Below are 144,179 nucleotides of genomic sequence, written 5' to 3' on the forward strand. Positions count from 1 at the left end.
GTGTCATTAATCCAGTGTGCACGTACGCGAAGAACCGTGTGGGGGCACCAGTACGGCTCACGGATCGACAGTGGTCACTTACACCACGAATATATATATATAGTGGCACATGTTTTCTTTCTTGCATACATTGCATTTTAGATCTATGTCTAAAGCACAGTGGTGGAAGAGACATTAAAGCATTTCACTGAACATTACAGAAACTTGAGTATGAGACAAATTACAAGTGAAACATATATAATAAAATACAATAATACCAGAGAAGAAAAGGCTCACCTGAAACACAGAACAGAGGTTCCTTTCATGTGACCTCTGACCTCATTACCTCCTGCTGTAGCTGAGACATCCATCAGTATTTGGAAGCTGTCAGTACAAACATGAGTCTGAAAAAGAGAAATCAATGCAATGTTCTGAGTGGGTCTGCTGACCCATTGTGTGCTTGTGAGTGTACGGACGTATGAGGGGCTTGTGGTCTGCTTTTCAATGCCCTGGCCTGGATGAGAACCCGTGCTGTCTGGTATGCTGCCGGCCTCATTAACAACAGGTGGGAGTTTGAGCACGCACACACACACACACACACACACATGTCCATGAGCTGCGTGTGTGTGCCAACATGCCTGGAAATTAACGATGTGAAATGCTCCCAGGTCCAGGGGACATGTCAGGAATGAGTTCATAAGCAGGATGCAGAGAGCGCGGACGAATGCCAAAATCACACTTCCTGCTACGACTACCTCGCATGGTGTCATCCACGCAGACCTCTTAACCTCTTACATATTATCCTACAATATTTAGTAAAGTGTTCGTTGGTCTGGTGGACCCGCTGCATTTTTTGCGTATAGGGTACTGAAGCAACTACATGTTGGTTAGTGTTGGAGCTATTTAATTTGACATTTGTATTTAGGTTTTATTGTAAAGTAATATTGATTGTTTATTGCTTATTTAGGTTATATTTTGATATGTTAGTTGTTTCTTATGATAGTTGTAGTTTAGTTTAATATATTTAGTTTTAGGTTCACTGATTGGGTAACACTGGGCACCTGTGGTTATATGTAGAGGTGGATAGGCACAGGACCAGCATGCACCAGGGTGGCCAATGGTTTTTTACCACAGCACAGAGAAGTGTCAACATTTAGTTTGTTCTTTTTTTGTTGGTTTAAGAAATAAATTATCAAAATACTAACAGGCGGAAATGGACAATACTTTCTTTTGCATGCGTCAACACCAAAACCCACGGTGCATCAGTGGTGGTTTGATTGATCTTTTTGTTTGATTACGGACGACAAATGGCCACTACAGTTAGTATCTGACCAGAGCCGTGCAAAGAGAGTATATATACAAAAAAAGAGCAATGCAGATATAAATACAGATATTTAGTTCATCCCAATTACAATCAATATAAACGGCATATATGGTTAATGTTTGCCCTTTACCTTTGTTAGATCAAATTTATGAATTAATATGCTGCCCGTTTTGGTTTTTCTTTTAACAATAAAATGTAATAAAAAAAGAAAATCTATTATAATGAAGATACAAGTGATGCTCCTGGCCACATATTCTCACATCCCTGTGTTGTGTACGCAGGAGTACCACCTTCTTGCTTTTCTTTCGCACATCAGATACACAAACTTGGACAAGTTGACCAGCCTGTTCCTTGGAGCCAGCAGTTGGGGTGGGAGCTCAGACCGGTTTTTCTGCATCTTTCCCACCATGACCAGCTTCCTCATTCAGAGCTCTGGTCCCAGCTTGTGCGAGGTAATTCACGTGTTGAATGTGATGTTGTGTCTCAAAGTCTTGTCCAGGACAACTCACAATCCTTGATGTTTCTGAGTGGCTCCTCCATCAGGCTTCCCTGTGTAGACGTATTAGTCACAGGCAGCCCAGATCTTTATACAAGAAGACCATTCAATTTCACCATTTTTTGACATCCACATTTCTTCATTTGTTGGCTGCTGGCGGGCTTGTTCTGGTCCTGGGGTTCATCTTCATTTTGTAACTATCTGATGCTCAATCTCAACCTCTGCTTTAAAGTCCCTGTCTGAATTTTCATGAAGGTGATCCTCACACTCTGAAACCTCTTTCTCTACATCATCACCAAAAGCTTCTATTTCTTCTAAAATCAATTGCAAGGCAAGACAGAGGGTAACATGAGTTGGTTATGGATACGGTGGCCATTCTTCAACCACAAGGTAGCTGGTTCGTTCCCTGGCATTGTAAGTGTCCTTGAGCAAAACACTGAACCCCAAGTTACACTCTAAAAATGCTTTGGATCAAATTTCCTGTATGTATGTAAATAATAAATAATTATAATTAAGTAAGAAATATTTTATATTGCTGTTTTGAGGGAAAGCAACGCTGATGCAGCGCTTCTCGCAACACAAAACAATACATATTAAATCATTTAAAAAACAGATAGGAGAAGTTTGCCTACTTTTCTTTTTGCGCATGCGTATTTAAGCACGCCGCTTTCGGTCATGTGACAATAACAACAGTCTCCGTATTTTCGGTCAGACGCTGGCAAACTTCTGCTGATACTTTTTCGTAACTATTTGCAAGATAAATATATGAATATTAATACAGCTAACGCCGCAAGAAGAAAGGTAAATAGGTGGAAACCAAGCGCTCCTTCTAAAGCTAACCGTGTCGCCCCGCTGCTGTCGGCTGAACGTTCCGGCCGAACCTCGGGTCGTCGGTCCCTGCAGGTCAACCGACATCATGGCTCCGCTCAAGTTCTGCGCGAATATCTCCTGGCTGTTCACGGAGCTGCCGGACTTCAGCCAGAGGATATACGCGGCCGCCTCGGCGGGCTTCCGGGCTGTGGAGGCAGCCTGGCTCTACGAGTCCGACCTGGAGGAGCTTCAGAGAGCCAGGGAGGCTACAGGGGTGGAGGTGGTCCTCATCAACACCCCGCCCGGTACCTGCAGCCTTCCAGCACCACCATCGAACACACACGCACACACTGTAGCCTACTGATTGTTCCATGCGTAGTAACACTTTGATGATGATGATGATGTGAATAAAGGATGCATGTGTTGCAGGAGATATAAAAAGAGGCGATCTGGGGCTTGGCGCCGTTCCTGGAAGAGAGGCAGAGTTCAGACGGGGTCTGGATCTGGCTCTGAAGTATGCAAGAGCTTTGGACTGCAAGAGGTGAGGCGTCAAGTCCCTTTAGTGCGGTTCTCTCCCTCCTGAGAGTCGGTGTGATGTGGAACAGAATATCTTGTGCATACCAAAGGAAAGAGACTTCGTGCAGCACATTTCAACCATAGAGGCAATACAATGGGCTTTCTCATTACATTTCTTATATATATTTATAATTATATCTTTCTACTCGGCCCCGACCAGTCCCTCAGACATTTGATGCTGAAAACCAGCCCCAGGGCCTGGTTTCCTCCAGACATGAGGATAAATAGTCCAGTCTTGGTTTCATCAGACCAGAGTCTAGATGCTCTCAGTCTGAGAGTCCTTAAGTTTAGGTCGCTTGTCTAAGTTGTCTTACTGAGACCGATTGCTCATTCCAAACGACTCCCAGCTCTCGAAAGTCCCATTTGTTCCAGAGTTCTCGGCTCTTGGGAACCGTCAATGCAGCACAAATGTTTCTGTCGCCTTCCCTGAGATCTGAACCTCCACACGGTCTCTGGGCTCAGGGTTGATACTTTCCCCTCATGACTTGCTTTTGGTTCTGCTGTCAAGGTGTAGAAAAGTCTCTCAGATGAACTGAATTTGACGGTCCAGGGGTATACACACACACACACTCCCCTTCAAAAGTTATGGGTCACCCAGACAAATTCATGTTTTCCATGAAAACTCACCTTTATTTATCAAATGAATAGAAAACATAGTCAAGATATTGACAAGGTTAGAAATAATGATTTTTATTTGAAATATCAATTTTGTTTTCTTCTAACTCAAAGGAAGGCTAGTTTTACAGCTTCTCTCACCAGCATAACTGTTTTCAGCTGTGCTAACATAATTGCACAAGGGTTTTCTAATCATCCATTTGTCTTCTTAGGCCGGTATACAGCAAACACAATGCACCATTTAGAATACTGGAAATGGACCTCTGTACACCTATGTAGATATTTCATTAAGAAACAGACGTTTCCACCTAGAATAGTCATTTACCACATTAACAAAGTGTAGTGTATTTCTGATTAAATTAATGTTATCTTCATTGAAAAAAACTGTGCCTTTATTTGAAAAACAAGGATGGTTTTTTTCTTTTTTCTAAGTGACCCCAAACTTTTGAACGGTAGTATATGTGGATGAACTAGAAAGTTAATTTATAATAATGCTCATTGAAATAATTAGAATTGTTTTAGTTACTGAGATGGTTCTTTTTTTCAGGGTGTTTGTGTTCTGTGATGAGGAAACAGCCTTAATGCGAGGGTCCAAAAGCGGAATCAAATTTATGAACCACATATTTCTGATGAATTCCTCAGGATCCACCTGATGGCAGGGAGAGTTCCTGAGGGCTCACACAGAACAGAGGTTGCCAAGGAGATGGAGGCCATCTTTGTGCAGAACCTAAACTATGCTGCTGATATCTTCTCAAAGGTCGGTGACCTTTTCTGTCCAACATGACAACTCCCAGCAGTATGAACCAAATGCAGAAAGATAGTAGGATACCACAAAGAGAGAATAGAATATATGTGTACGATTATAACACATTTAAATATGAAGTATATCCACACATCTGTCCAAAATCAAAACTAAATTGTTACAAAATGAGAAAGACCTTTTGAAACTCCAGAGGTATGGCTCTCTAAATGACATTCTATAGAGACCTATTGATTTATTATTTAATACACAACCCTGCAACACATTATCAAATATATCAGAATTCAAATTATGTATTATCTATAATGCATTAATCTGTAAAGTATTTAGTTTCAGCTAAAATCGCTATGTGTGTTAAGAGCTGGAGTCAGGAATTATTTCACCCATCACTTCCTCCAGAAGCTGCACACAGTCGCTGCACACAGGGGTTCATCGAGATCCAGTTGTAGCCCGTAACCCCCTACAACTGCAAATTGTCTATTTTTGTAAGCCTGTGGATTCATGATAATGTTATTTGATCTCATGTCCCACGACTATAAATAACTTTAGACTCCACTGAATATATAGAAAAGCTTTGTCCTCAGGCTTTTATTAGTCTGGAAGTAGTCAAAACAGTAAAATACCCAAACCTCTTTTGAACCAAATCACATTATTGTGGGTTCTTTGAATAACTAGTGTAATAACTAACATGATGTTTTTACTTCCATTCATTGAAAGTAGACTGTAGAGAGGAAATGACTCATTCTCATGTGTTTGGTTGTATTGGACAAGGATATTGTGGTAGTCATAAAGCGGCAGCACTGTAGGTATGTGACTGTCACAGCACCCTCAGTGGATGGTTCTTAATGGAGTTGGTGACGATGTGAATGCTGTGAAATGTCCCTGCTCCTCACAGGAAGGAATCACTGGTTTGATTGAGCCAATCAACACGAGGATGACAGATCCCAGGTACTTCCTGGACTCTCCTCATCAGGGTGAGACGCTGTCCCGTTGAGACAGTCAGGCAAATGCAACTTAACCGTTGGGAAACAATTAAGGCAGCGTTCGTTCCTTGAGTCCTTTAATCTTTGCACTCGCCCGTCGTGCCACGACGTTGACCTACTCTTGATCTCCAGTGTGGGAATCAGGAAAATGTCCTTTTCATGTCATATTTCTGATATTATTGAATGCATGTTAAAAGCCAGCCAGTAAGAAGTAATTCTGCCTCCATCGACATGTTGTGATGCGAGTGAAGGGCACATTCTGTAATTCAAGCACAAAGTAGACTTGATGCTGCAGTACATATAGAATATAAAATGGTCCTGCATGAGAGTCAGTCTTAGCTCATCCTCCTTTTTGTGTCTGTAGCTGCTGCCATACTGGAGAAGGTCGGGAAGCCCAACATCAAGCTGCAAATGGTGGGTGCTCTTGAAAATAGAAGGAATGACAAGATATGATGAAACTGTCGACTTAACACGCGTGTGAACGGTTTCAGGACATCTTTCACTGGCAAATAATGGATGGAAACCTGACATGGAACATACACAAGTATTTACCTATAATTGGTGAGTAGGATGTGAGATGAAATATGATGTACTCGAATCCTTCAGCTTTTATGACCAGTGACCTCATTTTGCATTGGCTTCTTATCCCTTTGATCTTAATTCCTCTTTTAATCCCCCAACACATCATCTCGTATACCAGTGACCTTTAGATATCTTGGAATTGACATTATTTACCCTTCGTTACAGTCAGTGGTCTCAAATGATGTTATTGATATTGTAATCCTATTGAACTATGCTGGAACTGATGGAGTCTGTTTGGTCGTCGGGCAGCGAGTCTCAGGAGTTTTTGCACATTTCTGCAGCTTGTCTACAACCATCGACACATGACCCTTTTTTGTTTTACTTTAATTCCTTAAGATGTAGAGGAGTTTGGATCAGAGACATGGTGGACTCTCTGTAAATCGGTGGAGCTTTTAATTTCCTACAATAAAGATGTGGCAGAAAAGACTAGACTGTGCTCGGGATAAACACGTGAAGATGTGAAGCCGAGTGTTGTTGGCCAGAGAGTACAGCCTCTGGAGCTGATCGAGATGAACTCTTCCTCAGGTCATGTTCAGATTGCTCAGGTTCCAGGCAGGAATGAGCCGGACAGTGATGGAGAGCTCAACTACAGATACCTGTTCAACACACTGGAGAACCTCCACTACCAGGGATATGTCGGCTGTGAATACAAGCCACTGGGTGAGTGCTCTTCTTGTTATTATATTATGGAACCCGATTAGAACCAACAAATATACATGTGTATAATGATCTCTGTCCTTTAGGCTCCACAGAGGAGGGTCTGGGTTGGATGAAAGAGTGCTTCAAGGAGTAGCTGGACAGTTTATAGGGGCCAAACACATACAATCTACATACCTGCAAACTTGTCACCTTTCGGTGAAATTCACCGTTTTGAAATCAAAATAGGTCATCCAAGTGAATCGTGTAGATCCGAAGAGTTTTTGTTTTGGGGTAGGGGGGGGGGGGGTCAACTGGTCGGCCGGCGTTTATGAGATTGGAGTGAGACACGGAGAAAATGTGATGTGGTGATCTTCGCAATAAAACATCTTTGATGGGACGTGTCGCGTCTCGGCCAATCAGCGTTCAGATGTCGACAGCGTTTAGGGGGTTTAGGTTAGCTTGAATGTCACCCCGCTACATCTACTGCTGTCACGCTGCACGGTGTAGCGATACTAACAAAGTACCCGTACGTTAAACACGATATGATTTAGCATATTTTTTGTTTCAATACTTCATTAAAAGAGCGATCAGAGCGCACGCGCTGCTCCGTGTCACGCTGTCTGCACGCAATGCGCTGCGCAGCGCTCACAGCGAGTGGCGTCAAGTGGCGGAGCTTTTGAGACTTAGTCTTCAGCTTTAAAAAAAAGAAGAAAAAGATGATTCCAGAAGTGAAATGTTTCAGTTCTTTGTCTCCAAGGCAGACAGTCTGTAAAGTTCTGTAACTCTACAGCTGCTCATCCTGATGAACTCTGTATCATCTGGTCAGATACTGACTAGGCTACAGGCCTCATAGTGTATAATCAATGCTATGATGGGACCATGTAGTTTCATTAATATCTGGCTGTAATACTAATAATACTGCCATTTGTTAAGTGTTGAAAAAGTGAACCATACAGATGTTTTATTTCTTACTATTATAGATAAATATACCAGGATCAAATGTATGGCATCATATTGTTTTTATGGTATTGTATCGAATTCTGGTATCATGATATTTATGGCAGGTATCGTATAGAAGTTATAATGTTAGTGACAGCCAGGTAGAGGCAGAACAGACTCAGGGAACAGTCAAGGAACAGAGTCATGGCTCAGCAGAGCTCACGAGTCCTTGTTGTTCAGGCCAAAAAAAGGGAAGTTGGTTTATGAATGACTTTAACCATATGATATATAATGACAATGCATATTTTTTATTACTATCATTATATCATTAATAATATTTCTACTTTATACATTTTGTTGTAAAACTACCAAAGTTCAGCTAAAAATATTATTAGATTAATCAATTAGTTGCTTAACCCTTGTGTTGCCTTCGGGTCAATTTGACCCGATTCAATGTTTCACCCTCCTGTTACCTTTATATTTACTAACATATTTTACCCTTGAGGTCAATATGACCCCAGCTATTAAAATCTCCAGAAAATTATTAGAATTAATATTGTTTTCCAAGTTTAAGTGTGAGGTACTTTATGTTTGTTTGTTGACTCCCGAAAGAACACCGACATTAAACATTGAATCGGGTCAAATTGACCCGAAGGCAACACAAGGGTTAAGAGAAGAAAAAAGGAAGAAAAAAGTTGTTGATAATAATTTCACTTTAAATATTTAAAAAAACATTTTATGGTTCCAGCTTCTTAAATTTGAAGATGTGCTACTTTTCCATTTTTTCTAATTTGAATGATTTTTAAATATTGTTATACTTGTGTTCGCCAGTAGGGGGCAGTAACGGGTTTTGCCATGACTGGTGCTGTAATTCTCGTCTTAAACAAACAAGTTAGATCAGCGTAACACAGACAGTGACGCAGCTGTTGATGCGAGTCTCTTGGTGTTTACAGAGAAACGTACATAAGCATCATATATATATTAATGTTATGTTCGCTCGCTTTTATATTTTGACAGTTATTAACTGTGTAGAAGTTAAAGTGAAGACAGTTAATTAAGGCTAGCGGATGTTAATCGCGCGCTCGCGTTTTACCACCATTGTACAATGTCTGCTGGCCTGAGAATTACATTGTTCCATGAAAGATTAGATAGTTACATGTTGTGTCCCGTGACAGATATAAACAGTAGTATGCACACACATAAGTACATATATACATACACAACATGTACATGCATATAAAGTTTAAACAGGTTTCCTGGTGGAAGTCACTTGTCAGTGCCTTCGATCTCCGTGACCTTGTCCGTCACCATGGAAACATTGTCACATGACATGTAAGGACTCTGGTTCTGTGCTGTGACGTCGCTACTCGCTAGTGACGTCACGGAGCACCGAACCAGAGTCTGTATATAGAAGTGATTTCCAGCAGGAATTCAGTCTGTGAATCTCACAGAAACCCCTCCACCCCTTCTCCATTCAGCCACTTCCCGGGGTGTGGGCCTCTGATGAGATATCACAGACAGGGTGGGTGGGCAGGTTTATTATATATGATATATTATTGGTTATTGGATAAAAGAGGAACAAAAGGAATTAATTTCTAAAATAATTTAGAAATTAAAAAAGTGTTCAAGTGCACACAATTCAGGAAGTTACTTGATTTGTAAAATAGTGTAACGTGGGACTTGTTAACCTGTGTGATTGTCGCTCAAGTGGACCGTAGAGATTTCTCTGAATGGGCTTCGCTCCTATTCACACCTGGGCCCATGCAAAATAAATATTACTGAATATTTCAAGGTGTGGCGGCCATATATATATATATATATATATATACACATCTATTATATTCTTATTAGAAGGGTCTGAGCAGAGGACCTCCACCCCGTTGTCACCTTTTTCACCCCTCATGAGTTTGCAGGTATGAATCTAAGTATGTACTATACTTTGATATAGTGTCATGTATATTTGACTGTTTACATGACAATTTCTCATCTAAAATGTGTCATTAAATCACCAGTGGTTCTATCGCTCGATCAACACTTATTTTCTCAAATAACAATAAAACTGTTTGACCATGTATAGATGACTGTTTCACTGTGAAAAATAAATTGTGATCATTCTAATTCCTAAACTCATGGCTGTGTCCTATCCTTTAGCTCCTAGCTCATCTCAGGAAACCTTACTATAACCGTTTAATTGATTATTCAATCAGCACTCGTCGTATCACATCATTTAAAGCCTTTCACTCATTATATTTCAGTGTTCATATTGTGTACATGTTCCCGTCTGCATTGCCATACAGACATTTGTCAGTTATTTATGACTTTCCGACGAGGTCTATGACATCAGAACCTAGGATGATAGTTCTGTAATAGCTAAATTCCCATATTTGGTTAAGATGGGACTTTTTAATACCACCTAAGTGTCACCGTAAACTGACATAAGATATGATTCAGACAGTTTGTTGTTTAAAAAAAAATCTAAATGACTGCAGTGGTGTTGGTTGACTGTTTTACAAGCTGTTGATGGTGGAGGTGAGAAGACGATCCACCTCAGATTCCTCCACATGTGGCCCGTTCCTTAAGGGGGGGGGTTGTAGCCTTAAGATACCCAGCATCAAAAGTGAGCCTGTTTACACCCGCTGTGGATAACAAGTCCAGAGCCATTTTACGTTCGTCGGTCCGAATGGTGCACAAAGCACTCCGTGGGGTTCTCAGCGAAACACGCACCAAACACGAAAGACCAGATGAGCGGTTTTCGAGATGTGAGAACACAGACGGACACATTCCTCTTTTTAAAGTCAGATGTTTGTGATCACGTAAAAGTACATTTCAAAAGTTCTCAGTCATCCTGCTTTATTTAGCATTTCACATACTGTATAAAGTGTCCTCTATGTACATAATCTACATGACAGTACGAGACAGTGCAGTGTTTATGTTACAAAATGCTGAGGGCTAAGTCGTTACAGTTCTGCATATCCAGTGTTTAACATTCAGACCGAAGTCTCGCCTCCATTTCATGTCCAGAAATGAGCTCAAACATTTGCCTTCCTTCCAGTGAAAAAATCCACCCCGGTCTGCTGAGCAAGTCGTTAGGAGGGGACTGGGGGACCCACGCCTCCATCAGGCTGGCTTCTTGCCCTCTTGTAAATTGAGGCATTTAACAGCCAGCAGCCTCAAACTCATCACCCTGAACATGTTCTGTAAACACTCGGCTCTGATGACATGTTTGATGTTATGCAAATCAGCAGAGTAATTAATACGACACGCTTTCATCATCTTTCCGCAAACCGACTCGGGCACTTTCACAGACACCTTCTATGCTGAGCTCATGTTACGACAACGCTTCATAGGTTTGGGGATAAAAACAAAAAGGGAGCGAAAGAAAGGCACTTAAGGGCACCGGGTATGGCAGTGGCGTTCAAGTGGGGTAGGAGGTTTGACACTTTTGCAAACGGAACATTAAAGCCGTCCCAGCTCTCTCACTCACATACAACACTGCTGTGGCATGAAGACCGACAGATACGATCAGGATCCAAGGTCAGGAACGACGCTGTGGAGGATGACACTTGTGCAGAAGAGTTCATTGGAGGGTGATAACGAATCTGAAATGCTGACATACATGGAGGGTAGTTCTGTCAAAGATGAGTACAAAGACCGCAGCATCTTCTCTACCGGCAAAACACGTCAAGGGTTCCCTCACAGTCACGTCATCAGAACATGAGTCAGCGCTCAGGACTCCAGGACATGGGAGAACTCTGCTCATCAGAGACGTGGACACGGCACATCCAATTTTAGAACGGTCAAAGCCAATCAGTCAACGGTTCTGTGTTTTGAAGTCTTGAGACGGACCTCGACCCTGAGGACCCGACTCAACAGGGTGTCCGGGTCCAGACATCGTAGACCCTCTCAGTCACAAATCAAACTCTTACAAGTGGAACATCTTGATTTAAACACAAACTGCACCTTTAGTCGGCCACGTGGCAAATGACGAAAAAGACTCAGGGTGCCGTTTCAGCCTCGGGGGCTGCGTTGAATTAACATTATTGGGACCGGCAATGGAAAAAAACATGTGGATTGTGTGCCAACGTCCAGTGTGAGCTCCACGCCGCGGGTGTTGACCTGTACCGTGAATGTTAAAGCTGCCGCGTCTCGTGATGATAACGTGAAGTGTTGACACAAAGTGTTCACCAAACTTTGTGTAGTAGCTCTTCTAGTTTTACTTCAGACTTTATATTGTGTCTATATTATATGTGAATTCATTTCTTTTGAAGGTAGTCCGGCTCAATACACTTCACTATAGTCGAGAGAAACTTAAAACTCCCAAATACCTTAGATATATTTGCTTTTGAACCAAGCGTGCACTTCCCAGCTGCATTGTGGGTAGCAGCTGCATACTGTGAACCTGGAGGATTTAAAGGTGATGCAGATCAGAGCGGTAGCATCATCGGCCGACACTGGAATATCTTCACATACTCCATCTAATCATTAATATAACTTAAAGGGCCAGTGTGGAGCATTTTACAGGATTATTGGTAGCAATGGAATATAATATTCATCACTATGTTTTCATGGGTGTATGATCACGTGAAGCTAAGAACACTTGTGTTTCAGCTAGCTTAGAGTGAGTCCTTCATATCGACATGGGGAGCTGGTCCTCTCCAGAGTCCTCCATGTTTCTACAGGAGCCCAGAAGGACAAACCAAACACTGGCTCGAGAGAGACTTTCACACTTTTACGTCACCTGAAGGCCACCGTAGTTCTCTGGCAGGCTTGTGAAACCTGGTAACGTGATCTTCATAGAGTAAAACCATGGAACCACCAGCCTCCATCAGACGTCTTTTAAAATATAGTTATTATGGTCTGGACAGCCATAAGAATTAAGGCTAATACTGAGCCAGCTCATGGAGGTTTATGGGACCCAGTTCGGAGCCATTTAGTTTTAATCAGATTTTTCCCCCCTGGTTTGGGTCATGTTTAGGTTTCTGACCTTGGCACTGACATAAACACAGTAGCTACCTCAGCCTGTCTGGTGCTTTTCTTAATGCTTGTGATGGCGGTAAAGTAGAACTGAGCTCCACGTAGCTGCTGGTAGAACATACTCCCCCACATGAACTCAACCCAAAAACTCGAGAGACTGCTGCTTCCCGTTTCCACACTTCAGTCGGCTATGCGCTGAAGTCAGTCCAGCTCTGATCTGCTCTACAACAGTCCCGTCCAGAGGTTGTAGCAGGCGGTGTTGATGACGGACTCCAGGTGGTGGTACATGGACACCAGCTGGGGAGGAGGGCTGCTGCCGGCCGGTTGCTGCGAAGGCAGCGGCTCCCGAAACACGACCTTTAGGCTCTGCAGAAGGAGGGAAACGGACAAGAACCAGAGCTGAGACGTTTGCACTACTGCACGATAATAACAATAACAATAATATTAGTCATGTCATTGTGATATCTCACTGTTTTTCCAGCCTGGGCATCCAGAAAGACCAAAACAAAGCAGTCGGTGAACTTCTGGTTCAGAACAGCCTGAAACGAAGAGGACAGACGTGGATGTAGATTAGATGGACTTTTAGCCTTCTACTGACAATGATTCATCTTTTTTATCTTCTTCATCATCATCATCATCATCATCATCAATGAAAACGTTCAATGATAAAATGCTGACAAATGTGGACCCAACAGGAGCATGAACATGAACATTTTCTTTTACTCAATACTTCAATGTTCCTCAACATAGAACATCTTTTGGACTTTTGGCCTCCCTTTCCCCTGAGCCCTGCCTCCTGCCATGGCCCTGCTGATGCCCCTCCTCTCTACCTCCTTCTGTTTACATGGATTGTGAAGGTCTGGTCCATGCCTACGACTCATTATTCATACATTTCTGTCATATTCATTGAATGTGTTGTAACTCTGTAACTCTGTTCATTCTGTACACATGACATCTATTGCTTCTGTCCATCCGGGGAGAGGGATCCTCCTCTGATGCTCTCTGAAGGTTTCTTCCCCTTTCTTCCCCCTTTAAGTTTTTTTGCCGTTTTTTGGGGGGAGTTTTTCCTGATCCGGTGTGAGGTCCTGGGACAGGGATGACGTATGGGTACAGATTGTAAAGCTCTTTGAGGCACATTTTTCAGTTGTGATTCTGGGCTGTACAAAATAAAACTGAATTGAAAATAATATTTATCGACTAAGGGTAGGAAAATGCAAAAAACACATCTGCAAATACTAAATGTTTAGGGTTTTTTATTGTGGAAGGCGGATATCTGGACTGTGCTGAAAGGAGTTATTAACATTGCCGTCTTGGATTTATATGGTTTTATAATCCTAATGAATGTCAGGACGATTACTTAAAAGAAAAGAGAGGTCAGGCTGTGCTGATCTGCAGCTCTCTCATTTTCATAAACTCCCATAATTATCCCCCCCAAGATGAACAATAATCCCTCGAGAGTCCTATTTTACCTCTAAACACGGAGCTCTCTCAGTCGGAAAGTGACCCCACACACACAGAGCGGTTGTGTGACATTGTGCAGGCTGAAGCTACACGTCTCCCTTTGATGAAACGCAACCGCAGAGCAGGAGCATCTTCTCACCAGATACTGGATGCCGTTGTCATCAAAGTGTCTGCAGCTCTGAGGGAAGCGGTTCAGGAGAACCTTGACCAGGCTCTGGTACCAGGCCGGACTCATGGTCAGGAAGCAGTCCTACAGCGACACACATCACACACATTACTGTTCCACCCGCCATCATTATGCAATATTATCCCAAACAAAATGAAACCCAGAGATATGATCACAGACTGTAGGTGTAACCGTCAAAAAGGTAATTATCCAACCTCCACAATGAAGAGGAGGGATTGTAATTATCGTTATATTATCACGATCAAGCGCCGTCCCCATGTTCCCAAATCTGAACAATACACCAGGTGCTTATTGTTCAGACACTGTTTTCATTCCCAAGAGGAATGATGGCCAGACTGTAAATGAGATCCAGGTTACAATAAAACAAAATGAATTTCCTGGACATGAATCAGTGCCGAGTGCTGGTCAAAGGGAGGGTGATGAATGTGAATTGGGAGTCTCACCAGCTGTGGGTCGATCTCCCCCACCGAGCGGCTCTGCACAGCCTCCAGCAGCTCCTCCAGCTCGCTGAACGACAGCTTGGTCAGCTTCAGCTTGTCCAGGTGCTCCCCGTGGAACAGCCTCCTCCACAGGTTGTCCCTGCGGCAGTGACCCATGGCCTGCTCCACGCTGGCCTGGATCTGTCTGCGGGCCGTCACCACCTCGGTGCTGAGCAGGGGGAACAGAGGGGAGGGGTAGAGCAGCCCCTGGGTCTCTCGGCCGCCCCCCGCCAGAGGGTAAAACTCATTGCCGTCACTCGGGGCCAAGGAGGCTGCGGCTTCGGGCGACGTTTCCTCCCAGAGGTCCTGCTCGGCACCGCGTGACCCGCAGGCCTCTGTCCGATCCGGGGGGAGCCGGCCACTCAGCTCCCCAGGATCACGGTGGATCTGAGGGAGCTTCTTGAAGCGCCGCATGTCCGCCGTGAGGCGAGGGAAGAGCTCCCTCTGACTGGTCATGATCACATAGAACCGCAGCCTGCGCATGACGGAATGGGAGAAATCAGAATCAGAACCTTTTAATGCCAAGTATATTTTCACATACAAGGAATGTGTCAAGGCGGGTGAAGCAACATGGGACAATAACATGAAACAATGAAAACACAGTGCAATAACTGAAACGTATTAAATGTACAGAAGAATAAGGGATGTGCAGGGGAGTGACCGGTAGGAAATTGTCCTGCGGTTGACAGAGTCAGTCAGTAGAGGACCCGGACCCTGTTCATGGAGGTCAGTAGGGGACCAGGTCCTGTTCATGGAGGTCAGTAGGGGACCAGGTCCTGTTCATGTAGGTCAGTAGGGGACCAGGTCCTGTTCATGGAGGTCAGTAGGGGACCAGGACCCTGTTCATGGAGGTCAGTAGGGGACCAGGTCCTGTTCATGGAGGTCAGTAGGGGACCAGGACCCTGTTCATGGAGGTCAGTAGGGGACCAGGTCCTGTTCATGGAGGTCAGTAGGGGACCAGGACCCTGTTCATGGAGGTCAGTAGGGGACCAGGTCCTGTTCATGGAGGTCAGTAGGGGACCAGGACCCTGTTCATAGAGGTCAGTAGGGGACCAGGTCCTGTTCATGTAGGTCAGTAGGGGACCAGGTCCTGTTCATGTAGGTCAGTAGGGGACCCGGACCCTGTTCATGTAGGTCAGTAGGGGACCAGGTCCTGTTCATGTAGGTCAGTAGGGGACCAGGTCCTGTTCATGTAGGTCAGTAGGGGACCAGGACCTGTTCATGTAGGTCAGTAGGGGACCAGGTCCTGTTCATGGAGGTCAGTAGGGGACCAGGACCCTGTTCATGGAGGTCAGTAGGGGACCAGGACCTGTTCATGTAGGTCAGTAGGGGACCAGGTCCTGTTCATGTAGGTCAGTAGGGGACCAGGTCCTGTTCATGGAGGTCAGTAGGGGACCAGGACCCTGTTCATGGAGGTCAGTAGGGGACCAGGTCCTGTTCATGGAGGTCAGTAGGGGACCAGGACCCTGTTCATGGAGGTCAGTAGGGGACCAGGTCCTGTTCATGTAGGTCAGTAGGGGACCCGGACCCTGTTCATGTAGGTCAGTAGGGGACCAGGTCCTGTTCATGTAGGTCAGTAGGGGACCAGGTCCTGTTCATGGAGGTCAGTAGGGGACCAGGACCCTGTTCATGGAGGTCAGTAGGGGACCAGGACCCTGTTCATGGAGGTCAGTAGGGGACCAGGTCCTGTTCATGGAGGTCAGTAGGGGACCAGGACCCTGTTCATGGAGGTCAGTAGGGGACCAGGTCCTGTTCATGGAGGTCAGTAGGGGACCAGGTCCTGTTCATGGAGGTCAGTAGGGGACCAGGACCTGTTCATGTAGGTCAGTAGTGGACTCAGGAGACTGTTCGTGTGGCGTGAGGTCTTGGTCCTGATAGACCGCATCCTCCTGCCAGAGGGAAGAGACTCAAACAGCTTGTGTTCAGGGTGAGAGCGGTCGGCTACAATCTTTCTTGCTCGCTTCAGGGTCCTTGAAGCGAACAGGTCCTGAAGGGACGGCAGATTGCATCCAATCCCCCTCTCAGCAGAGCGAATGATGCGCTGCAGCCTTGTGTTTGTTAGTGGCTGCAACGAATCAGACGGTGATGGAAGAGCAGAGGATGGAGTCAAGGGCAGTTTGAATTTCTTCAACCTCCTCAGGATCTTCGTGATGGAGCTGATGTTCATCTCCCATGGTGTTAAAGGCAGAGCTGAAGTCTACAAACAGGATCCTAGCGTAGGTTCCGTGGGAGTCCAGATAGTGGAGGATGTGCCATGGGCCATGGTGATGGCGTCGTCAACAGACCTGTTGGCTCTTTAGGCAAATGGCAGGGGGTCCAGATGAGGGTCGGTGAGGGTTTTGAGGTGGGACAGGACTAAGCGTTGAAAAGACTTCATGACCAGAGGTCAGGGCAACGGGCCTGTAGTCCCGTGATCCTAGGTTTTTTGGGGACGGGGATGAAGGTTGACACCTTGAAGCGGACTAGTACGTAGCATGCATGTCTCCAGGGAGGTGTTGAAAATGTCTGTAAACACCGGAGACAGCTGGTCAGCACAATGCCTCAGGGTGGAGGGGGAGACAGAGTCCGGGCCGACTGCTTTGCCGGGCGTTCTGTTTTTTAAACAGCCTGTTGACGTCTCTCTCCAGAAGAGAGAGGGTCGTCACTGGAGAAGGGGGTGGGGGAGGTGTTGGGATGGGAGGTACAGAGGCATGAGCCCCTGTGCCTCCTGCACGTTGCCCTGCGGCGGCATGTAAACACCGACCAGGACCAATGAAGCGAACTCACAGGGGGAGTAAAAGGTTTTGCAGTTGACAATAAAGGATTCCAGATCAGGAGAACAGTTCTGTAGAGTCACGGTCACATCGTTTCTATTGCTAGAAACAAATTCCTCTCAAAAGACATGTATTTCAATTTAATATGCTCCTTTTGATTAGATCTGGACTGATATGACATTAAATTACATTTACCACATCGCTTTCTGCTCCGCTTGGCGCTCTGTGGCCATGTGACCGTAACACCTGAGGCTTAACGGCAGGCGGAGAATGTTAAGATTTTTTAAACTTAAATATAGACAACCTTATAATCCAGTATCATTCAGGCTCCACTTTAGATTATCAATATGGACAATATATAAACAACTAAACTAGGGCTGCTATGAGCAACTCCTTCCATAGTCAAGTCACCATTTATATTAATTATTCAATTGATATATATTCGGTAAACTAACTAACTTACTAGTGTGACATCATTTTGCTTTTTCGGGCTCTCATCTCCTCTTTCATGTCTCTTTACCTCAACAAATGCCTCTCCCCATCTGACTGTTCCTCAAATGGAGCAGCATTATGGCACACCACCAGGGACACGTCAAAGTCATCATGGAGGCGTAAGCCCTCCAGATCCTTGTAGGAACCCGAACTACAAGGAGGAAGAGGAGACAGAGAAGGTTGAAGTGAAGCTCTGTATGTCATGGATGTACAAGGGGGTTGGGACGTATTCCTACCTGTTCCACAAAGCCACCAGTGCATACTCGTGTAGGTCAGACGCCCCTTTCTTGTTGTCAGTGGCGACGGCAGCCTTGGACATGCGGAGCGGCTTCATGCCGTAGGTGCTGGCGTGGTCAGTGATGTAGTTGTAGAGCTGATGAGCCGTTATCATCCCCGTGGAGATGGAGAAGCTCCCTGACGTACACATAGACCAGAGACGATCACGATTCACAATCTCCATTATCTCTCAAATGACTCGGAAAGAGAGCTCCCTAAGACATCATGAAGAGGAAAACAGTAGAAGCAGCTTGGATTGAACTCTGGCAGTAAAAAGATTTGAACGATTCTATTTTGGCGAGCAGTGAGCTTTGGGGCGAGCTTGAGGAGATGCCATACATATGCAGCACAGATTCACACCTGAATGCAAATACAAAAGTATTACATAGCTGCAAATGGCCATTCTGGATTCAAGATCTTTTGGGCCCAACGGACAGAAGCAGCTCAATTGCCAAAATCAAAGCCAGCGAGTTTCAGACTTCACAAAGTCACCTGAGCTTGTTTGAGTCGGTCTAAAGAAGGACTGAATCTGTCACTCATCGTAACCCTCAGGCATATATCTTGGCATTTAGTGACATGTTTCAACAGCTTAATAAAAATATCCAGCAAGTTTGGTGATGTTTGGACAAACTGCGACTTATGGTCAAAGCTGCGCCGGGCCCATGTACAAGTTTATGACTGGTGACATCCACTATTGAGTAGTTTCAAAATAGTGGGTCACATGTGGTTCAACATCATCATGAAACATATCCTGCAATTTCTGAATTATAGTCGGATTGTGGGACATATCCTGCCGGTTTTGTGATGAATGGCCTAACGGTTGTTGAATTTGGTCGAGTTATGTGCTGAGCCATGTCCTTATGAAATTATTGTTCAATCTCCTGAAAACAAAAAGAGACCAACAATCTTTCGAGAACATTCCATCAGATTGGTCCAATAATTATCCACAGAAAAGTGTACTTATATCATTTGGCACAAAATACGTAAAGTTTGGTCTGGCAAAACTCAGATAGTCCAATATGTAGTTTGTAGAGCACATTAAGGTGACATGGCTGTCCAATATCAAGACAATCAAACTTTTGGGTTGACAGGCGTGGGTGTGTAATTTTAGGCCATTACTGAAAGCGCCACCGTGTGGCCAACAGGAGTCATATTTCTTATTAAGTAGCACCTGAACATAATTTCCGGTTATTGAGTGAAGTTTCATGTTTCAGCTTGTCACGATATAAGCACTAAGGGGATAAAGCATGTATACATCCCCCAGCTTATAAATAATTCTCTGGCTCAAGTGGCATTATCAAACGGTCATAACTAAATGTTCCTTGGGAGCAACAGCAAGATACAGTCGTCACAAATATCATAATTATAACAAGACTGGGATACTGGCATATGGAGTACCAGCATGAGGCTTACAGTAGATTTGAATGCATTGTGAATGCAATTTGCATATTTGTTGCACCACTTAAGCCTAATCCAAAGCAGTTTGCTCACGCTACTCTTGATCCACTGTGAGGTCATCACAAGGCATTCCCATGGAGTTATACAGCTTCCTGTGGTCAGCGCACATTTTAACTGGATCTACCTCCGTGTGGTGATTCTAGACGACCCATGGGGATTTGCAGGGTGAATTTAATTATGATATTTAAACCCGAGTCACCTTGGAAGACGTGGTTGCGGCCAAACTTGGGAATGTCTGGGTGATGGGAGATGAAGTCGTCCAGGAAGTCGGTGAGCTGGTAGCCCTGGCGCAGCGTCATGTGGCAGCCGACCAGGTACTGGTGAACCACTCGCAGGTGGAAGTCGTAGCTGAAGGAGTGAACGTGCATCAGGTCCCGCACCTTGTCGCACTCCTCGGTGAAGAGCATGGAGAGCTGTAGACAGAGGGGTGGACACCGTCACGACCGGCACGCAGCCGCCAGCAGACAGTCACGGGGCTAAAGAAGTCACGGAAAAACAAGTGTCTCCTTGGTAAGTCTGGCTGTTTTCATTACACAGATTGCCGGGAGTAAATAGCAAGTCTGAATAGTTATCTGTGTCAACATCCACGAGTGAACCTGCTTTGCATTTGAAGGGGTACAACCTGCCATTCAAGCTGCTGCCGGCCTCGAATGCTTTGTCCTGTGCACCTTAAGGCCCCACTGCTCCTTGGTGAGAGCCTTTTGTAAGCAACTTGGATACCAATCGCATTCACATCTTATGTAATTAAATGACATCAAAAGGGGGCTGACAAAAGCATTCATTGCAAATGTGAATGGCTGCAGAGAGAGACTAGTGTGCAGTTAATTACAGCGCAATGAGAGTTTATGGGTAGGGCTGAATGCTCCTGCTGCGTTTACTTTCATCTGGACCATTTGCCTGGCACCTTTACAAACAGGCTGATCAAATCACAGGCCGAGGGCCAACTGCACGGCTCTCTTTAGCGAGAGAACGCCTTCAACTCCGGGACCTTTCGGCACCATCTTCCTGTCTCAACAGAAACTAGCGTGAGGGCAGGAGACATTCAGCATTATCGCCGCCCCTCACCGCAGAGATATGGAGGAAGGATATTCTTTTGGCACAGTGGAATGAAAAAGATAAACATTAACATTTCTCTCCCCGGCAGGGCTCCCTGCAGTCTGGCAGACAAATTAAGTGTGAACTCTTAGCCTGTTATCATCAATGGAGCCAGGAGGCCACGGGGACGACACAAAACTCCTCAGCCCAGAGGTAGTACGATTCCTGCATCTGTCCTCTCGACTGTCAAGCTAACATTTATTATTTCCGAACCTTTTATCCCAAACGGTTCATGTTCGAGCTAATCAAACACCCTGTGTAACAAATTGTCAGGTTGAGTCGTCGGGCTGCAGCTCGTCTCCCGCCAGCCTCTCTCAGCGGAAGTGGAATTAATGACAGTGGCTACATTGATGGGAGAAGCTGTAATCATTCAGAGTCATACAAGAAGAAGCAACTACACAAAGCATGATGATGACAAAAAGGAGAAAAGAGCAGTCATAATAGGAAAGCCTCACAAATTGTGACATCTATTGACATTTCACTTTCAGAATTGTTCTGCACTTTCTGTCCTGGAAAAACAGATAATGAAACATATATTACACAAACACAATGACATTTGTTGTGATAGCTAGAACAGTGATGTGACAAAGTTTCTAAGATATAAATTCGACAATTTTCTTTGACTGTCTTCATGTGGCGAGGATCATAGCAAGGTTGAGTCCAAGTTTCTTGTGACTATTACAGATATTAACACATCAGATTGAATATGCATGTAAAATGTCCTAATGCCTACCAGCGACCTGCTCTGCTTTTAAATAAAACAAATGATTTATATTTGTAGTTTTTTAAGTAACTTATTTCAAATATGAGGTCAGAAATGAGATGTGTGTTAACATCTTGATAAACAAATGGTGGACTGTGAAAGAATAAGGGACATACATCATCCAAAATGTTATTGTCTATAAACATGTGAGAATGTTAGAATCACTAATCATAATGAGAATAATAATGCAAATATGTTTGGCTTGTATGTGAAGTCATCAAACGTGAAATATTTTACATGGGTATCGAAATCATAAAAATACTAGAATCAGCCAATAAACTTAACCCCATATATACTGTATGTTTTTAACTAAAGAATGCAGCTCCCCTAACATTGCCTTATTTACGCTCGTAGGAACATGTGTCATTTGAACAGAGGTGGCCCTAGAATTGAGCCCTGGGGAACCCACATCATTTGCAGTCATGGACATAAGTATTTGGACTGTGACACATTTTATTTCAAAGGCTACAACACAACTATGGCATTAACTGTTTACAGCAATCTTTACACAGTCCTACACATTTTCAGAGGTTCAGAAGTAATTGAACTAACTAACATAATAGTAAATATAATGATAATTTGTAACACTTTGAGGGAAATCCTTTGCAGTCAATGGTAGCCTGAAGTTTACACCCATAGTCATCACCAAATGCTGGGTTTCCTCCCTTGAGATGCTTTGCAGGACTTTACTGCAGCCTCCTTGAGGTGCTTCCTGTTTGTGGGTCTTTCTGCCTTCTCTTGTATCTGAAGTAATGAAAAGCGTGAAGGACTTGGACTGAGATCAGGTGACTGACTTCTGGGTCATTATCCGTCCAATCAGTTTTGCAGCATTTGGCTGAATCTGAGCGGATAGTAAAGCCCTAAACACCTCAAAACTCATCCTGCTACTTCTATCTGCTGTGACATCATCAATGAACACCAGTGACCCAGTTCCATTGGCAGCCATACAGCCCATACCATAGCACTGCCTCCACCATGTTAACAAGAGGTTCTGGTTTGCTTCAGATCAGGAGCCGTTCCTTTCTTTCTAAGACTTTTCTCCTCCCATCATTCTGATACAAGTTACTCTTGGTTTCATCTTCCAAAGAACCTTCATCTAAAACTGATAAGGTTTATTTAGATATTTTCTGGCAACGTCAAATCTGACTTTCCTGTTCTTCGGTGGTACCAGTGTTTTGCACCCTGTTGTAAACCTTCTGTATTCAGATTCATGAAGGCATCTCTTGATTGTAGACTTTGACAAAGACACGCCCACCTCCTCCAGAGTTGATCTCAGTGTTTTCTTCACCAAGGAAAGAATTCTGCTACGTCTACTTTACGTGTCCTCCGTTGGTCCTAATGTTTCTGTCCGATAGGTTTGTGTAGTTTGTCAGCATTTTAATGGCCCCCTTCAGTCTCAGTGACACCTCTTTGGTCCTCATGCTGAGAGTTCCCTGGACCTGCTACCAAATGCAAACTCAACATTGTTAATCATCTGCAGACCTTTTTATCTGCTTTTTTTGTAATGAAATAATGAGGGAAGTGGCCAAACCTGACCATCAAACCATTTGGAAGACAATTGTCCAATTACTTTTGAGGCTCTGAAAACTGTGTACACATAGTTGTAATTCCTAAACAGTTAATGCCATAGTGTTGGTATATCCATTACATTAAAGCTGAAAGCCTACACTTCAACCACATATTGACTGCATCATTTCAAATCTGTGGACCACATTAGAAAGAGGAAAATAAAAAAAACGTGTCAGTGGAAATACTTATGGCCCCGACTGTATATTGGCTCAAAAATGTAGTCATTGACACACATTAATCCCTCACTTAACGAAGATTCAAACCACATCCAGGAAATCCAACCAAATGTCAGTCTGTCGAAAGGATCATCTCTGGCGAGCAGAGCAGCAGCAGTTTACAGACCCATGTAATTCAATAATTGACCCTTTAAACACAAAGAGATGCTAGAATTGATAGTGGAAGTAGGCCTGGAAGGAAGTCCAAGCTTCAGTCAACCCACTGGCAACCAAAGATGCAAGAGGAAATATAGTAAGATTATCAGAGTAAGGGAAGAGGGGACAACAGCGAATGAACAGACAGTTAGAATAATACAAGCTGAGAAACCCATGACACCCAAACCAGCAAGCAGACAGCCTGTTGAAAGTCAAGACGAAAAAGGAAATCAAACGAGAGCTTGATATTCAAGGCCTGAACCTCAAAAAGAAGAAGATATTTCAATACCAGACCTTTGCCGAAGTAAACCCAATCTTCATCCAGCTAAACCTGCTACTAGCTTTATAGACCAGCGGTGAGTTGTAGACACTGTGGCTCCCACAAGTAGGAACAAAATGAACACTGAAACGCATTCATTCCCAAAGAGACAAAAACACAGACATGAAGATTTGGAAAGGAAGAGACCAGGACTGATGGCAGCAAGCAGAGCGGCGGGGAGGGGTGAAGCCTGATTGTAGTGAGACACCCCTCCCTTGAGAATGGCTGGGACATACCGCACAGTCAGATACTGGGGGGGCATCTGGAAACGGCTTGCAACGAGGTTTGGTGAGGAGGCTGCCCTGATGGAGAGATGACATGAGGTGGGACTAGGCAGACACACAGACAGATGGATGGAAAGGAAGACTGAGGAGATACTCCAATAGGAACATGGTTTCTCAAACCTTACCTGTGGACCTCCACTTGATACGACTGGTGACCAGAGTTCAATATAAGAAAATCATGTCTATTGTAGAGTGGACCATTTTACCAAGCTATCACTAACACTAAAACCATGTATAAATGTATGTAAATACTTAACATACTGGCATTGGTGCCAATGTCAGTATTAAGTATTTGCATACATTCTGCTACATTCAATAAGTCATCCCATATTCACAATATTGACTTATGTATCATTATTTACCGGTGCATTGTCACAGCAAGAACCCAATCGTTTTCTTCCAAACTAAAAATACATCGACTGTTGACACAAACACAATAACTCCTGTGTGTGTTTCACTAAACACGCATCTAATGTGAAGGCAGTTGTCCTTCTTTTAGTGTGACACTCGCTACCCCATTGTAGCTGTATGCCTCCAAGTAAGTTGCTGTTTACATTAAATGCAGTCATAAATACCCCCTCATACTGTATATATTCATACATACATAAACATACATACATATGCACACACATAAGTATGTATACATACATACATATATACACACACATAAGTATATATATATGTATATGTACATTCATATACATGTATATATATTTATATGTACATTCATATATATACATATATATTTATATATATGTATATATACATTCACCTGTTGAAGTGAGCAGTGTGATGTAACTAAAGCCATTAGCTCTAAATTGTTTGGAGTTAGCAATGTGATGTCCCTAAAGACATCTGTGATGTCACTAAGCTCTTCACACTTTGGAGTGAGCATTGTTATGTCACGAAAGCCATCAGCTCTGAAGTCTTACTGTGTTGTTATCTAACCCTTTTCAGGATTGTTTTGTTTTTTACTGTTGTTTCTGACATAGCTGTGTAGTCTTTGGCAGTGTTAGCATCGTTAGCGGTGAGCCGCTGATAAGCCGTCGCCATGTTGACACTTGCTGAGCGACAATAGAAAGGCTTCCAAAATTATACATGGCACCTTTAACAAATTTAAGTCAAGAGACATATGACTATGTCAAAGCGTCTGAGATTTCTATAAAACGCGATATAAATCAAACATATTATATCTGTCGCTTCAAGTATCAACTTAATCATCTTAAACATCTGGGGAAATCTGGATCGTGGTCCATGCCAACTATTCATTATTTATCATTTCTGTAATATTTATGTGTTGTAACTCTGTAACTCTGTTCATCTGTACACATGACATCTATTACTTCTGTCCATCCGGGGAGAGAGATCCTCTTCTGTTGCTCTCCTGAAGGTCTCTTCCCTTTTTTCTGTTTTCTTTGGGGGTTTTTCCTGATCTGATGTGAGGTCCTGGGACAGGGATGTCATATTTGTACAGATTGTAAGGCCCACATTTGTAATTTGTGATTCTGGGCTATACAAAATAAACTGAATTTAATTGATTTTGTTATTAAAAATATTGATGTGACCCAATTTAAAATTGAATTAGCCTACAGCGTGTCCCTCAGAGAAGATGTCCAGGTGACCGCAGTATTCCTCTGCTTTAAGGCCCAGCATCCAAAAACAGGAAGTAGATCATATTATTTAAGGAAGGAAAAAACATGAAAGCCAATTCATGTAATTGACCTCATTTAACACCTATTCAGTCACATTTTATGCCGGTACCTTAAACATACTTCAGCTCCTCAGGCAACTGTGCATGTTTGTCTGTTGGACAAAAAACTAATTCTTTCTTGTAGCCATACATCTCTGGGATGCACAGCCTGACAATGTACAGATTGGATAACGCAATGAAGTCTAAAAAATGACATAGTGTGAGTAACACACTGTAAGTGAAAGTACTCAAGCAAAGTTATTTTCTTTCCGGATGAAGAATCGCTCTCAGAGAGCTTCAGGATTTCATCTTCACAGGCGTTACCTTTCAAAAGGATCTGAACCGAAAACAAAAAAAGATATCCAGTAGATAGAAACTGAGGTCCATAAAGAATCTATTGAGATGCTCTCCAAAATGAACAAATATTCTCAGACCTGGATATATTATCATTGTCTACTTAAAAAAAACTAATTTATGATAGTCCATATAATGGTAATAATTAGTAACAACTGTACGTCTAAAGTAAATGAGTCATAATAGTTGTGCTGTAAATCAATGTTTCTTGGTGCTGTGGGTCGAAAGAGCGAGTGTCAAACTGAATATGGTGTTACACCCAATTAAATGCAATGCAAAGGATTCTGACAACTCAGCTGCCATTTTCAGAGCCCATTCCCTTTAAAAACGCTGCATCACTCTTTCGTCATTTTAAATGACCATAAACAACATATGTTTATGTTCTTTTTTCGCGGATGCTAACTGTCACTGTCACACGTTAAAATAACAAACGTCATTGGCGGTAGGTCAGCTGTGGCTAATTAACATGACTTCTCTGAGTAACTCGGGGCAGGCCAAAATGATGCACGGTTGATGTCTGGTTTGTTTGCACTCTGCTAAATGGGATTTCATTTCCAAGATGTGATCATATCTTGGGTGATTGAAATAGGGCCCCGAATGTGCTGAAAATAGTCCCCGACAAATACATTATTCATGATGGAGAGCCACAGACAGGGAAGTGAGAACGTATGTAGAGACAGACTAACCCATTGTTGGTCTCAGTCGTTTCATGGCATTGGTTGACATGAACAAAAACAAATTCAGCTTAATCCTGTTATAACTGTTGGTTCGAAGAATGACCAGAGACACCAGAGAGCACCAGCTGCACACACTTCATCAACACATAACCCCAGAAATGGGACATCACACAGACTATTAACCAAACTCAGCCAAGACCATCTGGCCCCAAATATGTAGACCGAAAAAAAAAACCAGCAACGTTATCACAGCAACAAAATATATCAGAACTACAGCAAAGACCAAATAGTATCCAACGCCTTCTCAAACATCCCTGCACCATGGACCACCAAGTCAAAACAGACTGAGACAACAAAGCCAATGGGATTCTTCTATTGGATCATTCCAGAAAATAAGTGTAAGGCAAACAAACTTTCATGAAACTTAGTGAGCAAGATAATCTTCACGAATGAACAGCACATTTATGATTTTTGAAGTGTGAGCAAGCAAAAAGCTAACCTTATGCTTTGAACTTCACCGCGGAGTGAGCCCAACAAGGCTGTAAAGTCTGATTTAGACACAACCACCGAGCTGACACGCAAAAGCTCCATTAGTCCATGACGTCTTTTGTATCGTAGAACAAAATGTTTAACAGCAGACCTTTTTTCTCTCACCAAAAACACATTCATTTAACCAACTGACTTTGAGAGGAGGGAATTGGAATTGAAAAGTTGCTGACTCATTTTCTCCGTTTTAGGACCGCACCACTCTATAAGACAGACAGTAGCCACAATCTTTACAGACAGGACCTTTCTGAGGCTAATCAAACCTTTTCAGCCCCAAATCCTTAAAAAGAGATCTGTAACATTTAAACTTTCTGACTCCTGGGACCTTTTCTAGAAACCCTGGAACCCAATTCAGGGCCCAGAAACTGGACCTTGATGTAAAACCAATGCTATACAGGAGATCCGTAGACCCGCACTCTCTCTTTCATGCTTTCAGTCCCACATAACTCCACGGTAAGAAAAGTCACTGCTCAGTGTGCAGATTTCTGTCAATCATTTTTACCTGGGAGTTGACCGTCTGGCCCATGGGAATGCGGGAACACTCCAGTGCATACTGCTTCACACAGAAGTAACACCCCTGGAGGAAGGAGAAGGCATATAGAGAACACGTGAATATTTCATGAAAAAAATCATCAACAACTTTACTTTACTGTTCATCGGGATAGCTGCAGGTTTTAAAGAGACAGGATGATAGTTAGAGACCTTTCAAATGGCTTCCAATGGAAACTCAGACTAATTAAGCCGCATAGTCCATCCACACAAGCACAACATTAAATCCCAGTGCGTGTATCTCCTACTTAACCTACAGCAGCTATTTAAAGCTGTAATGAAGAACAAAACAAAAACCCAGACACCAGGAAACTAATTCTGACGTTTGGCTGGAAAAACAGACGGTGGACTCTGTACTGCACTGCACTGTAGTGCACTGCACTGTACTGTTAATACATTGAAAAGTAATCAAACATTAGTCCTAGTCCCTTTAGTATCTTCGGGTAAAAGCCAACCCTTTGCCTTGTTTCACTTGTCTTCTCTCAACTTGAGAGAATAAGTTGTTTTATGTCTTCTATGGCTCTGCAGGAGCTTTGTCAAGTCTGGGAAAATTGAATTATTGATTATCTCAGCTTGGGCTGCGAAACAGAAAGTCTGGGCAATAAACTGAGGGTTAAGGAGCTTGAAGGGTGCGTGTGTTTACATGATTATTTCTAAATGGCAGCATCAGTCAGGCAGTTGCTCCACCACTTTAGAGTGAAATATCAACTATCGGATGGAACACCATGAAACGTTATAGACATGTCATGGTCCCCAGGAGATGAATCCTAATAAACTTTTTCATCGAGTGCCATCATCATATCAATATTGATAGCATGCTAACACGCTAAACTCAGGTAGAGAACATCGTGGGCATGATACCTACCAATCATCAACATGGTTTTATTAACATTAGGAGACTTTTTAGCGTGCTAACATGAGCATTTAGCTGATGAACCAACCAAAAGAGACTGAAAAACCACCAGTGACAACATTATCTTTTAATAGTGTGTCAGTTACTGTAATATGTTGCAATATTTGTTATTAAACTGACTATTTTAGGAAGAAGTATAAAGTCTCTAAAAATACGAAAGTTGTCGGCATTATAAAAAAATAAAAATACACATAATAAAGCGTCCTAAATGTGCTAAAAAGGCACAGACGGATATACATTAGGGTCTTGTCCAACATGTCCGGTAGCTCGGTGCTTCTGAGTGGCCTTCGCGATCCTAATCTCACCTGAAAAGCCAGTTCCATTAACACGATGCCGCCTGGCAGCGCCCTCTGGAGGTGATACGCGGTGGTGCCTGATGCTGCAATCTGCAAAGTTCATTTACAAAACAGTCATACAATCACAGTTCATCTCATGAAGGCAGACACAGCTGGTTCCTAAGTCAGGTGCTGATATTGTGTGCTGATATTGAAGAGTAAAAGAGTAATAAAACTCTCAAACTATTTTTGTAATCAGGACTGGTACAGTAAAAAAGAATATATTTACATTTATTAACATATATTTCAGAACAGAGGCTTAATATCGCTTCGAGCTGCAAAGCTTACAACAAAGATGCCAGAAGATTATAGAAGTCATTAGGGGAGATTTAAGATTATGTTTTACTTGTGCCCATGCACCGGTGACTACATCCTTGGGAGGATGTCCGACCCTCTCTTAACTCCAACCCTGGGAAGAACTGAGACAGGAAACACTATGTGAACGGGGAACAGACTTCAACACAGCACCGGCCGTGTGGATTGGAGACGAAGCAAAGCAGTGAAAATAACTACTTATGCAAATTGCTCTCAGCTCAGCTGTCCTGCACTGCATGTGTATTTATTTATATATATATATAGCTAAATATATATATATATATACATACACACATCTAAAAATGAATATATATATATATTCATATATTAAATAGGCTATTCCCTATTTGTGAGTTGGTGAGGTAGTGTGCCACAAAGTACAAGGAAACTCTAATTGGAGCCACCTCTCACTGACGTTAGCAGCAATGAAAAGGTTACCACTACCTGACAGAAAAATGCACCATGCTTCCTAAACGCCTCGCAGCTAGTTGAGTGCCGCACTGCACAGCATTTTTTTATTACTGCGTCACAAAAATGGAAGAACTGTGTTTGTACGCATGGACTCACTTTTAATGAGACACTTTAAATGTAGAGAAGCCACTGTTACAATGGCAGCCTGGCTCCATTCCAAGTGTGTGTTTGTGGAAAAAGATGTGTGCATCTCTGAGGTCAGCGCTAACCTTAGGGCTGTCCTCGCTCTTCTGCTTTACATAAGAAAAAGACATCCTCCCTTCAGATGACATGGAGCTCAGCATGGCAGCACGAGCCCGGGCGATGCTGAAAGAGATTGGGAGGGGGAGAGGGAGGGAGGGGGAGTTAGGGTCTGGTTAAACCAGAGAGGTCTGGACTCCAGGGACAACGGACCGCTAGCAGCGCATAGCCGGGCCGTGAGACATAATTCAGAGAGAGTCCCCACGGTCTGAGCCTCGAAAGTGACAGGCATGTGCCCCGCATCTGCTCAGGTTACATCAGCCACGGGGGGCAGCGCTGCGAGGTCAGAGGTCAGACGAGGATCAAAAGACATGTGATGACTAACGGATGAGTGCTGGAGGAAGGGAGGAGACTAAAAGAGGCAGAAATGAAGTTTTGCACGAAAAAGTGAGCAGACATGAGGAAAAAACGCTTAGTGATGGCGCGCAACACTTAGCATTACCATTCTCATGAGACATTCAGCCAGTTCATATGAGCAAAAAGCTCCTAACATTGTTTTAAAATGGTCTACAACTAGAAAAGGTGTTAAATTAAATCTACTTAATTCATGTGCACAGTGCTTTTGTTGGAGTTTCACATCCATTTGAGCCTACTTTACATGAGGGGGAAGGGGAAGCCTTAAATATGAGGCCAAACACAGAAAAAACAAGACAGACCTGCGAGCTGGAGACTGAGGCCGGACCTGCACCAGAATGAAGCCCATGCTCTGCAGGTACTGGACGTACTGCTGGAGGAAGGTGCTAGAAATCTCTTGCAGCCAGGTTTCTTCTTTCAGACGGCCGGGCAGCATGTCGGCCGAGTCGGTGCTGTAGCTCCGGTCCCGACTAGATGCCGTGGAGTCGCTGGAGCGATGGCGCTTCTGGCAAACAGAACAGCGGACCTCTCGTAAACATACAAGACTCATTGTTGCCATTGTGTCGATTAAAGTTATTCACAGGAACTTTTAACTGGTTATAATACAGTCTCAATGTAATATGGATTCCTCTGTATGACCTTTTGAAGTAAACAAGACCATCGAGGAGAACATTGGCTATTTACATATGGTTATTCTTAATGCTTGTCATTGGGACTACCGGGGACCAATTCTCTCAGGTTCACCAGAAACTCCTTCAGCTCAGACTCCAGCTGGCCAGTCTCAGATCCGGCTTCACTGCAGCGACCGCCCAGCAGTCTGAGCTGCAGCGGGAGTAGGAGCTCCTACTCCTCCTCCAGCCAGGAGCAGAATCAGAACCTCTCTGGGCTTTAAGAGAAGGGACGCATGGGGAGAACCAGAACCAGAAGTTTGCTGAGCAGACTGTCAGACCCTTATGCAGTAAAATGAGAGGTTTTAAAAAGGGACTCTGGTGCTCTTACATACTCACGTTTCATCCACAAGGCCCGCCAAAATCAAACCAATATGAAAGTTCCTGCTGGTGGCTTTAAGCCAGGGGTGTCCAAAGTCCGGCCCGCGAGCCAATAGTGGCCCGCGGTCAGATTTCATATGGCCCGCGACATCGGTCATATAATGTGTTATTTGTGGCCCGCCAGATCTGTCAGAATAAATAAATCATAAAAACTTGAAAGACGTAATTCCTCCTTTCTAATGTATCTGGCTCTGCATCCGTGGCGTGAACCCTTCTCGAAACCTATTTGCCATGGCGACGGCAAAAAAAAGGAGAAAAGTTGACAGTGATTATTGGCGACTTGCCAGGTGTTACCTCTCAGCGTTCCAGCTGTTGCCCTTCAAAACAAGAGCTCAACATTGAGCATTATTGAGAGTGGCCGTATCAAGCCTGCAACCCCGTTTTAAAAAGAGGTGAAGTGGAAAGCCCATTTTATCACACAGAGTAAAACGTGATGACTCAAACATATCTGCACTTGTTTTGTTTTTCAAAGGTTGCGCGTTTTTGTTATTTTGAAAATATATGCAGTGTAACTAACACTCAGTAAAACTCTTTATGCCCAAATTATTGATCTTATTTGGTTTAATTTGTCACAGGTTGCACTTTATTGATATTATCTTGAAAAGGTATTCAGTGCAAAACAGGTTAATTGCAGCCACAATAAGCTAAATGTGAAGTGTGTTGAACGGTAACATATGTCATTAACAGTGAAAAACCTGTAGATGTGACAAACTATTGTGTTTCTGAAAAGATCTAGTAAAAGATAAGGGCAAAATTAATTAGTTTGTAAGTGTAATGATAACAGACCACTTTGCATTACTTATAATTCCTGTTTAAAATGTTCATTAAGCAACGTTATGTAACTCATAGAAATGTAAGGTATTCTATATACAGCGTTTTCATTGTTATCTGACTGAATGAAAGGCAGACTTGGTTCTATTATATGTGGTTACATTGTCATTTAAAAAATAAAAGTAATTGTGACAGTTAAAATACATTGTTTTATAACAGTCTATATTCATGTAACTTTTGTGGTTTAAAAAAATGTTTAAATGAACTATTGGCCCTCGGGCATCTTGACTTTATCACAATTGGCCCTCATTGCAAAAAGTTTGGACACCCCTGCTTTAAGCAAACAAACATATCTTAAAACTATGGCTAACAGCCTCCATTAAAATAACTTGTTTGACTGAAAATATATTACTGTCCTCCCTAGTATTCATGAATCCATTATATGTCCTCTCTCAAAATAAGTTGGCCAAGGATGAGCTCAGACCAAGAGTCTTCTCCACAGAGTGAGACGGTTGCCTGTTGTCTCGGAGCACCCAGGCTTTATGGAGTTTGTAGGTAACATCCTGGACCATAAACATGGACCATGTGTACCAACTCAAGTCCATCCAAAATGTCACAACTTCATAATTTTCCACATCCACGGGCAATGGAAACAGAACAGAGCAAGCCCTGAACCTGACCAACAGGTCCTTCATGGAGGAGGCAGAGCAGGAGAAAAAGTAGGAGGACCAACCAATCTCTCTAGCACAGGTCCATGTCACATATGTTGGGCTCAAAGTGTTGGCGTGGAGGTGTGCGCGTCCCAAACCACAGTAAGAGCCTGTCGTGTGCAGCTCTGTGAGCTCCCTGTATCTTTCTGTTTGCACCGTTTCATGTATCTCAAACATCCCAAAGATGTGCTGCAACACAGGACAAGCCGAATGCCTCGTATACTTTGTGTTTGTAGTAGGGCTGTCAATCGATAAAAAAAAATTAACTAATTAATCGCACATTTTGAAATTCATTAATCGCGATTAAAAGTTTTTTTTTCTTCTAAAGACTAAATCTTCTTAATGAACGAGTAATCACTTCAGACAACCACAAAGAGACTCAAAATACCACAGAGCTGTGTTTTCAAAGAGGCTTCTACCTATAAAGTGTCAGCGAGGTATTTAATATCGTGGATGATAAATAGTTTCTTCAGTGAAACATCCGGATTAGTAAACAAAGGTGTATTTGAGACCCCATTGGTCCTGTCATCTTTAACATTGAACAACAGCAGAACCAGTGGCCTTGGTAAACTGACAAATATGTCACGTTAACCCTCCGGAGGCTGGGGGCATTTTTGCGATTTTTAAATTCACCTTTTAAAGTCTTTTGCATGTGACACATCCCAGTGTTTCCCCCACCATTCTATCAGGGTGAGGCCCCGCCCCCCTGTAATTTTCTCTATAGCGCCAGATTACAGCAGAAGTAATGTACGGTTCTTTTCTTCAAGACGTCTTTGTTCTTTTATTAAACTAAACGTCTGTTGTTGGTCGTCTCTACAGCAGCATGTCATTCTGTCTCGACGTGTCGTTAACATTTCACCGCTCTCCGTCCCGCGCGCCGCAGAGCTCCATGCCGACGTGTCTGCGCGCGCATCGGACAGAGCAAAAAAAAAAGTCACCTGCATCTTCCGCCCCACGTCACCGACACGTCGCCCTCTGTTTCTCTGTGAATACCGAGGAGCAGACGGGAGGAAGGAGGCGGACTGCCGCGGGTTGACACTCACAGGAGTGCAAAAACTTCAACGCACACCGGAAGTAAACAAAGTTGCGTTAATTGCGTTAAAATATTTTTGTGCGTTAATCGCGGCCAAATTAATCGCATAGATTAACGCGTTAACGCTGACAGCCCTAGTTTGTAGTGATGTAAAAAGCATGTAAACGTCTGAACCTGGGTGAGGAGTGTATCCCGACCTCCTCTGGCCGGCAGACATACCTTCACTGGAGGCTGAGCCATCTGCTCCTCTTGGATCTTCTTGCGGAAGACGGGGTCGAAGAGGAGAGGGGTGGCACAGTAGTGGACCAGCCTGGCCGACTGCTTCAGGGTCTCCAAATCTGTCCCCTGTTAAGACAAAGATGTGAGGATAAGACGGTGACACAAGGATGATGGAGACCAAGCGCTGTACATGGAGCTTGATCTAGACATGGCTACGATGCAGTCACATCACATCTAATCATTAATTAACTTCACCCATTGGCATGAATCTCCACCTAAGTACCAATTGCCAGTGGGAATGGCTGTGGGCCCTGTCAGACCCGGGTCAGGCTGCAGATCTCTTGGACGTGCTTGAGTTGGAGTGCTCTGTGTTTCTGTTGGAATATCTAATTTGTGAATCTAATACCAGCACGTAACCTCTCATGAGTAGGGATGGGTATCGTTTGGGTTTTTTCCGATACCGGTGCTAAACCGGTACTTTTAAAACGATACCGGTGCCTAAACGGTGCCTGAACCGATACTTCTTTCTTTTTAAACGCACAATGAGGACGTTAAAAACCTCTTTGGCCATATTCCCTGTAGAAGCCGTTATCATGGAGCACTGACAAACAACGGATATCAGACTGTTAACATACACAATATATGTTCTCCATGATATGATGTGATATGTATTGTCATGTGCAGACTTTATAGGGTTAACCTGTCACTGTTTTGATGGGCAAAGAGAACAACCAATCAGAGGTACTGAAGATGAGAGCGAGAGGTCCACTGAAACAAAGTGACGCCCCACGGTCTTTATTCCTCCGTCATTATATTCCCGGTAACACCGGGTATACAGCCGGGACCGCTGGACATCAACACATCTGCTAGCAGACTGTCACGCTCGTAGCTAACGCTAGCTACGAGCTATCTTAAGCATGGTTATAATGGCTAATTTATTATTTCTTGGCCTACTTTTATGAATGCAAGACTTGCAATCAACGTTACGGTACTAATCTGAGTTCAGGCTGCTCGTCATCATCGGTCTCCACGTGTTCAGGGGACCGGTGACGGTCTCCCCATCGCGCCCAGCCTGACGCTGGTGTGCTGGACACGGGTTCACGTAGTCACACACGGCGCAGCCTCCGCTGTCAAACTTAAATATGAGAGGCTCGTAACCTGCTGACAGGGCGGAGTCACCAGAGAAGTTCACAACAATAGTTTTTTTCAATTTCAATCTGCTCAGGCACCGGAAAGAAGCACCGAAATGTGCGTTGCGTTTCGGTCCGGGTAATACCGGTTGTATTGGAACCGGTACCACATTGGCACCGGGTTTCGGTACCCAACCCTACTCATGAGGTGTCACCGTAGAAGACGGAAACCTTTCTAATTAACCCCGATACTGCCCACTTGGAAACGAGGCGATACTAAATGATTTCCCTCGAGGAATGAACCGGAACTGTGAATCCGTAAAAAGCCATCAAGTGGTGAGAGGCGCCACTCCCCCAGGTCTTGACGAGTCCAATTAGCTTTATTTCATATTAAGATACTTTTACCAAACAGGAATTTAATACTCTATCTGGATTCACTGGTCAGATCCAATTTGTTGTAGGACTGTTCACATTATGCTTTTTTTTAAAATTGCATCCACAATTGGGTCCAATATCTAAGAGTAAAGAGGCTCATATCAGAGTTAAAGCATTAAATACATTTGACCTTTTTTTAAAGTGCTCTGAATGCAGGCTGGGACAGAGTGGCTGGGGGGGGGGGGGGGGGGGTTAACAACACCCACAATGCCTTGGGATTATGTGGTAACTATTACACATAATCTGGTGTCTTGATAGTGAGATAAGTGTCATGACTGTTGTCAAGTCAAACGTGGTTAGATTTTCTATCCGGAATTTATAAATAGAAATTAAAACATGTTAATAGGAATAGAGATAATTGTAAAATAAAACAGGCAATTGGGAAATGGGGCGGGGGCTTATAGACCGGAAATAACCACGGGGCGCATTTAAGGGGGTGGTAAACAAACGCCGCGAGGAAATAGGAGAGTACGTAGCGGACGATCTGCGGAATGAGAACGGGCATCTACAAGTCCGGAGAGGCAGCCGGTAAGGGAGGCGAACTCTGAACGCTGAGCGACTGTTTGACTTTCACTTTCACTGCCAGTGCGGGAGCGTCAGCGACGTCATCGGGCTCCGTAACGCGCTCACATGTGCAGGGGTGAATTGTTTGTGGACAAATGTCGTTGGGGTTGAAGGGTTGAGTTTTCTAAGGTTGATTGTCTGGTGTTTGTTATATTGTTTACGTTTTATATGTTAGTGGAAGCACAGCTGGGGATCTGTAGGGGGTGAATGCAGGTTGTGTGCTCATGCAGAATGCACGGGTGCAAATGGAAAAGCGTGTTTTCTGCTGGCATATTTGAAATGTGGGGTTTTCTGTTTTTTCTGTAAAGGTTTTTCACCTCTTTCGTTGTTATATGGAACGAACGGAAATGACTGAAATCTCTGAACTCCAAAATAAAAGGAGAAAGAAAAAAGGAAAAGTTGTGGTCATTCAGAGTGAAACCCAGTTTAAATCCGGGTAGATGAACCAATCCCTATCAAGTGGTGAAGTGCGCTAAATTGGAGCCGTAACTTGACAACTATTGTAAACAAAAGAACCAGTGTGAGCTGAGCTGTGTTGCTATTGCAGCCGTTCTTCAGTCTCTTTTATCAGCTGCTTCTTTGTGTGTATTCAAACTTGGAAACGCTGAGCTCCTAAACCTGCTTTGGTTCTCACAATGCGGAAACATTACAACAAGTAATACTCCCAGAAGTGCTGTGTTCGCCTTTCCTCGGGAAAGGGATACATTGAAGTGAAACAACCTCAAATGAGACTTTGTTCAAAACCAGAAAGATGTCAGATATGAATGTGACTTGATCTGATCTGCGGATTAAAAAGAAGCATCCACTGTACACGAGGGGAATGAATAGCAGATGGCCACTTTCCCCTGCAGAGTAAACATACCCTTCAACTAATACAATGCTGTATTCAGAGCATCTTTATACAGTATTCAGAGCATTCATATAGTAGCAAACTATGATATTATTATTCAAGACTTTGGGAAGTAATGTTTTCATGAGTGTGTTTTAATCCGAGCATCTCCTTGCTTTGTTCACACAGGTTCTGCACTGCGTTCATAACAACAGTGACAAGTGATACAGTGTCATCTTGGAGGGTCACACCCCCCCTCCGGTCCCCCCCACCGGTAAACAGGATCCGTGGAAATGACTCAAACCATGAGCGCCGTTACCACCGTCAGCTGCCATGCTGGGAGCCGTGCGGAAGCTACTGATTTGTAATTTAGCATTCAGTTACACATATTTCATCTCGTCTCAGAACTATGACTTGGGCTACTTACTGAGATGGGCATGTTGGACTGTGCTGACCTCTGCTGCCACGTTACAAACAGGTTCTCTATCTTCATCTGTTTCTCCAGTTCTGTCAGCACAAAGACAAAAGCATTGCCCTCTCTGTCCAGTGTGCGGTTTCATTAGCTCATTGGACAAGAATACTATTATTATTAGTGGTAGTAGTTGTTGGCGTCGTAGCATAACTAACCTCTCCGCTCAGCAACTTTGATCTCCAAGAGCTGGCCGCCGTGTCGGGCCACCACGTCGCCCTCCGTCAAGGGCCGGATGGTGCAGACGTCCCTCAGAGCCTCGTCAAAGGGCAGCAGCTCGGAGGGGAAGTGGAGAGGAGCGAGACTTCGGCCAGAGCTGCCCAGCCTGCCCGGCTCCTTACTGGGCGGAGGAGGCACCGCGCTACGCAGCAACGCATCAGGCTCCATGGAGGGGCTCAGGAACGGGTTGGGGTCCTGGAAGAGAGAAAGAAAGACGAGGTCAACAGTTGGATGGTTGGACAATGAAAGACAGAAAAGAAGCATCGGAAACTGAGAGGATTGCTTCTTTTAAATGATAATGCTTCATGTGAGAGTGAAAGCATCATCCAACCAGTTTTAGGAATATTCAAGTTAAATTCTTTTAATGAACGACTTCTTTCAACTAAAGATGTTCAGGATAAACCGAGGTCATGGCTTGAAAAGCAGAAATCCTGATTTCATTAGAGAGACCAAAGACTCAAGAGACATGGCACAGAGGAAAGAGCTCCACTGGTTGTCCTCGCGGCTACATTAGTTGTATTAACCCATCAATTAAAGCCCAGGTAGGGAACTCAGGAGGCCTGGTTTTGTGGAGATCGGAACTGACCCATTCGATAGAAATGATCGTGGAAATAGAATCCAATATTTTGCTAATAAATTCTACCTCCTTCTCTAGGAGGTAGAAAGGAAACATTTGAAAACTTTAGGAAACTTGTTAGTCTGTGGGGACCTGAACACTACGACTGACAGTGCAGACACACAGGAACTCTTTGGCCTACCGGGAGGGACCTGTGTTCCTCTCTCTAAGTGAATGCTGAGATGTCGTGTACACCACGGCGCTTTGATTGGTTGGAAAACTAGTAAGCTCATTCCATTCATCTGCCATCCAACGTTGAGTCACTGGCAGCATCGAGAATACATTCCCTGCACTGGCTGTAATCATCAGTGGCTACATACATGTCCAGAGCATTGTTCGTGTGCCCTGGTTGCTGTTGAAAAAGGAACTTTTGGGGCGAGTTTGCTCAGCGGAGCGGCTCATGGCCCAGATGCCCGTGTGGCAGAGCTGGCACCGCCGTGCCTCATGGGCTGGACGGCTCTAAGTGTGCGCTGGTGCTCCCTCTGCTTCTCATCAAGACCATGACAGATGAAGCTCTGTTCAGGCAAATGTTCTGCCGCTCTGACTCTGCCTTCTGTCCGCACTCATTAGTGACGCAACGATGAAGAGCGGGGCCATCGGAGGGAAATGGGAGAAAAAGTTAGATTATTTCCATTCTTTGAGCTTGTTTTGTAATTGGCCATGGGGGAGAGGCTAAAAGGGCATTTGGTGTCTTCTTCGTTGCTGCAGCCCGCTCCACACAACAACACGGAACGTGACTTTTTTCTGTAATCTCTAACCTTTCTTAATTCAAACTCAATTTATTGCATGCTTTGTGATGTGGTCGCTACGGCCAGATTGACGGGGGGGGCCCCGGGGCCAAAATATGCTGCTGGCCGTATTAACCGTCCAGCCCGCTCCTATCCTCCTACTCTGTCCATCCTAACACTTCCCCACATGCAGTATGAGGCTGGAAGCAGAATTATTGCAGCTCTCTTGCAACACCTTGGGGCTCAAACCTTGCTTTCCTAATGAGGTTATTATTATTAATCTAATTATTACATTAAAGGGTACCTGTAGTGCAAAACAACAACGTGCTACATCCATTCGGCGCATCAAATAAATCATATTTACCCCGCCGCTATTGTCAACAAGTCACGCATAGCCCGAGGATTTACATTTCTTTGTCAACATTCCGAGTCCGTGAACGCTTCAGTGCGCAGACATATTGCCAGTTATTTACTCATGTCAAAGGTCACTATGACGTTGAGTCGTTGAAAGGAATTCAGCCAATCCGGAGCCACTTCTACACGCGTTGCTTCTTGGGATAGATCGGTAGCCTCAAGAATTACACAATCTATATCAGGGGTGCTCAATACGTCGATCGCGGCGACCTGCCAGTCGATCGCGGCGTAGTATTGGTAGATCGCATGACATTAAAAAAAATTGGCCCGCCCCCCTGTCACTTTCTCTATAGCGCCACATTACAGCAGCAGCATGTCATTTCTGTCTCTACGTGTTGCGTTAACAGTCCTCTGCCCGCCGTCTCGCGCGCCGCGGAGCTCCCGACACCGGTTTGCGCGCATCGGGACGGACGGAGCAAAGAAAAAGTCACTAGCACCCCGGAACATGTCGGCCGAACATTGCATCAATGAAAGACATCTCCAGCGCTGGCTTATGCGCGATGTAGCTATCAAGCTCACGCTTTTGTGTGAAGCAGATGAGGTCTAATGACACTATATCATCGGACATAAGTTCGTGCTCTTTACAACAAATGCACTCTGTCTGTTTTTTGTGGCACACATTTCCCACAACTGCACCAAACGTCCGCCGACTTGCGTGCACGGTCCGCACGGTGAAGCATCTGGACCGGCGGTCCTTCGCATCAACTTCATCTGAATCATCGCTATCATCGCTGTCACAATTCACTAAATGGGGATAGTCTGCTTTTAAAGGTTCAAACAAGTATCCAGTTGCTGAATCAGACAATCTTTCATCGTCCATATTATCAATCTCTCAGCATTTGTTTGCGAGCGCTCGACGTTGTTTATATTGGTATCTGAACACATCCGCTGTGGCTGGCTGTCGATCTCTCAACGATTTGACGTCACACCACCCGCGACATATTCAAGCTCCAGTGCAATGTCGCATGTCGGAGTTGAGGACTTTGAACAGCCTAAACTACGTATTGTTATTGAATACTGGACCGTCAGTGCATGAATAACCTTTAGAAACACATTATCTTTTGATCTGGCTACATATTCGTTTTCACTACAGGTACCCTTTAATAAGACAAAGTGAAGTTTTCCCATCACTGCTGAAAAAGTCACACTGGTCAGGTTACAGGCTACAACACGTCTGTCCAAAATGTCATCAGTGTACCCTATCGGACATTGGAGTGACCTTGTCAGGATAAGCATATGAACTTGAATTATGGGCTTTATGAAGTCACAGTGACGTTTGACCAGCAAATCTGAAGAACTTCCCTCCAGATGGCCGGACGGACAAACTGAAAACAGAAAGCCTCCACTGCTGTCGCCGGAGCGGAGGCATAGAAAATATGTGCAGAAATGGATCTCCATATACAATGCAGGCAGAACAGAACAACTTCCGATACACGTGCGATAAAAGTGACATAAAAGATATTCTAGATGATTTTAAATGACCTGGGTCTAGGGAGCAGCCTATTACTTCCTGCAGGAACACCTGCAGCCCGGTGGCGTTGCACTGGGCATGGAAGTTAATAGTGAAACAATTTTTTTTTTGTTGTAAAGCAGTTGTTGAGGAAGGGAAGACTGTTGCTCATATGCTTTCTCTACCCACATTTCCCCAGCCTGCTCCTTTTAGTCACTGCATTCTCAGTCCATCTCAGGCCCGCCGTCAGATTCTAAATGTCTCTCCGGAGTTGAGGGAAACTGCCTTTATTGCAAAATCTCCAGTGCTCCTGTGGTCTTTTACACTGCGTCAGGATCTCTGCACCACCGTCCTCTTACTCACCAGTGAGAACAGTGAGGCTGAATATGACAGAGCTGACTCCTGATGCAAAAAGCGGAGAGGAGAGCAGGTGGAGGAAGTTAAACATGCTTAGCAAACAAGTTTTTCCACTGGATGTACCAGGAAAAAAAACAGACTGTGAAAACTCCCGTGCTCAGACCTCTCTGCGCCAGAGCCGATCGTAAATAATGCAACAAGATCAATGAAAACTGACGGGGGCTAAATTGCATTGAGGTAGTTAAGCGTTTCATTTAGGAAAAACAAGGCCGTCGATGTGACAGGGGTTGTATTTTCTGGACGCGATCAACAGGAAATACGGAGAGGGTATAGAGTCCAGGAGAATAAAATGCTTAGTGGCAAAGGCTGGGAGATATTGTCCATCAGTGGCACATTGATCTGAGGCTCCATATGTATTACAGGAGGATCCAGCGGTTATGCTTAGATGCTCAGAACAGAAAACATGCAGCAAGGGTTCAGGGCGTGGGAGGGAGTCTAGTATAGATACTGAATGTCACCTGGAACACTGGCTTCATCTGGAATTGATTCTATTTTCACTTAAAAATGTGCTTCTCCCAAAAATATTATATTAAAGTAAGTTTAAAGAAAAATACAATCATGTTTTTTTAATTATTATTTACTTTCGGTTTTTAACTGCATAACACACTACTAGTGACGGCGAGACACGTGTCACACTGTCACTAGTAGGTTCCCCCTTCAAGCACCATGGAATGAGTAGTCGGATGGTTATTCGTAATATATTTTATTGTTCCAGACAGCAGACCGTGTCTCTGCTCAGCACTCTCCCATCTTCCTCCTGTCCAGCTCCTTTATGGAGACAAAGCCTCGCAGATACACAAACACAGATTGCCATCAGCTGGTCTGATTGTCATCAGACCAGCTGATGGAAATCAGACACAGTTCCCTGAACCACACCCCCGCTCCACCCACTCTGCAGCCGAGCTTAAACACACCCCGCTGCCACACCAATAATATATAATAAACCTGCCCACCCACCCTGTCTGTGATATCCCATCAGAGGCCCACACCCCGGGAAGTGGCTGAATGGAGAAGGGGTGGAGGGGTTTCTGTGAGATTCACAGACTGAATTCCTGCTGGAAATCACTTCTATATACACTCTGGTTCGGTGCTCCGTGACGTCACTAGCGAGTAGCGACGTCACAGCACAGAACCAGAGTCCTTACATGTCATGTGACAATGTTTCCATGGTGACGGACAAGGTCACGGAGATCGAAGGCACTGACAAGAAGTGACTTCCACCAGGAAACCTGTTTAAACTGTATATGCATGTTCATGTTGTGTATGTATATATGTACTTATGTGTGCATACTACTGTTTATATCTGTCACGGGACACAACATGTAACTATCTAATCTTTCATGGAACAATGTAATTATCAGGCCAGCAGACATTGTACAATGGTGGTAAAACGCTAGCTAAACGGCGCTAGCCTTAATTAACTGTCTTCACTTTAACTTCTACACAGTTAATAACTGTCAAAATATAAAAGCGAGCGAACATAACATTAATATATATATATGGTGCTTATGTACGTTTCTCACCTGTAAACACCAAGAGACTCGCATCAACAGCTGCGTCACTGTCTGTGTTACGCTGGTCTAACTTGTTTGTTTAAGACAATAATTACAGCACCAGTCATGGCAAAACCCGCTACTGCCCCCTACTGGCGAACACAAGTATAACAATATTTAAAAATCATTCAAATTAGGAAAAATGGAAAAGTAGCACATCTTCAAATTTAAGAAGCTGGAACCATAAAATGTTTTTTTAAATATTTAAAGTGAAATTATTATCAACAATTTTTTTTCTTCTTCTCTTAAGCAACTAATTGATTAATCTAATAATATTTTTAGCTGAACTTTGGTAGTTTTACAACAAAATGTATAAAGTAGAAATATTATTAATGATATAATGATAGTAATAAAAAATATGCATTGTCATGATATATCATATGGTTAAAGTCATTCATAAACCAACTTCCCTTTCTTTGGCCTGAACAACAAGGACTCGTGAGCTCTGCTGATCCATGACTCTGTTCCTTGAGTCTGTTCTGCCTCTACCTGGTTGTCATTAACATTATAACTTCTATACGATACCTGCCATAAATATCATGATAACAGAATTCGATACAATACCATAAAAACAATATGATGCCATACATTTGATACTGGTATATTTATCTATAATAGTAAGAAATAAAACATCTGTATGGTTCACTTTTTACCAACTTTTTCAACACTTAACAAATGGCAGTATTATTAGTATTACAGCCAGATATTAATGAAACTACATGGTTCCATCATAGCATTGATTATACACTATGAGGCCTGTAGTCAGTATCTGACCAGATGATACAGAGTTCATCAGGATGAGCAGCTGTAGAGTTACAGAACTTTACAGACTGTCTGCCTTGGAGACAAAGAACTGAAACATTTCACTTCTGGAATCATCTTTTTCTTCTTCTTTTTTTAAAGCTGAAGACTTTAAGTCTCAAAAGCTCCGCCACTTGACGCCACTCGCTGTGAGCGCTGCGCAGCACATTGCGTGCAGACAGCGTGACACGGAGCAGCGCGTGTGCTCTGATCGCTCTTTCAATGAAGTATTGATACAAAAAATATGCTAAATCATATCGTGTTTAACGTACGGGTACTTTGTTAGTATCGCTACACCGTGCAGCGTGACAGCAGTAGATGTAGCGGGGTGACATTCAAGCTAACCTAAACCCCCAAACGCTGTTGACATCTGAACGCTGATTGGCCGAGACTCGACACGTCCCATCAAAGATGTTTTATTGCGAAGATCACCACATCACATTTTCTCTGTGTCTCACTCCAATCTCATAAACGCCGGCCGACCAGTTGACCCCCCCCCCCCCACCCCAAAACAAAAACTCTTCGGATCTACACGATTCACTTGGATGACCTATTTTGATTTCAAAACGGTGAATTTCACCGAAAGGTGACAAGTTTGCAGGTATGATAATAGTCCCTTTTCCCAGCAGCATGTAACTTGTTATTTTGCATTATAATATGGGTAGATGTTACAAACATGCCTTACTTTTTATAATGTTGCAGGCATATATATATATAAAAGCAATACGTTTCAGTTTGATCAATGACACCTGTATTACCCTGCAATCAAATATCAAAATGGCTGCTATGAAAAGTATAAGTGCTGCAGTGCTGGTACAACTTCATGGGAGCTGTAGTTTTTGAGATGGTTGGTGGTTGGCTTTCTATTGGGAAGTGCTGTAGACGTAGTTATTAATCTTAAACTCCAATGATTTACTGAAGTTGTGGTGCTATAAGCAAGGCATTATGGTCACTGTAGTTCACCGACATGCTGGCTTGTCATCAGAAATGTCGGAGAAATGTCAAGTATCAGAGCAAGTGAAAGGTACCAAAATAAAATTGTCTTCGGACATATTTACACTTAACAGTTAATGAGTCCTGACATGATGGGATGACAAAAGACTCGTTGAAAAAAAAAGAAGAAGTCTGAACGCTCCCAGAGCTTTCGCCCATTGAGATACAATCAGCTAGACCACATGCCGGGGGGGCCTGTCATGCATCGAGTTCTGATCCGAGTGAGGTTTTGACAGCATGTGGACACAATCCAGACAATTCATATAACTTTTATTCTGAAATTGTATCGAAGAAATTGTTTACTTCCCCATGGGCAGAGCTTTGTCAGCGGCTATTCTTCCATAATAATTATGTGTGCAGAAATATGCTGAATGCCCTGAGAGGCACAAGTCAAACCAAACAGACTGCAAGTGAACAGGTAGTGACATCACCACTTGTCACGGGGATTCCTCCCCGGGATATAACAGCTGTGTGAAATGTGCCCCAGGACCCGCTACCTTCTGCAACAGTGTGAATCCAGATGCCGTCCTGGCGGGCTGATTCCACCCTAACTAGCAGCAGACCCTCCTCAGCAGCTCGCAGCCCCCACCGTATTCAGGCGTGCTGACTTGCAGTTTGAAACAGGAGGCGTTGCAGCTGCTTTTTTAGTGACACATCTGAAGAGTGTCAGCAGTTTGTAGAAGTCTGCGAGGTAGCCAATTTTGATTAGATAGAGGACATTTCATCCTTAAAGTCCTGCTAAGGTCTATCTCATTATATTGTTCTGTTGATGGTAAAAGAGGTGAATGGCTGCCAATAACTGGAACTTAAAACCTCTAATCCTGGTTTATTCAAATTATTCTACTATATACATATATATATATATATATATATATATATATGTGTCTTTTACCTGCTTGGAGTCCATTTCGTGGATGGGCGCGTCAGAGAAGCAGTGGTGATGGAAGAGCCCCATCTTCTGGTTGAGCAGGCAGTGGACGACGTGAGCCCTCGCATTCTGCCACTTGACGAGGCGGACCAGCTCACGGTTCAGAGAGGCGCCCAGGTCCACGGACCAGTTGTAGCTGTACAGCGTCACCTAAAGCGATGATGGTTACGAAAGGATTCCAGCAAAGATGCTTACATGAGTTCTGTCACATAAACAGCAGAGCAGTGTAGGCATCACACACATGTATCTCCCTGACATTGCAACTGCATCTAGCTTGTGAATGTGTAACCATAGACTGTACATGAGTGGACTTAGTCATGGTGGCGTCTCCCATTGGTTTGTGGACTGCTGATTCGAAGCCTTAAGTTTGGCGATTTGGCCGTCGCCGATTTGATTTTTTTGCAGTGACGAGGAACAGAAGTAACTATTATTGGACTGAGGAGGAGTGACGTATACGCAGGGGTGCACATAACTGGTACGCATGCGCGAAAATAATCAACAATGCGTAATGCCACTTGTGTTACTTCGCGCCTTTGCGTACTTGACCGATCTGATATTGATCGTCTCCACACAGCAGCATGTCACTCTGTCTCTACGTGTCGCGCTAACACTTCTTGGCTCTCCGTCTCGCGCACACAAGTGAGCACACTCTCACTCTCACTCGCACCCCCCCCCCCTCCCACGTAGGTGGACATCACAAAAGCTGACGCTACATATGGAGTGAGTACCAAACACCATCTTCCGGTACTCACCTGAGTAACTCACTGAAAAAGTTATGTGCACCCCTGCGTATACGGCTCTGTCAATGAGACCTGTCAATCCCCTTGTAGCCCTACCCTAAAGCATACCCTATAACAACTCTGTCTTGTTCTCTTGGCCTGAGACATTCACATGTGCGAGTCACCTTTTTGTCCAGGATGCTGATAAAGAGGAACCTCTGGCGGGGCGCAAGTCCCTCCACGGCCTGGCTCGGACTGAACAAGTCGCTCTGCTCCAGAGCCTCGAAGCGCTGGAAGCCCTTATGAGCTGGGGAGAGGGAGAGGGAGGGAGACAGTTAAAGCAGTGGGAATCAGAGCACAACATATGGGCAAGTCCTTGAACACAGACTCCCTGGCGATTTTCATCTATTCTTAAATGGCACTGTACCGTAACTTCTTTTGGACATGTAATTTGTTTTCATTTGCACTTTTACTGCTCAGCACAAATGCACTTTAATACCCAGAATCTCTTAGGTATGGCTGACAATTGAGTCAGAAAGTTTTACGTATTGGAACAAACAGCCATTTGAAGGAGAAAACATTGAGCTGAACATGGTCAATGTTGATTCTTAACCCTTGTGTTGCCTTAGGGTCATTTTGACCCGAATCAATATTACACCCTCCCCCCGCCTTTGGGTCATTTTGACCCGATTCAATGTTTCACCCTCCTGTTACCTTTATATTTACTAACATATTTTACCCTTTGGGTTCAATTTGACGCCAGCAATTAAAACCTCCAGAAAATTATTAGAATTAATATTGTTTTCCAAGTTTAAGTGTGAGGCACTTTATGTTTGTTTGTTGACTACCGAAAGAACACCGACATTAAACATTGAATGGGGTCAAATTAATCCTAAAGCGGGGGGAGGGTGTAATATTGATTCGGGTCAAAATGACCCTAAGGCAACACAAGGGTTAAGGTTCCAGTGTCTGTAAATATGTAGGGCACAATATATCTCTGTAGGAAGGAAACGATGAGGTAATGTCACCCAGAGAAGGGTCAGATTCAACTCTCAACTCTTCAAAGCCTGCATTCCTGTCTGCTGTTTGTTTCCTGCCACAGTCGGACTCTCCTGTCGTCTCAGATCCAGATGCAGCCGCCCCCCCCGCAGTATCCACACCAGCCCCTTTGCACTCATTCACTGCCAGACGTTTACTTCTGCCTGCCTGACCCAGCTTGTCTCTGACTCGTGCATTTTACATTTTTTTAAATATAGTTGAAATCTCAAGACTCAAACTGTTAGATAAAACATTACGGTACAGAACAAATAGTACACATTTATACACATCACCATAAGATGTGTAGTGATTAAATGTATTGAACACACAGCTTACAGACTGTCACATTTGTTGTTTTTTTGTCCAAATTTGGATGTCCACTAAGAGCCAAAAGAAATTTTTCAAATTTTAAAATTAATTGGCATAAGTCTATTATTATTTCTGAAACCATTGCTACTTTTACTCTCATAATTATTTTACATTTCTTTCTGCTGTTATTATTAGTAGCTGGAATTATTCTGTTTACGTCTTCAGTATATGAATCATTTCTGTCAAACTCATTGAATGTGTTATAACTCTGTAACGCTGTTCATTCTCTACAGATGACATCTACTGCTTCTGTCCATCCGGGGAGAGGGATCCTCCTCTGTTGCTCTCCTGAAGGTTTCTTCCCTTTATCCCTGTTGAATGTTTTTTTTGTTTTTTTTTCCTGAACCAATGTGAGGTCCTGAGACAGGGATGTTGTATGTGTGTATGTAAGTATTGAGAGATAGGTAGATGGATAGATGGATAGATGGATAGATAATATATACAATACAATAAAATAAAATAGCAGAGCAGGACATATTAAGTTGAAGAAAATTAAGTGTGCAGATTGTAAAGCCCTTTGAGGCAAATATGTGATTTGGGGCTATACAAAATAAAATGTCATGTAATTTAAATATATATCTGGAAAGCGCTCCGGCCTTTAATTGGGTTAAGTCAACCCACATAAACCTCTCCACAATCTCCCTCCGTTTATTCACTTGACTGTGCCTTGATTCACAGTCTATCTTTTATTTAAAGATGCAAAGCAATTAAAGTGCCTTTGAGTTACTTTCGCTACTTGCCCTTTTGTACCCTTTCAAGCTCTGTTGTTTGTTAACGAATACATATATTCAACAAAGACAATCCACAAACTAGATATTAAACGCCACATTTCAATCTAAAGCACGGCAATGTCAAACATCCCATCAGCGCCAATGTGTCAAGCAGAGCGGCAAACTTACGTGTGAACCTATTTAGCCCTGGGGTACTTTCCTCCTCTGAACTGTCTTCTGTGGGCAAACAGAGATGGCACAAACAGCAAGGCGGCATGGACAGTGAAACACACAGATCAACACAAAGCATTGGACGCAGACACTTGTAGAAATAACACAGTGGTGTCAGACAGCTTCTGGACGTGGAGACAACGAGGAGCAGCAGCGAGGAGAGCATGTGGAAAGCTTGGACACAGAACACTCCTCTACGCTACAGGTGAGGTTAGAACAGGTGTCAGCAACATGCTGCTGCTAGAGGTCACACACTGGTATAGGCCTTTATCAACATTCATCAGAACCAGCTCCTCATTCTGTCTTCTTTATCAATTCCAACTGCTGTCGCCTCAACGACTGCACGGTATTGGAGATAGATTGTTTCTGTTCTCTTATTAGAGTAATTACTTTTAATTTGAAGTCTGAAGCCACGATATCCATCTTTGCAACAGTTATTTTATCTCACAGAACAGATGAGTTGCCTCGATTGGTCAATCTCTTTGTGTTAACGTCTGACTTTGGGGAATCCCGACTGACCGTTTAAAACAAGAGTCGCACAATAACACAAACAAACGAACTAACCGAGTGGATTAGAAACTCGTCTCTTCTGTGAGGTAAGATGACCAGTTGTGTTATTGGAGTCTAACAGCTTCGATCCAAACCCAGAATAAGATTTTGGTTTGGAGCAGGGAGCAGTCACAAACATGCCTCCAGAAACTCCAGGGAATCCGTGCTATTCGTGTGTCCCTCGTCTGGTCTCGCGACTTTTGTGTGTGTGTGTGTGTGTGAGAGCTTCATGTCACCCAAGTATAAGACTTGTGCCAACCAAGTAAAGAGAGAAAAAGAGAAAGTCTGGACTGCCTCCACTAACAAATAGTTAGAAGAAAAAGAGTTTGTGATGAGCTTACAGGTCAGCCACAATCTTTCAGAGGCATCTCTATATTTAAATGTTTGAATCCACAGCCGGAATTAAATCTTCTGCCACTATCGCATCGCCCAACTCTTTTTGTGTTAAGAGAACGACTGCTGTGGTTACAGCTCAAATTAGCATTTCTTTCTCCAGGACCTGCGTGTTTTATTTGCTTGGTTTCGTTTTGTCTGTGAAGTTTCATGAATTCCCTTACCTTGCTCTGTGCTGCAGTGCCACTGATGGAAGTTGCGGCCAATGAGAATGAAGCTCCTCGTGGCGTCTGGAGGCTGGCTGAGGTTGTGGGCGAGAGGTAATGGGACAAATATGTCTCCAGATGCAGGGCAGCTAAAAGAAACATGGACAGACGGATGATTAAAATCTCTGTGACAAATGTGTGTGAGAATGTGTATGAATGAAGAGGCGTCAGGTGACGACACTCAGTATCCCCTTTGTCTCCTGATGTGAAATGTTCTTTTCTCTTCTGCAATGCACTGTGGAGGACTGTACACAGACCACCAGTAGGAGTCACTAGTGCAACAATAGGAACCCGATCCCTCTCTGGCCTCCCACCGGGCGAGCGCTCGTGGATGTTGGCACCAACAACAAGGTGGAGGAACTACCGACAACAAGCGGGCGTCTCAGCCCCGCCGTCAACAAATCGTGATGCGATCCACCTTTCTTTAGCGTTTGTCTTTCTGGCAGGGGAATGAAGTCACGCTGACCTCCTGTTGTCTTGTTCAATGAGTTTGTGCCAAAAGAAAAATGTCACAGTAAAAATCTCAAGTTATTATCCAGTCTGTGGGAACAGAAATAAAAACTACCAGCTTGTGTTTATTTGAGATGAGTCACCCGTGAAGGTAAAGTACGACCATAAGTCTCCCCTTTTCTTGTCGTATAAAATACTAAATACAGAAAGGAACTTAAATCTTCTACAGACGTGACTTCCCATGACAATTCGCTCAGCTTATTTAAGGGAAGACAAACACAAATATTTCCTGAAGGCAGTCTATGCAACTAGGCACCACAATAATAAAATCATAATAAATAATTCAGAAAAAGTTGGAGGCAAAGCAGACGTCATGCCATTTGACAAGAAAGCCCCGATAGCTGATGGAAGTGTACCGTGAAGCACAGCTCTAGGACAGCGTATGATCTCATTTTGCTTTATGTTTTACTCGTTTTATTTCTAGTCAAGGGTTTAAATATGGAAGCATTTGTTTGATTGTATGTTTATGAATTCATTATGGACTGCGATAGTCATTAGTATTTCCATTCATGTTGTCTTTCCCATCAATCCAAAGATACACTTAATGGCTTCGACTATAGATGAGCATTGACTAAATATATTGTAATCAAGCTTTGATATAGTGTTTGATTTCCATTAAAACCACATACATTTTTAGATTAGAGGATATGATTTCCATTTAGTTTCATATTTATTCTGATTATAATCTCCCCAAGATCTTACTCATTGTCGGTCTTTTGGTTAATTTTGTCAATCTTGTCATTTGTAAGTGCCTTCATCATTTCAAGTGTTAATTGCAAAAATCAAAGTTATTCGCTTTGCTTTCTTCCACATAGCAGCGCTAACGACTCACGTTGTCTTTTTGAAGGCCTTCACTGTCGTGTCGCTGGCCAGAGAACTGACCAAATTGACGATCTCCGCCAGGATGGACGGCAGCAGGAAGTGCGAAGCCATTTCCGCCGTGCACTGCTGAATGGAGGGGCAGCCTGTTATCAGAGAAACGGAGAGAGAGAAAAAGAGAGAGAGACACTTTAGCTCGCTGAATACACAACCTCTCATCGTCAGATGATGTGGTTCCCAGTGTGGCAGAAAATACGAGACTCAAATAGCACTTACCAAGTTTAGCCATGAAAGTGATCCACGGCTGGCAGGTGAGCTGGTAGACGGGGTGCAGAGTGCCCGCGCCTCCCTCCTCCAGCTGAGACACCTGCCTCCTACACAGCCACAACCACAGATACTGCATCAGGGCGGTTTTTACAGGTGTGGAACTCCACATGGCTTAGAAAGCTGATTGGTCGCTCGCAATGACAGGCGCTGGTATTTTGGGCTTTCACAAATCAATTTTAGGATGCTGCTCACTGCTGACCCATGTGTTCTGCTACAGCTTTCAGATCTGCTGTATGAAGGACATCTCCTGCTCTTCCTTTTGAGAAGAATGTTCCCCCCCCACCCCTCTTGCTCTGTTTTTGGTCTCCACCACACCTGTCTCTTTAGCTGCTAAATGCTCCACTATGTTCACCAGCTAATCTCTACATGTGTCTGTCTGCAGTCTGAGAGATGTAGTGTGTCAATTAAACATGTACCGGTACACTGCCCCGCCCACTCTTGGAGACTTGGAGGTCAAAGTAGGAAAGATCTCTTTTATCTTTCAATAATACAAAACAACAATAATTTGTCCATGGCTTTTGACTTTTTCTAGTCAAATCTTTGCACTTTTAACTTTCAATGCAGTGACATTAACCCCACCTCTGGGCCTGCTCCAGCTCCACAGCCATGGCTTTCTCCTGGCTCCATTGCTGCTTCACGGTCTCCGTCTTGTGTCTCCGTCTTGCTACTCGGCCCTCCTCTCCCTTTTCCTGCACTATGTCGTCGGTTGTCTTCGGGCTCCCAAGCTCCGAGGAATCTGGCTTACTCTGCGAGGAACCAAAAGGAAAACCTTTAAGGCGCGGAGACCCATCACAATAAACAAGGCTCCGTCTGAGGACCTACAGCGCTGCACTGGCTCATATGCAGTCATAGGGTATAGGCAGATGATTCCAGTGGCCTATTTAAAGACCTTCACTGACTTATAACAATACTCTAAACTTTAGTATAAAACTCTAAAAGGTGTTTTGAGAGCAGGGCTCCAGACTAACTTTTTTTAGAGGAGCAACAGTAACTAAAAAAAAATAAAATTTTACAGAAAAATTTAAAATTTAGGCTATAAATCGACTTGCAAAGTTTTAGTTTACTGTATTACTGATAAATACTTTGACAATATAATCTTACAATTGTGCCCTGCCTGCCTTCTGCAACTGCAAAATTCAAGACAGAGAAACTCTTCAGAAGTTACTTTATTGAGTTTACATATTTTAAAAAAACATATTGAGCATGTGCATGTTGTCATGATGTTGCCAATCAAAAAATTATTGGTTTCTAGAGCTGCACCCGACAGGGTTTTGGTGCGATCGATCACATCACACTCAATCAGTATGATCCGGATCATACCTCGATCCGATCATCATGGTGATTGATGTCATTTGATTGATTGTGTAGCATTATTGCATTGGAGGACTATGGAGGAAATATATATATAAACTTATACAAACATTAAATAAATTATAATTTTTTTAATTTCTTTAGGACTTTAGGCTAAATCTCAAAAACGATCTATAAAGATAAAAAATCAGTTCATTGTTTACTTTTTTATTTATGTTGAAAAATCGATGTATTATTTTGAAAAACGGTTGAATGGTTCTTTCCGTTCTTTCTAACTTACTTCTTAAAAATGTTATGTTGTCCCCCTTTCCTTAACTTTATCGAAACAAACCTCGCGCGCTCCTGATCCCGATAACATCAGTCTATAGGGGTCGGGCAGACATGTGATGTGAGAGTGACCTGGTCTGACGACGTGATTCGGGAACGGGGACGAGGAACGCTGCCTCTGGTCTCCGATCCTCTCACTCTCTCCGCCCTTGCGCGCGCGGTGCGCCTTTTCAGCCCCCCCCCCCCCCCCCACTCACACAGGCAGCAGGCCAGCTCGTTTTTTCTTCTTCTCTTCTTAATGTCGGTTAATGTCATTTAGCAAACCAGTCATTCAGGCTATTGGCTAGAGGTACACTATAGTGGCTGAAAAAAATATTTAATAAAAACAAAAAAAAAAAAAAATAAAAAAAAAAAAATGCGCTGTCGGAGTTGTTCGCGCAAACGCAAAAAAATTTAAAATTTACTTACACTTTGCGCACAAATGGAGCCCTGTTTGAGAGTATGGCAGAATGGGAAATTAGCCTTGGACAGGCAAAGAGCTGCACACTCACTCACAGATGCACGCAGAAAACTGATGACATGATCCTCGTGGCGGTGATAATACTATGATGAAGCAGGTTGTTTAAGTTAATTACGACAGTAAGCAAAGGCAAATAACTCATAGTTTAACTATATAATATTAACCCAGTTATACATTGTGGTAATGGTAATGTAGCCAGGCTAAACACAGATGAAAGCCTTCAACCTTTGGAGGAACTGACCAGTATGTCCCAGAAGCTGCGGCGGGTGCTCTTGCTGGTGGGTGTAGTGGACTCGGGCGTGGTGGTCCCTGTAATGGGGGGGCTCCCTACAGCCTGGGTTAAGGTGATGGGAGCGGGGCTGGTCTTAAAAACCCGCGAGCCACTGCGCTGCCTGGGGCTGTCCTTCCCTTCTTTCCCCTCGGCCAGAGGAGTCGCCCGTCCTGAAGACACAATTTAAAATGCAGAACACGTAATCAAGCAGCTAAAGACAATGGTTAGTTATAGCGAGTTTGTAAAGCTAGGGGCTTTATCAACACTGATGTGTTGATAAGTTTACAAACGTTGAAGAAAAGGTTTCTCTTTGTCGTTTGAGTCAGTTTGAACTACTAAACCTGGTCCCCACAAAGTTGAAGGGTTTCAGGTCAGGCTCGGGTCGCATTGATGAGTAAAGTTGTGGGTTTGTTTCATTTCAGAAACTATTTTTAAAGACTTTTCTTCCTTTCTTTACTAGACTGTACAGAAAAGTAGCAGAATACTGGAGCTCTGTGTCTCGCCCTGGTATAAATAAATATTGTAATCCATTCATTCCCGAGGCTGCCCAGAAAAGTGTTTTACAAGACCCTCACATACTTTATAGTTTAACTTCACATATCTTTGTCCAGCAGCGCTTCGGGGACAGACTGATGTAAATGTGTGGTAGCGTACCGAGTCACGTTACATTGGAGAGTTCTGGTGTCCATGCTCTGCAGTTTGGCTGCACTTGACGAGCAGGTAGAGCAAGATGACCTCACCTTTGGCCTCTTCTCTCTGAGCTTTGCTTGCCGGGCAGAGCGCCCCCACGCAGAGAGGGTTTGGCAAGAATCTCAGCTCCATGACGACGTCGCAGAGAGCGTGGCGCAGCGCCCCCCGCAGTTTGTCGCTCAGCTGCAAGGGGCTGACGTTGCCCTGCTCCCAGATGTCAAACCGCACATACAGCTGTGGCTCTGTTGGAAGACAAGCAGACACAATCCTGTTGACTCAGCTCATAATAAAGGGGGACCGGCAGCGATATGAAAGCAGCAAAGTTCATAGGAAATGAGGTCTCAATAGTGGTTCAGCAGCCCTGAGGCTCTCCACCTTGGCATTCAGTCTGTGGTGAAATGTGTCTATTTGTCTATTTCTACATGCTATAATTGGGGGGGGGGGTTGTGTGTCACTCTCACAAACACGACTCGTCCCCTTCAATTGTACGGACTGAGAAACAAGATATTATGAGTGAACATCCTTCATGAGATCTGGCACCAACCATTGTGCTCCTGCTTTCAGTCTTCTGCTACTTCCTTTCTTCTTTCAGCAACACCTTTCATCAAAGCATTTAATAGCACAGATGGGGGAATGTACTAGGAGTGTGATGTTTTAATTCATCAAACCAACCTTTTAAGTGTGGCTTTATTGTTTATGCTCAAAACAGCTGGAGTCTAATTTGACACTTCTCTCCTGTTGCAACACCAACAACAGAGCACGGCTTAAGAAACACAATCATATTAAAAAGCTCAAAAAACCATCCTTTAAATCTGATTTATGGCCCTGTGTCAGTGACAAATTTGGCCTCCAGGAACAGAAATATCTTCATATCACAGAGCCGTTTCATTTACCAGGAAGATTTACTCGTTCAATTTAAGGAGGCAATTAATATTCAGACTTTAAATTTAATAGCCGGACTGTTATCATAACGTAGCTTGACGTTTATGACTGCAATTAATCCATTTTTAAATTAGTGCAGTTTATACAATAAATTGACTCCCGTGACTCGCCGTAAATGTGTAAGATAATCAAACTGTAATTTTTAAGGGGGGAGTGCACTGATTACAGCCATCACATTCAGTTCACTAGTCCTGGCTAGCCCCACTCAACGTTGGAAAACTGTTATGTTGATTTGTTTTGCCAAGTCGGAGACTCTAAGCCTGAGGATGTGAATGTGCAGCTTAAACCTGGACATTTTACGACGCCACCTGGTCTCAAAAAGGTACTTTGAATGTTTTGTAGTCGGGTTGCATGAGGTTCTTATTCATATTCATATTCATGGTTGACCTTTTTTTTTTTTTATGGTCATAACTAGCATGTAAGGTCACATTGACCTTTGACCACAAATTTCTCATCAGTTCACTGTTAAGTTTAAGTGGACATTTGCGCCAAATTTGAAGAAAAAGCTCTGAACCAGGTTTTTCCAACGGAGTCTGGTGACTTTGGTGATAACCACGGTGCTTATTAAACCCTGCTGGAAATACAAAGGCCTGTGATCACATGTTACGACACCACACCGTCCTGTTGCAGTTTACATCCACGTCTGTCCAAAATGTCATCACATCAAAATGTCATGTTATCCTTTAGATACTTGTGAATAATTGACATTTTAATTCTTGTCCCTGTTGTCACCAACAGTTCTGCGTGGGAGCACTGTGCTGGTTGAACTGCGACAGAATTACTACAGAATGAACTGCTGACTCTCAACAGATCAAACAGATTCAGAAGATCCGCTGCCCTGTGCTTCACTAAGAAACCCGACTTGGTGAGCCCACCTCAGATACCACCCGACACCGTGTTGCTGAGCTACCTGGGAAAACGAGGGGAGGAATGTGGTTTTAGATAACGGTTAATGTGCCAAATTCCCAGAGTTAAAGAAAACATGCAGTCCTGAGTAAGAGACAGCATTCTGAAAAGAGTCTCGCTCAAGTCGTTCTGAAGTCCACGCATGATGACACGTTACCGGATAAACGGGGTAGCGAACAGGACCTGTAGCTCCCCAATAGTCACATTTCAGAACAGGACTTTTTCCCAGATTGAGCAAAAGATTAATAACAAGGTTTAACTTCTCTGGAGTATACCTATACCTGAGATGATGTCAACGGAGTCGGCTTTACCCACGGTGGTCAGCTCATCGAAATGGTCTGGATAAAGGGGGATAGTGCAGTTCTCTGACCTCTGCAGTGCAGCACCGTCCTGAGGCGCAACCTGAAGGGGACGACCGCGGGCGTCCACGAACGAGAGGGCGATGCAGGCGATACCTGAAAGAGCAGAGGACTTTGTTCAAACGGCCAAACTAGTACAGAACCTTACAAACTGAAACGAAGTCGTCCCAACGAGCTGCAGTGACAAATCCGTTATCCAAACCGCCTCAAAAGGGAAGCAATTTTCAATCGCCTCCGGGTCATCCGTATAACTGGAAAATATAATACTTGGTTTTAATTGGTGTCTGTCGCCTTATCCTTTGTTTTGTCCCAGCAGCATATATTAAATATGAGAACGGTAACAGTGAAATTGAAAGTCTTCCATTTCCTTCTGATGCTTCAGTTCCTCATCACTTCAGCATCTCTGCTTGTGTGAGTGAGTACTGATGGATGTGTTGACATGGTTCTGGGTATTTTTGCATACAAGGAGTCAGCTGCACCATGCATGCAGCCGGTGGGTGTCTTGGAGAGACAGGAGACACATCTGCATTAACATGCCACAAAGGAGAAGTGTTGACACTAGTTTAACAATAATCATGTTCTTTTACTATTAACAGCACAATGGCCACATCATTTTATCCATTCACAATAAGAGGGAAGATGTCCTGTTACACCGATAAACACCCGAGCAGCGAGCCGGCTCCTCTTGTCTCCAACATCACTGATGCTCAGGACGTCCCATACCAGTTTGTAATCTTTGCAGTCAGGATGCTTTCTATTCTTTTCTGTCATTACATTTTATATGAAACATTTGAAATACAGCCAGTTATAATCTTTCTTATGTGAGGACCATGTCAGGTTGTTTGTGGTACTTCCTGCTACAGTAGGGATCTCCAGGGCCACATTTGACCACGATGACACACACACAAGGTGAAAACAACCCGGCGAGGCCGTCGCAGCTGGTGATTAGCTGACAGGAAGAGGTTATAGTTACTTCACACGCTGGGCAGGGATCAGGTAGCATCATACGACTTGAGCACTTTGTTCCACAGCTGCTTAAACAAATGAGACGGATTCAGAGCTCCTCCGCACAGCAATTAAAAAGTAGTTAGACAGCTAAGTTGGATGAGTGCCGGAGCCCTCAGTGTTTCGGAGTTGAAAGGTACAAGTCATTTTAAAAAAGGACTTAAGGTGAGGATCGCAGTACTCTGAAGTCAGAAACCAAACAGTTTTTAACACAAATCGAAAAACACTGGAACCTGTATCTACAACATTGTTCCAAGTGTCCACAAGTGTTAGCATCGACTCAGATGAGTCAATCATGGCGGCCTTGTGTTGCTGAGAAACTCAGTATGTAAAGTTTTTTACAGGATATGGTTACTTCAAAAGGTTTATTTTGGCCAACATGTAGAATAAGATGTCTTTGATGAAAGATCCCAATTTTAAGCTTCAGGTTCAAGGACCGTCAACAAAGTGGAAATCTGGCGATAAACGATGTACTATTGGCAATTGTTTGAAGAAAACATGCTTTTCAATCCCGCCGACGGGTTTCGGGGTTCAGTGGGTTTAGTTGTCAGCTGATCTGTGTTTGTTAATCCAATTCAAAGCAGTAACAACACTTACATCCGGTTTCAAACTTAAATATGACCCTAACTGGGATTTACAGAGGAAATAATCAATTACCATGACAGTACTACTCACAATAGACAGTCAGACTCCTCTGCCTAATACGTATTGACTGCGAACCAAACTTCTATATTCAGCATAAGCAACAGTGTGATTTTATACAGCACCTTTGCTGTTTGTGCCTAATGTACAAAGCTACTTCAGCCGGCCCACCCAGGATAGCGTGTTCCACAAATGAAAAATGTAGCGCCATGATTAGGAGCCAAATGTTAAGTTGAAATGGCAATGAGCGATAGCAGATTAGTAATTGTAAATGAAGGGTTTTAATTCGGTAAACTCGTCATTTACATCATTAATTATTGGCCCTTTTGGTGGTAGCTGTTGAAGGATGGCGGAGTCGTGTATTCTCTGTGCACAGCGACGTGTTCACACTGTTCAGGGAAACAGAGCGAGTTCTAGCAGCAGCTCTCACTGACTGAGGTACATGGAGCAGGAGACAAAACAGAGGGCTCAGCTCAACTCTTATTCTTGATTTGCATAAAAGCAAACCATGAGAGTGGTGCTGTTAACAGGAAGTCATCCACACAAGGATGAATACAAACTGCACTGGCCAATAACGCCTATAGAGAGATGTGTTATGTGTCCGGTGAAAGCCTGTAAAATGAGGGTTTGGTGTGCAGAGGAGAAACAAAGAGGAATCCACCTTTAAAAAATACAAAATAATTATTGCGCTGATATTCATCAAAAATCAATTACTAACAAACAGAAGTAATTTCAGTTGTGACATTTGCACCATATTAAATAAATAATCATTAATCATCCTGTTTTTTTGCCACCAGTGAATTGACCATATTTGGAAAACGGAGAGAAGTAAAGTTATTTTCTCATACTTCTAGACAACCAAACTTCTATTCCCTCTCCTGAACCAAGTGGTCAGGAGAGGGAATGCAGGGTTAAGACACCATAACATTGGCTTCACTTTTCAGAACCCCCCCCCCCCCCCCCCCACACACACACACACAGAGCTGGGGGAATGTGATTACCTTTTCCTCCCGTCCCCTGGCCTCCAGGTTTATTGTAGAGGTAGATATCACCATCAGCCAAGTCACTGTTCGAATGAAAGTAGTGCTGCAGACAGAAGAGGAGAGCAAATCAGGCCCTGGAAGCTCAAACCACACAAGTCCGCATGTATTTCATACATCACATTGAGACTTGTCAAAGATTATTTTAGTCTTTGCTACAGTTTTGCAGAGCTGGGAGCCTCCCATATTTAGGATTTATTCATTCTAAATGCAGATCACGTTGAACAGAGCTGTTCTTAGTGCCCTTGCATATGTCAAACAGCTATCTATCAGGGCAGGGAGGCATTTTTATTCGCAAACAGCAATTACTTATTTTTACAAGTCAAAGAAGTTTGGGGACTTAAAAAAAGCCGGACTGTTGGCTTAGTTTTTTTTATGATATATATCTTTCCACTGCTGCTCAGACATTTAGAGTGCAGCTCGAGGGGTTCTAGGGTTAGTGAGCTAGAGATATCATTAGATGGCTGCTGAAATATGTTCTTCCTTTTCCTTCGCTCCTAACTCTTGGAACTTACATATAGGTGCATGCCTGATGCTTAGGTAGGGTAGCTATAATGCATATTAAACCCCAAATATGAGTGTTTGTGTATGGGTACAAATATCATATCATATTAATTAGCTCCAGAAGTGTAGGTTTATTTGTGAAATTGGGAGTTTTTCCCTGATCCGATGTGAGGTTTTGGGACAGGGATGTTCTATATGTACAGATTGTAAAGCACTCAGAGACAAATTCGTAATTTGTGAAATTGGGCTATACAAATAAACTGAATTGAAACTGAATTGAAATACAGAGCCAGGCTAGCTGTTTCCCTCCGCTTCCAGTCTTTATGCTAGCCAACTCATCCCTGGTGTTAGCACCAAAGTTGACACACATGAGTGTTCCTCTCGTTATAGAAGAGTGAAAAGCAAATTGACGGCAATGTCCAACTGATTCCCTCTGGTCACACCACTCCACTTTGGAGAGGTTGGACATGTAAATCGGCGCTGTTGCCCAAAGGCTAATGTAGCCTGTCAGCGCAATCTACTTTTACGTAACCCTGCTCTCCACTAAAGGGTCATGGTTTGTTATATAAACAGTTCCATAACACAGGATAGCTCAAACATGTGGAATATTGTTCTGAATAAGTGAAAACGTTAACTAGCTCACTGCTAGTGAAAAAGTTAGCTTAAATATATAGCGCACAGTTTACCGTCACAGAGGAGAAAAGACACCGGAAACTATTCACATTTAAAAAACTGGAATCAGATCATTCTGACTTTTCTTTTTCTTAAAAAATGTAAATAGTTGCCGTGTAGCAGCTCTACTAGCGAGCATGTCGGCTGGCTAATGTGCAAATAATGAGCTCTTCACCTTTGGTAGTTTGATAACTAGTGTGTCTTGACTAAGTCACAAAGCTTTTAGCCCCAAGTATTTTGCGACAGTGTATGAATAATATTTGTTTCCATTATTTCCTGTAAGATAAATAATGGCCTAAATAATGGGTCATTCTGATCCATGGTTCTTTTTTGTACATGCCAAAGGTTTAGTCAAACAAAAGGTAAATGGGAATGTTTTGACCGACACTGTTCACATCAATCTCAGTTTCTAGAGAAACTGGATACTTCCAGCTTCAACTTTGACCTGCTGTATTTAATGTAGTTGCACATACACAGCTGTCCTGTGCAGTGCGGGCTTATTACCATCACATTGTGTGAGTTAACTTTCTTATTTGACCTTCAAATAAAGTAATTTTTACAATTTGGCTGTTGTTTTTTCTTCTTTTTTTCTTTTCCCTCCCAATTATCTGACTGCTTGTGTTTCTTGCCCTGTCAGACTTTGTTGTAGCGATGGTGCTGAACATGTTCCCGGATCGCAGCAATTACCTCGCTATTGCATTAGAAAGCCCTCTGAGCAGACAGAAACTATGTAAAAGAAGCTACAACATATGACCTCAGTATTAATGAAGCAGAACTTTCCAAAGATGTTGGCCTTCGTCTGTAACTCAAAGAAAGGTTTGATATCTAGCCTTTTTATATTTTCCAGGCACTCCAGGACAAATAGAAAGATGCAGAAAAGATACACTTTTCCTTATTATTGGGGAAATTCAATTTTCATTCATTACTACACACATAAACCAGAAAGAATAAACACACATGGACCAATAGACATGAAGCGATGTCAGAGCAAAGGGGCTGCTACACGTGTCTGGTGGCCTGCTCAGCTGCACCTCATCAGTTAAGAGCATTAACATAGCATATTACACTATTAGGTTAATAATACTAAGTCGACCTGGGTTGTACCTTGAAGTGGTGCGCCGTGTTGCTGTCAGTGTACTTGGGTACATGCAGGAAGATGAGGAGGTTCTGCCTGAGGTAGTGCGCCACAGCGGGGAGCCAAGGGAGGCAGTACCGGGGGAGGCCGAAAGTCATCACCTCAGTGGCTGGAGATCCAGAGGGCTGGATGAACTGAGCAGACAACATTGTGTAATGGCTTTCATCCAAATACATTGTACTCTCTGGTTGCCACAGTGGGAATATAAACTCATACTTCTGGGAGTGTACACAGAACTACAGGGAAGCCACCAAAAACAAGAAGGTGTTTTTCTGGTGTTTTAATTTATTTCTACAAAAATGAGACCACGAGCAATTTACCTCCACATCGGCCGGTGTCAACTTGCAGTTCCTGACCAGCATGACAGTGATGATGTCCAAGGTGGTCTCATCCAGGCGCTTACGCAGCACCTTGAGCAGCTCGTCTGTGATCTCTGGACCTGAGAAAATAAAGTGGATAAACATCGCTGTATCATCCACAGAAATACACAAACGTTACGGCGAAAATGGCCACGAAATGGAATCTGGCCACATCATAACAGGTGGTCTGCATTCAAGGATGGGGCGGTTTGAAAATCTAAGAAAACTTTTTTGCTGCAAACTTTCTGCATCACAACAGACCCATGAAAAGGAAATAAGCACCAAAGGTGTTATTCCATCAGCCAAACCTAAAACCTAAAAAACAACCTAAAAACCCAGCAAGAGTTGCTAACTCCTTTATAATGAAAGTAGGCAGCAGCACTGGCTCCAAAAGCTGCTAAATCTAGCATGAAGGTCGCCAAGTCAGCAACACCGGCAGCACGACCCTCCAGGCCTCCCTCCAAAGCCAAGCCCCCAACATGATCATTACCAACGTCAACAATGAACATGACTAGTGTTTGTTCTCACAGCTGATAAGACAACAGCTTGTGGAAGAATCCGGTGACAAGCATTGAATGGGTAGACGGGAAGGTAGACGGGCAGGTAGACAAGCATTGAATGGGTAGACGGACAGGTAGACGGACAGGTAGACGGACAGGTAGACGGACAGGTAGACGGACAGGTAGACGGACAGGTAGACGGGCAGGTAGACGGACAGGTAGACGGACAGGTAGACGGACAGGTAGACGGGCAGGTAGACGGACAGGTAGACGGACAGGTAGACGGACAGGTAGACGGGCAGGTAGACGGACAGGTAGACGGGCAGGTAGACGGACAGGTAGACGGACAGGTAGACGGACAGGTAGACGGACAGGTAGACGGACAGGTAGACGGACAGGTAGACGAACAGGTAGACACGCAGGTAGACGGACAGGTAGACGGACAGGTAGACACGCAGGTAGACGGACAGGTAGACGGACAGGTAGACGGGGACAGGTAGACGGACAGGTAGACGAACAGGTAGACGGACAGGTAGACGGACAGGTAGACGGACAGGTAGACGGACAGGTAGACACGCAGGTAGACGGACAGGTAGACGAACAGGTAGACGAACAGGTAGACACGCAGGTAGACGGACAGGTAGACGGACAGGTAGACGAACAGGTAGACACGCAGGTAGACGGACAGGTAGACGAACAGGTAGACACGCAGGTAGACGGACAGGTAGACGGACAGGTAGACGAACAGGTAGACGAACAGGTAGACGAACAGGTAGACGAACAGGTAGACACGCAGGTAGACGGACAGGTAGACGGACAGGTAGACACGCAGGTAGACGGACAGGTAAACGAACAGGTAGACGAACAGGTAGACACGCAGGTAGACGGGAAGGTAGACGAACAGGTAGACACGCAGGTAGACGAACAGGTAGACACGCAGGTAGACGGACAGGTAGACGGACAGGTAGACACGCAGGTAGACGGGCAGGTAGACGAATAGGTAGACACGCAGGTAGACGGGCAGGTAGACGAACAGGTAGACACGCAGGTAGACACGCAGGTAGACGGACAGGTAAACGAACAGGTAGACATGCAGGTAGACACGCAGGTAGACGAACAGGTAGACGAACAGGTAGACACGCAGGTAGACGAACAGGTAGACACGCAGGTAGACGGACAGGTAGACGGACAGGTAGACACGCAGGTAGACGGGCAGGTAGACGAATAGGTAGACACGCAGGTAGACGGGCAGGTAGACAAACAGGTAGACACGCAGGTAGACACGCAGGTAGACGAACAGGTAGACGAACAGGTAGACACGCAGGTAGACGGACAGGTAGACGAACAGGTAGACGGACAGGTAGACGGACAGGTAGACGAACAGGTAGACACGCAGGTAGACGAACAGGTAGACGGACAGGTAGACGAACAGGTAGACGAACAGGTAGATGAACAGGTAGACACGCAGGTAGACGGGCAGGTAGACGAATAGGTAGACACGCAGGTAGACGGGCAGGTAGACACGCAGGTAGACGAACAGGTAGACGAACAGGTAGACACGCAGGTAGACGAACAGGTAGACACGCAGGTAGACGAACAGGTAGACGAACAGGTAGACACGCAGGTAGACGAACAGGTAGACACGCAGGTAGATGGACAGGTAGACGAACAGGTAGACACGCAGGTAGACGAACAGGTAGACACGCAGGTAGATGGACAGGTAGACGGGCAGGTAGACGGACAGGTAGACAAGCAGTTAGACAGGCAGGTAGACGGACAGGTAGACGAACAGGTAGACACGCAGGTAGATGGACAGGTAGACGGACAGGTAGAGGAGCAGGTAGACAAGCAGTTAGACGGACAGGTAGACGGGCAGGTAGGTGAGCAGGTAGACGGGCAGGTAGACAAAAATATGCAATGTTAACCTCCTATTCATACATTATAGAGGACACTGTGCGTGTCATCAAGATGATGAAAGCAACAGGATCCGGAGAGACCTTCCATCTCGAGCGGCAGCAGTTGCTTCTCACCAAGCGTCAAAAGAAAGATGATGACGACTGACAACCACCAGTTGTCCAATCATAAGATAAAGAGGGTTAGAAAAAACTCTGCCGCTCCACCCACTGGACAGCGTCCCCTCTGAGCATCCACCGTGCCCACTTCAAACAGCACTAAGACTGAGAGCCGGTCACACCCAGGACTCAGAAGTATGGAGTCTAATCCAGGCCGACTGTCTCTTAGTTTTGGTTGATGGAGATGTGCTGCATCCAACAAGAACGCTCTCTGATCTCAGGTCAAATAATGACAGAAAGAAGTCAGGACCTTACATCAATGAGCAAAGGAGGAGTTTATAATAAATCATTTCATTTAACCTACCTATAGACTTCAATCACTTATTTTACCATTACAGTATTTGTGTGTCAGGATTATGTACTGTATACATACGTTATCATACGTGCACGAGCCAGTGGCATGACTAGACATCATTGTTGAATGTTCAATATGACGGGGGACATGGACGGTGATTTTAATGAGTTGTGTTTATCAGAAACTGCTGATGTAATCCCAGCCAGCACAACAGTGCCATCAAGGCCTCGACGGGAGGAACAGCAGCCTGCTCCAATTTATCTGAACAAAAGGGCAATTTAACTTAGTTTGGATAATATATTAGGAGCACAGCAGCATAAGGTAAATTGTCCAATCATATCGCTGAACTAAAACTGCACACACACACACACACACATATATATATATATATATATATTAGGGCTGTGAAACGATAAAAAAATTTAATCGGGTTAATCACAGGTTTCTGTGGATTAATCATGATTAATCACATATTACCGATATTCTCGGTATATTTTGTGAGAACATAGAGATTTATGACAAAAGACGGATATATACATTTATACATTCTTCTATACAATGGTGCTGCAACTCAGCAGTTATTTAGCAGTTTTCTTCCATATGGAACATTAATACATCTTCATCCTAAACAGAATGTTTAACCCTCCTGTTACCTTTCGGGTCAATTTGACCCCATTCAATGTTTAATGTCGGTGTTCTTTGGGGTCAATTTGACCCCAGGCTGTTTTTCACTGTGTCAAACATATAAGAAATATAAACTTTTTTATTTATTTAAAGGGCTATTTAGGTAGTCAACAAACAAACATAAAGTACCTCTCACTTAAACTTGGGAAGCAATATTAATTCTAATAATTTTCTGGAGGTTTTAATTGCTGGGGTCAAATTGACCCCGAGGGTAAAATATGTTAGTAAATGTAAAGGTAACAGGAGGGTTAAACAGAACATTTTTCTCTTGTTTGTCAACCATTAACTCCACCACGATACAATCTAAAGGCCTCTAGTCTTCCTCTAGCAGCTGCTGAGGCAAACTGACTGTGTGGGTTTTCTTCATGAACTGGGCCGTGATGAAAGGGACGGCGGGGACACCGCTGCAAAGCTGAAACCTCACCGACACGGACAGGTGGACAGATTGACAAGTGACTTTTTTGCTCGGTCCCGATGCGCGCGCACGGAGCTCTGCGGCGCACGAGACGGAGATCGATAAGTGTTTACGCAACGCGAAGAGACAGAGATGACATGCTGCTGTGGAGATACGATCAACAACAGACGTTTAGTTTAATAAAAGAACAAAGACGTGCTCTAGAGAACATGTCAGGGGCGGGCCAATCTTTTAATGTCATGCGATCTACGACACTACGACGCGATCGACTGGCAGGTCGCGATCGACGTGTTGAGACCCTGATCTACAGGAAGTAAAAGTCGTAACAAGGTTTCCGTAGGTGAACCTGCGGAAGGATCATTACCGATGAACAGACCGTCTGCATGAGAGCGGACAGAGTTCAGATTGAAGTGGTGTATTGGAAGCTCATTTTGCAAGTGACTTTCTTTCGTCCCGATGTGCGCGCACACACCGGCATCCGAGCTCTGCGGCGCGCGAGACGGAAATCGGAGTCGTGTTAACGCGACACAAGAGACGGAATGACATGCTGCTGGTTAGAGACGACCAACAACAGACGGATTGGAAGGTCATTCTGCGCATGCGTTAAATGCGGTAAAAAATTTAACTAGTTAAACCTGTAATTTAATTAACTGAGTTAACGCGTTATTTTTCACAGCACTAATATATATATATGTATATATATAACCATATCTAAATATACACATATATATATATCTATATATATATATATATACACACACACATCAGTAATCAATAATCCCTGACGTTCACATCTGGGAGCACGCAAAGCAGCTTGGTCATGATAATAATACTTAAAAGATATTTCTTCTGGAGCTTTGCAATACTGATTTTAATATGATTTAATTTCATCATGTCTGTTGGACCTAAGTGTTTTCCTCTTGGTTCATTTCTAAAAGGACTGAAAGGACGATAGATAAAAGATATCTTTGAATAATTACATCTAAAGCTGATCCTATTTGTCTTTGGGGGGGCTTCATTGTGTTGTTGGATGAATGGCCCGACAACTTGCTGTCAATCTTAAGAACTCCATCCATAGTACATGATCGCGATTGGTGTTTTATTCTCCAAGATTTGTGAATCATAAAGCTTTGTGTAAGGCCGATAAAATATTTTACATTTGTCTCAGTGAGAACACAAGCACACATAACGGTCGTGACTGGGACTAAAACATCCACAGTCTAGAGTAGTGACACAAAAGCCACACTCGCTGAGAAACCAAGTGCAGAGGAGAATGTTCACAAACCGGTCTCCAACATCGTGCCGTCGGTGCGGTGGAGCTGCATCAGTCCCGGCTCAAACCACTGAGGAGCTGCTTCAGGCATTCAATGCACCGACTGCCATCCAGCTCCAAAACGCCTCGTCCCAAAACACCACGAGCAACACGATTAGCCCAAAGGCATGGAGGGAGATATTGAGAACTGCTTTGCCATTCATGCGTGATCCGCCCTCGCTCGACTTCTCTCCGAGCTTAGAGAGCAATGTTTGTTCACAAATCATCCACAGATGGAGGGTGACGGTATAAATACCACTGTGAAATGTCAACTTGTGAATTAAGAGGGCCGTCCTGCAACCGCAGGGTTGTGGGTTCGATCCCCGCTCTCCCCATTAGTTGCAAGTCGAAGTGTCCTTGAGCAAGGCACTGAACCCCCAGCTGCTTCCCGGGCGCTTCACCGCAGCCCACTGCTCCTTAATAACTAAGGATGGGTTAAATGCAGAGAACTAATTTCCCCTTGGGGATTAATAAAAGTGTATATTCTAATCAAATGCAGAGCTACGCTAAGGATGGAAGTATTTCATCTTCACACAGCTGTTTCTGATCTACAGTAAGCTACTGCCAACACCCCGATTTCTGCCTCTGAGATTCATGAACACGCAAGCGGCTGTGAGACTGTCGTGCTTCAGACTGGAGGGTGGATGCTCACGGTCCTCATAACATGATAATGAGGCGTGCTAAGCCGCAAGTGGGAACAATAAGGAGGCAGATCAGATTATTGGGTTGGAATGATTAAGGGAATTCTCAGTGACCGTGTTAACTTGCTCATGTTTAGTATAGTGACTAACTATATCCCAACCAGAAACCGTGGATAAATGGCGATGTTCGCTGCACTCCAGACACCGCCTTTGACTCGGAATATGGCGGAATAAAAGAGCCGCCACGACCTCCGTAAGACCATCGGCTCTGCCAGCGGGAGTTCAGGAACAAGGTGGAGGAAAAGCTCAAGAGCCATGACGTGAGAGGTGTGGAAGGGCTACAGATAATCACGGACTTCAGAGGAGAACCAGCGGTGAAGAGAACTCTACCTCCTCCCAGGCGAGCTAAATACATTCTTTGCTCGGTTCGACGTGAACGGCAGCCCGCCAAGGCAGCGCCCGAGGAGACCAGCCTGCTGATCATCTCAGAGGCCGACGCGCAGAGCCTTCTGCCGGTGGACATCCGAAGGCAGCAGGTCCCACCACATCCCGGGCGCCCTCAGAGCATGTGCAGACCAGTTGGCAGGAGTCTTCGCAGACATCTTCAACCTCTCCCTGTCCCAGGCTGTTGTTCCTGAGAGCTTCAAGATGTCCACCATTGTGCCTGTCCCCAAACACCCCAAGGTAACCTGCCTGAATGACTGGAGACCCGTAGCCCTCACCTCGATTGTCAGTAAATGCTTGAGAGGTTGGTCAAGGACTTCATTTGTTCCATGTTGCCTGCCACGCTGGACCCATGGCAATTTGCATATCGTCAAAACAGATCCACCGACGACGCATTGCCATGGCACTTCACACCGCCTTTCCCACCTGGAGGGAGGAACTGTTGTGTGCGAATGCTGGTTGTGGACTACAGCTCAGCGTTCAACACTATTGTTCCCCAAGCTCGACACCAAGCTCAGAGGTCTAGGCCTGCACTCTACCATGTGCAGCTGGATACTGGACTTCCTGTCGGGCCGCCGCCAGGTGGTGAGGATGGGCAGTACCACCTCAGAGCCGCTGACCCTCAACACGGAGCCCCTCAGGGATGCGTGTTGAGCCCTCTCCTCTACTCCCTGTACACCCACGACTGCACGGCCATGCACAGCTCCAACGTCATCATCAAGTTTGCTGACGACACAACAGTGTTGGGGCTGATCACCCGGCGACGAGACAGCCTACAGGGAGGAGGTTGGATCACTGGTACAGTGGTGCCAGGAGAACAGCCTCGTCCTCAACGCCAAGAAGACCAAGGAGCTGATCGTGGACTACAGGAAGCGGAGAGGAGAGCACACCCCATCTCCATAGACGGAGTTGCAGTAGAGGGTCAGCAGCTTCAAGTTCCTCGGCGTGCACATCTCCGAGGACCTCACATGGACCACGCACACCACTCACGTGGTGAAAAGGGCCCAACAACGCCTGTATTTCCTTAGGCGACTGAGGAAATTCAACATGGCCCCCCGCATCCTCAGATCATTCTACACCAGTACCATCGAGAGTGTTCTGACAGGTTGCATCACCGTCTGGTACGGGAACTGCACCGCCCTGGAGCGTAGGGCACTACAGAGGGTGGTGCGGTCGGCACAGTACATCGTTGAGGTGAGCTTCCTCCATCCTGGACATATACACCATTCGGTGCGTGGCCAGGGCCAAACGGATGATGAAAGACAATAACCACCCCGGCCACAAACTGTTCACCCTTCTACCGTCAGGCAGGCGATACCGCAGTATCAAGTGTCGACAAACAGACTGAGGGACAGCTTCTTCAGTCAGGCCATCAGGCTGCTGAACAAGGACTGAGACCCTCATTAACACTACACACCAGAACATATTCTGTGAATATCTATGGCCATGGTGTATATTTTATTACATTGTTTTATATATATATATATATTGTATATATATATTGTATGTATATACATATATATATATATTGTCTCAAAAAAGTGTATATTTTATTACATTGTTTTATATATATATATTGTCATGATGTATATTCTATTACATTGTTTTATATATATATTGTTAATACTTTCTTCTTTTTGTGTGGATATTGTATAGTTTATTCTCATTCTTATTCTTTTTTTAGTCTGCTACTGCTGTCGGGTGTTTTGCACATAAGAATTTCACAAACCGATTATACTTGTATAAAAGGGGATGTGACAATAAAAACTTGAAACTTGAAACTTGAAACTTGAAACTAACGCTAACCCGTTTACCATGTTCACCAGGGTAGCAGGGATTTCTCTTCAGATAAACAGACAATATTACCTAAATTAACCTTTGGCAAAACAACTCATAATACCGATCGGTTGTCAGATATATAATTACAAATCTTCAGTATTTCAGACTGACGATACTCAGTTCAGCAGAGTAATGAGGGCACTTGTCAACATGTTACGTGGGTATCTCAATATATTAAAAGTTATTTGTTTGTCTGTCTAGCTCAGTTTGTTTGAATAATTCCCGTGTGTCCCAGAGTTGCAGTTATACACACGTTAGACAAAATACAGTTTGGATTAAACTAGCCTCAGTTTGTGACTAAAAAAGTTATTTATTGTTCTAATGGTCGACCTAAGACCCGCCTCTCAGCACAGCATTCTTAAATCTGGTTTTCCGGGGGTTGTAATAAATCAAACCCACGACAGGTAAGTGTGCAACATTTGACTTTGTGTTGCTCAAATCCCGAATCTCAACAAAAGACACCGGTGTCTAAAGGACGTATTGACAGGAAAGAGGCAGAGGAGAAAACAACAAGATCATCTGGGACAGTGCGGGCGGGGCATCAAGGTCATTGTGGCCGCACGGCAGACGATGTTCAGAGGGGCATCAGACCAGAGGTGAAATTCTTGCCATGGTTCCCACTGAGGGTCAAGATCCCATAGCACAAGTTTGGCTGCTATGTTAATGACACTTAACTCGAAATAGTTGTTGGTCTTGATTATTTTAGCCCTTTTTAACAGACTTGAACAATGCACCAATGAAAAGGTGACACCAAGGCTCGAGTACACAATAATCATCACAATCACTCAGCTGGTTCCAGAATCCTCGCCAGTCCCATTTAGTTTTTTTCTTAATATACACAGATGTGCAAGTTTTTTCTCCAGGAAACCCACCAAACTCAGTTCACCTTTTGGCCTTATGACCCAGAGACACGTGTGTAGAAAAGCCATGTTCTTAAGTAGCAGAGAACACCATAATAATCTATGTTCTTCTGACGCCTAAGAAAATACTCCTTTCTTCAATTTCTTCGACGCCAACTGGATGCCAGTAAGAAATCTCAGCTTTACCTTGGATTTGTTATTACCACAGTAGCATTTGATCATGAATCACTCTGGCTAATATTAGAAATGTAAATCATCATCAGCCATTGATATTTCCCAGCTCTTACCTGCATTTCCCACTCCATGCACCTGCAGCAGGATGTGTTTGTCTACTTGTCCAACTGGTCGTGAGCCATCCAGGGAAGACCTGGAGCCCTGAGGACAGAGACACCGATGATGCCAACAATATGGCAACCGCCCTGATCCAGATTGAGAATGTTATCAGAAACAAGTCAGTGAAGTCTCAAGTCATTAAGAACAAGTCAGTCAGTCAAGTTATTAAAGACAAGTCATCGTCAAGTTTCAACTGAATTGTTTAATTTAAAATTAAGCATATGTGTCTCTGTAATCATATCAGTTATTCATGCTTTTCAATATATATTAACATGAGGTGGAGTCTCCTCAGCTTTTTTCTTTCACGTCTCAAGTCTTAAATAAGTGTATTTGTCGTTGTGTGTACTGCATTTGTTCACTTACCATAAGTTCGTCAGAAATCAAGGGCTCTTGACTCCTAGCGAGCCCAATGGAGCGAGTCATGTGGAGGTTTCCGTCCACGTCGGAGTATTTCCCCGTCAGCGACGTTTCAGAGAGTCTGGAGATAGACACAAGCCACAGGTATGTCTGGATGGATGTCTCTGTGACAATACGCGAGTTACAGACATGTACTTATCATACTTTTAGAACAATCACATCTTCTGCCATTCATATCAAAAGTCACCCACGGACCATGCTATCCTTAAATCCCTCATCCTTCTTGTCCCTCAGCCACTCAAATAATGCATGTTTCCAAGAAAGTGTTGAAGATAAATAAATTGCAGCAACCAAACCGTAAAGGCTGATGATATCTTGCAAGACAAAGGAAGAATGACCCATCTGAAAACATGTCATGCTTGTCCAAGTGAAATGGTCAAATTGGGACAAAGCCCAGGTTCATGTGGGCTTTCATGAGCTTGGCCAGCTCAACAAATAACCCTGGACCTGTCAAATACAGCTTGAATGTTTGCCTCCAAGGCCACAGAGGGGCAGACGGACAATCTGAAGGGAACAGAAACTGGATTTTCACAGTAAAAAAAAAATTTACATTGAGAACAATATTAACGGGCAATATTACTTTCAATATATTATGTGCAATGTAATGTTGTATCATTTAGCAATATCCTAAAAAATATTACTCAATTTTAAGTCTTTTCTATTTTAGTGTATACAGTATTAGGCACTGGTGTTAGTGTTACTTATTTTACACTATAGTATTGGTTTAATTCTTCTAATTTTTGTTGCATTTTATTTTCCTATATTAACTCACACTTATCGCTATTATTTTTTGAACCGGTTTCTGTATTACTTCTTCTACATTTAATAATTATTAATACTCTATTGTTCATTTGTAGCATGTTTCTTCTTTTCGTCTATTGTAATATTTGATCAAATTCGAAAACAACAATTTCCTACTGGAATAATAAAGTTCTATCTTATATCTTGTCTTATCTAATTTAATTGAATTTGGCAAACAAAAATATAAAAATAAAAGTGGCAATATTTGAAAGCAGATGTGTGTACTGGAACACTTTACAATACTTGATTCAGAAAATGGTCAAAGTCCTAATATTAAAGTTAATAATCGCTGTCCATGTCGATTAGTTATGAACGTGATGTGTGCTGCAATTTGATGGCCTTCTGTTGTCAGCACATCAGCACTAAGGTCCAATATGGAGGAGAACAGCCTTAAAACATCCACAATTTACTGGAGCTGTTTAACGGCTGATGTTGCTTTCAGAAAAAACGCCATCTTCGCTGCGTGTTCCGATTACACGTCCCATCTTCGCTCTCTCGTGATAAATCTTTTTCATTCCGGTCTTGGGAAATGATTTGTGAACTGACGGGGAGGATACAGGAGTGTTCCCTCCAACCTCACCGTTAACAATGTGATGTGGAAGCTCCACCATCTGGCCCGGGGCCATCCAGAAATTATATTTGCTCGCAGGGCCGTGTTTGACGGCGGTTCAATTTCCTCTCTACCATATTGCTGTTTTAAGAACATTTTTATTTTTATTTCAGCAGACTGATGAAAAATGTTCCCGCAAAATAAACTTCGTCGTCGTGTGGCAACAGTAAACGTGAGCCTGAGCAGAGAAAGATTGAAATCCAGCGAGGAAATGATAACGCCCAGATTGAATTGTGATGAGAAAGTCTAACCTGAGGTAGTAGACTGACTTAGTTGTGCGCTCCTGGTACACAAACATGTTCTTTCTGTTGACCACACAGAAAGAGTTGAGCACTGAGCGCAGGGCCTGCATCGCTGCGACAGGGAGACAAGCACACAGATGCAGATTTAGCTAAATAAGCAATCCATTCATTTCAATAGATGAAAACAAAACATTGAGAACTAGTTTGATCGAGGGTGTTGTGGCTGAAAGCTGCTTGGAAATAACTTCTGGCACACGATTGCTGTAAAGAAACGTCAGAAACAATGACACACTAGTGTGCACAGTCCACCTGCCAGTTCCACTGCATGAGGTAAGTGCCTTGCACAAAGGCACAGTGGGTGTGGCTAATGTCCAACTCAAAGGTCATTTACTTCACTTTTCTTATGCACTTTATTTTACATGTTGTATAGTTTTCTAATGAATTGGACTGAAAAGGCGCCGCCTTGGGATCCAGTATCCTGGTCTTTATGAATGGGCCAGCACTAAAATCATCTATGAATAAATGCTGCTAGGTTTCCACCTCGTCTTGTTTCGCTTTCTCTGTTCATTTATTTTCCATGAACATATAATTATCAAAGATCAATATTTTTTTCTTCAGCCGCTCTACAAAGTGAAGACAATAACTGCAAAATACAAAACAAATCTACAACATGTTCCCTCAATATATAGGGGAACATGTTCGGATCTGCCACTCACCCCTGGACACGCCCATGTTGGGACCTATCTTGAGGCGGGGGTGGATGTGGATGACTGTGCTCCACACCACGTCGCAGGCAAAATGTCCGGGGATGAACTGCATGGTGGCTGCCAGGTAGTCTCTGGCCTGGTAGCTCTCCTCCGTGTTGTAGTCTGTGCCGTCAGGGGGAGATATGAGGGTATTGAGACAATCAAGGGTCTGATCGCCCTAAATGAAGTATCGGTATGTTCTGACTTACCGTCGGAGGTGTTGATCCGCTGCCTGTAGAGAGACTCGTTCTTCCAGATGTCTTCCTCGCTCTCAGCCACCAGCAGAGAGTTACACACATGGCTGTCGTGTAAATCCTGCAGCAGCATGCGCTGCACAGACAAAACACACAATGGTGTTACATTTGTACTTCATCACCTGCATCTTATATTGCGTTGCTGCTATCCCGATGCTCCTTTAACCACAGTCACAAAGGACTTCATGTCAAACAGTCTGTGGTGCAGTGTGCAGAGGGCTGCAGTACCGACCTGGTTGACTATTCTGCAGATTTCGCCAATCCTCCTGACCACCATCTGATGCAGGTCTTGGTATTCAGGAAGCTCCTCCTCCTTCTTCTCCAGCTCCTCAGCACTGACCTCTTTGCCTGCCGTTAAGCACCTGCAACAGACATGGATGGGATTCACAAACCAGCCGGACTCGAGCACGCGACAGTCCGTCCATGGAACTGTGTTTTAATAAAGCTACACACTCAGCGAAAAGGCATTTTCCTTTATATCTACATGTATATTATTTATTTTTACAATTTATGGTGAAAATGTGTATCTATAGTAAGGACAACACACAATTTGACTGATGTCATTAAAGCAGAACATTTCCTCATCTCACACTTTTATTTTGAACAAAATGTGTAACGACAAGCCCACAAAGTGCTGTTTTAAATGCCTTGTGTGGACGATACATCATCCCTCAATGTGTGTGTGTGTGTTGGTGTGAGCATACGTGTTTATGGGCCCTCTCCTCCTAAACTGCGGGCTTTCAAGGCTGAGGATTCCTCGTTTAACGCACCTCCGACGTTGAGCCCCTCAGCCACACAGTTTCGTACTATTCATCACAGTCTGAGGATTGTCTGACCTGGAATGGGAGTAGACCTTCACTCTGTCCTGGTGGATCTTGACAATCAGCCAGAAGTCGGGCATCAGAGGCGACTGGCACTCCTGTTCATCCAGGGTGGGGCTCTCACACTCGGAGTCGCTGCTGCCGCCATCGTAACCTTCAAACACACAACAGAGTCAAAGTGACGAAAAGGCAACGTTATGGGGTCATGGTGACATTGATCGGTTAGGTCATGCCGGTCACTATTGGACCGACGACAGGACCTACAGTATTTCTGCCTGTTATTCAGAAAATCTAATGATGTAGATTGTCCACAAGATGGAGCCGTTCATCCAAGTGAAATTTAGACTACTTACTAAATAGCTGAGCTGGTGAGCTCAAGATGCAAAAAAAGGTTTTAAACTATTTCGATTCAAAGCTGGACCAACTGAAATTAAAGCAAGAGGTAGCATGTTGAAGGTCGGGGTAACTTTCATGCTGTGGGTCTGTTTTGAAAATGTAAAACTAACAAGCTGGTGAGAAGTGACCACCTCCTTCTTCAGACCTCTCCTGACACGAGCCGTGACAGTCAGACACCATCTGTCTTGGTGCAGCACTTACCCTGCATGTCCGAGTCCAGGCTGCCCTGGCTGGAGACCACACTCTGGACTCGACTCGGCCGCATTCTGCCAAAGCCTGAGGACAGAGCACAGAGTCACAAACAAAGCACAGAGTTGAGATTAGCCAGATTATTCAGGCTCAGAGGAGGACACTGGAGACAAATGATTGTCGTCTCCTTCCCTGTCTCCTTCCTGTTGTTTGTGAAGGGTAAGATCATAGAAGCGGGCAATACCGCCCGACAGTCAGTTGTCACATTAGCTTCTGTAACGATGAAAGGATGCTATGTTATTGTATAAAATTGGGAACAGATTGGATCACAATTACTTTAAACACAGCACAGAAACTCTAAAAAGCTGCAGACAGAATCAATAACTAAATGTCTGATTGTAATCCTTCTGCCGGCAGCCTGACATGCAAATGTTCTTCAGCATTTAAGAGGTTCTGTCACACCGACCATGATTCAGTTCACAGATGACCCTCACGTTATACAAAGTGGAACCAGAGACTGTAAACCTTATAACACGACAGATTAATTATCAAACTTGTTGAAATAATTATGAAAACTCATAATTATGAAAAATTATGACATTTAAATACACCGATATTACATGTCGACGAAAAACTAGGAATAATGTCCAGGAACGAGCACACAGATAACTGATGTTTGTAAAGTGACCTTGCTTGTAATTGTTGCTTGTTAATGTGACCTTTGTCAGATCAGAACTCTGCTGTGTCCACATAGTATGTGTGTTTACAACACGACCTGACGATGGTGATGGGATATTTTTTAGGGTCAAAGGAGCAGCTGTAACACATTTCCCATAAAATTCTTTGTTATTTTGTTCTGCTTATTCATCATCCATGCCGTATAAGGAGGAAGAATAGCTTCTAAAAAAGCTACCTCGGTGATAAACACATCTCATGTCCTATATTTACCTCACAGTAAAAATCTCCTGTTATTTTTTCATTTAGAAGGTTTTATTTTGAAGCATCCAAATCAGGAAAACCAGGCTTTTCATCAGCACTAACTTAACAGGACTCAGGTTTCCTGCCTCTCTCCCCTTTACTCTCCTCAGGAAAAGGAATGTAGGGGGAAGATGATGGGGACTTACAATTGATAAATTGTCCAGATTATGCTCACATTGACTCCTTAACTCACTGAGATCAAACCCAAAGCGAGCCAGGACACCTGAGCATCGGGTCTTGATGGGAAGGAAAGAGTGTGTTCAGGTTGCTTTCCGTAGGTCTGAGGGGTAGAGAGGTCTGCAGTGTGTCTGCTGGACTCACTGTGAGAGGCCGACTGCATCGAATCAGCCAGGCTGACACTGGACAGCGTCTTGGGGGGCGAGGTAGGATCTGCGCAGCGCTCCGCGTGGAGCTGGGGGGCACAGGGCTGACCATGGTCCCCCAGCATGCTCGCCGAGCTCTGGGAAAGCACGTCGTCGGCCTCGGGCTTCAAGGCTTCTGCAGCAGGGTCACTGGGACTGTCGGCAGCAGCAACGCGGCACTTCCTGTCTTCACTCTGCAGTTGGACAGAACAACCAATTGTCTTCTTACTGCTGGATCATTTCTACAAATTTGGCCAGGGAACATTTTTCACATCAGCAACAACACAACATTTTAGAAAATGCGGTTTGATTAAGAAAAATCCCAAAAGGCCGTGATGTAAAATTGTTGTGCTTAATGCGCTTCAGGTGAAACGACGTATCCGACCTCGCTGTCTGCCTGAGCCTCTGCTTCACTCTCCAGCACGATGTCCTCCAGCGGCGCTGCGGCGCTGCAGGGGGGGCTGTGCTGCGGGGGCACCGCGGTGCTCTCCGACAGCCTCTTGGCAGCGTGGATCCGGTGGGGGTGCAGTCTGCTCAGGGACATGTAGTAGAAGCTGCCCTGTTCTCCGTTCAGCACGTAACCAGAGAAAGACATCCTGCGGAACTCCTGCGGGGTCAGACAGTAACCCGTTAGAGATCCAAACACTTCCTGTCCCTTGAAAAGATACCTCAGACTAATGAGCCAACATTTTATATTTTCAAAATAACTAGATTTCATGGAGTGTTACATCATCACATAGAGGAAGGATAAAGGCACTGAAAGGCTTTTATTGTAAAACAACTGTACGAAAAATATTGAAAAAGCCTAAAATGGCAAAGTGGAACCTTTTAGAATTGATTAGTGAGTAAAAACTGTTTGTCTTGTTGAAACTCAAAGCTTGGCTTCCTACTAAAATAATATCAAATCTAAACATAGCACAGACTTATGTATATATGCACTGAAGGAAGTTGTTAGTAAGTACAGGAGACATAACACCACAGTATTTATGTGTTTCCTGGATGCATCTAAAGCTTTTGATCGAATTAATCATTCCAAATTGTTTGTCAAATTACAAGAGCGAGGGGTGCCACCATATTTGATTAGGATTTTGCACTTTTGGTATTCACGGCAAACCATGCGAGTTAGATGGGGTAAGAGTGTATCTGCACCCTTCCTAGTGACAAATGGTGTCCGACAAGGTGGAATACTGTCCCCTGCACTGTTTAATCTCTATATGGATGACCTCTCTAAGGAGTTAAAAAAGTGTAAGACAGGATGTGTGGTGGGATAAAGTCTCATTAATCATCTCATCTACGCTGACGACTTGGTGGTCCTGTCACCTTATAGTGCTGGCTTACAGCAATTGCTCAGAGTGTGCTCAAGGTATGGGGTGGACTATGATATCGAGTTCAACTATAAAAAGAGTGTTATTATGATAGCAAAAACCAGGGAGGATCAGAAGCTACATTTTCCTTCATTCTTTTTGGGAGACCAGGAGCTAAATGTGGTTCAAAAATACAGGTATTTGGGTCACATCATCAGGAACGACCTCAGTGATGATGACGATGTGCAGCGGCAGTGTTGCAAACTGTATGCACAAGCCAACATGCTGGCACGTAAATTTCACATGTGTACAGAAGACGTTAAAACTGCTCTGTTTCGAGCCTACTGTACTCCTCTGTATACAGCCCACCTGTGGTGCAGTTATAGTAAAGGGAAAATGAAAAAGATGCAGGTGGCTTTCAATGATGCTTTCAGAATCCTGCTCAAGCTTCCGAGATGGACAAGCGCAAGTCAGATGTTTGTGAGCCGGAATGTTCCCACTTTTCATGCTGTTTTGAGGAATTTTATGTATACATTTAAATGTCGACTAAATGTTTCGGAGAATGTAGTTATAAAAGCCTTGGCTGACCCAGCACTGAGTGATACCAGGTATTCGTCTTGTTTCTGGAAGCAATGGAACAAATGTTTGTATGTTTTTTAATCCCGAGTGATTTTTTTTTGGCTGCAATGGCTGGACCGGTGTCCTCGTATTGTATTTTGTATATTGTTGTTGTATTTGTGTTTGTTGTTTTATGGACCCATGAGTCTGGAATAAAGATATATATATGTATTAAACTGACATGACTAAATATGAATGTGCGAAAAAGCACTAAACATGAACATGTGGAGGTATGGAACTTATTTTAAAGTAAACCAAAACAAGAGAAAACACTGCTCTTCAACATTCCTTGAGTGTGCGTGCGTGTGCATGTGCGCGCGGGCGTGTGTGTGTGTGTGTCATCTTACCTCTCTGAATCTCTCCAGAGACTGCTCTGGCCCAAAGACAAACTGGAGCGGGACGTCTTCACAGAGACAGTGCGGTCGCCCGCTGGAGCGCAGGACGTGCTCGGCCACTTTCTGCAACGCGGCCGAGCTGACGACCCGAGAGTGACGCAGAGAGGAGACGATCTCGTCCTCCAGCAGCCAGCGGATCTGAAACAGAACCAGAGCAGCTCATCACCAGTGAGTGTGTGTGTGTGTGGAAGAGCAACAATGTAGACAGTGAAGAAGAACTGCTGATTAACACATGCTTGAATCAAAATTAGTTTTTTCCACCTGATGTTAGTGCATTTTTGTTTTACCAAACAAACATACAGCTCATTCCTCTTCCACTCTGGACTGTAGTCACAACATGCTGCGCAGCTGCACGACGCCTCCTCAAACGTGAAACTGAAACATCTGGATCACCCCCTGGTGGCTGACTGTTAGTACAGGGGGAGCTTGATTTGACGAGCAGCAGAGTCTTCTTTGAGTTTAATCTTAAAGTCAGTATCGCAGTCGATCATGTTCCTTTAATGTATTCGATCAATTGTGCAGCCCGACTTTGATCTCCGTAGAATGTCGGTTCATCTACTTGCGGACATGAATGTGGTCTGGCAACTGTCTGTGGCCTCTACGTGGTGCTGAAGGAGAGCCTTTGAAATACTCTAAATGTAAAAGGTCTGTCCTGTGGAGAGTGTGCATGACCTAAAACATTTTCTTAACGTCTTATAATCCCATTTTAAGAATGTTAATGTTGATTTCATAAACATCAGGGGGAAATGTAATTCCATCAGATGTATTTTTAGCTGACGGTCTTCTTGTAGACTACATGCGTGTTTGGGTAGAACGAACACGTGTATCTCCTCTCTTCTAGAGGTCGTGTGTATCACATGATCCTCTGGGACAGGTCTGATTTGTGCTAAATATGGATGAGCATTCAGTTGTTATGCACCAAGCATTCTGTTTATGCCTCGTATTACATTATTTATGACACTGCGCTGTAACTTTTAATCTTATTCTATTATATTTTTATATTCTCTTGACTCACTAATGAATCTTGTTAATTGCATGTAAATGTCCTTTTACACTTTTCCTAAAGATGTTTTATGTAGAGCACTTTGAGTTGATTGCTGCTTAACTGTGCTGCGTAAATAGACTTCATCATGGGTCGTCTTGCTGTGTTGCCGCTGTGGTTGCTCACATTTACAGGACAGAGACTCACCTCGTCCATTGTGGCCAGGATGGCTAACTTGTGAGGAAGTGGGAGTTTGGATAAGGGATCACTTGAGGCCCTGATGGAGGACAAGACATGTGTATTAGGAAAAAACTAAGCAGAGAGAACCAGAGATGTCCTGGCCAACAAGCACATGTGTTGAACTAACTGACCCGTCAGCACCGGCTCCCCTCAGACTGTCCATCACCGCCATCAGCTCCTCATCGGAGCGATAGGAGGAGGGCTGTCCTGGTGACCGATTCAGGGACACACTGCTCTCTGAGGTGTACCTGCACACACAGGGGAGCCACATTTATTCTCAGGATAACATTTACAGTGGCGAGCCACATAAAGGTCCAATTGGTGAACAACTTCACGACTACTTGAAAACATGACGTCACTAAAGAATTCATTTAAAAAACAGTTTCCAATACATGTTCTGTGTATTCGACATTATAGCTCTGCTTCACACTATTCCACTGATTGACAGCTGGAGTACACTAAGGAATGACGCAATGTGCTGACAAACCCAAGCCAATTTAAGGAGGACATGTTATGCACATTTTAAGATTCATTCTTGTGTCCTGCTTTCTACTAGAAAATGTTTACATTCTACAATGTTCCTTATCATACTGTCTGAATACATCTGTATTCAACCCGTCTGAAACACTCATTTTTAGCGCCTGTCTCTTTAAGATCCCCTCCCACAAAAGATCAGTCTGCTCTGATTGGTCAGTGTTTTACCGTCATCTACAGTCTCCACAGAGTCAGTGGCTGCGTTTACTTCACAGACTTCTACTAATGACTGTATAGTTGTGACATCACAGAAGTCCTGACGGCTCGTTTCAAAACGTTTACAACTGTGTGTGTTTCTCTGTGGAGGGAGCGTTGTGATGCTCTCAGTATGTATACAGATCCTGCACCTACTATGTATATTAAAATAATACAATATGGGACCTTTAAACATGTAAACAAGACACTTTCAAAAATATATTATATACAAGAAATCCTTATTGCAACGATTTAATGAGACAGGAAATACATTCAACGTGTGTGTTTGGCCCCAGTAATCTACACAATGCATTTTGGTGCATATACAGACAGGATCTTTAAGACTGCTAGGTGATCTGCAGAATTTGAACTAACACGTAATAACTGAAATCCCGTCCAAACAAAACCTCATAAAATGTCCTTTTCTATCTCTAACCTGCTGACGTTAGGTGGCTCGTTGCTCAGACTTTGACTCACCGGTCGTGTTGGAAATCTGCCATGACTTCGATCTCCAGAGGAAGAGTCAGGACAAAAATATCCAGCGTAACCAAGAGCTCATTCAGATCCACAGACTGCAAGGCCTCGGCATTCTCCAGGCAGGAAATGATCTCACCTGCAATCACATAGCTGCAATAAGTCTCAACTCTTCAGCTAAATATTGTACAGAGGGATGATGGGAGGACAAACAGCAGCTTTGAGGAATCCTGCTTTGATTAACTAACGATATAATAATGTTAACTTCTGAATATTGAAAATAATATTGTCTGGGACGAGCCCCCTCCCCCCACACTCACCGAGGCAGGTAGGCAGCGTCTGTATGGGCATGGAGCCGTGGCAGCTTTTCATGTTGACGGAGCAGGTGATGTGAACAAACAGCGGCGGCATGTCCAGCAGCTGACCCTCAGGCTCCAGCAGGGAGTCCCCCTCCAGGATGCTGAAGGAGTCCTGGTCCTGGTCCTGGTTGACCGTGTTGGAGTCCGACAGGGACTGGTCGTCGCCCTCAGCGTGGTGCCCGGAGCCTCCATGCTCCTCGTACTCCACCACCAAGTCGGTGTCGCTCTCCGTCATGATGCAGCAGCCGGACAAGTTTTCTACACGCGAAAAAACATAAACAGTCACAATAATATCACCAGATGAGGAGTAGAAATGAAATGACTCTGAAGCCACTCATTAAATGGTAAATGGACTGTACTTTTTTATCTATTTTTATAGTATTCCGGCCACAGTCGCACCGTCATTACATCATATATATTGTATAATATATTTATAATATATATGTTTAATGGCATAGAGGCTGTGCATGAACACGTGTACATTTGAACCACAAACACAACATCAGCTTTAATTCATCGTTAGCAAATAACTGAGCTTTAACTTAACTGAACCAAACTTGACCGTGAATTAAAGGTACTCAGGGTTCTTACACATTTTAACCAATGGATTTTCATGACTTTTCCATGACTTTCAACCAAATTTCCATGACCAAACTGAAATCTCGGTATAAACATGAAAAATTTAGAAAATGTTGCGTATTGAGAACGTACGCCGGCTTATATTTTGAGCGTCTTTCTTTAAAAAAACATATTAATTATTTCAAACTCGGCGTGAATGAACATGTGATTATAACAAATTTCCATGACTTTTCCAAAACTTTTATGATTTAAGTTTTTTCCATGACTTTTCCAAGCCTGGAAATGACCATTTTAAAATTCCATGACTTTTCCAGGTTTTCCATGACTGTACGAACTCTGGGTACTTAATGAACAACTTTTGGGAGCGCTCCTCACCGTCCTCAGTCGCCAGCTCAGCCTCTGACAGCAGCTCCTCACTGGGCCTCCTGCCCATGTCCCCGTCCTCGGAGTCCTCCTGATGGGACCAGCCACAGTGCAAAGGTTCACCCAGTGTGGGAGCCGCTTCTCTTTCAAAGCCAGAACATCAGTGACTTTACAGCATCTCTTGGATTAGCCAATGTTAATCCGGCATCATTTACAATTCCTTTATCTGATCTCTGCTGTTCAGCGATGATGAGATCCGAAAACAAAGCAACGGCAGTCCTCCCAAAACACAAGGAGGACAATTAGAATGCCAAAAAGCAACTCGGTCAACTCACCTCTCTCTTGCATGAAGGCGGGCAGTAGAAGAAGTAGTGTGGGTTGGAGGGCACAGTTTTGAAATACTGGGACACGATCCCCATGAATTTATCCTGTGGAATAATTTGTAAATTCTATAAACTCAGTTTCACTCCGCGAGCTTATTAAATTAGGTAGGAAATAATCACTGACTGCATGTCTCCTTTCAAAACATGGAACAAAGACTTCAGACGGTACCTGTATGATGGCGTGCAGATCTGGATACACTTCACACTTGGGCTGTGTTTGGAGCAGCAGCAGAGGGAACTCTGGGATCTTGGCCGACTTGGACTCATCCAAGATGAGTGGAGACATGGGAGCCGAGGACTTCCCTCTGGAATCAGGTTCACCGGCATCCTCCATGTCAATGCTACAGCCACAAGCATTAACATTAAACATGAACTGGGTTAGCTCACCAACAACTAGCTGAAATGGCTTCAATGTGATTTTAAATTTAAATTGTCATTATTTCAATGTCACCATTTCAAACAGGTGCTTAAAGAGCCTGATTTGACTGGGGTGTAACACTGTGGTTATGAAACAAAGGATCGATTCATTCTGGCTATATTGGGGCGATACATGTCGGATTTTACAAAGATGTGATTTGGATCTTACAATAAATCAGGAATAAAAAATAAAATGCAAACCTGAACATAGACAGTTGTTTTCTCTCACACCCTGTGTATTCATATACTGTTATATACTCACATTGAATACTGTCTTGGCTCTATACAATACACAATGTTCAGTACACACTACCTGGACGAGGAGGCCATGGCCCTATCGTCTGGTCGCTCCTCCTCCACCTCTCCAATGATGAAGGTGGCAGGGGTCCTCGAAGGTTTTGGATTGCCCCCCCATCCTGGCATCCCAGCGTGCTCCCTGAAGACCCTGATGTGTCCACAGAGGGTCTGCAGGAAGGAGGTGACGTCGATCTCCTGCAGGGATTCCTCGCAGTAGTCCATAGCCATCAGGACGTCCTGCGAGCTGACGCTGTAGGACTGCTGCAGGCTGCGGTACACACCTGAGACACACAGACCCAATGACTCACCGTGATGTTGGAAGGGGAAATATTGATGTGTTATTGATACACATATGATAATAGCATGTTGATAATATATTGAATATATACAGTTATGGTTACAGACCCATCCCCCTCCCAACACTCATATTTTGAGTATTTCATTGAGAAAAAACACTAAATAAACTAAATTTGCAAGTGAACTTGACTGATGTCACTATTATATTTTTGTATTCTCTTTAGATATTACGATAATATCATAAATTCTTTCAGCCACAATAATCGCACCATGAAAACCTTGATATCTTCCGGTATTTGATTTTATTTACATTTTAACAGAATACATGTTGCACACAGATTTGTCTTAAAGTGGAACTGTCCGGTGTGTAAAGGAATTTCATCTTTAAACGCCTCTTATTTCAGGTGTCTTACAATTGCTTAATACTTTAGTTTTACTCTTTTTGTCTGAACTATGTAGTGTAAATAAAGATATATTATTCAGTCTTGTAACTGATGCATTTACTTTCTTCTTATAGGTCGTAAAGACATACAAACGTGTCAAAATGCTTCTTTAATGGGAGGAACATGGAACCATGGACAGTCTACTTGTATGAACAATAAATGAGATACAGTTCATCAATTATTTGTCTGTCCATTTATCTCCTGATTTCCTTTCCCTGGAATGCTCTGAAGAAGTGTCCACATAGCTGGTCCTCAGAGAGCTACTTGTATTTACAGGGTTTATAAAGAGTAAATACCGGACTGTACCAGCAGAAGATAACCCATGTTAATTGACCTAAATAATGTGTCCCGAACAGTTGCATAACCTGCTCACCTCTGACGTAGCTCTGGTGGTAATGCTCCTGCAGCAGAGTGCAGTAGTGGGCGAGCTCCTTGTGTTTGTGTGGCTGAGCCAGGAGGTCGGTCCAAGGGGACGGGCTGCTGCGATCCTGCGACAGCGACCTGCCAGAGCACACAGAGAGATGGGAAGCACGCATCCTGAGTCAGAAAGACGAATATATTTGATTCCAATAGGTGTATGTTTAATGCTCAGAACATGTGGGTGTAAAAAGACAACGTGAGACAGTTTTGTGTTGCATAAGCATTTTGGATAGCTTTAGCCCAGATCTCCCAACTACAGGAAGAAAAGTCCAAGGAGCCAATAAGCCGGTGAGGGACAGCTGAACCTGCACAGCATGCGTTTGAAAAAGACCAAAGATCAAGACAGCAGGGAGGAAAACATGTGAAACTGTTGTAAAGACCAAAGGTGTGTTTGTGTCTATGGAACAGCGAGAAGTGCAACAAACAAACTCACCTGCAAAGCTGCTGTGAGACCGACTGTAGTGATGGAAGGAGTTCTACACACACTTTACTTTTAATCATGGAAATCTATTGGATTTGCAATGTAATACACCATATATTAAAAACTGTTCAGCTTTTTCTGTAATTTAGAAAAGATGATATAAATTAACAGACAAGAAAAACAGCTTGAAAATAATTTTGACTTTAGTCGTTGATTAGAGCGTCGCGAAATAAAAAGCTGTGAGAAAGACGGCGAGTTCGGGGAAGGGGGGGGGGGGTGTATTGTATTTACAACAGCAGTAGGGTACCACTCTGAAGCTGTCGGGCGGTGAATCACAAAAATACAAATTGGTGTCAGCCCATCATATTCCATCTCCCAAAGTAAACAAGACAGAATGTGGTCTTTTCACCGACCACCTAACTTTACTTCAACAAAATCATGATAATTTTATGAGAAAACACTCTGTACTTATCAGCTGTCAGGAGTTGACAGCCTTAGGCTTTACCACTGGCATATTTCATATAAAAGATTTGATGTCTTGAATTACTAGCAAACATGCGATATGGTGATATATATCGAGATATGAAGCGACCTATATCGTGAAAGGTTTTGTCATCCGGCCCCATCTATCACTTACAGGTGTGAAGAGGGAACTTGTTTAAAGAGCCAGAGTGTAGCATTTTGGAGGATCTATTAGTAGCAATGGAATATAATATTCATCACTGTGTTTTCATGGGTGTATAATCACGTGAAGCTAAGAACACTTGTGTTTCAGTTAGCTTAGAATGAGTCCTTCATATCGACATGGGGAGCTGGTCCTCTCCAGAGTCCTCCATGTTTCTACAGGAGCCCAGAAGGACAAACCAAACACTGGCTCTAGAGAGACTTTCACACTTTTCCGTCACCTGAAGGCCACCGTAGTTCTCTGGCAGGCTTGTGAAACCTGGTAACGTGATCTTCAGAGAGTAAAACCATGGAACCACCAGCCTCCATATGACATGTGTTGCTCCTAAAGTAATGGTATTGTGCTGTGTGTGTGTGTGTGTGTGTGTGTGTGTGTGTGCGTGCGTGTCTGTGTGTGCATGTGTGTGTGTGCGTGCGTGTCTGTGTGTGTGCATGTGTGTGTGCGTGTCTGTGTGTGTGCATGTGTGTGTGTGTGCATGTCTGTGTGTGTGTGTGTGTGTGCGTGCGTGTGTGTGTGTGCATGTGTGTGTGTGCGTGTCTGTGTGTGTGCATGTGTGTGTGTGCGTGCATGTCTGTGTGTGTGCATGTGTGTGTGTGCGTGCGTGTCTGTGTGTGTGCATGTGTGTGTGTGCGTGTGTGTCTGTGTGTGTGCATGTGTGTTTGTGTGTGGGCGTGCGTGTGGCAACTCAAGCCTGAGGAGGAAGCACAGACAGGCCTGGGTAGAGAGCCTACAGCGTTAAGAGAAGCAACACTTCCCTGCTCTACAGGAGACAAGCTGAGCAGCGCCTCAGCGCACACAGAGGGGAGAAGGCGGAGCCACACGGTCGAGCTACCTGAACTTCATCTGCTGACACATCTCCCAGGACTCAGCATCTTGAGCTCTATTCTCACAGAGACACACATGTTGCAACATTCACGGGTCACTTATGTCGTACCATGGTGATCATCCGTGGTTATTACTTATGTCGCTTTGCTCGTCGGTTATGATAATATTGTACTCACCAAAAGGATTGCTGAAGGTTGCAGACAAAACAATAGCTTATTCATTGTTCAATCCACAATATTTGTTTTAATTGGAACATGTACATCATCATCAGTATTTAGGTTTGTGATCGTGGCCTGAAAACTCTTTTCTGTACAGACCCTAATCTGGGGTAACGGAAAACAGTGACAATAGAATGTACTAATGTACTCATCTACACTCGCACTACTGGCAGAGAATGATATAGAAACCTGGATACGGTCTGTACCCGCCACAGTATCTACCCGAGTACTCCAGCTCGTGTCTGCAGGTTTCTGAAACCAGGATATGATAATTACATGCTGAAAGAACATGACCACCATAATCCCAAAAACTAAATAGATGGGATACGACAAGAACTTCTCCGGGTACCTCACCTGGTTGAATCATCATGAGAAAATGTGTTTTCATGCATCAGAAAACATCTGTTTCATTGATGGAACTCATCAAAACTGAAAGAAAACTTTTAACTCGAGGTGCGCTTGCAAAACCGAACAGTTAGCGGTTCACGTCCGGTCCCTGTCAGATTCTGAGCCATCATGTTTCTATGTTGACGTATTTTCCACATGTGCTGGCTGAATTCTCTTCAGGGATGTCACTGTGGTCCCAGATCTCGAGAACGACCTCGGTGAGTACAATATTTTCATTACTGATAAGAGCAATGCCAAAACTACCTGAATGCCTAAAAGGGCGACATGGTAAGTTTTCAATAACGATACATTGTCACCGCAGTGATCAAATCTGTTCATTATCTTCCATAAGATGAGCTGATAGAAGTTCTAAACAGTGCAGCTGATCATAGAGTCTGGTTGTGCTGCACGACAGGCATGTGAGGTCATGGTACCTGAAGAAGACGTCCCTGGGCTGGTGGCTGTTGGGGTGAACCAGCTGCTCCTTCAGCTGCTCCAGGGAGCAGTTGTAGACGTAGACTGGACACTTTAATTGGCTGCCATCACCGGTGCTCTGCTGAGACAACTGCCTGCCGAAGCTGATGTGGAAATCTGCCTTCTGTGGTTCAGAGAACTGGACTCCTCCCAGATCTAAAAAGTGAGAATAGTTCATATTTTCCCACAATGGTTTCAACCCGTTTGTGTGTAAAATGTCGGTGTGGCGATGCGTGACTTTAGCAATGAAATCTCTTTTGACTGGACTACACCAGTTTGGTTGTAGACCGACCTGAGCCTGTGGTCCCAGTCTCGGTCTCCGACACTCTGCTGTCCCTGCTGTCCTGGTCCTCGGAGCGTGGAGAGAGCGAGGGGGAGCTGGCGGTGAAGTGCCCGTTGCTGGAGCTCATCCTCAGCCGGTCGGCCTGACCGAGGCCGGACTCGTACCCCTCCGGTCTGCTGTTGGAGCCAGACAGGGAGTCCGCCTGGGATTTGTTGCTGGGGGTCAGGGTGTCGTCCTCCTGCGTGCTGACGTTGCTCCGAGGCTGCGCCTCCATCCCCAACGCCGTCAGCATCAGAACGTCTGCACAACAAACACAGAACATCGTGGTTTCAACGCCGCACTGCTCAGAATGTGTTCCAAATCTAAGAGGACAACTGACGGCGAACCTGTGAAGGATGCAGGGAGGAAGGTGAGGATGATCTGCTGGGAGCTGATGTACTTGGCATAGCACCTCCACTGTGGAGTGGAGCAGCTCCTCTTCCCCAGCGATGGCTCCTCATCCACAAGGTCTGTATTACTGAAGCTCTGAGGATACATGTTTACAACATTACAGCACCTGTGTAGATGTATAATTTAGAATATTATAATCCATTTCTGCCAATAGAGTCCTTGAATAGAAGATTACATTTACGTTTTGCTAATTACCTTTAGAAGTATGCAAAACAGTCAGCAAACAAATCCAAGTATTATAATATTTAAGTAACGTAACTTTTTGTTAAGGACAAGAGAAAAGAGAGTGCAATAAGAGGACTTTGAATTAAACTTAAGGACTGATGTTAACGTGTTATTTTAGGCAGTATTGATGTTTGGGAATGTGCGGCACAGTTTTGGAAGTTGGAGAAGAAGAAGAAGTATTCTTCCTCTATCGTGGTTGTTACCTGCTGAAGCAAAGATTCAGATTTACCGGCAGAAGAAAAAAGTTAAATTTGACTTCTGCTTTGTTTGAACCATAAAATCTACATCCAAGCGTCCACCGGTGCTACATTGTCATGCTCATTTAAATGGATCGGCTATTTTGTTGTAACAGAATACAGTATCTTTCTTTTTAAGGCTGTTCCCTGTATTCCATTACTCCACAAGCCCGCTGACATGGAGCTCCTGTTACACACTGCAGACTCATATTAGGAACATCTGATCATCACTTAAAAACATCCCTGTTTTCTGATGGGCTCCTTTTGTATTTTAATGTTCCTCTTTGTCTAAATGAATTCAGACGAAGCCTAAGATGACCACAACCTTCTTCTTTACCAGAGCTTAAATAGACACTGAATGAATATCGTGAAGTAAGGAAATGGCCAATAGGACAGAGGCTTTATTTTAAGATAGAAGTGGTTACATACATACATGTACATGTGTTTAGTTTGGCCAAAATAACAAAAGAATGAATAAGGAATAAGGAATAGTGAAGTGGATATAATTCTTGCCGATATAGATTTTTAAGAAGTAAGTGTTTTAATATAACATTTCAAGAAACTTTAAAGTGCTACATTTGAATGGATTTTTGTGTGCGAGTAGGTACTCATTCCTCTTCCTGTAATCACTATGAAAACCACTATTGTGGCTTCACACAAGGTTGGGATTACCTGCAACGTGCTGGTAGATCCCATCACCTCTTTGCTGCTGCCGGCGGTGGGGAATGACGTCATGGCGTCCTGTCGGTCTGGAGGCTTCAGACACTCCTCTGACAAAACACAGGAGGCAGAGATTGCACGTCAGAAGAGGAAAACCCTCCAGTATCTGATTCAAATGGACAAAATAGAAGAAGGCACACAGCGCCAGCCTACGTAGTTAACATCACACACACACACAGACAGTCACACACACAGACCTTTGATAACAGGTAGGGAGAAAGGGGCGACTTGGCCGTCCCGCTCCCGCTCTAAGATGTGGTGCATGAAGGCGACGTGGTTGTCGTCGGCCAGCGGGACCTCTCTGTCGGTGAGCTTGTGCTCCAGGCTGCTGTGGAAGAGACCCAGCAGGAGCTCGTTGGGCGGACAGGGGGAGCTGTGAATCTGCTCCTCGTTCTCCACCGCTACGGGATAAGAGGAGGAGACACACGGGACATCAGTGTTCCTCAAAAAGAGTAAATGGTGAAGTATTCCTCGACTTTGTTTCTGTTTTTCATTGTTAACTTATAAAGAAAAAAACCCACATGTTTGATGACGGTTTTGTGTCATAATAGGTGAAGTGTACAGACCTGTGCCGAATGTGAGGAAGAAGATTTCAACCTGCTGGCACTTTGGGAGCAACTGGATGAGGTCAAACTGGAAAGGAACCATGTGAATACTGTCCTCAGTGGCCAGGGCTTCTCCTACAAACACACACACACACACACACACACAATCTGGTTGACCTCGCAACACATATTCTGCGTCCTATTGAGCATCTCAGCTTTTTTAACGATAACAAAGCTGAAATCAGAGAATTTTGAAATAGAATATTCATCTATCCATCTCTCTCACAATTCAATTCAAGTTCAATTCAATTCAGTTAAGTTAAATTAACTTTACTGACTTGTTTACTGGATTAAACACAAAAATAGACGCAATGTTAAGTATGAAAATTAGACGAAAAAAACAGAACAAAAGCTGAAATGCTGCATTTGAAGAATTTTGAAATAGGATAATAATCTATCCATCTTTCTATCTCAATTCAATTCAATTTAATTTAATGTGATTTTACTGACATAAAACAATGTAGCCAATGCATCATTAAAATAGAAATCATAACATGGAATAGTATAATCATTTACTTTCATACTTTAGGTATGTTTAGCTCATGTTCCACAGGAATTAGTCAACGTGTTCCACAGTATGGTACACTAACTGAAGTAGAACACATGAATACTTCCTGCACCACAGCTGGACACCGTTTTAGAATGTCCAGTGTCAAGTAAAAAAATATACAACATGTTTTACCGGTTTCTTCATTACCTCTCACATCCTTGAGTCCAGCTGGCAGGGAGCAGACCTGGTTCTTGTTCTGACACAGTTGACTCAAATGCTCGAAGGTCATCATGGTGGACATACAGGCCAGGTCTCTTGGGAAGATCTATAACCAAACAGCAGGTTGCTATCACCAATAGGTCTTAATATAACTGTATGTACAGATCAGCGGGCTCCTCCATGCCCCCTCCTCGGCTCTACTTCACAGTGAGTGAATGTATGGACGGCCTACGCACCGCTTGGGGGATCTCCTGGTACTTGAGGCCCTGGAAGTGGCGATGCTGGTCCATGCAGTTCATCACGATGCCGCTCTGCGGCTCCACCCAGCATTCTGTCACAAGGTTGAGCTCCGTGTCCACGTCTACGGCCTCCACCTCGGTGTCGTTGTCGTCATCAGTGGAGAAGCTGGAGGTCAGTAAAAGAGAAAACGGACAGAGACGTGACGAATGTACTTGGTGCTAGTATTCATGAAGGAGGAGCAAGTACTCAGACCACACCCGAGTTTAAAACAACTATGTCTAGCAGTGTTGTAGCCAAGACCACCTAAACCCAGGCCAAGTCATTCAATTCAATTTCATTGGTATAGCCCAAAATCACAAATTATAAATTTGCCTCAAAGGGCTTTACAATCTGTACACATACGACATTCCTGTCCCAGAACCTCACATCGGATCAGGAAAAACTCCCAAGAAATAGAAAAAAACCTTTCAGGAGGAAAAAAGAGAAAAAACCTTCAGAGAAGAAACCTTCAGTAGAGCATTGCTTCTGTCTGAATGGACAGAAGCAATGGGTGTCATGTGACCAGAATGAACAGCATTCAGAGTTCCAACACATTCAATGAGTATGACAAACATGTATGAATAATTAGTAGTAGGCATGGACCACGATCCAGATTTCCACAATCCATGTAAACAGAAGGAGGTAGGGAGGGAAGGGGGGGCTGGGGGGGCATCAGCAGCACCATGGCAGGAGGCAGGGCCCCAGAGGCAGGAGGCATCATTGATTTATCCTGGCTTGATCAATAGATATAATTGAGTATCATCTGATGAAAGTTGATGGAATGTTTCCTGATAATATTGCCTAAAGGAAGCATGTATAAGGTAAATAAAATTGGTCCAAGCACAGAACCTTGAAGAACTCCATGTTGGTGGTCATTGAGGCTTCATTGTTTACAAATACAAACTGAGATCGATCTGATAAAAAGGATTTAAACCAACTTAGTGTGGTGCCTGAAATGCCAATCGACTGCTCCAGTCTCTGTAATAGGATGTCATGGTCAATAGTGATTGAGAACAAGACCAGTATGAGATCCACACTGCATAACACACTTAAGATAAAATGTAAAACATGCAAACATAGACACTCCTCAAATGGACCTCCAAGATCCATATTTCCATAAAACCCCTTGGGATTAATCTTCTTTCAACAAGATTGTCTCATTTCACAACTGCTGCCGTTCAGAATGGCTGTCGGCTACGGGTGAGCTGTAATAGATGCACTTCAGGGCTTTTCAAACACTGACACAAATTAACAATACTGGAAGGATGGATTGGGAAATAAAATATTAAATATATAGTATTTAATTGGCCGCTGCAGAAGCCCTTAAAGTCCCATCCTAATTCATTAAAATAAGAAATTGTTTGAAGTTGATCGCCACCAGTCTCACCTGTCCTTAGTAGATGTAGAGTGAGGTGGAAACAGGATGTACTGAACTATACACGAGTGGCTCTCTCTGTCCGTGTCCCCCGACACACCCTGAAAATAGAAACGGAATCAGGACTAGCAGTGATACCAAAACGTAAATGTGCATCAGCGTGACAGCACTGATGCTGAAGGTGCATTTAGTGCCGTCTCACCTTCATTGGCAGCTCGATCACCATGTTTACGATGCCCTCTGCGCTGGCGGCAAAGTGAAATCCTTCTGAAATGCGGATCCTTCACGGACACAAAGAGACTCTTTCAGAGGACACGATCCACAAGGCTGCTTATCCCACATTTAACCAACCCAGCTGCTAAGCATTTAGGAAACAAATAGCACTAAGCATCTATAGCTAATTGTGATTAGCTACAGTGGTGAAGTCAGAAACCACAGGTCCCTTTTGGCCACAGAACTAAATGTTTTGCTCCTCTTTTTGAGCAAAAAGTAAAAAGTTTTCTGAACAAAAACTACCAAAAAAACCCACAAATGAAGTGAACTCACTCGGAGAGCATGGACAGGATGTGAGCGACCGCCTGCATGGCCACGGCCGATCCTTCGCTGCTCTGCACGGCCCACACCCAGCGCTGGTGCAGGAAGTAGCGGGACAGAGAGGCCAGGGTGGAGGAGGCCATCCGGTTGGCCGCCATGCTGAGGGGGACGGAGCTGTTGGAGGGCTGAGGGAAGTTCTCCATGTTGAAAATGAAAGGGGTCCTGAAATTCAGCGGCAGCTTATCGTACCTGCAAAGCATCCGCAGTTCGTTTCATGAAAATATGTCCATTGAATTTAGGCATCCTGACGCTGCAAGCGAATGCCCCGCTGTCATATGCACTGACCGTATGAGAAGCTTCTCCAGAGGCTTGTTTATCACAACCACGCAGGGCCTGTCTGACAGCGCCGGTTTGGGAGTGGGGATGGAGGGAGATTTGGATGGCGACGGGTTACCCACGACCTTCCTCTTGGTCTTGGGGGTCGCCTCTTTGTTCTGAACGCGTTGAGGGAAGCGAAGTTTGAGGATCTGATCTCGCAGCTCGTCTACAATCTGATGGAGGGCACAAATATCCGGCCGGGTTAACGCAGACAACATACAGCGCTACGTTGTCCCACAGTCTGTACAGAGTTCCACCAGCTTCACAACGTCTCCAAGCTTAGATTGAGAGACAAAAAAAGACATTGTGTTTTACTTCAGTAATAATTAGATTATTATTATTCTGTGTATTCATAGAAACAGTAGACAAAATAATCTTAACTACAGTTGTATTCATGAACTTTTAATAGAACATCTCCTCCATCCAATGGTCCTCATCTGCTGAAGACTGGAAAATCTACCTCGAGTTGATAGTTCTGTCAAATGTACTGTTGTTACCTCAGTTACCAATACATTATTTCCAAATAAGATCCACTAAATAAAAACCTCCACTTCCATGACAATATCATCTTCATTGGTTTGGTAGTACCTTATTTCTGACATGAGCTGGTGTACCAATAGGAAAGCCCAGACGCAGAACCATACAGGGTGTCTTGGAGATGAGGCGGACCAGGTAGAAGGAGGTGGGAGGCTGGTCCGACGAACTGTGGAGACACAAATCATTTAAACAGACTCATTCTTACACGGATTTGATTCACATGATGTTTTTTAACCCTAGATAGATAAGTATTTAAAAGATATAACAATACTGGGGGGTCCCAACCTCTTGGTTTGGAACCACTGGCTTAAAATAATAGTTCACCCAGAACATGTAAGTGTTTATCAATTAAGTTAGTAAATGGGTTAGTAAACCAATATGGAAACATCCGCTTACGAACTCTCAGTCAGTTTAATATGGATACCTGGATAATAAGTCCTATTTATCCAGTTGTACGCTCACTATGCATCTTCACTAAAAGCGTACTCATTTAAATACTTCCGCATAAACAGCGGAAATTACTTTTAGCTGTTTTTTTATTTTTCATTCACCGTGGAGGCGTACAAGCAAATGTTATCTTAAAGAATTCAAATTAACACGGGGTAAGTAATTGATATAGATTTTGGTGGGGAAGTATTCCTGTACTAGCCTGTGTTTCACCTGGCTGAGAACACCTTTCCAATTTAGAAAGATTAATTTGAGAAAACTGAAGACGCTAAATACTGGCAGAAATATCAGCTCCCACCAGCTCCGATCTATAAACATCATCTTTAGTATCCAGCACATAAAACAACGACGCTATGACCCCATGTGGTGTTTCCAACTGCTGTCTCGCCTGTATATGAGTTTGACATAGGAGTATCCCTCCACCAGCACGAAGCTGCTCCAGTCCCTCAGCAGGGATGTGAGGGCAGAGTGGGAGATCCGACACTGAATGGTGCTGTAACGTCCATTGTTTCCAGCTGTATGCAGGTGTTTGGGGACCGGCCTGGAGTGACAGAATGAGGAATTTAATGAGGGACTGACAGACCTGGATGGACAGAGCCAAACACATATGGCAGATACTAAGCCTGAAGAGTTGTTCTAACATGTCATGTTCAAGGAGGATGGCGATGCGATGCATGTGCAGCCATCTCTGCCAGAAGTTAGCATCCATGGAGAGGATGGGTTTCCAATAGGAAGCAAACTGGGACTGAGAGGAGTCTTTGGATCCACTGTGCTGCAGCGACAGGACCTGGACAGAGAGGAGACCTTTCAGCCGAAGGAGGCACGCAGACAGAAGAAAGGCTGAGCGGATGCATTGATTACTCGGACTTACCCTCCCCTGTCTTTGACTCTCAGCTTCACAGAACATTTCTGTGTTAGACTATGAACTATTTGTTTCACTGCAGGCTCAAGCGACAGTGTGTGGAATCATATGTTTTGGTGGTAGTACCAAACTTTGGACACAGATATTTACATTGCTATATTCAACATCAATGCATTTACAATACGTAAAGGTCGATGCAGACACACAAAGCTCTAAACTCTACTGAGTGCACTTTTCTAGTATTTATAATATATTCATTGTGTCAAATAGCATCGCACTGTAAAAGGGAACTCAAAATTGAACGGCCGATCCGAGCTGAAGCCGATAAAGACCTGAATAACCTTTGTTATTTGTCCTGGAATAAATGTGGTGCAATACATCTGGCCCACTTCAGGCCAAAATCAGAAGTTAGTGGGAGTTACCGGGGTTTTTTGCCCAGTGGGAAAGTGGTTATAGTGGTTTTAATAAGAGACAATTCAAAAGATATAGTTTCCATAAAATATCTCACAAAAGCAAGCTATAGATAGTTAAATCTGCACTGGGGAGAGTTCTATTTCAGTGATTCTCAACCTTTGTTCAGTGAAGTACCCTCTGTAAAATATTTTATTTCAGCCATGTACCCCCTAACCAGCACAAAGCATTTTTGGTTGAAAAAAAGATGTAATACACAGCGCTGTGTCATCAGTCTAATTTAATATAGAATATATAAACTTACACTTAAGGATTTTTGAATGGATGCTAATTTCAAATATCTATTTTACAAATCTCACATACCCCCTGGAGTGCCTTCACGTACCCCCATTCGAGAACACCTGCTCTATTTGACCTAGACTGTCTAGGTGGTCTCAATATGCTGGTTAAGAATGATCAGTGAAGGTCTGCACGGTACCGGAGTCGTGGAGCCGGGGGGGATGTAGAACAGAGGAACTCCGTTTTTGGTGCTCTCAGGAATCATGTAGTTCTCAGGTATGGAATTAAATGATTGGAGGTGCACCAACATCTGATCAGTCTGGTTGATGCTGGAAGAACACAGAGGAACACATTATATATAAAGTATAATTTGATGTCTCACATGAAGGTGGAGCTACACAGTGGTTATATTGCAAGAATTCACACGTTCCTCCTTCAGGTGTACCTCTGCAGTGTGTTCCAGAAGCGCCGGATGACAGAAGTGCGGTACGGGCTGGTGATGGGTTTCCTCTGGGTGCAGCTGATGTCATGCAGGATGTCGTAGCTGCCCTCCATCGTCACCTCCACCCTGGTGGTTCTCTTGGCGGGGTCCAGCGGCCAGGAGGCGGCTGCCAGGTACTCGATGTGCATGTTGTGTTTCCATAACAGCACCAGCTTCACCTCCAGCTGGCTCCCACCTAAAGAAACCAGGACGAGGGTCAAACGGTGCTCCATCTTGATGAGCTACTTGCTCTTGGACTTTTCATAAATCAGAGACTTTTGTGAAGTTGTACCTTTGGTGAGGCTGATCTCTCTGATGGTGTAGCCCTCTCTCAGTCGCACAGACACCACGCTGATTAGATGAGCATGGACTTCCTTCTCTGTGTGCTTCTTCCTCCTCATGACCAGGGCTGGGTTCCCGCTGGCTGACACCAGGTGCTCATTGAAGAGTTTATGCTGGGAAACTACGTAACAGAGTTGGAGGCGTGTTCATTTTCATCATCATAGCCGTCATAATCATCAATAACAAAACGCCTATGTTGGATTACACTTCATCTGGAAAGTAATGTCAGCGGAGGCTACAAGAACAATTCCATAGAGTAAAAAAAGAAACAAATCAAACAGCAAAGTTCAGAAATCCACTTGAAATAGACTCAATGGGTGAGATAATGGCCGTAAAGTTCTACATTCTTCATATAATTAAATTCATCGAGAAATACAGTAACATTTTAAAAACATACTAGAATTAGCACCTCAGTTTAATGGCATCGCCAACCAGTCAAGTTGGAGTTCACATGCATGTCTGTCCCAAATGTCGTCATATTAGACATGTCTATAAAATGTTCCAAATTAGCATATTCATTGTTGACTTACTTACCATAAATGACTATTGTAATTACTGTGAACCTATGAAAAAGGGTTATGGGTACTGGTAAAATAAATGCTGTCTGTGTTAATCTTACTCACATAACTCTTTCAAAGTGTTTTCAGTTCATGAAAGTTAATTAAAACATTTTGGTAACAAAATGACTTGTTCAGCGTGCGGTTGTATTAAAAAACAATGTTGGAGACGATCAAAAACCAAAAGACGGAAATGGTCAAAGGATGGAGATGGGCGAATGGGTCCTGTGTTGCTCCCTTGTACCCCTCGAGCACCGACACAGACTCCATTTTAAGACTTCATAGTATGCATAGCTGTCTCACCACAGAAGTACTCGGAGTTCATGGACTCAGGGGTGTTGAGGAAGGAGTAGGTTAAGAAGGCCTTGTGGTAAGTGTTCATCCCCTGGCTGTTCAGATCCACGTCAGGACAGGTGGGCAGGTACGAGCCAAAGGTGGCTAACGAGATGAACTTCATCAGCTCTACGTTGGGGATGTAGCCAAAGCTGCAGTCGTAGGAGTACGCACCGCCAACCTGGAGAGGGACGCACACAATTAGAGGGAGAGCAGTCAGAGCACAAGGTGTCCTCCATCCGGGATCAAGACTGTGGACTCATTTTAGTCACAGAAGCCCTCTTGCGAGTTGAGTTGAGGTTATTGACGACGTCGACATGCAAACCACTGACAACACTGTCTCGTCATTATTTTTGGGATTCCATTTGAAAGAGGAAGTTAGACAAGTGGCGCATATGGAGACGTCATGGTCAGTACCTGCACAAAGGAGCAGGCAATGGTTCCACTCCTGAGCTGGTTGAGCAGGGTTTCACACACGGCCACGTCGGGAACACTCGTTACTCCATCTGTGATTATAATGATACCTGGAACACACACAGTTCAAAGACTATTTCTCATAACCTTCTTATTGTGAAAAGTGGTGAAGTCACATGAGGTGCTTCAAAGGGGTAAAAGATGACAACAGTATTTATCACACTCGGACTAAAAAGGATGCAGACAGAGGAATATGACGGAAGGTCAGTGATTGAGAAACTAAATGATCAACTTTGGGCACTAAAGGACAAACCTACCTGCGCTGGAGTTTGGGGGCAGCAGCTGAAGGGCCAGGATGCCCTGGCGCACCATGGTGACCAGACCCATATCAGCTGACACCATGGAAATACCTTGCTTCCTGTGGGGCTGGTCATCCAGGATGTTGCTATGGAGACTGGAGTTCTGGACTGGCTCCACAGGCTAAAAAGGCACAGAAAAAGAATGATGTATCATCATCAACACTTGAGACTAACACATACACAAGAGTTCATGTTAGACTACAAACACCAACCAGTACAACTATTCACATGGCACATCGAAGAGGGAGGCAGTCTCTAAGCCCGGCTTCTACCAATCAACGTTTAACTTTGTCACTGCGAACTATTCACTCGACAAAATCCAGACTGTCTGCTGTCCTGGCTCCTCATTGGTGGAACGAGCTCCCCACTGACATCAGGACAGCAGAAAGTCTCTACATCTTCCGCCAGAAACTAAAAACACATCTTTTCTGACTATACCTTGAATAAAAATGATTAGCACTTCAGTGGCACTTGAATGGCACTTACTTATGGTATTACTTATGGTATTACTTATGGTTTTACTTATGGTATTACTTATGATATTACTTATGGTATTACTTATGATATTACTTATATTACTTATGGTATTACTTATGGTATTACTTTTGATATTACTTATGGTATTACTTATGATATTACTTATGGTATTACTTATTCAATTCAATTCAGTTTATTTGTATAGCCCAATTTCACAAATTACAAATTTGTCTCGGAGTGCTTTACAATCTGTACACATAGACATCCCTGCCCCCTGCTTATGATATTACTTATGGTATTACTTATGGTATTACTTATGGTATGTTTGTAGTTTGACTTTCTAGAAGAAATGTTACTTGTTTATGATTCTTATTGTTCTGAGGGTGTTCTCATGGTTGAATGCACTTATTGTAAGTCACTTTGGATTAAAGCGTCTGCTAAATGACATGTAATGTGATGTAATATAATCATAGTAACTGCACCCTCTCACTCCACCCTAATCTTGGAGTTCCACGACACAAAGTGTGCCCATGTTCATTTTCAATGAAATGCCATTCAATCTCTTTGCAAAGGACTTGACCCATCTCAAGGCTACCAATAAAGACATGTACAAAAATAAAAAGGCACAAAACCACATAAAGCCAGGCACAACAATACGAGTAATGAGAAAATAGCAACCGATTATTGTATACTGGCATCTTTAAGCTGGATGAAAAATCATACAGCAAAACATGTACGACATACACATGACATGTATAAGTATAATACACATATACAGTCAGGACCATGAATATTTGGACATGGACACAATTGTCATCCTTTTGGCTCTGTACACCACCACAATGGATTTTAAATTAAACAATCAAGATGTGCTTTAAGAGCAGACTTTCAGCTTTAATTTGAGGGTCTCTACATCCACATCAGGTGAACGGTGTAGGAATTACAACACATTTTATAGGTGGCACCTCCTTTTTAAGGGACCAAAAGTAATTGGACAAACTAACATAATCATCGTTGTAATTGTCAATTTTAATACTTGGTTGGAAATCCTTGACAGCCTGAAGTCTGGAACCAGAGACATCACCAGACGCTGGGTTTCATCCCTGGTGACGCTCTGCCAGGCCTCTACTGCCACTGTCTTCACTTCCTGATGCTTCTTGGGGCATTGTCCCTTCAGTTTGGTCTTCAGCTAGTGAAATGCAGCTCCATTGGATTCAGGGCCGGTGATTGACTTGGCCATTGCATAACATTACACTTCTTTGCCTTAAAAAGCTCTTTGGTTACACTGTTCACCTGATGTGGATGTAAATACCCTGAAATTATAGCTGAACGTCTGCTCTTTAAGAACATCTAGATTGTTTCATTCAAAATCCATTGTGGTGGTGTAGAGCCAAAATGATGAAAATTGTGTCAATGTCCAAATATGTATGGACCTGACTGTATGTATAACTGCATTGTATTTTATACATTAACCATGTTTTTTGGTGACTAAAAAAGTTGACCATATTTTCCATTTCTGCAACCAGAATCTAGTAAATAGTTGAAAAACTGTAGATTTTTTAAAGGCTTAATGATTTCCTAAAACACCCGGTCTCTAGTGAGTATTCATGGCAGCAGGACCAATGTGTCACAATAAACAACCCAATGAGTTCATAAAATACCGCCAGTCCTATGCAATAAGAGTAGACACATTCACAATATTAATATGGATAAGAGGAAAGGATTCTTATGAAAGTATCTGCATTGCTTGTGATGGAATCGATACGGCTGGTTTAGATGAGATCTGTTGTTTCATCGGTAACATTTTGAAATACAATGCAAATACTGCCCATGAGCACTTGCCTGTTCGTGCTGCTGATATAAGACTTCTGCAATGTTGCTCTCCACCGCTCTGAGCTGCTGGTAGATGTGATGCAGGAACTCAACCAGGTCCGTTCTATCAAGCTGACAGCCCTGAACCAGAACCTGCAGGCGGAACCAAGGCTGTCAATAGGACTGCAACAACATCCGGGTCAAGAGCCCTTTGTGCCTCAATAATGCGTCTCCTTTCTAACAGCACAGCAACGGCTTATTATTGCCTTCATATCCCTTACTGAATCCATTTAGGTTCACTAACAAGTACCTGCAGCTTTCCAATATTTGATTTAATTCCCACAACCTGGAGCTAAACACACTGATCAGATAGAATTCATAAATTACATTTTTTTTTATTATTACTTCATTCATCCCAAATAACATTTTTGTGCAAATGAATTAAGATATACTTTGTAACATTAATGTAATCAGGACAAACTACCATGTATAAGAAACAATCAGAGTCTATGGCTGCTAAAATGTAACGCAAAATAAGAACCCTCATGAAAGAGCTATTTCAGGTGATACCTTGAATACACTTGAGTTCACTTTCTATTGGATAAACAAAGCATGTTGAGTACCAAGAAGTGGATTTAACCAAGTTGAATACTCTTTAAAGAGTTTAACACTTAATCTTATCATCCTGCAGGGACGTCCAGGGTGACGTCCCTTTTGGGTGTTGCTACTTTTGGCTAATAATACTTTTGAATGTAGGACTGTAACTGGTAATGGGTTATTTCTGATCTGTGGTATTTCTAAAGGATTCAACTACCTCTACAACTACTGGTTACACTTCCAAGAGAGCACACCTCTGACCACACCCTACAGTGATGCTAGCTGAGGTCAGAGGTGAACCACACATGGAACATTCATCCAGAGCGGACAGAGAACCAACGAAGTCGCTCCATCTGAGAGCATTCATGCCAAGGCTCGTGAACATCTGGGTCCCAACATGTGTACATAAAACACCAGTGAACAAAAGCAGGAGGACATGCAAGCTACTTGTAATGACCTGATGGGAAGTGAGGCCAATGATTGATGAATACGCCAAGATGGTGATGAAGATCTTGGGCTTGAACGGTTGATCGGTTCCTGGGACTTTGAACGGCTGAGCCAGACCGGCCAGACACCTGGACAGGGCATGGAACACCTCGTCGAAGATCATCTCTCCTGTGCTGTCGTCCTGTAGGAAGCAGAACAAGATACACCTCAAATAAACAACTCATTTCTGCAATAGGCAACTTCTGAAGCATCTTGAGTTACTTCAGCTGCTGCTTGAAGTATTGTGGCTTGCAGGGTTTATATGGCCTCGTGGACAAATATGATAGCTCCCAAACATATCTGACATTAACACGCTGCAGCTATTGCTTCTTCTCAGTTGACACATATGCCGACGCTGATGTCTGCATGGGCTAGCTAGCCCACTGTATCACCATCAACAGGACACAAGTCAGACCTGAACGCTGTCAGATTTACATAAAACAGGCAGCTGCAGCAGCACAAGGTGAGACGTGCAGACAGAGACATTAGAAATATGTATTCATATATTTTTGGTTGGGAGAAGAACACTTTTCCCATCTCATTTGTGTCAACCTCGTTCATTCAGGGAACAAGTTAGCAACCCCTAAACCGTGTTTAAGTCTTACCACTATCCCTGTGGAGGGGCTGAGGTCCAGCTCGATGATGAAGCGGTACCTCCGGGCCAGGAAGGTGGCTCGGGTGGACGGCACCAACATGTAGGGGTACATGGTGGGGGAGAAGTCCGTCTGCCATCCTTTGGGTAAGATGCTCAGCAAGTCCAATTCGTTCTCCGAGCTCAGCTGTAAATAAAGTGAGAGTCAAACAAGACACCAGCGACTTCTCGCCTCACGGCGTTTATCTGGTTCAGGAAACTCTAAAGGTCATGGCTTTTATTGTTTACTTTCATAATATCTTTTCATCCATATCTCAGAAAAATATTAAAGCAACTATATATAAATACATATAATATATATTTGTATTTATTTATTTCATTAAAGTATATTGACACTTCTATCCACTGCACTAATAGTAATATCGGTCTGGCATTGGTGTTCAACCAGCATAGCACACACAACTACAGGTATGTGTCAGTGGCATATGCCGACCCTTACTGGCATGTGTCCCCGTGCTCCACTGACAGATACTGTTTTTCATGGACAGCTACCATAAACAACTAGTACCTTTTGCCATAGCATTACACTGGAAGATAGCTATAGCATCACTGTATCTGTAATGCACTACAAACAGGTTAAGTACCCAGAAGACTGAGTTTTTATCAGCTGCCGAACTGAAACACTGAGGATGCAAGCAATGACATGTGAGGTATCATCAGGAAGGATGTAAAAACCGTGGGATCACAACACTTAATATCCCGTTATGTTGCATTTGCCTTTATAGGGGCGAGCATCTAATGTGGGTCAACTGGAGGCCTACTGTCTCCTGTGCTTGTGGTTATTCTGCTCTCTCATAAGTCGTGCCATATAAAAGCAGCAGTCTAATAATGGTTGCACTCACCACTTCCAACAAGGGTGGCAAAACATTATCCTGTGCCAAACTCTGGGCTACGGGGCCTCCTCGAGGACAGGAAGAAGAAGTAAGGGGCAGGGTCAACTCACCAGTTCAGGCTTTGATGCCGGCCAGATGACTTGGTTAAGTTTGCCAAGGAACCACGCCAGACGCACGTGCCGAGAGATCCGGTACTCCTCTTTCATCAGCAGGTAGATCCGGTCAGCCTCCTCCACCTTCCCATGAGAGAATACAGTACATGTTCAGGACTTGCGCTCACTGGTCTCAATTGGCAAGCGACTTGATCATTGCTTTATTTAGCTCTCAGTGTCCATCATGTTTCCTTGCTTTCAGAGTTCATCAGCGGTGATATTCTGATTTAAAACCTTTCATGGACTTTTAAAGAACCCCCCCCCCCCCATCTTCTTCACTCAAAGGTCAACTTGTGTCCATCGTCTCCCTGTTAGAGACACTAGCGTCAAGTGTGCAGCATATAAAGTTTGGGTTTCACTCAAATAAAATGCATTTTAACGGGTTACTTGTATGCCGAGTTCAACAATAGATCGAGCTATTTTGCAAAACGTCAAATATAATGTAATAATCCTAATGCACGTTAAGCTGAGCACAGAGCAACATTCAACCCCTTATTGGTAGTGTGGTGCTGGGCGGTCTCAGCCCGGCGCTAACGGGCCGGACACACGGGGGACGTCTCAACTTGAATGGACCGACACCGACCGTGGCTTGAGTTCACTTTGCAAGTCAACACAAGCCACGGTCGGTGTCTGCTCTCGCTAGCTGTCGAGCTAACGCGCTGCTAACACCGGTCCCGACCCGTCCGGAGGGGTTAGCAGAGCTTCATCTGCTGGAGACGACTCTTGTTTTTATGCGTCACTTCGGACGGGACTTTTTTGGTCAAGGACAAACACTCAAATGGAGAACGTGCGCGTGTTCTCCCCTGTGCCTTCTACAGAATAAAGGTAATGTTACCTCGTTGTCCTGTCTCTCTGCCATGCCGTGTATAGCATAGGGACAGCGGGGACGTTAGCGAGCCCCAGCGGACCGATATTCACTTCGGGTTGGGGGAAACAAATCGTCCCAATACTTGTTTATTATCTGTCTTGTCAGGCATGGGGGTTCGTGCAGAAGTGTTTGCTTGGATAGGGTGACAGTGCATATATCTTCCGGTCCAATCTTTCAAAATAAAACGCGATACATATACAGAGTCTTCAGGTAATGCACTCCTACATTGTATCTATGTAATAACATGTATTTATTCATTTAATTACGAACAATCAACAATATAATTATGTACATGTTTTACCTCATCTCGTATTTTTTTTTATTGGGTTAATAGGACAAGAGTTTAGTTTGTAGAGAGCATGTGTTCCATGTGTTCCATGTCTTCAATAGAGTGTCTCAGTATGGTGGCATATTGCTAGGTCAATTGTTTCATAAGAATTTACATTTTTCAAGCAAGCAAAATTATAAAATCGTGGTATCAAAATGGTGACAAGATATTTTGTAACATGCCTTTTTATATTCTCTAATACGAATGCAAAAAATGTTGTTCATGTTTCGTCTTGAAGAGGTCGTATATATCCGTTCATTAGATTTTGTTTTGAAATGACGTTCAGTTAACTTCCGTGGAACTTGTTTTTAACCGGCATGTGATCCGGAAGAGTTGCGGCCTTTCTTTCTCCTCCGGGAGGAACGCTGCAGAGCGGCTGACTCGACAACTAGCTGGGAACATACAGTCGATGGAGATATGTGCCAAGTTTAGAGTGAAGACTAAAACCGATTAATACATCAGACAGTCGGCCACAGAGTAGTAAAGCCACCGGTAGAGTTGACACAACTTGGACTACATACATTTCTTTGACGAACAAGTTGAAAGTTGTTTACTTCAGTTCTTCAGTTTGCCAAATTGCATTTCGATAGTAAAGTGCTACTCCTTACTGGGTAGTGGGATTCTTTTTGCCCAGAGTAGTAATACTAATAATGCATTGTACTTGTAACACACTTTTCATTCAAAAGAATCTCACAGTAGAGCTTCACATGTAGCGTCAGATCCTTAATTCTGATTGATAAGGAGTATAAAATCTACTTTAGGCATTACATTTATTCGGTGTACAAAAAGCAATCTATATTAAATTAAATCTAATTATATTTGTGTGTTACTTCACTACTTAATGTAACGGGTAGAGTTATTTATAATAACACTTTTAATCATAAAGTAAATGATCAACCATTTGCTTATATAAATAGTATATTAGCAAATACATTGCTGTGCATTCAAACGACCCTAAAACATTAGTAATTCTTTGACACAGCATTACATTAATGTACAGGATAGGGCTCGAACTAAAAGGTGAATTTTAATGTCAATTCTATCTTGATCTTTGCTCTGTGCTCTGTCTGTGTTTTGAAGGTTTGAATTCAGGCGGAACGAAGTGCTGAGGACAAGCGAGTCCGACACGCGCGCAGTGATGACGTATGCTAGATGCGACGAAGAGCAGTCTTCTCCACGCTGTTTGGTAGGAACTCCAGCCTGTGTGTTTTTCTTGCTCCGTTTATCTTAAAACATGGAGAACAAGGGCGAGAGTTCCACCGGTAAGAAACCCAAACCCGTGAATTTGAAAGACAGCATCGACCCCGTCAAAAACTTCGAGAAATGGAAGAAAAAATACAACAAGACAAAAGCACAAGTGAAGCGAGACCGAGTGCAGCAGAAGAAGCCCGAGTGGCAGGTCGAGCGCGAGTACATCGACGGGCTCGTGAGCAGGTACGGTGACATCAACGCAAAGGAGGCGATCAGGTTTTCAGACTTCCCCATCTCAAAGAAGACCTTGCAGGGCTTGCAGGGGGTTCAGTGCCGGCAGCCTACGGAGATTCAGAGGCAGACTATCGGCTTCGCGTTGCTCGGGAAAGACGTCCTCGGCGCGGCCAAGACCGGCTCCGGGAAGACTCTAGCTTTCCTCATACCTGTGCTGGAGTGTCTTTTCCGCCACCAGTGGAGCTCCATGGACGGCCTCGGTGCTCTCATCATATCCCCCACCAGAGAGCTCGCCTACCAGACATTCGAAGTGCTCCGCAAGGTGGGCAAGAACCACGAGTTCTCCGCGGGGCTCATCATCGGCGGGAAGGACCTCACGATTGAGTCGGAGAGGATCCATCGCACCAACATCGTCATCTGCACGCCGGGGCGGCTGCTCCAGCACATGGACGAGACGGCGACCTTCCACGCCTCTGACCTCCACATGCTGGTCCTGGACGAGGCGGACCGCATCCTGGACATGGGTTTCGCAGACACGATCAACGCCATTGTGGAGAACCTGCCCAAGACCCGGCAGACGCTGCTGTTCTCCGCCACGCAGACCAAGTCGGTCAAAGACCTAGCCCGGCTCAGCCTCAAAGATCCAGAGTATGTGTGGGTGCACGAGAAGGCCAGGTTCAGTACGCCCGCCACCCTGGAGCAGAACTACGTGGTGTGTGAGCTCCACCAGAAGGTCAACATGCTTTACTCCTTCATCAAGAGCCACCTGAGGAAGAAGATAATCGTCTTCTTCGCCTGCTGCAAGGAGGTCCAGTACCTGTTCCGCGTCTTCTGCCGCCTCAGACCCGGCATGCCGATCCTGGCGCTGCACGGCAAGCAGCAGCAGATGAAGAGGGTGGAAGTCTACAACGACTTCGTCAGGAAGCAGAACGCTGTGCTCTTCGCTACTGACATAGCCGCCAGGGGCCTGGACTTCCCCACGGTCAACTGGGTGCTGCAATTTGACTGCCCGGAGGACGCGGACACCTACATCCACCGGGTGGGCCGGACCGCGCGGTACAAGGAGGGCGGGGAGGCGCTGCTGCTGCTGCTCCCGTCGGAAGAGAAGGGCATGGTCGGCCAGCTGCAAGAGAAGAAGGTGCCCATAAATAAGATCCAGGTAAGGCCTTGAGTGTTGGAGAGCGCACACACACACACTCACACACGCACGTATGATGTATGGCGACACATAGCTGACGCTATATCTATTAAGCCTTCATGGCACTGCTAGTGGGCCAAAACTCTTTAAAATGTCTAATTGCCATATCAGCATATGGATTTGACGACATCTGTATTGCCTCATTTTGTTCTCTGCTTTGGTTCCAGGTGAACCCAGACAAGCTGCAGAATATCCAGCAGAAGCTGGAGGCCTTCCTCGCCCAGGAGATGGAGCAGAAGGAAAGGGCTCAGAGGTGCTTTGTCTCCTACCTGCGTTCCATCTACCTGATGAAGAACAAGGACGTGTTTGATGTCTTCACGCTCAAGATCCAGGAATACGCCGGCTCCCTGGGCCTCGCCGTGGCCCCGAGGGTGCGCTTCTTGAGCAAAGCTCAGACACAGAAAGCCGAGAAAGAGAAGCAGAGAGAGGAAGAGCAGTCCGAAGGGGAGGACGAGCTGAGGAGATTCAAGGCTCAGCTGAAAGGAGGCGTCCCTCAGGAGGAAAGTCGGAGCTCAGATTTAGAAGATTCAGGCGCCGGCGAGGAGAGTGGTAACGAAGGAGAGACACTCCGTCTGGGTACAGATGATGACGAGAGTGACAACGATCTAAGAGACCTGCTGACTGTCAAAAGAAAAGACGTCTTCAACCTGACGGGGGGCGCGGAGGAGCCAGAGGAGGTTTTCAAAAAGAAAACGGAAAGAGAGACAAAGTTCAAAGAAGCCAAAAAGACCCTCAAGAGAAACTTCCAAGTCAACACCAAAGTGGCGTTCAGCGAGGAAGGGAAGGCCGTGCAGCTGTGGCCCCCGGCCCAACAGGGAGCGGCGGAAGAAGAAGGGGATGATGAGGAGATTTCGGGTATCAATATGCAGAAGGCCAGGGAGAGGCTGAGGCGCGAGGACCAGGCCTTCGACAAGCAGGAGTACAGCCGCAAGGTGAAAGCCAAGCACAGGGAGCAGAAGCTGAAGGCCAAGGCAGCCAGGAGGGAGGCCGGCAAGCAAGGCCAACAATCTGACGACGACGAGGAGGATGATGTGATGGCGTACCTGGCCAACAACAGCGAAGACGAGTTTGACCCCAGCACCCTGCCGGACCCAGACAAACTGCCCACCGCAGAGGAAGGTCAGGTGACGGCAGCCAAACGGCAGCACAGCAGCGATGAGGAGGAGCTCGCAGCGGGGAAGAGGAAGAAAGTGAGCCGACAGAACGATGTGCACAAAGCCCTGGACACCGGTCTCTCTCTGGCGGAGGACGAGCAGCTAGTCCTGCATCTGCTAGGAGGTCAGAGGTAGAGGAGGCAGAGGGGGATTCAAAAAACGGGAAGAAACGACAAAGCCAATTAGTTTGAATTGGTCTCGTTTGAAGAGTGACGACGATGTACTTTAGCGTTTAGAAGTGGTATCGTAAAGCGTCCACGGCTGACCTTTAGTCTGTAGAACAACTCCTACAATCCAACCAATACTATCTTTTCATTAATATCTTTAAAGGTGCAATATATGGGATTCAGATCATTGATATATAACAGCGATATAGTGGAGTAATATCTGCCTGGGCAGCAAATAGAGGGAGAAGTGTTGGTAAGAGTGGGCGTGTCCCACTGGTGACGCACCGCTTCATGACTCAGCTAAACACCATTGAAGCAAATGCATCCAGTCTCATATCTTTAGCACCGTTAAGTATTATTGAGTATTAATGTTGAGTCGCTCAGGGTTGATCAGCTTCGATTGACAACAAACAAACGCCATTCTGATTTAATTTCTATTGAATGTCTAAATTCGACAACGTTGGTACTGCAGCGGTTCCGTTATATATCAAAGGAAGGTGTAAACCTGAAGTAACACTTGACAAAGCTCCTGTTCTGTCCTGATAGGTTGATTAGTCGGTGGACGTGTGACTCGTCTTGTAATCAATGACATGAATTGTTATTGGCAACATTTTGTAATCTACTTATATAATAAATTTGTATTGCTCATTTAAGTGTTCAGTTTAAAGGTTTGAACGTGATTGCAGTCATGTTTTGGTAGGATCAGAAGTTAACGGTGTGATAAATTACCGCTCAGACAAGGTTCAAACCCCGCCCCCTTCACACCCCCACTCACCTGACCAATCAGTGCTTAGAGCGGTTTATCACCAGGGGAGTGATGGAAAGATTAAAATGAAAATAAGCAGTACAAATATGGTTGGAACTAAATATAGTAAGATTCCATGAATAATAAAAATGAACATTGCAGTTATATCACGACTGAAAGACGGCATGGATTTCCATCAATGTTCCTGGAGATGGAGCTATGTTGCAAATGCTTCACCATGAATCCATGTTTTCCCCATTCTACTCTGGTTGATATTCTCATTGATTGAAATGCCATTCCACCAGGCGGAGCTCAGCTGGGCTGGTGACTGGGATCGGGATGAACCTGCAGTGTGACGGTTAAACATGATTATGATTACCAGATCAAATGTAAACACGGCCCTTGCTCCACGTGGAGCTACATCCTTCTGAACCATGCCTTGTCCTAACGGAAACAAATTAACATACCCTGAAAACTTATAGAATATATATATTTAATTATATATAAATATATTTATTATAAATTTGTATAAAAAATGAAAACAAATTTTCCCGTGGATGCTGTCAGAAATGGGGAGTCGGATAGTTTTAGGCAACCTGAAGTGGTAAACATGTTATTTTATTTTCATCGGTACACATTGTCATACTAACCTTTATTCCTACATGTTATAATGTATTAATGTGCAGCCTGTAGATTTCCAGAATAAAATCAGCCCGCACCATCTTTTTACTCCTCAGTAAAATCGGCTACCTGTGTCCATGTGTAATAGATTTTATATAATGTATATTTCCACTTTAAGCCCAAAAGGTCCTCCGTTCTGACGGAGTCAGTGATCGGGCCCTATAATGATAGTAATAACAAATATACATTGTCATTATATATCATATGGTTAAAGTCATTCATGAACCAACTTCCCTTTCTTTGGCCTGAACAACAAGGACTCGTGAGCTCTGCTGAGCCATGACTCTGTTCCTTGACTCTGTTCCTTGAGTCTGTTCTGCCTCGACCTGGTTGTCACGATACTAACATTATAACTTCTATACGATACCTGGCATAAATATCAGGATACCAGATAAGAGCACAAAGAGTTTATTTATTCACATTAACATTAAACCAGTTTGACTGAGGGTTAAGATTCATAACTTAATATTTTAAATAAACTTTAACATTGAACTAGTGCTGTCTTTTTACTTTTGACCGAATTGTTTGCAATTACATGTGTAATATAACTATATATACATACAAATATATATCATACCTGCAAACTCATGAGGGGTGAAAAAGGTGACAACGGGCTGGGGGGTGGGGGTCCTCTGCTCTGTCTAAGTCAGTGCCCACAAACCCTTCTAATAAGAATATAATAGATGTGTGTATATATATATATATATGGCCGCCACACCTTGAAATATTCAGTAATATTTATTTTGCATGGGCCCAGGTGTGAATAGGAGCGAAGCCCATTCAGAGAAATCTCTACGGTCCACTTGAGCGACAATCACACAGGTTAACAAGTCCCACGTTACACTATTTTACAAATCAAGTAACTTCCTGAATTGTGTACACTTGAACACTTTTTTAATTTCTAAATTATTTTAGAAATAAATTCCTTTTGTTCCTCTTTTATCCAATAACCAATAATATAGAATATATAATAAACCTGCCCACCCACCCTGTCTGTGATATCTCATCAGAGGCCCACACCCCGGGAAGTGGCTGAATGGAGAAGGGGTGGAGGGGTTTCTGTGAGATTCAGACTGAATTCCTGCTGGAAATCACTTCTATATACAGACTCTGGTTCGGTGCTCCGTGACGTCACTAGCGAGTAGCGACGTCACAGCACAGAACCAGAGTCCTTACATGTCATGTGACAATGTTTCCATGGTGACGGACAAGGTCACGGAGATCGAAGGCACTGACAAGAAGTGACTTCCACCAGGAAACCTGTTTAAACTGTATATGCATGTACATGTTGTGTATGTATATATGTACTTATGTGTGTGCATACTACTGTTTATATCTGTCACGGGACACAACATGTAACTATCTAATCTTTCATGGAACAATGTAATTCTCAGGCCAGCAGACATTGTACAATGGTGGTAAAACGCTAGCGCGCGATTAACATCCGCTAGCTAAACGGCGCTAGCCTTAATTAACTGTCTTCACTTTAACTTCTACACAGTTAATAACTGTCAAAATATAAAAGCGAGCGAACATAACATTAATATATATATATGGTGCTTATGTACGTTTCTCACCTGTAAACACCAAGAGACTCGCATCAACAGCTGCGTCACTGTCTGTGTTACGCTGGTCTAACTTGTTTGTTTAAGACAATAATTACAGCACCAGTCATGGCAAAACCCGCTACTGCCCCTACTGGCGAACACAAGTATAACAATATTTAAATTCATTCAAATTAGGAAAAATTGGAAAAGTAGCACATCTTCAAATTTAGGAAGCTGGAACCATAACATGTTTTTTTAATTATTTAAAGTGAAATTATTATCAACAATTGTTTTCTTCTCTTAAGCAACTAATTGATTAATCTAATAATATTTTTAGCTGAACTTTGGTAGTTTTACAACAAAATGTATGAAGTAGAAATATTATTAATGATATAATGATAGTAATAAAATATATGCGTTGTCATGATATATCATATGGTTTCGAAAACAGTCCTGATCTCACGCGGTGCATTGTGGGTAATTCTCTCCTCACAGGCAGGGGGCTCCACTGAGTAAGCAACAATTAAGGCTGAACACTATTTTTTCACTTAAAAATAAAAATGCAAATACTTTTATACTATATACATATGATATGAAAAAAATTATAAATAAAATACATATTGAATTATTATTATTTATTTTCTTCTTCATTTTTTATCCCACAATGCAAATACTTTTATCGTACATATAATATGAAAACAATTATAAATAAAATACATATTGAATTATTATTATTTATTTTCTTCTTCTTCATTTTTTTTCCCACAATGCAAATACTTTTATAGTATAAATAAATAATATGCGTGTTTCTATACCACATATATGTTTTACATATAATGTATATATACACTACCGTTCAAAAGTTTGGGATCACCCAGACAATTTTGTGTTTTCCATGAAAACTCACACTTTTATTTATCAAATGAGTTGCAAAATGTATAGAAAATATAGTCAAGACATTGACAAGGTTAGAAATAATGATTTGTATTTGAAGTATTAATTTTTTTCTTCAAACTTTGCTTTCGTCAAAGAATGCTCATTTTGCAGCAATTACAGCATTGCAGACCTTTGGCATTCTAGCTGTTAATTTGTTGAGGTAATCTGTTGAAATGTCACCCCACGCTTCCTGAAGCACCTGCCACAAGTTGGATTGGCTTGATGGGCACTTCTTGCGGACCATACGGTCAAGCTGCTCCCACAACAGCTCAATGGGGTTGAGATCTGGTGACTGTGCTGGCCACTCCATTACAGACAGCATACCAGCTGCCTGCTTCTTCCCTAAATAGTTCTTGCACAATTTGGAGGTGTGCTTTGGGTCATTGTCCTGTTGGAGGAGGAAATTGGCTCCAATCAAGCGCTTCCCACAGGGTATGGCATGGCGTTGCAAAATGGAGTGATAGCCTTCCTTATTTAAAATCCCTTTTACCTGGTACAAATCTCCCACTTTACCAGCACCAAAGCAGCCGCAGACCATCACATTACCTCCACCATGCTTGACAGATGGTGTCAGGCACTCTTCCAGCATCTTTTCACCTGTTCTGCGTCTCACAAATGTTCTTCTGTGTGATCCAAACACCTCAAACTTGGATTCATCTGTCCATAACACCTTTTTCCAATCTTCCTCTGTCCAATGCCTGTGTTCTTTTGCCCATACCAATCTTTTCTTTGTATTGGCCAGTCTCAGATATGGCTTTTTCTTTGCCACTCTGCCTAGAAGGCCAGCATCCCGGAGTCGCCTCTTCACTGTCGACGTTGACACTGGCGTTTTGCGTGTACCATTTAAAGAAGCTGCCAGTTGAGGACCTGTGAGGCGTCTATTTCTTAAACTAGAGACTCTAATGTACTTGTCTTCTTGCTGAGTTGTGCACCGGGGCCTCCCACTTCTCTTTCTGCTCTGGTTAGAGCCCGTTTGTGCTGTTCTCTGAAGGGAGTAGTACACACCGCTGTAGGAAATTTTCAGTTTCTTTGCAATTTCTCACATGGAATAGCCTTCATTTCTAAGAACAAGAATAGATTGGCGAATTTCACATGAAAGTTCTTTTTTTCTGGCCATTTTGAGAGTCTTATCGAACCCACAAATGTGATGCTCCAGATAATCAACTAGCTCAAAGGAAGGCCAGTTTTATAGCTTCTCTCATCAGCAAAACAGTTCTCAGCTGTGCCAACATAATTGCACAAGGGTTTTCTAATCATCCATTAGTCTTCTAAGGCGATTAGCAAACACAATGTACCATTAGAACACTGGAGTGATAGTTGCTGGAAATGGGCCTCTATACACCTCTGGAGATATTTCATTAGAAACCAGACGTTTCCACCTAGAATAGTCATTTACCACATTAACAATGTCTAGAGTGTATTTCTGATTGATTTAATGTTATCTTCATTGAAAAAAACAATGCTTTTCTTTGAAAAATAAGGACATTTCTAAGTGATCCCAAACTTTTGAACGGTAGTGTACATTTATATGTATACATATGTATATATGCATATATATATTTATATATATACTGTATATATATCCATATATATATGACGGTCCCTGTCTCTAATGGCTAATCATGCCCTTGTTGACTCTAACTGGGATTCACTGTGGAGCTTCTACTTTGCCGTGGTGTTGTCAATAACATGCAGTGAAGACATGAACTCAACTCTTGTACATCCGGCTCCACGTGCGCCCCCACAGAACTGCATGTGATGTGTTGTTGCTGCACGAAGGAGTGAAGTGGACCTTCATCCTCATGATCCATCAGAAGTCATCATGGCTTTCGATATTGATCCGTGCCACCAATCGACCACATTGAACACAACTCAGCAACAGTCTGTTTGCTCTTTGCAGATTTAAAATGTGGGGAGTGAGACTCCCAAGACATCAGCTGACCACGAGTGCAGAGGTGACGTCTGCAGAGGTCAGGGTCGGGGTTCTCGGTGTCGTCGCATCTCCTCTTCCAGTTCTGTTATACCGATCCTTTCCCTGGCCCTGACCCCAGCCAATCCCTCCTCTCACATCATTTAATTTACACCTAACCTTGACCTCAACCACTTTGAATACAATCACGTTATCCTCTTAAAACCTGAACCCTGCAATTTACTTTCAAATTCAACCCATGACCTTTCTCCTTGAACACAGTTTACCTTAGGCCTAACCCTGACCTCAACCCTGACCTCCACCATTCCTCCACATAGAATCGTCTTAACCCTGGCCTTGACCTTAACCCTGACCTCAACCGATTTGCCAGCCTAATCCCCTCCCCCCATCCCAGGCGAGTGATCTAACGGACGAGGCGTTACTAAAGAGCAGGCGCCGGCCAGTGCACCTCCTCGAGTCTCCGTTCGACTGCCACGCCGTCGGGCGAACGCGGGGAGATTCACGAGTACATTCATTCAGCTCACCCCAACCCTATAATATGTATTTCTAAAGATAGTGTATGTAATAACCGTGTCTTAAATATACAGTCGGTAATGATTAATAATATATGTATTATTATACATATTATATATAAAATAATAGTGTATTAAATAGACATTGTGACACGTAGAGTAGATAATAATATATTGATTATATAATAATAGATGTTTCATACATAATAACCATGTATTAAATATACAGTTGGTAATGTTTAAATAGTGCATTGAACAGACAGTGATTTATTATTCATTTATTTGTCAATTTTTCAACTCTTTTAGATGATTCTCTTTATAAATTACTAATATTATTTATTCTTCTAATATTTTAATTGATTATTATTACCTGTGATGTATTACTATATATATCTGTTCATTGTTTTGTTTGCAAACCGCTGCTCGTCTCGCAGTCAGAGCGGCAGCTTGGTCACATGACGCGCTGAATTGTACCCCTCCCGTACTGCGCATGCTCGAGAGTTCGAGCCCCAGTCCCCACTGTGATGGTTCAAACTGTCGTCCGAGACTGCAGGTTGGTCGCCGAGTCAGGTATACATAGCCCTTCATACCTATTGTGAAATAATTAAGTAGGCTCTGCTGGTGTAGTGGTTAGTCCTGTGGACACCTGTGCCGATGGTTGCGGGTTCGAGTCCAGCCCTTGGCACCTCAGGTCACCTGTGTTTTAGCCGTTTCATTTTAGGCGAGTTTCATCAGACTTACTCGGTTCCTTCCCTTGACAGTTGTCACCTAAAACACGATCACGTAACAGCTCTCGACCACTAGTTTTGCCAATAGCAACGACTCTTGTTTTTAATGATGGTTATTACTAGAAGTAGGACGCCATGACAGAATGTGATCCCCAACGATCACGTGTGCGTACGTGACGCGTCGGCTCCGAGGCGGCGAAGCGTTTGTGAGTCTTGTCGTTGCGTTGCGTGTCTTGTTAGGACTTGACAATGTCTAAGAGTATATTCGCTATTCTCACTATTAATTGTCTGCATCGCCTGTACTAGGTAGGCACACCAAAAAATCAATAGGTATAATTTAGAATGATAAAAAAACAAAAGAAACAAAGAAATACATACTAATTGTTGATAGTACAATAAATATCCACAAAGAAATAAGAATACAATTGAATATGATTGTCTGGTTGATGTTTTCTGTTTGATTTTTGTTCTAAAAATATAAGAAAACACTTTAAATCTGAAGACTACTGCCTAATAGTCGTCATGTTGCCATTGTAATGACAATTGCTCGTATCCCGTGAGGCTCAATAAGGATATTTATTAGATCTCCAAGCGGCCCTGAACTCTCACCATCTGCAGAACAACAAACAGCACAGAGATACGGTGTTTCAGCACAGTCGACGTTTGAGTGTAATGTACATAATTGGCCAAAAGAGGGCAGTGCAGGACCACGCATCATCACCATCACACTCTGTTTCAATTTCATAATATGTATTTTTATAGATAGTGTATGTAATAACTGTGTATTAAATATACAGTCGGTAATGATTAATAATATATGTATTATTATACATATTATATATAATATAAGATCGTAGTGTATTAAATAGACATTGTGAAACGTATAGTATGTAATAATATATTGATTATATAATAATAGATGTTTCATATATAATAACCATGTATTAAATATACAGTGGGTAATGTTTAAATAGTGCATTGAACACACAGTCGTTTATTATTTATTTATTTGTACATTTTTCAACTCTTTTATATGATTCTCTTTATAAATTACTAATATTATTTATTCTTCTAATATTTTAATTGATTATTATTACCTGTGATGTATTACTATATATCTGTTCTATTGTTTTGTTTGCAAACCGCTGCTGGTCTCGCAGTCAGAGCGGCAGCTTGGTCACATGACGCGCTGAATTGTATCCCTCCCGTACTGCGCATGCTCGAGAGTGCCCTGATCCGATTGGACCTTACCACATTACCCACAATGCTAACTTGCAGCCAACTCAGCCACAGCCACATAAAAAAGCAAGTAACTTGACAACTAAAGCGTTGGGAAACGTGCGGACGGTTTCTGTGAGGTGACTGTGAGCCCGGGAATATATGAGACACGGCAAAAAACAAAAATAAATTGCACCGTGACTGAGAATGATAATCACCTCCACTACTTTAAATATCTTTCGAAAACAGTCCTGATTTCACGCGGTGCATTGTGGGTAATTCTCTCCTCACAGGGCGCTCCACTGAGTAAGCAACAATTAAGGCTGAACACTATTATTTAACTTAAAAATAAAAATGCAAATACTTTTATAGTACATATAATATGAAAAAATTATAAATCAAATACATATTGAATTATTATTATTTATTTTCTTCTTCTTAATTTTTTTTCCCACAATGCAAATACTTTTATAGTATAAATCAAGGTTCAAGGTTCAAGGTTTTTTATTTGCCATCTGTGCCTAGACCAGCAGTCCAGACACATCGGAATTATTTTTGCAGGGTTCTCCGAGTCACCAGAGGTACAAAACAAACACACTATAATAATAATAATAGTAACCGTAATAATAATAGAAATATGAAACATATATTTTTAAAAACACACTGTACATAGTGTGGTAAAGTGTATGCAATATTTACAGTATCAACAGTAATAAGTAGGTAAATAAATAAATAATACACGTGTTTCTATACATGTTTTTTAATTTACCACATATGTTTTATATATAATGTATATATACATTTATATGTATACATATGTAAAATGACTTGTTTTTAATGATGGAGAAATGATGGTTATTACTAGAAGTAGGACGTCATGACAGAATATGATCCCCAAGTCACGTGTGCGTACGTGACGCGTCGGCTCCGAGGCGGCGAAGCATTTGTGAGTCTTGTCGTTGCGTGTCTTGTTAGTACTTGACAATGTCTAAGAGTATATTCGCTATTCTCACTATTAATTGTCTGCATCGCCTGTACTAGGTAGGCACACCAAAAAGCTGCCTATACAATTATATGTGTATGATTATTTTGAATTGTGTATATATACAAATATATATATATCACACACAATTCAAAATAAAATATTTATATTTAAAGGATAATGAAAAAAGCAGGGTTGACATTTTGTTTGACTGTAAAGAATTATTTCTCGTGAATAATTCGAGGAAACTCATGAGCAAGAACAGCTGATGTGGTGACATCAAGAAAGCTGCTGTTCTAATCGCAGAAAGACCGTCCTCCGGAGTCTGGACTCCCAAGACCAGACTCTAGAGACACGACTGAGATACAATGATGTGCAGATTACATCACGTACAAGTGAGTATTTCTGAAAAACATAAGGAAAAATCAAATGTGCCATTGAGCTCCAACTGTCTTATTTACTTCTTAAATAGAGATGTTCTTGAAGTCTGAGTTGATCCATTATATTCTCCAGGTTTGAGGAGGTTAAACAATAAAGAACAATCTTTATTGAAAGGGCTTTGATTCCTGAGCTTTCAAAACGGAGCACTGTCTTGATGAAAATACATTTCAGTCGTTAGAAAAGGTGATTTACAAAATGCAAAACTCAAAAGCACAAGAACACGACCCACCATGAGACAATGAGAGTAAAAGTCAGGATGTGACCCAGTCCACTTCTTTTAATGGTCAAACAAACAAGCAGAATAATGAAACACTCAACATTAAACTTAGAACTCAACTAATCTTTTCAGTAAACAGTGTTTCATCTTCTGTCATATTTTTAATCAAAACTAGGAGCTGATCACCATCATTGATCCACCTACAAAAAAAGAAATAGTAGATAATAAACAGATGAATTGTTGATAGAACTGAAACAAAAGTACAAAAACAACAAACAAAGCTTGTTTAATTAAGATTAATATGAGAGCGGTGTAGTGGTGTGGTCATTCCCAGCGAGGTGGTCAGAGCATGGCTCTGTACAGAGGGAGGGAGTGGCACAGGAAGCGGTCCTGCTCCATACACAGCAGCAGATCCCTCAGCATGACGCGGGTCACCCTCTGAATGCTCGGTCTGGGCAGCAGGGTCACCTGAGAGAGTGAGAGAGAGAGTGAGCGACACATCTCTTTTGTTTTTCTTTAGACATTCACTGAAACCTCGGCACAGCCCTCGTGCTTTCACGCTACAAATCAAAGTCAACCAAGTCCTTGAATTAATATGGAGACAAACAACAAACACAATCACTCCTCTAGGTAGCCGTCATGCGAGTGGGCTGTGCAGCGGAGTGAAAGCCCTGTGGCTGTTGAGGAAAGAGCAAACAGGCAGCCCGCGCGCTGGGTAATGGAGAGAAGGCAGAGTACGCAGTTAGCAGACCTGGTCTTTAAAAACACACAGAATGAAAGGCACAGGCTCACACATGCTAGCTGTGGTACTGTGGGCCCCGTGAGCCGAGGAGGCAGCCAACTGGCAAGGGATGGGTTTGGTCTTCTGCAGCTCGTCGTTCACAAGAAGTCAACAGATACATTTGCACGAGTCCTGGTGGTGCAAGAAACATCCGAGCATGTTTTCAATGAAAACCCTTATGTTTAGTTAAACATAGGGATATTACATGTCTAGAGCAAACAGAGCTACTTAACTGCTGATTCTGACAAATTCGAGGAGGGAAAAAATGAATATTGGAATATTCAAACAGTGGTCAGTCACACACAACCTTACTTTCATTTAGCACATGCTTCTCGTAGAGACCGGCCTGTATTCTCATCTTCTCCCTGCGTTGGTTCATCGTATCGTATTTGAGTTAGAAGCCTTCCTGTTTTCTGCTCCCTGTCATTTGCTGATGATGAACACTCGCACTTGCTCCATGATTACCTGCTGTTCAGTAATCACCACTCTGCTGCTCACAGTTCCTCTTTTTTTTAACGGAAATATTCTTTTTATTTACATTTTTACGTTTATTTATGACGATGAAACAACACTTCCTCACAGCTGTTTCACATTAAAAGCCTCCCAGGAGTTTAAATGACAATTCTACCATTCCCGAATAGGCTTTTAATGTGAAATATCTGCTGGCGGTGGGAGTTTCACTGCAATCCTTTCGCAGGCAGTGAATGTACGTCGTTGTGGCAGAAACGAGTAAACAACTCACCCACCGTCTCGTCCTACCCGCCGTTGGAAGACAGCAGACTCATATTTTGACTCGGATTTGACACATTGTTGCTCTGTTCTTCGTCATTTCTTTGGAGCAGATGGCTCGGGACAACGCGTTGCACCTGTAGGGTCAACGTTTCCACCGCAGACCAACCTGGCTTCCCGTCTGCTCCATTGGTCTCTTCTTGCGAGGCCCGATGGCGGCCAGGGCCGTGAGGTTGGCCTCTCGTTGCTGCAGCTGAGCGTCTTCCATCTGTTGGAGCTGAAAAGGGAAGAGAGACGCAGGATTAGTGAGAATAGAGTCGACATGAACAGCAAGGTAACCTTTTTATAGTTCCTAGACACTTCTCTACAGTTTACAACGGAACACAGAACCGAGACGTCGTGAGCAGGAGTCCACTTGGTTAAAAATGAACAAACCTGAGCTAAACACCCCACTGAGTGTTACGTGACACTTTGTTTCATAAGAATACAAATAATAAATGCATTAGTTCAATTCATTTTGGAAACTAAATTAAATACTCTGGGAAAAAGACTTTCCCTTTTAGATGAGACGTCAGCGTGATACCACTCGGCTTCCCTTCCTGACCTCATATTTTTAGACCTGTATTTTGTAGCTTTCAATTTAATAGTCCAATCTAAAATGTTATATTTAGTAGTATTAACATGAACGCCCAAACTTGACCAACCCGTAGTCAATGTTGCTAGGTCGGACGAGCTTGTCAAAAAGAAACTTGGAGATGCGCAGAACCTGGAGCAGGACCTGGATCAGGGCCTACAGCAGGACCTGGATCAGGGCCTGGATCAGGACCTGGATCAGGACCTGGATCAGGGCCTGCAGCAGGACCTGGATCAGGACCTGGATCAGGGCCTGCAGCAGACAGCCAGGCCCTGCTGCAGTGAAAGCAGAGGGAGTCTCCCAGCATGCTCCAGGGTGAAACACGTACACACCTCTTTGGCTCTTTGCTTGAGCTGCTGATGCTGTGGATCCTCAGTGTGTGAGCGACTCTGACCACAAACAGACAGATATTAACTTAGCGAGCAGAATGTTCGCAAATAAATAGGTCAGAATAATTCTGGTGGCTTCAGATAAAATGCCAACATAATCCAAACAAGAAACACACTTTTAGCCTTTAAAGATACACTTTATACGATAAAAACATACACGTCTTGGGTATTATCCGGTGGTTTAAGTCAAACATAAACTCACTCTGGCCAAACGCAGCAGTCTCTCCCTCTCCTCTTCATCAATCCTCTTCTTCTTCAAACTCTCCACTTCCTCCAGGAAGCGAAGCTGGGATCGCACATCACTCACTTTGGCATGCCACAGGTCCTCCTGCACTCACACACACATTTCTATGCTGAATAATGACATAAAACAATATCATATTAACATAAAACATATCTTGTTATATTGTGAAAAAAAGGATCTTTTAGGTCTTTTATAATAATCATACCTGCAAACTCATGAGGTGAAAAAGGTGACAACGGGCTGGGGGGTGGGGGTCCTCTGCTCTGTCTAAGTCAGTGCCCACAAACCCTTCTAATAAGAATATAATAGATGTGTATATATATATATATATATGGCCACCACACCTTGAAATATTCAGTAATATTTATTTTGCATGGGCCCAGGTGTGAATAGGAGCGAAGCCCATTCAGAGAAATCTCTACGGTCCACTTGAGCGACAATCACACAGGTTAACAAGTCCCACGTTACACTATTTTACAAATCAAGTAACTTCCTGAATTGTGTACACTTGAACACTTTTTTAATTTCTAAATTATTTTACAAATTAATTCCTTTTGTTCCTCTTTTAGCCAATAACCAATAATATAGAATATATAATAAACCTGCCCACCCACCCTGTCTGTGATATCTCATCAGAGGCCCACACCCCGGGAAGTGGCTGAATGGAGAAGGGGTGGAGGGGTTTCTGTGAGATTCACAGACTGAATTCCTGCTGGAAATCACTTCTATATACAGACTCTGGTTCGGTGCTTTGTGACGTCACTAGCGAGTAGCGACGTCACAGCACAGAACCAGAGTCCTTACATGTCATGTGACAATGTTTCCATGGTGACGGACAAGGTCACGGAGATCGAAGGCACTGACAAGAAGTGACTTCCACCAGGAAACCTGTTTAAACTGTATATGCATGTTCATGTTGTGTATGTATATATGTACTTATGTGTGTGCATACTACTGTTTATATCTGTCACGGGACACAACATGTAACTATCTAATCTTTCATGGAACAATGTAATTCTCAGGCCAGCAGACATTGTACAATGGTGGTAAAACGCTCGCTAAACGGCGCTAGCCTTAATTAACTGTCTTCACTTTAACTTCTACACAGTTAATAACTGTCACAATATAAAAGCGAGCGAACATAACATTAATATATATATATGGTGCTTATGTACGTTTCTCACCTGTAAACACCAAGAGACTCGCATCAACAGCTGCGTCACTGTCTGTGTTACGCTGGTCTAACTTGTTTGTTTAAGACAATAATTACAGCACCAGTCATGGCAAAACCCGCTACTGCCCCCTACTGGCGAACACAAGTATAACAATATTTAAAAATCATTCAAATTAGGAAAAATTGGAAAAGTAGCACATCTTCAAATGTAGGAAGCTGGAACCATAACATGTTTTTTTAATTATTTAAAGTGAAATTATGATCAACAATTTTTTTCTTTTTTTTCTTCTCTTAAGCAACTAATTGATTAATCTAATACTATTTTTAGCTGAACTTTGGTAGTTTTACAACTAAATGTATGAAGTAGAAATATTATGAATGATATAATGATAGTAATAAAAAATATGCATTGTCATGATATATCATATGGTTAAAGTCATTCATAAACCAACTTCCCTTTCTTTGGCCTGAACAACAAGGACTCGTGAGCTCTGCTGAGCCATGACTCTGTTCCTTGACTCTGTTCCTTGAGTCTGTTCTGCCTCGACCTGGTTGTCACGATACTAACATTATAACTTCTATACGATACCTGGCATAAATATCAGGATACCAGATAAGAGCACAAAGAGTTTATTTATTCACATTAACATTAAACCAGTTTGACTGAGGGTTAAGATTCATAACTTAATATTTTAAATAAACTTTAACATTGAACTAGTGCTGTCTTTTTACTATTGACCGAATTGTTTGCAATTACATGTGTAATATAACTATATATACATACAAATATATATATAACATAGTTATTATATATACACATATTTATATATAATCTAAATATTTCTAAACAATATGTTTTTATTTTTTACACAATATATATACAATTATATGTGTATGATTATTTTATTATTTTGAATTGTGTATATATACAAATATATATATCACACACAATTCAAAATAAAATATTTATATTTAAAGGATAATGAAAAAAGCAGGGTTGACATTTTGTTTGACTGTAAAGAATTATTTCTCGTGAATAATTCGAGGAAACTCATGAGCAAGAACAGCTGATGTGGTGACATCAAGAAAGCTGCTGTTCTAATCGCAGAAAGACCGTCCTCCGGAGTCTGGACTCCCAAGACCAGACTCTAGAGACACGACTGAGATACAATGATGTGCAGATTACATCACGTACAAGTGAGTATTTCTGAAAAACATAAGGAAAAATCAAATGTGCCATTGAGCTCCAACTGTCTTATTTACTTCTTCAATAGAGGTGTTCTTGAAGTCTGAGTTGATCCATTATATTCTCCAGGTTTGAAGAGGTTAAACAATAAAGAACAATCTTTATTGAAAGGGCTTTGATTCCTGAGCTTTCAAAACGGAGCACTGTCTTGATGAAAATACATTTCAGTCGTTAGAAAAGGTGATTTACAAAATGCAAAACTCAAAAGCACAAGAACACGACCCACCATGAGACAATGAGAGTAAAAGTCAGGATGTGACCCAGTCCACTTCTTTTAATGGTCAAACAAACAAGCAGAATAATGAAACACTCAACATTAAACTTAGAACTCAACTAATCTTTTCAGTAAACAGTGTTTCATCTTCTGTCATATTTTTAATCAAAACTAGGAGCTGATCACCATCATTGATCCACCTACAAAAAAATAAATAGTAGATAATAAACAGATGAATTGTTGATAGAACTGAAACAAAAGTACAAAAACAACAAACAAAGCTTGTTTAATTAAGATTAATATGAGAGCGGTGTAGTGGTGTGGTCATTCCCAGCGAGGTGGTCAGAGCATGGCTCTGTACAGAGGGAGGGAGTGGCACAGGAAGCGGTCCTGCTCCATACACAGCAGCAGATCCCTCAGCATGACGCGGGTCACCCTCTGAATGCTCGGTCTGGGCAGCAGGGTCACCTGAGAGAGTGAGAGAGAGAGTGAGCGACACATCTCTTTTGTTTTTCTTTAGACATTCACTGAAACCTCGGCACAGCCCTCGTGCTTTCACGCTACAAATCAAAGTCAACCAAGTCCTTGAATTAATATGGAGACAAACAATCCTCGTTTCAAGGACGATGCCTCAACAAATACTTCCTGTCTGAGTATGTGCAGGAACAGCGTTCACTCCAAACACAATCACTCCTCTAGGTAGCCGTCATGCGTGTGGGCTGTGCCAGCGGAGGTGAAGCCCTGTGGCTGTTGAGGAAAGAGCAAACAGGCAGCCGGCTGCGCTGGGTAATGGAGAGAGAAGGCAGAGTACGCAGTTAGCAGAGCGTCCTGGTCTTTAAAAACACACAGAATGAAAGGCTCCGTGAGCTAAGCCGACAGGCTCACACATGCTAGCTGTGGTACTGTGGGCCCCGTGAGCCGAGGAGGCAGCCAACGGGCAAGGGATGGGTTTGGTCTTCTGCAGCTCGTCGTTCACAAGAAGTCAACAGATACATTTGCACGAGTCCTGGTGGTGCAAGAAACATCCGAGCATGTTTTCAATGAAAACCCTTATGTTTAGTTAAACATAGGGATATTACATGTCTAGAGCAAACAGAGCTACTTAACTGCTGATTCTGACAAATTCGAGGAGGGAAAAAATGAATATTGGAATATTCAAACAGTGGTCAGTCACACACAACCTTACTTTCATTTAGCACATGCTTCTCGTAGAGACCGGCCTGTATTCTCATCTTCTCCCTGCGTTGGTTCATCGTATCGTATTTGAGTTAGAAGCCTTCCTGTTTTCTGCTCCCTGTCATTTGCTGATGATGAACACTCGCACTTGCTCCATGATTACCTGCTGTTCAGTAATCACCACTCTGCTGCTCACAGTTCCTCTTTTTTTTAACGGAAATATTCTTTTTATTTACATTTTTACGTTTATTTATGACGATGAAACAACACTTCCTCACAGCTGTTTCACATTAAAAGCCTCCCAGGAGTTTAAATGACAATTCTACCATTCCCGAATAGGCTTTTAATGTGAAATATCTGCTGGCGGTGGGAGTTTCACTGCAATCCTTCAGCAGGCAGTGAATGTACGTCGTTGTGGCAGAAACGAGTAAACAACTCACCCACCGTCTCGTCCTACCCGCCGTTGGAAGACAGCAGACTCATATTTTGACTCGGATTTGACACATTGTTGCTCTGTTCTTCGTCATTTCTTTGGAGCAGATGGCTCGGGACAACGCGTTGCACCTGTAGGGTCAACGTTTCCACCGCAGACCAACCTGGCTTCCCGTCTGCTCCATTGGTCTCTTCTTGCGAGGCCCGATGGCGGCCAGGGCCGTGAGGTTGGCCTCTCGTTGCTGCAGCTGAGCGTCTTCCATCTGTTGGAGCTGAAAAGGGAAGAGAGACGCAGGATTAGTGAGAATAGAGTCGACATGAACAGCAAGGTAACCTTTTTATAGTTCCTAGACACTTCTCTACAGTTTACAACGGAACACAGAACCGAGACGTCGTGAGCAGGAGTCCACTTGGTTAAAAATGAACAAACCTGAGCTAAACACCCCACTGAGTGTTACGTGACACTTTGTTTCATAAGAATACAAATAATAAATGCATTAGTTCAATTCATTTTGGAAACTAAATTAAATACTCTGGGAAAAAGACTTTCCCTTTTAGATGAGACGTCAGCGTGATACCACTCGGCTTCCCTTCCTGACCTCATATTTTTAGACCTGTATTTTGTAGCTTTCAATTTAATAGTCCAATCTAAAATGTTATATTTAGTAGTATTAACATGAACGCCCAAACTTGACCAACCCGTAGTCAATGTTGCTAGGTCGGACGAGCTTGTCAAAAAGAAACTTGGAGATGAGCAGAACCTGGAGCAGGACCTGGATCAGGGCCTACAGCAGGACCTGGATCAGGACCTGGATCAGGGCCTGCAGCAGGACCTGGATCAGGACCTGGATCAGGGCCTGCAGCAGACAGCCAGGCCCTGCTGCAGTGAAAGCAGAGGGAGTCTCCCAGCATGCTCCAGGGTGAAACACGTACACACCTCTTTGGCTCTTTGCTTGAGCTGCTGATGCTGTGGATCCTCAGTGTGTGAGCGACTCTGACCACAAACAGACAGATATTAACTTAGCGAGCAGAATGTTCGCAAATAAATAGGTCAGAATAATTCTGGTGGCTTCAGATAAAATGCCAACATAATCCAAACAAGAAACACACTTTTAGCCTTTAAAGATACACTTTATACGATAAAAACATACACGTCTTGGGTATTATCCGGTGGTTTAAGTCAAACATAAACTCACTCTGGCCAAACGCAGCAGTCTCTCTCTCTCCTCTTCTTCTTCAAACTCTCCACTTCCTCCAGGAAGCGAAGCTGGGATCGCACATCACTCACTTTGGCATGCCACAGGTCCTCCTGCACTCACACACACACATTTCTATGCTGAATAATGACATAAAACAATATCATATTAACATAAAACAGATCTTGTTATATAATGAAAAAAAGGACCTTTTAGGTCTTTTATAATTATCATACCTGCAAACTCATGAGGTGAAAAAGGTGACAACGGGCTGGGGGGTGGGGGTCCTCTGCTCTGACTAAGTCAGTGCCCACAAACCCTTCTAATAAGAATATAATAGATGTGTGTATATATATATATATATTAGTGCTGTGAAAAATAACGCGTTAACTCAGTTAATTCAATTACAGGTTTAACTAGTTTTTTTTAAAAACGCATTTAACGCATGCGCAGAATGAGCTTCCAAAACACCACTTCAATCTGAACTCTGTCCGCTCTCATGCAGACGGTCTGTTCATCGGTAATGATCCTTCCGCAGGTTCACCTACGGAAACCTTGTTACGACTTTTACTTCCTGTAGATCAGGGGTCTCAACACGTCGATCGCGGCGTAGTGTTGGTAGATCGCATGACATTAAAGAGATGGGCCCGCCCCCTGACATGTTCTCTATAGCACGTCTTTGTTCTTTTATCAAACTAAACGTCTGTTGTTGATCGTATCTCCACAGCAGCATGTCATCTCTGTCTCTTCGCGTTGCGTTAACACTTATCGATCTCCGTCTGGCGCGCCACAGAGCTCCGTGCGCATCGGGACCGAGCAAAAAAAGTCACTCGTCAATCTGTCCACCTTTAGATTGTATCATGGTGGAGTTAATGGTTGACAAACAAGAGAAAAATGCTCTGTTTAACCCTCCTGTTACCTTTACATTTACGAACATATTTTACCCTCGGGGTCAATTTGACCCCAGCAATTAAAACCTCCAGAAAATTATTAGAATTAATATTGCTTCCCAAGTTTAAGTGTGAGGTACTTTATGTTTGTTTGTTGACTACTTAAATAGCCCTTTAAATAAATAAAAAAGACACAGTGAAAAACAGCCTGGGGTCAAATTGACCCCAAAGAACACCGACATTAAACATTGAATGGGGTCAAATTGACCCGAAAGGTAACAGGAGGGTTAAACATTCTGTTTAGGATGAAGATGTATTAATGTTCCATATGGAAGAAAACTGCTAAATAACTGCTGAGTTGCAGCACCATTGTATAGAAGAATGTATAAATGTATATATCCGTCTTTTGTCATAAATCTCTATGTTCTCACAAAATATACCGAGAATATCGGTAATATGTGATTAATCATGATTAATCCACAAAAACCTGTGATTAATCAGATTAAAAATTGTAATCGTTTCACAGCCCTAATATATATATATGGCCGCCACACCTAGAAATATTCAGTAATATTTATTTAGCATGGGCCCAGGTGTGAATAGGAGCAAAGCCCATTCAGAGAAATCTCTACGGTCCACTTGAGCGACAATCACACAGGTTAACAAGTCCCACGTTACACTATTTTACAAATCAAGTAACTTCCTGAATTGTGTACACTTGAACAGTTTTTTAATTTCTTTAATTTCTAAATTATTTTAGAAATTAATTCCTTTTGTTCCTCTTTTATCCAATAACCAATAATATATCATATATAATAAACCTGCCCACCCACCCTGTCTGTGATATCTCATCAGAGGCCCACACCCCGGGAAGTGGCTGAATGGAGAAGGGGTGGAGGGGTTTCTGTGAGATTCACAGACTGAATTCCTGCTGGAAATCACTTCTATATACAGACTCTGGTTCGGTGCTCCGTGACGTCACTAGCGAGTAGCGACGTCACAGCACAGAACCAGAGTCCTTACATGTCATGTGACAATGTTTCCATGGTGACGGACAAGGTCACGGAGATCGAAGGCACTGACAAGAAGTGACTTCCACCAGGAAACCTGTTTAAACTATACATGCATGTTCATGTTGTGTATGTATATATGTACTTATGTGTGTGCATACTACTGTTTATATCTGTCACGGGACACAACATGTAACTATCTAATCTTTCATGGAACAATGTAATTCTCAGGCCAGCAGACATTGTACAATGGTGGTAAAACGCGAGCGCGCGATTAACATCCGCTAGCCTTAATTAACTGTCTTCACTTTAACTTCTACACAGTTAATAACTGTCAAAATATAAAAGCGAGCGAACATAACATTAATATATATACACTACCGTTCAAAAGTTTGGGATCACTTAGAAATGTCCTTATTTTTCAAAGAAAAGCATTGTTTTTTTCAATGAAGATAACATTAAATCAATCAGAAATACACTCTATACATTGTTAATGTGGTAAATGACTATTCTAGGTGGAAACGTCTGATTTCTAATGAAATATCTCCATAGGTGTATAGAGGCCCATTTCCATCAACGATCACTCCAGTGTTCTAATGGTACATTGTGTTTGCTAATCGCCTTAGAAGACTAATGGATGATTAGAAAACCCTTGTGCAATTATGTTAGCACAGCTGAAAACTGTTTTGCTGATGAGAGAAGCTATAAAACTGGCCTTCCTTTGAGCTAGTTGATTATCTGGAGCATCACATTTGTGGGTTCGATAAGACTCTCAAAATGGCCACAAAAAAAAAGAACTTTCATGTGAAACTCGCCAGTCTATTCTTGTTCTTAGAAATCAAGGCTATTCCATGCGAGAAATTGCAAAGAAACTGAAAATTTCCTACAGCGGTGTGTACTACTCCCTTCAGAGAACAGCACAAACGGGCTCTAACCAGAGCAGAAAGAGAAGTGGGAGGCCCCGGTGCACAACTCAGCAAGAAGACAAGTACATTAGAGTCTCTAGTTTGAGAAATAGACGCCTCACAGGTCCTCAACTGGCAGCTTCTTTAAATGGTACCCGCAAAACGCCAGTGTCAGCGTCGACAGTGAAGAGGCGACTCCGGGATGCTGGCCTTCTAGGCAGAGTGGCAAAGAAAAAGCCATATCTGAGACTGGCCAATAAAAAGAAAAGATTGGTATGGGCAAAAGAACACAGGCATTGGACAGAGGAAGATTGGAAAAAGGTGTTATGGACAGATGAATCCAAGTTTGAGGTGTTTGGATCACACAGAAGAACATTTGTGAGACGCAGAACAGGTGAAAAGATGCTGGAAGAGTGCCTGACACCATCTGTCAAGCATGGTGGAGGTCATGTGATGGTCTGGGACTGCTTTGGTGCTGGTAAAGTGGGAGATTTGTACCAGCTAAAAGGGATTTTAAATAAGGAAGGCTATCACTCCATTTTGCAACGCCATGCCATACCCTGTGGGAAGCGCTTGATTGGAGCCAATTTCCTCCTCCAACAGGACAATGACCCAAAGCACACCTCCACATTGTGCAAGAACTATTTAGGGAAGAAGCAGGCAGCTGGTATGCTGTCTGTAATGGAGTGGCCAGCACAGTCACCAGATCTCAACCCCATTGAGCTGTTGTGGGAGCAGCTTGACCGTATGGTCCGCAAGAAGTGCCCATCAAGCCAATCCAACTTGTGGCAGGTGCTTCAGGAAGCGTGGGGTGACATTTCAACAGATTACCTCAACAAATTAACAGCTAGAATGCCAAAGGTCTGCAATGCTGTAATTGCTGCAAAAGGAGCATTCTTTGACGAAAGCAAAGTTTGACGAAAAAAATTACTTCAAATACAAATCATAATTTCTAACCTTGTCAATGTCTTGACTATATTTTCTATACATTTTGCAACTCATTTGATAAATAAAAGTGTGAGTTTTCATGGAAAACACGAAATTGTCTGGGTGATCCCAAACTTTTGAACGGTAGTGTATATATGGTACTTATGTACGTTTCTCACCTGTAAACACCAAGAGACTCGCATCAACAGCTGCGTCACTGTCTGTTACGCTGGTGTTACACTTAAGCCCCATTGCCCCACCTGTGGGGCAGATTTGATGTTTTGTTCTAAACTGTCTATAATATTATAATAAACATGAGCAAATATATTGATGTTGTACATCAAATTAAAGAAGACAACTGGGGCTACAAGTATCAGTGAGCCATTTAAACACAACTCAAACACCAACTGAAATAAAAATACAAATATCATAATCATAATTTTGTCAGGTGTCGGCCCACTCAGAACGTTTCCGTAGCTAGCGACATGTAGCTTTGTGCAATCATAAAAGACGAGATGTTCGAAAGCAAGAGGACTTCACACAGATTCTAAATATCTTTACAGAATCCTTCTGCACCAAAGTATCACGGAGATATAAGCCAAAGAACACAGAAATATTAATCGCTTCATAGCTTTACATTCAGCAAATTCAACATACTTTTGTTCTTGAGAAGAAAAAACGTTTCTCTCCCCTGCATTCCAGCTGGCATGGCTTTAGTGTGTGTGTATGTCCCTTTAAAAACCAGGCGGACTTTTGGGGAAGCGTCATAATCAGCTGTCAGGAAGTTCAATTTCAGCAAATCGGATTTCACATTTCAAATACGGCGACGCCTTTCTGTCTCCTATTGGCTCACAGTGCTGTCAATCTTGTCTTTCTTGGTACCAATCGATTCTATTGGCTCTAAGTATTCCAATGACGTGTCGTTCTTTAAAATCCGCCCTTCCTCGGCGGAGATATCTGCGCGCGCAACAGCTGCGCTGTGACAGATCCAAAAACCGGCTTTACGCACAGCACGCTTCAGCACCACTTTGTTTGATAATTTTTTTATCTTTGATTTACTGTTTTAAAGCCACATAATGATGTATTTGCATGTATTGATCACCACAAGTAAAAGTGAAAGTGAAATAAATGGTTTGGTACATGAGAAAAGTCAAATGGCACAGATGGTGCTTCAATGTGCCCAAATGCAAATTTTAGAGACCTCGCCTAAATTCTCTTTACTAAAAAGTCTCCAACTATTGTTCTGCTTTATTTTTTATGTGTCAAACTTTGCAGAGAGTCTGTTCACAAGTTGTATTATTATCTGGGTGATTTTAAGCCTTTGCTGTGCATCCATCCAGGATATATTCATCCTGAAAGTGCTTTTTTTTCTAATCGAACCTGAAACTTCTATGAAAATAGAAGATTCATCTTTATTTACTCTTAACCAGTAACATATATGCTAATATTTACACATCTGAACAAAAGCTCATTGTGTTCCCTTTATTATAACACCAACATTATTCAAATAGCTTGTGTGGTTGCAGAGCTCCACCCTTTTTAGTTTGGGTATGTCATTTTGAGCAGAAACCTAAAAAACCGGGTGGGGGTTAACAGGTTAAGACAAGAATTACGGCACCAGTCATGGCAAAACCCACTACTGCCCCCTACTGGCGAACACACGTATAACAATATTTAAAAATCATTCAAATTAGGAAAAATGGAAAAGTAGCACTTCTTCAAATTTAAGATGCTGGAACTATAACATGTTTTTATTATTATTTAAAGTGAAATTATTATCAACAATTTTTTTCTTTTTTTTCTTCTCTTAAGCAACTAATTGATTAATCTAATAATATTTTTAGCTGAACTTTGGTAGTTTTACAACAAAATGTATAAAGTAGAAATATTATTAATGATATGATAGTCATAAAAAATATGCGTTGTCATTATATATTATATGGTTAAAGTCATTCATAAACCAACTTCCCTTTCTTTGGCCGGAACAACAAGGACTCGTGAGCTCTGCTGAGCCATGACTCTGTTCCCTGAGTCTGTTCTGCCTCTACCTGGCTGTCACTAACATTATAACTTCTATACGATACCTGCCATAAATATCATGATACCAGAATTCGATACAATACCATAAAAACAATATGATACCATAAATACGATAATGGTATATTTATCTGTAATAGTAATAAATAAAACATCTGTATGGTTCACTTTTTACCAACTTTTTCAACACTTAACAAATGGCAGTATTATTAGTATTAATACAGCCAGATATTAATGAAACTACATGGTTCCATCATAGCATTGATTATACACTATGAGGCCTGAAGTCTGTATCTGACCAGATGATACAGAGTTCATCAGGATGAGCAGCTGTAGAGTTACAGAACTTTACAGACTGTCTGCCTTGGAGACAAAGAACTGAAACATTTCACTTCTGGAATCATCTTTTTCTTCTTTTTTTAAAGCTGAAGTTTAAGTCTCAAAAGCTCCGCCACTTGACGCCACTCGCTGTGAGCGCTGCGCAGCGCATTGCGTGCAGACAGCTTGACACGGAGCAGCGTGTGCGCTCTGATCGCTCTTTTAATGAAGTATTGATACAAAAAATATGCTAAATCACATCGTGTTTAACGTACGGGTACTTTGTTAGTATCGCTACACCGTGCAGCGTGACAGCAGCAGATGTAGCGGGGTGACATTCAAGCTAACCTAAACCCCCAAACGCTGTTGACATCTGAACGCTGATTGGCCGAGACGCGACACGTCCCATCAAAGATGCTTTATTGCGAAGAGCACCAAATCACATTTTCTCCGTGTCTCACTCCAATCTCATAAACGCCGGCCGACCAGTTGACCCCCCCTGACCCTCCCTGACCCCCCTACCCCAAAACAAAAACTCTTCGGGTCTACACGATTCACTTGGATGACCTAATTTGATTTAAAAATGGTGAATTTCACCGAAAGGTGACAAGTTTGCTGGTATGAATAATAATAATAATAATAAGAAGAAGAAAAAGAAGCTGTTTTTGTCTTGGCGCCATCAATACAATGCTGTATGCCATGCATGATAACTTTTCTATGTGTGAATCAATATAAAACCACTCATGGCAAGAACATGGAAGGGGGGAGGGGGGGGGGGAGGGGGTCATACCGCTGTACCTTCAGTGCTGCCTTGCGGTGTTCTGCCACAACAGTGAGCTTCTCCAGCAGCCCACGGAGACACTCCTGAGTGGCATGAGACACCAGATTCACCACCTCTGGGCCGACATCCGTCACTCCCAATGCCTGTCCTAACACAGCAGACACAAGAGTATCGCAACGAGTCATAGAAATGTTCAAGTTAAGCACGTCCAATAAGTGTGTGTTTTATTCACACTTTATACTCTTGTTGAGACTTTCACACCTCCTGTACCTGTACGGAGGATTTGGCTGAGCACTGGCTTTGGCGAGAGGAAGGGCTGATCCTGGCACGAATGCACCACAGAGCCGACCACCGTGGTCAAGATCTGTGCATTTTCCTCTCTCAGGTTGACCCCCGCCATGGCGGTGACATCGTTAATGTCATCATCCTCTCTGGAAACACACACAGGGGCGGACAGACACACGGACACACACACTCAACTTTAACCCCTCGCACTGAAATCTGGGTCCAAAGATACAAACTGGATGTTTTACCTGTATGATCCGAAGCTGTCCTTGAATGTAAACGTGGTAGAGCGAGGCGGATCCCGAGTGAAAGGCTGCTTCAATGAAAACATTCCTAGAAAGAAGTCATTTACAAAGTTATCTGGAGAGTAACGTCTGTGTCAGCACTTGTGGATGTAAATTGTTTGCAAAATTAAGTTACAGTGTACAGGCCGCAGTAATTAGATTAAATATACTTTATTCATCCCCAGGGGGAAGGTCTTTGTTGCAGCAGCAACAATGTTGCAATATATACAATTAAATTAAATAGCATGGTGCATAACATTTAGTAGAATTTAAATAATACAAACTAAATAACTTAAAAATGTGTATCCAAGTGTATATAAAGTATATAAAGTGGAAGTGGTGCAAGAATGTTCTGTTTCTGGAATGTTCTCCTGTATTTGAAATGTTCAGGGGGGGGGGGGGGGTATGCATGAAACTATTGTCCATGTTCAAAGTTCCCAAGCGAGGGTTCCGCCTGGAAACCTTTAGCAACACGTGGATTGGCGTGCTCGTCTTGCCTTGGGGAACGCAAAAGAGCTGGAAGAGCCGCCTGCGGGTTCTCCGTCAGCTTCAACAGCAATGGAGACAAAGTTGTGGATAAGACGAGGCCGGTGTTTTGGGGGATGGGAACATCCCCGGTAGGAGAAACGTCTGGGCGCTTAGAATGTTTAAATATAGTCACGTTGGAAATGGGACTTATGAAACACTCCCCCTAATGCACGTTATATATGGGGATTTTCAAAATCATGACATAAGAGATCCTTTTCAGTTATATAGCCCACCGTGATTAGTTTTCTTCTGGGACAGTGTCACACGGAGGGGCACCGCTTCCACTTTATATACTTTATATACACTTGGATACACATTTTAAGTTATTTAGTTTGTATTATTTAAATTCTTAAATGTTATGCACCATGCTATTTAATTTAATTGTATATATTGCAACATTGTTGCTGCTGCAACAAAGACCTTCCCCCTGGGGATGAATAAAGTATATTTAATCTAATCTAATTACTGCGGCCTGTACACTGTAACTTAATTTAGCAAACAATCTACATCCACAAGTGCTGACACAGACGTGACATAAGATTTTAATGTTCTAAGATTCTGATTATATAAAAAAAAAATGTACACAATAATCAACTGGTGACATTGCCAAAGTCATCGCACCGCCCCCCCCCCCCCCCCTCAACTGTTACCTGCAAAGGGTTTTCCCGACTGGACCACTGTGTGTTTGGGGATGGGTTTGCTGGTCTTCAATATGTAATTTCTGGACTGGACTAATGTCGCCACACCCGGTCTCAGAGTCACTGCTGAAGGCGGATGGGTCACCTGCAGGTTAAGGGCACTCAATAAGATTACATTGAGACGTATTGTCCAGGGGAGAGAAAACAGAAAGATATCCACAAAGCAACATACATAGAACAGTCTAGGAAAAGCTTCATATGCATTTCTCCATCCCAGCTCACAACAGCGTGAACCAGGCAGTTTGCCAGTAAAGACATCGCTCCTGCTAACGCGAGCTCTTGAGGTGGCTTGACCCGTTCTTTTGTTTTGTCACGTTGAGCTGGAGCTAGTTGACAGTTCAGCACGGTGAGAAGTGAGTCGGTGGCATCGAGTAGTCAAAATACTCCAATGATACTTTAAGTATGTGGCGATGTGTGAAGGGCTGGCTCAGTCATTAGTGTAGAGCAGGGGTCAGGAACCTTTTTGACTGGGATGATGATGATGATGATGATGATGGTTTATGATGTTACTGTGCCTGTTCCAACAACAACAAGTTTCTCAGCAACAGACCACAGTCTGTTGTGAACCCGGTGGATGAAGAGTGGAGGGATGTTGAGATTGTGCCTTCAATTTATGAGGGAAAATGTTTGAACACATGTCTTGTGTTCTTATGTGTTGTTATGGTAAGTATGGCCTGAGCCAGGAGACGATCTGGAAAGAAACTAACGTTTTCTTTGATGTTCTGCGTTCCCTTATGAACATGAATATTCTAGAAGTTACAGGAAGTTGGGGATCAATAACTTTATCTCCGACTACACAATGGAGTGTCTTTTATTTCAGCACAGCAAACGCTAAAAAAAAAAATCACTGTTGACAAGACGCTACTCCATACCCATTGTTACCATAGTTACACAACGACCATGCCCAACGTCAGTGGGACAGGGCAACAACACAGAAAAGACACAGAACATAACTGCTTGTGTTAAACCACAGATTATGGTAAATTATGACCTTGAGTTTACCTTGTTACATAAAAACTATTTTTTCAATATCATGGGTTTGCACCCCATTCTTTTCACAGAAATCTATGACTTCATAATATCGCAAATCTGTGCAATTTGTCTAGATAATTTGCCACTTTGATATTGGAAATTCACTTGGAATATAAATAAGATGATGACAATCAATATGTTGTAGAGCTAATTAAGTTCATGCTTCAAAGTGTTTTCCACGTCTTTCTCCACATTGCATCACTTGGTCAGTTTACATGTGAGTAAAAGTTCCCCGTAGAGTTTTTAATCCCTGAAGGCTCGATGGAGCTGTACAAGAGAGGGTCCCCTTTTTGTTCATCTCATGACACGATACACACTCTAGCTCATGGATATGATGCAATCTCTGCTTTCATCCAGCTGCTCTACCGTCTCAAATTCTCCTCAAAGTGCATACTTGTGACCACTTACACAGCAGTGAAAAAGAGGAGAAAAAAAAGATGAAAAGAGTACAAATCACAAATGATATGTCCCTCACATTTACCAATAACTCCATGTTCTCGAAACATGAGATGACCTTTCTTTACCTGCTGGCTGGTACTGAGGAGAGGTCCTGTGGCGGTGCTGGACTGCTTCACAAGGTTGCTCGTAGAAGTTGAAGCCTGTTGGATGAATAACTGGGGGTCCGCGGTGAGACGACGCACTGCAGGAAGACTTTTCTGGCAGCAAAGACAAAAAGAGAATGCTAAGCACAGTCCAACTAGAAGCAAGTAGGTTCATTATGGGATTAATATGCTTTGGTAAAAGAAAACAACATGACTGTATTGACAACATATCTGAGCAGAGTCCATTGCACATGGTATGTCCAGATACCGAGTCCGAGAACCACATTTACTCAAACAATGATTAAATATCCGACATGCAACAGGTGTCGCCGTCTAAATTCAGCTCAACTTACTTTGCACAAACTACTGAAGATCCAAAATGAAGTCGATTAGCCCAAATGATCAATATGATATGAATGGAGCAGGGACACTGAAGCCAGAGAGGTCACATAGGACTCTGTTGTTGGAACTATCTTACAACCTTTTTTCTTGAGACAATGCCATTTTTGCCACCCAGTTTCAGGAATAAATCTGTGGAGATTGTGCAGAGCGTTGCAAACAAGCGGGCTGAGGTAGACTACACAGGTAAAAGGATCGGATTTGAATCTGCTTATTTTTTGCCAATCCCAACCCATCAAAATAAATCTGCATCAACTTTAGTTAAAAGTCTGTCTGGAGTTTGAATCCCTTTCGACATTGTGAGAGCGTACAGGACCTGCACACACCGAGGAGAGAAGGAGAACCTCTGGTCACCTTGAGGAAAGGCACCAAGCAGGGCTGTGGAGTGGACTTCAACTCATGATAAAGCTGTTCCGTAAACTCCTCCGCTTCGAGCTTCCCTTCCTGCAGGACAGGAAAAAGGACAAATACTTCACCTTTTGATACATTTGATGTTACTCGAAGCATTATGTTCTAAACTGAAGAGAATAAGCTGGTAAATTAGTACTGATAATACCTGATGAACAATATGCAAATAAAAAAATGGGCAGTATGAGAAGAACAGGCCAAAATATCAAACTTAGACTTAGTCAACCACCAATGTTGACGACGCGGTGACTACGTCTTATACACAGTCTTTGTTTTCAAGCCTTAAATGAACATCTTTTATAACATTCAGACTTCATGAATCCAATACTCTACTAAGTGAAAGCAAGTCTTGTGATGATGAAGAGTAGAGACGTACCAGCAGACTCCTGACCAGTCCTTTTACATTGTTAGCCATGTTGGCAGACCTGGAGTCACTGGAGGCCAGCTTGATGAGAGTCACCAGGAAGTTCTTGCACTTCTTCACACTATCCAGGGTCGCCTGTTGATATGATATGATATGCTATTTCTTTATTTGTCCCACAGTGGGGATATTTCAAAAATCACAGCAGCGGGGCACATCAGCGCATCAATGAAAATAAATATAAAACACAAAACTAAAAAAACTAAATACTAACACTAAATATTTTTATTTTTATTTGTCAGGGACAAAGCAGCGCACATTATTACACAAAGTGTACATGTGATACAGAAGGTTTCTAGCCAATTGGCTAATTTGCAACCCCAGTCCCTGGTCAGGCCTTTCTAAAACAAAACAAAACAAAACAGAAACATGTCTAGATCTAAAACTAATCTAAAAGTGGTGTATGTGTGCAGACAGCTCTCCATACACAGAGAAGACCTGACAAAACATCCATGCATAGACTGAGTGTTCATACACCTAACCATACACATCATAAGATAATAAGATATATACAAGAGCAACACAGGCAGTAGATCCTCTAAACTAAACACGTATAAAGGGGGAAAATAAAGTAAAGTGCTGAGTAAAGTGCTGAGATAGCCAGGATCTCCAGCGATCTACTGCAGTGTGTTGTGCAGCCTGACAGCTGCAGGAAGGAAGGAAGGACTTGTGGTTCCTCTCCCTCAGACACCGGGGTGAATCAGCCGGTGGCTGAAGGAGCTGTGCAGAGCTGCTAGAGATGAATTGTGAAGCAACAACACATCTTGATAAAACGTCAACTTGGGTCAATTTGTAACGCACTCTTGTTGTCCCTTCATAGCACAATTTCTGCAGCATTTGACAACGTGAACCACCAGATCCTTATCTCTTCTCTTCAGGACCTGGGGATCTCAGGCACTGCACTCGCTCTTTTCTCTTCCTACCTTAACGACCGCACTTACCGGGTAACTTGGAGAGGATCTGTGTCTGATCCTTGTCCTCTCACTACTGGGGTTCCTCAAGGCTCCGTCCTGGGTCCCCTCCTCTTCTCTCTGTATACTAATTCTCTCGGCTCTGTCATTCGTTCGCATGGCTTCTCCTACCATAGCTATGCCGATGACACCCAACTGATCTTCTCTTTTCCACCATCCGAAACACAGGTGGCGGCACAAATCTCTGCCTGTCTGACCGACATCTCTCAGTGGATGTCTGCACAACACCTGAAAATCAACCCTGACAAGACCGAGCTACTATTCCTTCCAGGGAAAGGCTCCCCCACCCATGACCTGACGACCACCTTCAACAGCTCTGTGTTGGCCCCTACCCCGACTGCCAGGAACCTCGGGGTGACACTAGACAGTCAACTCTCCCTGACGGCCAACATCACTGCGACGACGCGTTCCTGTAGGTACATGCTGCACAACATCAGGAGAATACGGCCTCTTCTTACTCAGAAGGCGGCACAGGTTCTGGTCCAGGCTCTGGTCATTTCACGCCTTGACTACTGAAACTCCCTCCTGGCAGGTCTCCCTGCTAAGGCCATCCGACCTCTGCAGCTCATCCAGAATGCTGCTGCTCGACTTGTCTTCAGCCTAAATTCACCCACACCACTCCGCTCCTCCGCTCTCTTCACTGGTTACCGGTGGCTGCCCGCATCCGCTTCAAAACCTTGGTTCTGGCGTACCGTGCTCTGAACGGATCGGGCCCCGTCTACATCCGGGATATGGTCACACCTTCCACCCCGGCACGTTCGCTCCGCTCGGCAACAGCCAATCGACTTGTGACTCCTGCACCTCGAGCTAACCACTCGAAATCCAGACTGTTTGCTGTCCTGGCTCCTCAGTGGTGGAATGAGCTCCCCACTGACATCAGGACAGCAGAAAGTCTTTACAGCTTCCACCGGAAACTAAAAACACATCTTTTCCGACTATATCTGCAGTAAAACACAGATTAGAACTTCAGTGGCACTTAAATAGCTCTTATTGTGGTACTTTTGTAGTTCGAATATGTTGAGGAAATGGTACTTTCTGTATTCTTGTTGTTCTTAGTTTGTACTCTAGGTTGAAATGCACTTATTGTAAGTCGCTTTGGATAAAAGCGTCTGCTAAATGACATGTAATGTAATGGTGCAATAAAAAAAAGAACACACAAATCACGATTACATATAGTTTTCTAATGTCATCTCACAATTTAACACTCAAATGAAATTAATCATGAAATCATACATAAGACTCATAATATATTTTTGGAATATTTTAGTCGTAGTGGAAACGGTACGAAACAAAATACGTAAGAAGAATTGCCATCTTGATGATTTTGGGATGTTTATGTTGATCTGTACTGACATCACAAGTGAAATCCAAACCTAGAAGGCAGGTCAGAACTGGGCCTGGTTTCGACTCACCTGATCAATGGTGGTTGGTGTTTCCTTTTTGGTTTCCGTGGCGACTACCTGAATGCCAGGCTGGCTTCCCCGGTCAGACACAGCGCTGACGGTCTGGACTACAGCTGGTTTGGGAGTCACACCAATCACCTGAACAACACAATAAAATCTATCACTCCAATACCAAAAACAGCAGCAGATATAACTGACTAATAGTACGGCAACAGGCATGAACTGGTGACGGCTACTGGTCAATTGAGCAAATCAGACGCGTGTGGTTGTGCTGTGTCGTGTGTGATCTGTAACTCCAACAGGTTGATGAGAGTCCCACTTGAACTTCACATTAGTCCATTCCATCTGTAAATGGGAACCTGACCTTCGTCAAACTTTGAAGCCTCTCTGCATTTTAGTGGAATGTCGAATCTGGTACAGGTTACACGACGGCCCCCTCATCCCCTTAATAGGAGGGCTTCAGTCCAGTTCCAAGTGACCTCTGCGACTGGTCATTTCTTTACAAGAAAACGATGGCAATAGGACTACGTGATAATGAATACACCCGAGTGAATTTAAATAGTGGGACTCGTCTCCTTATCGTGCAAACTGTCAAGCGAGGCATCAGATACCTTGTTAACCAGCCTTCTATCACTGGTTAATGAAGGCCACAAACAATCTTATAATAACACTAAGCAGTTACAACAGTCTTCATTGTTTATGGTCAGTATCATCTCATCACTTATGATCACTATTAGTGAAAAGTAAAGTATTGTCATCATCATTAGTGAGAGGCAAAGTATTATCATTATTAATATTAGTGATAAGTGTTCGTATTAATAATAGGTCATATATTCTTACGAATGAAAGGTAAAGTATTATCATTAATGACAGATAAAGCATTATCGTAAGTGACATGTAATTGATTTGCAGTAAAGATGCTCATCATGACCAAACACTGCATTAACGGTGTAAACCAGCGTGTGTACCTTTACCACAGCGGTCTTCTGGATTGGTGCTGGGTGGAAACTGGGAGGGGCGGTCATCCTGATCACGGTCACCTTCTCATTTGTTTTATTTACTGCAGATAACTAACTCACAAACATGCCAGGACGTTAAGATCACAGGAGTGAGGGTGTCACTTCATTTGCCTATTTCACATGAATTTAAAGCAGCAGCACACGCATACCTGTGGGACCAGTAGTTTAGGTGCTTGACCATTGACACCTCTTGGTGCCTGCTGAGCTTGTGCTAAAGCCTGCTGGGATACGAGCATCAGCTGACCACTGTCACTGCGGATCAACATCATACCTGGCAGAATTACAATCCAAAATCCCTTACTGTAACTCGTTGATGATTTGTCCCGAAACAAAGAGCTCGCTGGGTAAAGTACGCATGTAAACATCGTGGACCAAACACAGTACAAACACAGAAAGTGGGCGACCCTTAACACATGTTACAGACACACAATCTACTAACTATGAAAAACAGAATACAAGACAGTAACAGTGGTCAAATCTATAAACACAAATGAGAGCACCGCCCATAAGGTCTAGAATCTAGACAACAACATTGGTGTGTTGCAGCTCACCTGGTGGTATCTGGATATTGGCTGGGAGCTGTGTGGAGGCAGTCTGTGGCAGCCGGGAGGGCACAGTGACCGTCTGTGTACCCGCTGCCCTTGGTACGGTTATCACCACTGTCCTTCCTGGGGTTGTGGCCTGGTTTTTGGAGGTCACCTGGCTCAAGACTGGTTTTGTGCCCTGTGGTTGCCCGCTAGCGCCCACGCCTCCTGGGGTGGACACCTTTGTTACCACCATGAAAGAGGAAGTCTGACGCCCTGTGACTGCAACTGCAGAGGAGGTGGGTTGGTGGAGATGGCCAATTGGGATGACTTTAGGTGGGGCAGAGACAGACACAGCCTTTGAGACGGCTGCAGCAGTGGGTGGAGGTGGCAGAGCAGCGGTGGGTCCACATTTGGCCGGGACCTGTAATATCTTGACTTGAATAGCGTTGTCTCCATTCGCTACTGCCCCACAGGACTCCAGCTTTTGAGCTTCAAGAACGACTTTATTCATGGCCATACTTATCTCTAAATGGAGGGGGAAAAAACAGTAGGATTTCATACATAATCCAAATATATGAGACATAAAAGCAAGTGTTTGTTTCCCAAGTGCTATGCCGTTATGTTAGGCTATATTGACCCAGTCTGTAACCCCAGTGAAACAAATATTACATTTAAACAAACCAGTCAACACAAGCATGCCTGTTCT

The 144,179-nt window shown here is 43.3% G+C and overlaps 5 protein-coding genes across 18 annotated transcripts; 2 read left to right on the forward strand and 3 right to left on the reverse strand.

Moving 5' to 3' along the window:
• Positions 1-2,509: 2,509 nt before the first annotated feature.
• Positions 2,510-7,578, forward strand: hyi (hydroxypyruvate isomerase). The gene is made up of 8 exons (XM_056414264.1): positions 2,510-2,914; positions 3,039-3,150; positions 4,443-4,557; positions 5,456-5,534; positions 5,908-5,957; positions 6,035-6,104; positions 6,651-6,785; positions 6,869-7,578. The coding sequence occupies exons 1-8, from the start codon at positions 2,716-2,718 to the stop codon at positions 6,916-6,918; spliced, it is 810 nt and encodes a 269-aa protein (XP_056270239.1). The 5' UTR covers positions 2,510-2,715; the 3' UTR covers positions 6,919-7,578.
• Positions 7,579-10,536: 2,958 nt separating this feature from the next.
• Positions 10,537-105,776, reverse strand: szt2 (SZT2 subunit of KICSTOR complex). Of its 6 annotated transcripts, none has more exons than XM_056414258.1 (75): positions 105,632-105,774; positions 104,755-104,880; positions 103,765-103,938; positions 103,131-103,301; positions 102,107-102,229; positions 99,746-99,908; positions 99,432-99,538; positions 98,985-99,195; positions 98,075-98,245; positions 97,747-97,978; positions 97,501-97,630; positions 96,391-96,536; positions 96,138-96,290; positions 95,354-95,468; positions 94,733-94,938; positions 94,400-94,636; positions 94,056-94,134; positions 93,866-93,954; positions 92,436-92,604; positions 92,188-92,305; positions 91,452-91,565; positions 91,083-91,286; positions 90,838-90,935; positions 89,641-89,779; positions 89,264-89,554; positions 88,932-89,127; positions 87,900-87,947; positions 85,915-86,042; positions 84,818-85,082; positions 84,257-84,428; positions 84,040-84,132; positions 83,717-83,795; positions 82,724-83,020; positions 82,407-82,542; positions 81,332-81,448; positions 81,168-81,237; positions 79,931-80,116; positions 78,047-78,268; positions 77,621-77,855; positions 76,334-76,408; positions 75,752-75,890; positions 75,148-75,277; positions 74,871-74,991; positions 74,632-74,784; positions 73,925-74,027; positions 72,209-72,323; positions 71,800-71,887; positions 62,412-62,530; positions 62,061-62,225; positions 59,742-59,826; positions 57,016-57,189; positions 54,937-55,128; positions 54,167-54,366; positions 52,407-52,573; positions 51,777-51,874; positions 51,514-51,646; positions 50,130-50,260; positions 48,982-49,026; positions 46,861-46,982; positions 45,921-46,106; positions 37,996-38,251; positions 37,796-37,875; positions 34,411-34,536; positions 30,931-31,133; positions 30,244-30,340; positions 29,219-29,299; positions 27,954-28,028; positions 24,137-24,202; positions 19,983-20,196; positions 18,286-18,463; positions 18,078-18,200; positions 14,769-15,279; positions 14,278-14,388; positions 13,148-13,216; positions 10,537-13,043 (listed from the first exon to the last, which is right to left on the reverse strand). In XM_056414258.1, the coding sequence occupies exons 1-75, from the start codon at positions 105,653-105,655 to the stop codon at positions 12,900-12,902; spliced, it is 11,109 nt and encodes a 3,702-aa protein (XP_056270233.1). In that variant the 5' UTR covers positions 105,656-105,774; the 3' UTR covers positions 10,537-12,899. The 6 variants fall into 6 exon arrangements, with proteins under 6 accessions (XP_056270233.1, XP_056270232.1, XP_056270234.1 ...); XM_056414257.1 differs by having other exon boundaries at positions 48,982-49,029; XM_056414259.1 differs by lacking the exon at positions 87,900-87,947 and having other exon boundaries at positions 48,982-49,029.
• ddx10 (DEAD (Asp-Glu-Ala-Asp) box polypeptide 10) lies at positions 105,391-111,854 on the forward strand. The gene is made up of 3 exons (XM_056414263.1): positions 105,391-105,621; positions 107,073-108,576; positions 108,783-111,854. The coding sequence occupies exons 2-3, from the start codon at positions 107,227-107,229 to the stop codon at positions 109,902-109,904; spliced, it is 2,472 nt and encodes an 823-aa protein (XP_056270238.1). The 5' UTR covers positions 105,391-105,621; positions 107,073-107,226; the 3' UTR covers positions 109,905-111,854.
• An 8,053-nt stretch (positions 111,855-119,907) lies between these two features.
• On the reverse strand, positions 119,908-143,992 carry LOC130193653 (transcription initiation factor TFIID subunit 4-like). The gene is made up of 15 exons (XM_056414275.1): positions 143,498-143,992; positions 143,096-143,217; positions 142,896-142,997; positions 141,937-142,065; positions 139,509-139,631; positions 139,079-139,168; positions 138,308-138,439; positions 136,704-136,836; positions 135,490-135,574; positions 135,227-135,387; positions 134,974-135,104; positions 122,609-122,734; positions 122,350-122,406; positions 121,553-121,660; positions 119,908-120,341 (listed from the first exon to the last, which is right to left on the reverse strand). The coding sequence occupies exons 1-15, from the start codon at positions 143,988-143,990 to the stop codon at positions 120,216-120,218; spliced, it is 2,118 nt and encodes a 705-aa protein (XP_056270250.1). The 5' UTR covers positions 143,991-143,992; the 3' UTR covers positions 119,908-120,215.
• LOC130193651 (transcription initiation factor TFIID subunit 4B-like) lies at positions 125,319-132,603 on the reverse strand. Of its 9 annotated transcripts, none has more exons than XR_008831682.1 (5): positions 132,000-132,332; positions 128,089-128,228; positions 127,830-127,886; positions 127,057-127,164; positions 125,319-126,066 (listed from the first exon to the last, which is right to left on the reverse strand). XR_008831682.1 is itself a non-coding variant. In XM_056414269.1 (5 exons), the coding sequence occupies exons 1-5, from the start codon at positions 132,586-132,588 to the stop codon at positions 125,749-125,751; spliced, it is 393 nt and encodes a 130-aa protein (XP_056270244.1). In that variant the 5' UTR covers positions 132,589-132,603; the 3' UTR covers positions 125,319-125,748. The 9 variants fall into 9 exon arrangements, 8 of the variants coding, with proteins under 8 accessions (XP_056270244.1, XP_056270241.1, XP_056270242.1 ...); XM_056414269.1 differs by lacking the exon at positions 132,000-132,332 and adding an exon at positions 132,478-132,603 and having other exon boundaries at positions 125,319-125,752; positions 128,089-128,201; XM_056414266.1 differs by lacking the exon at positions 132,000-132,332 and adding an exon at positions 132,478-132,603 and having other exon boundaries at positions 125,319-126,061; positions 128,089-128,201.
• Positions 143,993-144,179: the final 187 nt, after the last annotated feature.

The sequence above is a fragment of the Pseudoliparis swirei genome, chromosome 5 (genome assembly GCF_029220125.1).
Source record: "Pseudoliparis swirei isolate HS2019 ecotype Mariana Trench chromosome 5, NWPU_hadal_v1, whole genome shotgun sequence".
Lineage (NCBI taxonomy): Eukaryota > Metazoa > Chordata > Actinopteri > Perciformes > Liparidae > Pseudoliparis > Pseudoliparis swirei.

Bases quoted from the DNA above. Each gene is read 5' to 3' on its own strand.
- szt2 (XM_056414257.1), bottom strand. From the start codon at position 105,655: ATGGCAGAGAGACAGGACAACGAG. The intron at 85,083-85,914 runs GTGAGCAGGTTA...TGTGTGTCTCAG, and splicing joins CCACCAGAGCTACGTCAGAG to GTGTGTACCGCAGCCTGCAG. The intron at 81,449-82,406 runs GTGAGTCAAAGT...CTGTGTGTGCAG, and splicing joins GCAGATTTCCAACACGACCG to GTACACCTCAGAGAGCAGTG.
- LOC130193651 (XM_056414266.1), bottom strand. From the start codon at position 132,588: ATGACGCTTCCCCAAAAGTCCGCCTGGTTTTTAAAGGGACATACACAC. The intron at 127,165-127,829 runs GTGTGTACGTGT...TTCCCTTTTCAG, and splicing joins TCAAGCAAAGAGCCAAAGAG to CTCCAACAGATGGAAGACGC. The intron at 126,062-127,056 runs GTTGGTCTGCGG...TACCCAGCGCAG, and splicing joins TGGAGCAGACGGGAAGCCAG to CCGGCTGCCTGTTTGCTCTT.
- ddx10 (XM_056414263.1), top strand. From the start codon at position 107,227: ATGGAGAACAAGGGCGAGAGTTCCACCGGTAAGAAACCCAAACCCGTG. The intron at 108,577-108,782 runs GTAAGGCCTTGA...CTTTGGTTCCAG, and splicing joins TGCCCATAAATAAGATCCAG to GTGAACCCAGACAAGCTGCA.
- LOC130193653 (XM_056414275.1), bottom strand. From the start codon at position 143,990: ATGGCCATGAATAAAGTCGTTCTTGAAGCTCAAAAGCTGGAGTCCTGT. The intron at 143,218-143,497 runs GTGAGCTGCAAC...TAATTCTGCCAG, and splicing joins CAATATCCAGATACCACCAG to GTATGATGTTGATCCGCAGT. The intron at 135,575-136,703 runs GTAACAGTTGAG...ACTTCTTTCTAG, and splicing joins GTCGGGAAAACCCTTTGCAG to GAATGTTTTCATTGAAGCAG.
- hyi (XM_056414264.1), top strand. From the start codon at position 2,716: ATGGCTCCGCTCAAGTTCTGCGCGAATATCTCCTGGCTGTTCACGGAG. The intron at 4,558-5,455 runs GTCGGTGACCTT...TGCTCCTCACAG, and splicing joins CTGCTGATATCTTCTCAAAG to GAAGGAATCACTGGTTTGAT. The intron at 6,105-6,650 runs GTGAGTAGGATG...ACTCTTCCTCAG, and splicing joins CAAGTATTTACCTATAATTG to GTCATGTTCAGATTGCTCAG.